The sequence below is a fragment of the Panicum virgatum genome, chromosome 9N (assembly GCF_016808335.1).
Source record: "Panicum virgatum strain AP13 chromosome 9N, P.virgatum_v5, whole genome shotgun sequence".
Lineage (NCBI taxonomy): Eukaryota > Viridiplantae > Streptophyta > Magnoliopsida > Poales > Poaceae > Panicum > Panicum virgatum.
Genome location: NC_053153.1, coordinates 55,905,434 through 56,044,170, shown reverse-complemented (window position 1 = coordinate 56,044,170; position 138,737 = coordinate 55,905,434). Strand labels below are relative to the sequence as shown.

At 46.5% G+C, this 138,737-nt stretch overlaps 13 protein-coding genes, 1 long non-coding RNA gene and 2 pseudogenes across 16 annotated transcripts; 8 read left to right on the top strand and 8 right to left on the bottom strand.

Moving 5' to 3' along the window:
• The first annotated feature begins 5,252 nt into the window (after window positions 1-5,252).
• Window positions 5,253-15,031, top strand: LOC120690989 (lysine-specific histone demethylase 1 homolog 3-like). Of its 2 annotated transcripts, none has more exons than XM_039973932.1 (9): window positions 5,253-5,514; window positions 5,705-7,290; window positions 7,410-7,551; window positions 8,635-10,956; window positions 11,052-11,145; window positions 11,703-12,187; window positions 13,021-13,689; window positions 13,983-14,057; window positions 14,282-15,031. In XM_039973932.1, the coding sequence occupies exons 2-9, from the start codon at window positions 5,795-5,797 to the stop codon at window positions 14,348-14,350; spliced, it is 5,352 nt and encodes a 1,783-aa protein (XP_039829866.1). In that variant the 5' UTR covers window positions 5,253-5,514; window positions 5,705-5,794; the 3' UTR covers window positions 14,351-15,031. The 2 variants fall into 2 exon arrangements, with proteins under 2 accessions (XP_039829866.1, XP_039829867.1); XM_039973933.1 differs by having other exon boundaries at window positions 5,253-5,584.
• A 4,289-nt stretch (window positions 15,032-19,320) lies between these two features.
• On the bottom strand, window positions 19,321-22,405 carry LOC120692944 (probable lysophospholipase BODYGUARD 1). Its single transcript, XM_039976331.1, has 4 exons — window positions 21,772-22,405; window positions 21,355-21,701; window positions 21,071-21,270; window positions 19,321-20,040 (listed from the first exon to the last, which is right to left on the bottom strand). Exons 1-4 carry the CDS (start codon window positions 22,292-22,294, stop codon window positions 19,719-19,721), a joined length of 1,392 nt encoding a protein of 463 aa, XP_039832265.1. The 5' UTR covers window positions 22,295-22,405; the 3' UTR covers window positions 19,321-19,718.
• A 6,653-nt stretch (window positions 22,406-29,058) lies between these two features.
• On the bottom strand, window positions 29,059-30,524 carry LOC120693389 (heavy metal-associated isoprenylated plant protein 39-like). Its single transcript, XM_039976814.1, has 3 exons — window positions 30,296-30,524; window positions 29,956-30,031; window positions 29,059-29,847 (listed from the first exon to the last, which is right to left on the bottom strand). Exons 1-3 carry the CDS (start codon window positions 30,302-30,304, stop codon window positions 29,435-29,437), a joined length of 498 nt encoding a protein of 165 aa, XP_039832748.1. The 5' UTR covers window positions 30,305-30,524; the 3' UTR covers window positions 29,059-29,434.
• Window positions 30,525-40,714: 10,190 nt separating this feature from the next.
• Window positions 40,715-41,870, top strand: LOC120688018 (transcription repressor OFP8-like). The gene has a single exon (XM_039970141.1). The coding sequence runs from the start codon at window positions 40,870-40,872 to the stop codon at window positions 41,662-41,664; it is 795 nt and encodes a 264-aa protein (XP_039826075.1). The 5' UTR covers window positions 40,715-40,869; the 3' UTR covers window positions 41,665-41,870.
• A 1,591-nt stretch (window positions 41,871-43,461) lies between these two features.
• Window positions 43,462-44,722, bottom strand: LOC120688020. Its single transcript, XM_039970143.1, has 2 exons — window positions 44,321-44,722; window positions 43,462-44,198 (listed from the first exon to the last, which is right to left on the bottom strand). Exons 1-2 carry the CDS (start codon window positions 44,537-44,539, stop codon window positions 43,974-43,976), a joined length of 444 nt encoding a protein of 147 aa, XP_039826077.1. The 5' UTR covers window positions 44,540-44,722; the 3' UTR covers window positions 43,462-43,973.
• A 723-nt stretch (window positions 44,723-45,445) lies between these two features.
• LOC120688016 (C-terminal binding protein AN-like) lies at window positions 45,446-50,542 on the top strand. Its single transcript, XM_039970139.1, has 7 exons — window positions 45,446-46,108; window positions 47,058-47,226; window positions 47,387-47,517; window positions 48,025-48,795; window positions 48,918-48,965; window positions 49,879-49,995; window positions 50,148-50,542. The coding sequence occupies exons 1-7, from the start codon at window positions 45,509-45,511 to the stop codon at window positions 50,229-50,231; spliced, it is 1,920 nt and encodes a 639-aa protein (XP_039826073.1). The 5' UTR covers window positions 45,446-45,508; the 3' UTR covers window positions 50,232-50,542.
• Window positions 50,506-51,603, bottom strand: LOC120688019 (uncharacterized protein PAM68-like). The gene has a single exon (XM_039970142.1). The coding sequence runs from the start codon at window positions 51,474-51,476 to the stop codon at window positions 50,799-50,801; it is 678 nt and encodes a 225-aa protein (XP_039826076.1). The 5' UTR covers window positions 51,477-51,603; the 3' UTR covers window positions 50,506-50,798.
• Window positions 51,604-51,907: 304 nt separating this feature from the next.
• LOC120688017 (probable serine/threonine-protein kinase At1g01540) lies at window positions 51,908-55,841 on the bottom strand. The gene is made up of 7 exons (XM_039970140.1): window positions 55,059-55,841; window positions 53,855-53,959; window positions 53,674-53,796; window positions 52,992-53,162; window positions 52,756-52,885; window positions 52,435-52,644; window positions 51,908-52,332 (listed from the first exon to the last, which is right to left on the bottom strand). Exons 1-7 carry the CDS (start codon window positions 55,442-55,444, stop codon window positions 52,264-52,266), a joined length of 1,194 nt encoding a protein of 397 aa, XP_039826074.1. The 5' UTR covers window positions 55,445-55,841; the 3' UTR covers window positions 51,908-52,263.
• Window positions 55,842-56,965: 1,124 nt separating this feature from the next.
• LOC120689141 lies at window positions 56,966-58,211 on the bottom strand (annotated as a pseudogene).
• Window positions 58,212-70,878: 12,667 nt separating this feature from the next.
• Window positions 70,879-72,944, top strand: LOC120692426. The gene is made up of 4 exons (XM_039975714.1): window positions 70,879-71,301; window positions 71,389-72,302; window positions 72,384-72,452; window positions 72,531-72,944. The coding sequence occupies exons 2-4, from the start codon at window positions 71,630-71,632 to the stop codon at window positions 72,740-72,742; spliced, it is 954 nt and encodes a 317-aa protein (XP_039831648.1). The 5' UTR covers window positions 70,879-71,301; window positions 71,389-71,629; the 3' UTR covers window positions 72,743-72,944.
• A 2,500-nt stretch (window positions 72,945-75,444) lies between these two features.
• Window positions 75,445-76,788, top strand: LOC120693377 (protein SAR DEFICIENT 4-like). Its single transcript, XM_039976796.1, has one exon. The coding sequence runs from the start codon at window positions 75,586-75,588 to the stop codon at window positions 76,591-76,593; it is 1,008 nt and encodes a 335-aa protein (XP_039832730.1). The 5' UTR covers window positions 75,445-75,585; the 3' UTR covers window positions 76,594-76,788.
• A 26,103-nt stretch (window positions 76,789-102,891) lies between these two features.
• LOC120693490 lies at window positions 102,892-103,897 on the top strand. Its single transcript, XR_005682997.1, has 2 exons — window positions 102,892-103,060; window positions 103,551-103,897. It is a non-coding gene; the product is annotated as an uncharacterized LOC120693490 (long non-coding RNA).
• Window positions 103,898-104,086: 189 nt separating this feature from the next.
• On the bottom strand, window positions 104,087-107,181 carry LOC120689140 (annotated as a pseudogene).
• Window positions 107,182-110,744: 3,563 nt separating this feature from the next.
• On the top strand, window positions 110,745-114,886 carry LOC120692088 (mitogen-activated protein kinase 6-like). Its single transcript, XM_039975302.1, has 7 exons — window positions 110,745-111,136; window positions 111,421-111,550; window positions 112,319-112,456; window positions 112,709-113,041; window positions 113,516-113,699; window positions 113,773-113,953; window positions 114,505-114,886. The coding sequence occupies exons 1-6, from the start codon at window positions 110,760-110,762 to the stop codon at window positions 113,943-113,945; spliced, it is 1,335 nt and encodes a 444-aa protein (XP_039831236.1). The 5' UTR covers window positions 110,745-110,759; the 3' UTR covers window positions 113,946-113,953; window positions 114,505-114,886.
• Window positions 114,887-116,782: 1,896 nt separating this feature from the next.
• LOC120692089 (deubiquitinase DESI2-like) lies at window positions 116,783-120,251 on the top strand. Its single transcript, XM_039975303.1, has 5 exons — window positions 116,783-117,101; window positions 117,231-117,492; window positions 118,124-118,191; window positions 118,885-119,091; window positions 120,027-120,251. The coding sequence occupies exons 1-5, from the start codon at window positions 116,967-116,969 to the stop codon at window positions 120,084-120,086; spliced, it is 732 nt and encodes a 243-aa protein (XP_039831237.1). The 5' UTR covers window positions 116,783-116,966; the 3' UTR covers window positions 120,087-120,251.
• A 265-nt stretch (window positions 120,252-120,516) lies between these two features.
• Window positions 120,517-124,686, bottom strand: LOC120692086 (uncharacterized GPI-anchored protein At1g61900-like). 2 transcript variants are annotated; one of them, XM_039975301.1, is made up of 8 exons: window positions 124,492-124,686; window positions 123,304-123,376; window positions 121,885-122,724; window positions 121,402-121,647; window positions 121,287-121,301; window positions 121,063-121,203; window positions 120,890-120,937; window positions 120,517-120,819 (listed from the first exon to the last, which is right to left on the bottom strand). In XM_039975301.1, exons 2-8 carry the CDS (start codon window positions 123,335-123,337, stop codon window positions 120,749-120,751), a joined length of 1,395 nt encoding a protein of 464 aa, XP_039831235.1. In that variant the 5' UTR covers window positions 123,338-123,376; window positions 124,492-124,686; the 3' UTR covers window positions 120,517-120,748. The 2 variants fall into 2 exon arrangements, with proteins under 2 accessions (XP_039831235.1, XP_039831234.1); XM_039975300.1 differs by having other exon boundaries at window positions 123,304-123,443; window positions 124,492-124,685.
• Between the last annotated feature and the right edge of the window lie 14,051 nt (window positions 124,687-138,737).

Below are 138,737 nucleotides of genomic sequence, written 5' to 3'. Positions count from 1 at the left end.
TAGAATTTAACATCCCACCACTTTCCAAAGTTTAGATATACAAACATATCCTAAATTCGTAGGGTGGGAGATAAAAATTGATTCTATACACCACCAAGTTATGTTTTTATTCCGTAATTTGCTGCACACACTTTGGCTCACTCGTCTATAGTAGAAATATAGCACATAATTATCTCCCTCATATGGTCACAGTAGTATACAAATATATTCCATATATAATCATATTAGCTTAATAGATTTGTATCTAAATTATGATTATTAGAATGAAATTCAATTCGAAGGTCCCAAACGGGGCCTAAAGGGCAAATACCGCACCTGACCAGCTGATCATCTACCTGTTGAGCCTTTTCAAGTCCTATTGGGAGGTGATTCGGGGGGAGATCATGGACATGTTTAAAGAATTTTATAAGCAAAAACTCAATACAAGTAGAATGAGCATCATCACTTTAATCCCAAAGTTGAAGGATGGTAGCAAAATCCAACAATATAGACTACCGAAAATCCAGCACAAACTTTACACAAGTAGAATAGGCATCATCACTTTAATCCCAATATTGTGTATAAAATTTTCTTCAAGGACTGAACTTGAGAGGCTGAATATTCAATAAATGCCTTAATATTTTCTTTTTTTTTTGCGAAACCAGGGGCACAATTAAAGTTTACAAACAAAAAATATATATGCAAAAAATATTTAGATTTCGATGCAATTTTAAATTAAGAAAATACTTTAAATTATTCTACATAATAAGAAAAATTCAAAAAGTCCAAAAGTTTGGTAGTTTTAAAATGCTATAAAAGTGGGATGATATCGTAGTAGTCTAGTATTCAGTGTAAACTGATTTTCTGGGTTGTTTGATTTTGATTTCTTAGAGGATAGATTTTTTGTGTGGTTGGACATGCTTCAGTTTGCTCGACATCATGGCATCTTTTAAATATGGCATGTATTGAAGGAATGTCCAAGGCTATCTGTGTGCTCCTTTCCCTAGGCCTAAATGTACTAGGTGGCAAGAGGTTGGAACTTTGGAGGCAGTAGCAACCTCATTATCCTGTATATTCTATATAGCTGGCCATGTTGCTGGCCTGTCAAATAACTTCGCAGAACTATAAACTGTCAAGCACAGTGAAGCTTGTAGTTGGGCTTCTTTTTGATGGAGAAAATTTCCTATTTAACACTGGTAAAGTTACTCCTTCCTTTATTTGGCCCTTGAAAGTTTAAACTTCCTTATTTAACATTGGATCTAAGTTTGATTCCCAAATTGGTACTTACATCCAATGTATTAGCCAATTCCAAACCAGATCATATTGATGGAATTGACTACCAATTGGATGGAAGTATCAAATTGGGAACAAAACTCAAGCCTATTGTAAAATACGGAAGTTTAAGTTTTCGAAGGCTAAGGAAAAAAGGATTAACTTTGCAAGTATCAATCCCACATCGCTAGTTGTTCTTATATGAAAAGGTGGAAGTTTATCCCAATTCTACATCACTAGATTTTTCTTCTTTCTGTTATTCAACTAGTTAATTTCTTACCTTTCTCGAGACTGAGAGCATGAGCACGACGAAGGCGTTGAGGTTGAGGACGACGCAACCCCGACAACACCCTACTTTCTCGACGATGGATGTCGGCCCCTAGCTCCGTTCTGCTCAATTAAAGCCCAATTACGAGACTCCGAGGTGTAGATGGGCCAGTCCAGCTAGACCAGAAAGCCTTTGTTTGTTGTATCCTCAAGGTCCATTGAAAAATAATGAGCCCTCCTATCTGTTAAAGATGCTAACCAAGGAAGTTCTAGGATTATATGTTGAGATGGTCAAGGAAATTTTGTAGTCGTAAGTGCTCTAGTAATTCCGAATATAGCTGAACCTAAAACTTTGGAAGCAATAGCGTGTGAAGAGGCACTAGCTCTTGCTGAAGACTGTGGGGGTAAAGAAAGTGACAGTGCTTCGGGTTGTCTAAATGTCATTAAGAATATTAAAGAAATAACTAGATGCTAATATATGATGGTTAAATCAAAGCATACATATGAGGTTAAGAAATATGGTATTTCAGTAGGAGGTTCATTGTCTTGCTAAAGATGCTTGTACTTTTGGATCCGGCCTTCATGTTTGATTTGGTTCTCCATATAGATTTTTGAATGTAAATATATTCTATCTCAAATAAAAAAATCCCTACTTTCCACTAAAAAATCTGAGTCCAAAATGGAAACAAGTTGTTCTCCTTTCATGTAATTTTCGCTCTCTCAAATGCAAATTAAAGTAATTTCACTCAACCACAATAGCTTTCTTTTAGAAAAAACAAATTTCTATACATAATTTTTATTGAGTTTGGGTCATCTCCGAGCAAGAAATGGAGAGCTTTGATATTTTTCTTGGACTTAAAGTTTCTCACGCTACCAACACTCTTTTATTAAAAAAAGGCTCAAGATAGAGCTATAGATATGGCAGAATGAGGGAACAAAAAAAAGAGAGAGATAAACTTTAAGCAGTGTTTTGCATTAAATGTAATGGCTACAGCTATAGGATATAGCATATTTGTATGTAGTTAATTTGCATTTCTTCTGGATATATATTACATAGAGACAAAGTATTAGGGCTATGAATTGTATTTCAAAACAACTGAAGGACCCACCCCCACATTAATGGTAATATATCTCGTCACCAGGATTTGATTTGGCTATTTTTGCTAATCAAGTAGCTCAACATTAATGAGTAGACCATGGTATAGGAACATTTTTTGGTACTGCCTAATATTGTGCCTCTCACATAGTTTCTGAGTAATTACTTATTGCTATAAATCTTTTGGCACTGGAATATATTGCGCCTTTCATAGAGTTACAAGATAATCCAGCCCTTAGTTTCAGGTCTTCACTCATAGATGACATTGTAAACAAAAATTGTATTCACATCAACATTCTCGGTTCAGTGGAATAATCTTCCACATAATTGACACCTTAAAAAATATAAACACTGTGTTTTCTAGTAGCTAGATTAATCATTAATTTTTCCCGTCCATCTACTCCAACATAACAATGTAATAGATTTTTAAAAATCATGGAAGACACAAACAACCCAACATAATACCCGCAAAGACAAAATGTATATCCAAAATATAGAAAAAATTACTACTAAACAATATCCAATATGTTTTGTACACTGATTCACTACATAATATTTCCTCTCTTACATAGGTGGCAAGATTGATGATGATGATGGAGAACAACACAAGGTAGATGCAGTTGTGATGGTTGTGGTCCACAAGAAATTTTTTGAGATTTGATTGTAATTTTCTTTTTAATAGAATATTATATGTACAAAATAGGCATAAGATGTCCTAGGTATCTTTGTAAAATGAAAAGCAATGTATTCTCTTCTATTGATCGCTATCCCTAACAAATAAATATATACATATGTATGGGATCCTTGGCCGTTTTTGGATATAACCAACAAAATATATTACAACAGAGGAAAAAAATTATGATTATTTGACCTAATGTCATGTGTTCATCGGCAACCTTCGTAATGGTATGCCATGCAATACTTTAACACTAAGATATAGCCTTAAAGTTAGTTAGATTAGCACATCTTTCTCTTGCAGTATTATCCAATTCTTGGTAAGTGTCGATATACCATTTTTTTGGCTTTTTACAACGCACCATTTATGGCTATTTTTTAGGATATTTGTATTTTGTAATTTAGTTTACGTTTACTGATAAATTTAACGAACTTTAGTTACTAATTTTTCTGCTTGCCACCTACATTGATGTCATCACTAGATTGTTCATTTACTTCTTTTTTGTCGTTTATGCATGCCTCTTTTATAAGCATTAAATTTTTCTGCCATATTATAAAACCCCAACTAACCTAGTTTATAGCTTAGTGCATGTCGGTTATTGGATTAACGTATTTAACCACTAGCGGATATAGTTACCACCTGGCCTTTCCCGCGCTTTACTACATACCCATGCAAAACTAGTTAAACATGCTCAAACAACATCTTCTATCACAAATATTATTCTAAACAATCTTAGATTCCACTCTTCACATGGAAAAAGATATCATTATAACATTTAAAACACGATGCTACTATTCTTTTAAATTTCAAAAGTTGAATTGCTATAAACATAGGAAGAGAATCTCTAGTACAAATAGACATGTCAGTAATAATTTCTTTTCAAGCAATGTCTAGAACTTCTATATAATTCCAATATACACAAAACCAGACACATGTTTCTTTTGAACATTGGTAGAATTAAAGAAAACAGCTATGTTTGCACACAGAAATGGTGGAAAACCAAAACAGCCAGCCCATCACAAAACCGTATTAATCCCCCTTCTCCTCCCGACCCACACTCTGCCTCCGTCCCCGTACCCTCTCTGAGCAAAAAACATCAGTTCTTCCCCGTAGCGCTCCGCTTGCGCCGCCGCCGCAGTTTCCTTGCCGGTGTTTGGACGAATCTTGCTACTGGTGGGGGTGGAATAGGACCTTACCGACCCGCCGAAACCCGTGTATGTGCCTCCCAGCCCTAGACGTCGCACAATGCTTTAGCTTCCTACGGCGCGTTGCCGAGCACAACGCCGTGGGCGCTTACTCTAACGTTTTCTCTTTCTCTCTGCGCAGGCTTTTCCGCCCACCTCTTCCTCCGCTACCGCTGCTGCAGGGCTGCTTCTCTCTCGTAGTGTGTTGGAGATCCATCAGGGCGAGGGACTGATTTCCTTATGGTTTTGGTTTCCTTCTACTATAGATATATAGATGAGTTCGATAGTTTTTAACTTATTATTACTTCTCAAATAATAACATAACACAACTTAGGCCCTGCTTGCATAAAAAATTTCACACTGACAATCGTGCCTCTCTTACCGGACACACTTCTCAGCGTGAAATTTTTTCACATTTTTCACATAACTTACACGAACTAAAAAGGCCCTTAATCATAGAGAAGATAAACATCAACACACTCAAGTAGTTTTTTTTAGTACATAATGGGTTAACAAACAATCAAACATCGCTAAGTTGATTCGTAGCACTGTCGGATTTAATACTGCCATCTATATCAAGAAGGGGATTGGAAAAATCAAACAAAAAGTTAAGAACATAAGAGAGACTGACAGTAGATCGAGAAATGTAAGTATCACTGCTCATTGATTTAAGCCGTATTGTTAAACCTCTCAATATATATTTGGATACGTACCAAATATGTATTCTTATCAGATACGAAAAACTTTTAAAGGTTTCTCTGCAGTAACCCACCGGCCCCAGGCCCGCAACATAGGTTTTTCTTCCTCCCCTTTGCTACCCCAGCCGCCGCTCTCGACGCTGTCGGCCCGTGCGGCGCCCTCCAGTCCTCCACGCTCCCCCTCGAGTCCAGCTGGTGCGGCAGCACCCTCCCTTCCCACGACTTCTCTGTTCTTTCTCTCGGCCTCGGTCTTCCTTTCCTAGCGGCGATAACAGGGCGAGTTGCGCTGCCCGTTGTTCATTGAGCGATGGGGGCTTCGCCGGCGACGAACATCTGACAAGGGTATGCCTGTCTATTCCCTTCCCTTCCCATCCCGCTGCACGAAATCAAACACCCAAATCCCTAACGTAAGGTATTTGTTTTCGGATCTGATCATGATTTTACCTACTAAATTCGATTTTTTTGCAACAGTGGTGTTTGTTTTCGGATCTGACCATGATTTTACATGCTAAATTCGATCTTTTTGCAACAGTTATTGGGTGTACATGTGTACACCCATGTCCTAATACTGGGTCCGCCCCTGGCTCGTGGTGGCTGAGGGGAGGGTGTGTGGCCAGGGGAGATGGATGATACCTTGGCTATCATAAGGAAGAAGTTGAAGAAGCAGAGGAAGGGCAAGGATGGTAATGATTTCGGTGCAGTGGCTGAATGTGGAGCTGAGGTGCAGATATTGGTTCAACAGGAAGATGTGCAGGGTGGTGTTCATACAGGTAATGACGTTGCTGGTGAGGAGAGCAACCTGAGTGTCGTAAAATTGGGGGATGTTGAAATTGCTGGGGATGGCACTCAGCATGTGGATGATTTGGGGTTGGAAGACTCCTTGTCCGTGCTGTTTACGAGATCTGGTCGGAAGTCTCGGCAGGTCTCAGAGAAGGAGGCAGAAGGTGTTGAAGTTGCTTGTCAACATGACGAGGAAGGTCTTGACAAGGGATCTGCTTTGGTTCCAGATACAGCTTCCAAGGGCACTAAAAGGAGAAGGCGACGCACAAAGGAAGAGATGAAGAATGCTGCTGTGCAGGATCGGAAAGCCTCATTGCCCCGAAAGGCAAAGGCAAAGGCAAATGGTAGCAAGTCTACTGGACACTATACAGTTGGTCCTCACCAAACGATGGGAGGATTATCTTCTGTTTCTCCTGACCTGGAAAATAAGTCTCTTATGAAAGAGAAGGCTGCAGATGATGGATTATGCCACCGATCATTAGGAGAAGTGCTTCTGCAAGATGCGGAAGCCAGCAAAGTACTGAAGGATGGATCTAGGAACCCTTCCAATGGGGCTACTCATCATGTTGAAATCTCAGCTTGGGCAAGCAATCAACCTTGTTCAGGAAAGCTTGCTGAAAAAACATCTTGCACTGCAGCAAACACAATCAATGTTGGTGTTTCTGATGCACACACATGTTCTCAAACACTAGGGAAGGACAGCAGTGATGATGTAGATTGTTCTCAAGGCAAGTCACCAACATCAATCTTAAGAAGGAAAACTGGTCGAAAACCAAAACCGGTGCCCCGGAAACCTGTTCGACGAAAAGAGGCATTATCATCTGTTGATGCTGATAGTAAACCAGCTGAAACAACAGAAAGAATTGAACCAAATGCAGCTGTGCTTACAGAGCGAAATTTCGGTGAGCTGGCTGTTTTGGGGGCCAACGATTCTTGTTCTTCGCATGACATGCCAGCACCTGCAAATGATGTGGATATGGCTGATGTGGAAGTGCCATTGGCTTATGAAGACACAGATAACACATCAAAGGTGAAACGTGTTACACGAAGTTCCAAAAAACGCAAACATGGTGACATGGCATATGAGGGTGATGTTGATTGGGAAACTCTAATGCAAGAGCAGGGGCTGTTCTCGAACCCCTCAGCCGGCTTTGCGGACCAATCAGTAAAATCAAAAGATAAAATTAAATCGTCAGAAGTTTATGAGGGTGGAGGTGATAATGGTGTTGCTGCAGTACGTGCTGGCCTGAAGGCCAAGGCTGTTACACCAATTGAGAAGATAAAGTTCAAGGAAGTCTTGAAGCACAAGGGCGGCATTCAAGAGTACCTAGAGTGCAGGTAGGTTATACTTTTGTGTTATTTGTACCCTGATTTTATTTTTGCCATCTTAATATCAAATTTTGGTGGAATTAACCCTGCATCATTGTTTTTCTGTCTGTTTCTTTTTTGCATTTCAGGAATATGATACTAAGTCGCTGGAGCAAGGATGTTAAACATTTATTGAATCTTGCAGAATGTGGTGTTTCAGTCATTCCTTTGAAAGATGAGTTGCCACGCCAAGCACTTATTCGTGATGTGTATTTGTTCTTAGACCAAAATGTAAGTCGAGTCACCCTTACTCTGGGTCAGGCTTCATAACACAGGTTTCATTACTTTCCAAAATTGCATTACCAGATTGAGCTTTCAACTTCCACCTATGTTAGCTGCACCTATCAGACCTCTTTGATGACTTGCTCAGTGACCTTCTGAACCATCGAACACTCCTTTTCCTTTTACTTTTTTCGAGAACGTACCTGAGCATGTGTTTCATTATGAAGGAAGCAAATAAGTTACAATAACACCACACTGAACGCTGCCGGGTAGCTCCAAACCAAAAACAACTATCACACTTGAGCATTCATTTTCTTTTACATGCAATCAATGTTCCACAAGGCGCTATTCCGCGCTCGCCTAGGCGCGCTTATGCGCTAGGCGGCGGGATACCGCCTCGCCTAGGGGGTAGGCGGAACCCTAGGCGGGCGGAGCACCTCCGCCGGACTCCCTCCGCACCGGGCTGCGGGTCTCCCCCGCGCGGGGCTGCTGCTCACACCGGGGCCGCTCCCCTCCGCTCCTTGCAGTCGCAGATCTGCGCTCCCCTGCTCCTCTCTCCTCTACTCACTACCTCCTCCCTCACTGGATTCTTTGGGTCGCCCTCCCTCCGCGCGGGGCTGCTGCTCCCGCCGGCCGCTCCCCTCCACGCGGTGCTGACGAGGGAGGAGAAAGCAGGGGACGGGCGGCGGCGGCGGCGGCGGAGGAGACAGGGGCAGACGCGGAGGAAGAGGATGAAGGGTGGAAGCAGAGGCGAGGGGGAGGCAGGGGCGGCGTTGGGAACGAGAGGAGAGGCAGGGGGGCGTCGGGAGGGGGAACGTGAGGAGAGGAGGGGAGGAGATAAGGTGGCTATTGGGCTGCTTTGATGGGCCTATTTTTCAACTTAGGGTTTAGTGGTTCTCTGTTTTTCTTTTCTTTTAGAGGTATATGATGTAAAAGACAAAGGTATACATATGTATATGGCACCGCCTAGCAAACCACCTTGAAACCGCCTAGCGCCTAGCCTAACCAATCAGCTTGTTCTTTTAGTCAGTATGTTTTTCTTAATTGCAAAAGAGTACCTGAATGATAACACACCTACTTCTTGAATTTCAGGGCTACATAAATGCTGGAATTGCATCGGATAAGGTGGCAAAGGAGCACAACATTTCTTCTGAAGTTGTAGAATTACCCAAGCTAAATGAATTACATAAAATTGAATCAGTAAGCATTCAAGATGACATTGTCTCTATACCACTCCAGAACGGGGATTTTGAGTATGGCACAGGCATTGAACGCTGCAGAACTGAATGTGTTAAAAATACTGAGGGTGATTTAGTAGAAGCATCAAATGACAAGGATTACCCCGCTGTTGACTGTGATGCTCTGGAGTTGCTACCTCACTTGAAGTCTGAAGAACAACCTACTGAAGAAAAGAATCTTGGTATATCAACTGAAGGTAGAGATGCATCATTGCCGTCCAGCAATTTGGATATACAAGGCAAGTCATATCTGGACACTTCTGTTGGAAAAGTTGAAGTCTCTCACCAACCTGAAGCACCAGAAATTGAAACTTGTGGAAACAACTATCAAAGTGATAGGGTTGAATCAGGTGCATATCGCAAAAGGATAATCATTGTGGGAGCTGGCCCTGCTGGTTTAACTGCGGCTCGCCATTTGCAACGCCAAGGTTTTTCAATCACTGTTCTTGAGGCACGAGATAGGATTGGTGGTCGTGTTTATACAGATCGCACGTCACTTTCAGTTCCTGTAGATTTGGGTGCTAGCATTATTACAGGAGTGGAGGCTGACATAGCTACTGAAAGACGAGCTGATCCATCCTCTTTGATCTGTTCTCAGCTTGGACTTGAACTTATTATGTTGAATAGTGCTTGCCCTCTGTATGATGTAGTAACTGGTAACAAGGTTCCTGATGCACTGGATAATGATTTAGAAGCCGAATATAATGGCCTTCTTGATGAGATGGCACTGCTGTTTGCGCAAAATGGTGACAGTGCAATTGGTTTATCCCTTGAGGACGGTCTGGAGTATGCTCTTAGGAAGCATCGTGCAGCTCAATATATGGATTCTGTTGGGCAGCATGATCACTTGAAAAGTTTGACAAATGCTGGAGCTATAGACATTTCCAAAAGTGCTTCAACAGAAAAGGAGGTAGCTCATTGTGGGAAGGATGATAAGATCGATGTTCTCAGTCCTCTTGAGAGAAGGGTTATGAACTGGCACTTTGCACATTTAGAGTATGCTTGTGCTGCAACGCTAAAATCTGTATCCCTTCCATACTGGAACCAGGATGATGTATATGGAGGATTCGGTGGTCCCCATTGCATGATTAAAGGTGGCTATGACAATGTTCTGTGCAGCCTTGCAAAAGGACTTGATATTAGGTTAAACCATGTTGTAACTGAAGTACTGTATGGATCTGATGAGTTGGGGGCTAGCTGTAAGGATGGGAAACACGTCAAGGTTTCCACCTCAAATGGCAACGAATTTATTGGAGATGCTGTGTTAATCACTGTTCCTCTTGGTTGCTTGAAAGCACAGACAATTAAATTTACACCCTCATTGCCAGATTGGAAACTATCTTCTATAAACAAGCTTGGGTTTGGTGTTCTAAACAAAATAGTATTGGAGTTCCCTGAGGTATTTTGGGATGATAATGTGGATTACTTTGGTGCAACTGCAGAAGAAACAGATTTAAGAGGACAGTGCTTTATGTTTTGGAACCTCAGAAAGACAGTTGGGGCACCAGTTCTGATATCTCTACTAGTTGGGCAGGCTGCTATAGATGGGCAAGGCATCAGTTCTGATGTTCATGTTAACAACGCAATGGTGGTTCTCCGAAAGCTCTTTAGGGATGCTTCTGTACCTGATCCAGTTGCATCTGTTGTGACAAATTGGGGCCTTGATCCCTTTAGTAGAGGTGCTTACTCTTATGTTGCAGTTGGAGCATCAGGGCGGGATTATGACATTCTCGGAAGGCCAGTTGCAAATTGTTTATTTTTTGCTGGTGAAGCAACATGCAAAGAGTATCCAGATACTGTTGGTGGTGCAATTTTGAGCGGTTTGCGTGAAGCTGTTCGCATCATTGACCTAGTAAACACCGGAAATGACTATATCGCTGAGGTAGAAGCTCTACAAACTTACCAAATGCAGTCAGACAGTGAAAGAAATGAAGTTAGAGACATGTCAAATAGACTTGAAGCATGTGAAATTTCTACTGCTCTAAGTAAAAACTCATCTGATGTGATGTATCCAATTGTTAGCAAGGAATGTTTACTGCAAGAAATGTTCTTCAGTGCAAAGACAACATCAGGGCGCCTACATTTGGCTAAGGAATTATTGAAGCTTCCTACAGATGTTCTTAAATCATTTGCTGGGTCTAAAGAAGGACTAAGCAAACTGAACTCTTGGATACTTGTAAGTTTGTGTACGAGTTATTTCTTTAGGCATTCATAGTACCAGTACTTTTCCTATATTGAAAAATCTTCATCTTTGCAATCTAAATTTCGCAGGATTCACTTGGGAAAAATGCTACTCAACTTCTGCGGCACTGTGTTCGCTTGCTTGTGCTTGTTTCCACTGATCTGGTAGCTGTGCGCTTGTCAGGTATATACAAAGTTCCAGATCCTTTTAAATGACATTTGGTAGGGAATGCCACTCGTTATGGCAGGTGTTTCATGTTCCTTCCAACCTTAAACTTTGGAAGGGTACAAAATGTTATTGGGTTATTACATCCTTATTCTTAGGAGTTTAATTTGCCTTTTCAGTTTAGCAAACCCCTTCCTGTTTTACTTTTATATAATGGTTGTTATTCGTTAGGTTGATGCAAAAGAAAACAAATAACCAAATACATATTACTATATATGTGCACTACTGAATTGAACTCTGTCTGCTGTAGTTGAGTTAATTACATTCCTATTTTTAGGAATCTAATTTACCTTGCCAGTGTAGCAAATCCTTTCCTGTTTTACTTTTATATAATGGTTGTTCATTCATTAGGTTGATGAAAAGGAAAACAAATAAGCAAATACCTATTGCTATATATATGCACTACTGAATTGATCTCTGTCTGTTGTAGTTAGTTCGCCCATAGATGCTTGTATAAATTATTTGCTATTGCAGCCTGGTGACAAGCCTGATTCTTCACTTTGAATTTCATGCAGGAATTGGGAGGACTGTTAAGGAAAAGGTTTGTGTGCACACAAGCCGAGATATTCGTGCTATAGCTCGTCAATTGGTCAGTGTTTGGATTGAAGTTTTGCGTAAAGAAAAGGCCAGCAATGGTGGACTCAAATTGCTGCGTCGAACACCGTCAATTGAATTGAGTAAGGATTTGCTATCAGGAAAGCCTGCCTTACGTGTACCAAATGAATCTTCGGACAATATTAAAGCAGCTTCCCAGCGCCAGCGTGCAAGATTCACAAGTAGCCACTCACCACCACCACCAAAAGCAAGCAAGAAGTTTGAGAACAAGGAAGCAAAATTGCAAACTGGGACTGTTAGAAGGTCCGATGACAACTCGTTTTCCCAAAAGCAGCAACATGGTATTGAATCTAAGGTGGAGCATGGCATTCCTATGTCTGAGGAAGAAGCTGCTGCATTTGCTGCTGCTGAGGCTGCTCGAGCTGCTGCCATAGCAGCTGCAAAGGTCTGTGACTAAAGTTTTCTTTTGGTCAAGTTTTTTTCCCAACTAGCTATGTTTTAATCTTCACCATTGAGCATCCTTAGCTGCTCTCATATGAACGTTATTCATAAAATGCTGAGAAAAGATTGTTATGTGCCTCTCTATATTGTCATAATTTCATTACCTGACGCTGCAGAGTTGGAATTTTTTGTTACTTTAAGCTCTTTTCATCTATTGCAAAATCTGCGCATAAATTTTCTACTTTAAGCTTTATTTCTTTTATTGCAAAATCTAGGGCATATATTTTTCTGCAAACTATAGTTGTGAATGCAAAAATATCGAGGCATTTTCAATTTTTTCCTTGTCTATATAACCTGTTGCTCTTCTTTCTTTTTATTTATCACCGAGTGAAGTTTTTTTTTTTTGCGGTACTTCCAAGAAAAGCTACTATGGTCCTTTCCATGTTTTTCTTGAAAAATTGATGACCTCCTTATTTTGTGCACGTGTTTGGGACATACCTTGTATTGTGCGATGATTAGAGCAAATGGTGATCACGTGTGATCGAACATCCAATGGAAACTTTAAAAATCCAAACGTGGAATCTCAGGCTTAGAATTTTGAAACTTATAAACAGTTTTGACACTGACATTAGATTAAACAAAAAATAGAATATTGGTAAAATTTAAAGCAGCCAGTTGCCAATTATGTTAATTAAGGCTCTAATTAGAATCAGAGTGGTATATGAAAATATTCTAGTTGGTGATGTTAGTCCAAGATAATTTTTTTTTGCAATGTTCTAAAAAAAAAGGAAAATTGTCCTACTCCTTACTCATGTATGTTTTTTGTGTGCTTCATAGGCATATGCATCTGTAGAGGCAGAGATAAATGTGCCTCGTGAGCTTCCAAAGATACCGTCATTCCATACTTTTGCGATGCGTGATCACCATTTGGATGAATCTGATGCAAGAAAAAAAGCATTGAAGGATAATTTTGGGAGACTTGAGTGCATATCAGAAAATGGTTCCAAGAATGGCAAAGCTAAGAACTCACCTGACGATGCTAACTGCGCTGATGTGGACAGCTTGAAAATGTTTGGTGATAATGGCACACAGAGGAGCCACTCAAACGAGAAATCTTGCCTAGCAAATAGTAGGCATCATTCTACAGACATTGGTATTTTAGATGGTCGGGCATGGGTGGATACTGATACAATCTGCATTGATGGTGTGAAGGATCCTCTAGCCATTGAGAGGTGGCAAGCACAGGCAATGGAAGCTGATAAAGAGTTCTACAGTCGGATACGCATACCTGATGAAGTAGATTCAACTAGTCAGAAGCAGGCATGCCGTAGCTCTGCCTCACAGGGTGCCGACAGCAAACCTGCATCTGAACGGCAATCAAGAGGCGTGGATCATATAAAACAGGGTCTCGTGAATTTCATAGCCTCGCTGCTGATGCCATTATACAGAGGAAAAAAGATTGACCGCGAGGGATACAAAACAATCATGCGGAAAGCTGTTAACAAGGTATTATATCCTGTATCTTTTTATTGGATTATCAGCTTGAAAACATAACTTGATAGACTCTGTTTTGCTGTTGTTTTATGGTAGTTAGTTCATACTTTAAATGTTTATTTTCCATGTAGAGCTGCATGTGTTGCTTGATTTTCTTATCATGTTATTTCCATCATCCTGTGATCTTGAACCCTGGCTAGGCACCCTCCCGGTAGTGACAGGGGCAGTACTGTTGTCTGGTGAATTAGGTCATTAATATGATAGTAGCGATACTCACAGTGTCTCTGTTTCTCTCTGCCCAACAGATAATTGAGACATGCTCGGAAGGAGAGAAATTGATGACCACTCACGAGTTTCTTGATGTTAAAAGGAAAAATAAGGTGCAGCAATGTTCACTTCTTACCCAAGTTTTATACTTTTTTCCACACCCTACCTTATAATACTGCATAGCTTTCCCACCAGTGATGTTATTATTCTTTTGATTTCCATCTGATGGCTTGGGATTCTGACGGCAGGAGCCATTCTACGCCTTAATAGTCTCTTTGGATACTTAATCGGAGTAATGTTATGTGTTTTAACTCATGGGTGTTTACCATCAATGCAGATTGAATCCTTTGTGGACAAGATGGTTGACAGGCATTTGCATGTGGTTAACAAACCTGCCAAACCATAAGGTTCACATTCGCAGTGGTGTTGTGTGCAAAGGAAGCTCTTTTAAAACACCAAGCTCTCACTCGGTGATCGTGCTCCAATCCAAATGAAATAAGACCTCAGCTCAGAAATTGGCATGGTTCATCAGTGATGCCAACAAGATCAGCAGGATACCTATTACTCAGACTATCGGGGTGGCCCAGAAAAGCATTGACCAGATCAGCACATTTACTTTTGTATTTAGTTAGGCATCTTCCCATTATCGTAGCTATAGGTTAGTGAAAAGGCCTAGACCTCTGTGCACTCGACAAGCATGTTGTGCATGCAGTAGCTTGGATGCCAAGTTGAGTTTCTGTGGCTTGATGAAGTGGCATATGGAGATCAAGGATTCAGCGTGGTCTCATATGCAATGAGGGCTTTTGTGCCTTACATGGCGGTAGTTCCACCCTAGCAGATTAATCCTGTTCGTTGTTCAGAGTTAACTTACACCAAAGTAGATCCTCTTCTCTATTTGTTGTATAGTTCTTTTGCAGTTTCTAACAGGGTTTAACTTATAGTCTCGGATTAGAAAGGCTGCATTGTCAGAGAAGGTTGAGCTTTGCAGCCTTTTGTATATCCTTCGTTGCTTATAATGTGCCTCATTGATGATTGTCGAATGCTAAATGATTGCAAAAGAAAAAAAATGATGTTTCACCCTCCCTAAGTTCTCTGGTTGATTTTTGCAGCCCTTTGTACGTTTCAGTATGCTTGTATGACTCAAGGGGGATACACTGCCAGGGTGTTCCAACATATTTCGTGGATTCCTTCATATAGTGAGGCATATGTTTCTAAGCTTCTGTATTCTTTGCCTGGAGCTCACGATAGAGCTTTACTTTCTCCTCTCTTGAATATTATACGTACAAGTAAGGCTCGGTACTTCAGATCTGCAAGTTCAGGATGTTTACAATACCATGCAACAGGTTTCAGTAACTACACGAGCTTTTTGTTTTAACTTTTAACTACATGTTTGTTTGTTTGTTTATCAATATAAGCTATGCCAGTGTGTTTCCATACCATTCTTTAAAGTTTTGTTTTTTTCCTTAAAGCTTTCTGTTCCCCTCGTGTATCTGATGTACTAATTCCTTGTCTCCACTTCCAGATCCGGTATCTGGGTTTTGTCCAGTGATTTTTCACTTGTAATTACTCTGCAGGTAGATGTTACATTTCACTTTTTGTATTATTCTTTGTTACTGTGGTAACTTTTGCCTTCTCCCGTGCATCCTGTGTGCTCCTCACTGATTAAATACCTGCTGGACCAGAGATATCCAGGAGATGCCTTCAACAGGGCTTCATTTCAGTCCACTCCTTGCATAGATCCATAAGGAATCCAGGTATACCTTCCAAGCACCAAGGTGCAATCCAAATGATTTTTCCTTCTGTAACTGATATCATTGCCGTCTGAACTATTGTGCAGGATGCAAAATCAACTCGTAACTGGTTTGGCATGTACTCCCTCCATACTCGAAAAGAATTTCGTTTTGGACAAGATTTGGGTCAAATATTGGGAATATAAATCATGAATAATTTATAAGTTGTTGAGTTTTAAAATACAAAAATCATATGAATAGATTTGTCTTGAAAAATACTTTCATAAAAATATAAATATATCACTTTGCGATAAATATTTTTATAAAAATAAGAAGTCAAAGTTAAGTTTTGGAGACCGTGTCGCTGTCCAAAACGACATTCTTTCCAAGTATGGAGGAAGTATACTGCTGCAAGTGGCATGGAAGGATCTCAATTTTGACCACCCCCAAGTCCCAACAAGCCGAGCGGAGCTGAGGCATGGCTACAGCATTGCTCAATTTCATGCTTGTTTCTTGTGGTGGCCTGCTTTGTCCAGGCAGTTCTTGAACAGCAGGAAGGAACCCTAGATCGCACACGCGGCCATCGTCCAGTGCCGTGGTCCGCTGCTTGCTTGGGGGGTGGTAGGCACGGGAGGATTGATGGAGCGCCTCAAATGGGGGGAGCACTTGTATTGAATGAGCAGGGCTTCATCTCACTGTAGCACATCATGAGATCTTGCATGGCTGCCAGATTTGACTACACTGATTACACTAAATTAAATTGGTGGAGACAGTGCCATTACTAAGTGTGATAGATCGGAGATTTCGCTACATTGTTTCAAACAAAATCTTGGGCTGGAGTGAATGGTTGCTGTTGGAATGAGCCGTTCTGTTGAGCAGGCAGGCAGAGGCAGCTGTAAACTGTAATAACTCTGCGCAAGTACAACAGGCTGAGGCCCTAGTTGGGAGACTCTGTACCTTTTATCTGTGGCAGCTCCTTACGATCTCCATCAGGGCTGTGTTTAGTTCCTCCAAAATTTTCAAAATTTTCCGTCACATCGAAATCACATCAAAATATTAAATATAGCAAATGACGTATGCATAGAACACTAAATGTGGGTAAATAAAATAATTTATTGTACAGTTTGGATGTACGTTGCGAGATGAATTTTTTGAGCCTAGTTAGCCCATGGTTGGACAATATTTATCATATACAAACGAAAAGTATTATAGTGTTTTTCAACCTCACTTTTCGCATCTAAACATAGGCCACGTAAAGATTGGGAAAGTCGGATGAACAGTTGATGGGGAGGAGTTTGACAAATGGACAGTGCGCATGTGTATTTTTTGGGGGGAGCATCTTGGGTCCATTCATAGTTTTATATATGTAGTTATGCACCATTTATGGGAACCATTGAGGCGACATTGCATTTCTAAAATCTCTGACGGTAATGTGTCCACAGGGTACAGCAAGGTATGGCGTTCTGACCTTTGCTCTGAATCTCTGCAGGTTGACGCGGAAAAACTCTGAGAATCCAGATTTGAGTTGGACCGACCTCTGGCAGCCACGACATGAAAATAAAGGGGTAATTTTGCTCCTGGACATCTTACAATGATGATTTTTGCTACAAAACACTACTCAATCTTCTATTTGGAGCTGGACACTCTTTAAGTTTGCATATTTACTCCTGGAAACTTTAGATAATATAATATTCATTTTTAGAAAAAAAGGGAGAAAAATTCCAAAATGCCCAAAGTATCCCTGCCTCCTAACCCTATCTGTTCAACACAGTATCGATTCCCTTTTAAAAAAAACATCCCAGCACTTCCCACCCGTCCGCCTCGCCAAACTCATCCCCCGATGGCGCGACCCCCAGGAGGCGCCGCCGCTGCCTCCCTGGGCACCCCAGTCGCCACCCCCACCACCCTCCTCGACACCCCAAGTGCCGGCTGCCGAAGCCCCTAAATCGGACTCCCGCCGGCCTCCGCGCGGATGGAGACGCCGAGCTACGAGACATGGCGGCAGCGGCCCTCCTCCCCGGCCTCCCTCGCCGACCGCGGCCCTCCTCCCCGGCCTTCCTCGCCGGCCGCGGCAGAGATGGCTCGTGCGTGGCGGCTACGGCAGGTGGCGCCCCTCCTCCTCCCTCCTCGTCCCATGCAACACGGCGGCCTTGAGCTCTGGCCATGGCGGCGGCCTTGAGCTCTGGCCATAGCCGCGCGGGGCCATGGCGGAGCAGAGGCCGCGGCGCCCATCATCCTCCCTTGCCGGCCTCCGCCCTGGCCGGCGCGCCCTTCCTGCGCCGGATTCGCGAGCGGTGGCGTCTTGATTCCCCTCCCTCCTCCAGGCTCGAGCACACTCGCGCAGGTGGCCGGGGCAGCGCCGAGACGGCGAGGTAAAGTGAGAACGCGGCCGCCATGCTGCTCAGCCTCGTCGTGGCCGGGGGCGAGCCGGCGGTGTTCAAGGTGCTCGTGGTCGGCGGCGCCGAGGAGGACGTGCAGCACTAGCGACAACGACGACGGCGGCGGGGAGCTCGACCTCAATCTCAGCCTCTAGCTATGGAGTTTTCAACCGGGGATGCTGGGGTCGCGGTAGGCAGTGATGATGGCGTCGGCGCAGGTGATGGCGCCCTCCACGCCGACGGGCGACGGCCTCCGTGCTGGCTTGCTCGCCTGCCCGTGCCGTCGCGGCTCGCCGCCGTCTGCCCGCCCGCCTGCGCCGCCGTGCCTCGCCGCTGCTCGCCCGTGCCGCGCACGGCTCGCCGCCGTCTGCTCGCCCTCGCCCCGGCCTTCGTGTCGCCGGAACGTCCGAGCCGCGTGCAGGCCTGCTCGCCCGCCCGTTTCGCCGCGGCTCGCCGTCGCCCGCGCCAGAGCTTCGCCGGGGGGCAGTTGCTGTCGTTGGGGCCTGGCCGCCGCCACCGCAACGCCGGATCCGGCCACAGTCTGTGGTCTCGACATAGGCGGCTCCACCACCCCCGCGGGTCCTTCCCGTCCCCGAGGACCCAGACCTCATTCCTCGCCGGCGCAGACGGTGAGGCCCAGCCTCCCGTGGAAGTCGAGGACGAGGAGTCGCAGCGGCGGCGGTCGGAGGCGACGCCGTGGCGGCGAGGAGGTCGAACGCGGCGCGGAGGCCCGTGCGGAACCGTCAGTCCGGGAACCCGGGGCCCGAAGGCACGCCGAGGGCGAGGATGGCGCGAAGGTCGGGCGGGAACGCAAACCCGAACTCGGCCTCTGCGCGCGCGAGCTCCGCGTCGTCGGAGAGGCCCGGGAGGACGGCCACCCTCTTGATGGGCATTTTTGTCCATTTCTCTCTCCCTCTTCTAAAAATTGATATTTTATTATTTCCAGTGTCCATTAGCAAATAGTCACAGTTGAAAAATGTCCATCAGCAAATATGAATTTGAGCGATGTCTTCTAGCTAAAATCAAAATTGAAAGATGTCCAGGAGCAAAATTACCCAAAATAAAGTGAGTGTTCAATCTCATCACCCTATGGTTCCTTGGATCCATGCAAGAAATCAGAAATTCGTCTTCATTCTATTTCAGCGATTCGTAGACGCCATGCTTGCATCTCCTATATGAATTGTATTTCCGTTGTGGATTACAATTCTAATGCTGTATCTCATGAAGCACAGGAACGCACGGCGAAGAAAACCGGGGGAGAGAAGGTGCAAGCTCAACAGAACAAATTGATCATGTCACATTCTGTTCATGGATTACAGCCGAAGCGAGTCGTCATTTATCATAATTATACACAGCACCAGGCAAGAATTTTCTCAGCCTTCAATATGAAAACTTGAGAACAAGAAGAAAATACAATAATGGGGGAGGAAAAGAAAGAGAGAGAAAAGGTAAATGTAATTAGGTAACCTTCACAATTCCTCGAGCTCTTCTGTGCCCTTACACTTCCTGTCGCCTCCGTCCGGAAACCTTGTTGCTAGTTTGCAGCCATGCCATGCTCTTCCCAGACCCCAGCCACCCTTTTTGTTAACCTGATTCTGAGGTGCGTTCTTAACACTCCCTGTGATTGGTTCCTTCCTATAAGCTTTGATTCACCGAGCAATAACCCTCACCGCCTCCTGTCCCAGATCTCCTCGAGCTCCCTGGCCAGGTCCTTCTGCCGGCCGACGACGATGGTTACGTGGTCCTTGCCGTCGATGACCCTGACCTGGGCGCGCGGGACCTTGGCCTTCACCGCGTGGCTGCACTGCACGGGGAGGAGCTCGTCGTCCCCGCCGTGGTAGACGGTGACGTCGCAGGTGAGCTGGTCCCGGACGACCTCCAGGCACTTGTCGATCTTGCCGGCGCTGCCGCAGATGATGTTGTGGAGCGTGTGCCACGACGCGATGTGGGTGTGGCAGAAGAAGCCGTCCATGAGGTAGGTCCGGACCCTGCCCGTCGCAGCATGAAGACCAACGGTTGGTTAGCCAAAAAAAAAAAATTAACCGTCCCTCCCAAAACAGACCCTGCCTAGCTTGGAGAAGTTAATGGCCATTTCCTTTTCTTCTGATGCTGCTAAATGGGTAAGCTTATCCTGCTAACAAGAAGAAATGGCTACACACATTAACTTTAGGCATTAATGCCATGGCGCACCCTTCTCATGAAAGGCATCTATTGTTCGTTTGCATTGAAACGAACAGCTTGCTCTGTTTTCTTTTTATCCTTTCAAATTTTTTGGGGAAATTCATGATCAGTGGGATCGGCCGAGTAGCTGGAAGTTGGTCAGTTGGGCAGGTGCAGGTGCAGGTGCAGCACTGCAGCTGAGTGCCTGGCCTGAGTGGACCGGCGAATGGGCGCCGGCCGCTGCACCGAGCACCCCAGCGGCGGACCGAGGGCAACTCAGCTTGCAAAAACTTTTGGAATTTTGGTACTGCAGTACTTTCGTTTGTATTTAATAATTATTATATGATTATAAGTTAATTAGATTTAAAAAATTTGTCTCGCAAATAACAGACGAACTGTGTAATTAGTTATTTTATTTAGTTATATTTAATACTTCATACATATTTTTAAATATTCGATGTGACGGAAAATCTTATAAAGTTTTGAAATTTTAGATGCAATAAAACATGGGCTCATTCCTATGCCCCCTATTAACTCCCCACATTGATCACATCGTCGCAGGGCGATGCAGGCCGGGCCCCCACCCGGCGCTCCTAAATGCTGGAGTACCACGAGAGTGGAGTGAAGTACTCTACGAGTACCCTGTGTCGCGATCCAATCCTATCGATGCGATTCCCCGTTGGTTTTTTATGCAAATCCAACCAACCAATGGAAGAGAAGAAGAAGGAAATGTTGTTGTTGTTGTTGAGCCGGTCGCTGACCTAATTTCACCAATTTCCGTGACCTTGGTTTCTCGTTTCAACCAAGAGAAGAGAAGAAGAAGATGGAAGTACAGTGGATTGGCAATTGGTAACCTACCTGTAGAGGGTGAAGACGCGGAAGGCGAGCTCCCAGAGGCGGTGGTGCTTGCAGAGCACGATGCTGACGGTGCGGCTGAGGTGCTCGTACCAGCACGCCACCGAGGCGCCGAACGCGATCGGCGGCCACACCCGCCGCGGCGCCACCGTCCGGAGCACGTACTGCGTCCCGACCTCGCCGCGCGGCACCGGGAAGTAGGGCTGCATGCGCGCGCGCGTCCCGATCATATCAGTGCCCGCCGGTATGTGCGCACACACACACACACGGCGAGGGAGCGGACGTACCGGCGCGACGAGGGTGAGCGACCTGACCGCGGCGGGGTACTTGACGGCGAGCGCGAGCGCGAGGATGGAGCCGAGCGAGTGCGCGACGATGTGGAAGGAGCGCACCCCGTGGCGCTCGATGACGGAGCGCTCGATCATCTCCACGTGCTCCCGCAGCGTGTAGAGCGAGTCCGCCGGCTTGGGGCTGCGCCCGAACCCGAGCAGGTCCACGGCGAACAGCCGCCGCCGGGACCGCGCCGAGGGGCTCACGTGCGGGAGCACCGTCTCCGTCCAGAACCCCGACGACGAGACGAACCCGTGGATGAACAGCACGTCCTCCTCCGTCGCCGCGCCGCCGCCGCCGCCGCCTGCATTTATTATTATTTGATCTGTTGAGAAACGGAACGACGGTAACAAGATCGGCGACGCCGTACGTACCCTCGACGTGGACGAAGAGGCGGCCCGTGTCCGCGGGGTTGCAGTTGGCGCAGTGGCAGTCGGACCACCGCGGCGACGGGTACGGCCGGTGCTTGCCGCCGCCGACGCCGATCTTGCCCCGCAGCATCTGCACGATGGTGGAGTGCACGGCGACCCCCGCCGGGCGCCGCGGGGAGGCGCCGGATGACCCGGACGCGGACGCCGCCGCGCAGGCGAGCACGGAGGGGCGCGCGTAGAGCGTGTCGGAGATGTCCTCGAGGTGCAGCTTGGTGGACGACAGCATGCTGACCACCTTGGAGCCGCCCCGCTCCGACACGACGATCTTGCCCGTGGCCCCCGCGGCCGCCGACGAGCGCGAGCAGTAGCAGGGCCGCCACGCGCCCTCCGCCACGTAGTCCGCCACCTTGTACACGACGCAGAGCAGCACCTCCAGCGCGTCCAGCAGCACGAACACCACGAGGCTGACGGCCTCGTTCGCCGCACGGCCGGCCGACGCCAATGCCGACCGCGCCGCGGCGCCCATCTCCCCCGCGACGCCGGGACGAGAGGAAGCCTCTGGCAGCGCTTGCAGGGGGGAGGCAGCGGCTCAGGAGTCTGGACGCGGGAAGGTGGTGGTGGTAAAGAAGGCGAGGCGAGTGAATTGATGGTGCTCTCTCTCGCATTAAAGCGCAGGGATCGGTGGTGGTTGAACTGACACGGCCAACTGGGGGCGCGCGGCTGCCGGGCTGGGACGCCGGGACAAGTAAGCTCAGCGCCTGCACCTGTCCGAGGCCATTCATAGGTAGACGACCAGACCGTCAACGGCGAGGCGAACCGTAAAGTTTTTTTTGAAATAAAATTTTTATATATTTAAAATATTAAATATAGATTAATTATAAAACTAATTACATAACTCGTTGTAAACTACGATATAAATTTATTAAATTTAATTAATTCATCATTAGGACATGTATACTGTAGTAAATACTGTAGTAAATACTGTAGTAAATACTGTAGCTTGCCATGGAGGTCACTCACTCGTTTGTTTCACCCATTGGAGGTCACTCACTCACTTGCCATTGCTAAAAGAAATAAAAATCTCTTTAGTACCACTAGCTTCCCCTTCCCCCCTGGAATTGGAGGGCAGGTCCTAGGAAACAAGGGGACAGCGAAAGCACAAGCTGCCACAGTTTTCTGAGCCATCGGTGGCGTCGCCATTGACGCCTTGTGCCCCCGTGAACGGCGGTCTCAAGGCGCAGGAACAACGGCATTTGTGCAGGTTCCCCGCGGGGCAGGACTCTTTCAAGGTAGTAGTAATCAGGCTATCTCCAACCATTTCCCCCATCCAACTCCCCCAAACATACTATTTACTATATTTTACTACCTCCCTCTAAAAGATTCCTCCCCCTATAGCTCCTTCTCTCCAACCATTCCCCCCATATCTATTCCCTCTATATACTCATTAACTAACTATTTATTTATTGTTTTTGAATTTTAAAAAAATCATACAATATTTGTACTGTCATAATACACATTATCATCATGTTACGGGATTCAAACGAGATTAATATCATAAAGAAACGATGTAATTAGAATATAGAGGGAGTTTCAACTCCCTCTATATTTGAGGGGAGGAGCCAGCTCCCCGGACACGGGGGGGCACGGATAGGGGGCGCCGTTGGAGAGAGTAGCGGGAGTACTGTGCACCGAATATAGGGTGAGGGGGACCTTTAGCGTGTATCCTTGGAGCAAGCCTCATAGGTCTTGTTTAGTTCCCAAAATATTTTAAGATTTCCTGTCACATCAAATTTTTGGACACATGCATGAAACATTAAACGTAGTTTTAAAAAATAACTAATTGCACGGTTTAGTTGGAAATGACGAGATGAATCTTTTGAACTTAATTAGTACATGATTGGACACTAATTACTAAATAAAAACGAAAGTGCTACAGTAGCCAAACCTAAAAATTTTCACTAACTAAACACGCCCATAAACAGATGTCACATGAAAAGAAAAATAAAACATGACGCTCCGCTTAGCTTTTCCAGTGGCCACCACCACAACACATGTTCTGAATTTCCGACAGTTCTATGCTGGAGTGCTGCAGTAAAGACAGGAGCTCCATGGATCCGCCGCTCGGTGGTGCCCCCAAGGCCAAGCGCCCCAACTGCACGCAGCTGCGGGTGTGTTTAGTTCCTTCGTTTTAGAATTTTAAAATTGAAAGAGAAATTTTTTACATTTGAAGTATTAATGTAAATTAATTATAAAATTAGTTACAGAATTCGTCTGTAAACTATGAGGCGAATCTCATTCATGAGTCTAATTAATCTGTCATTAGCATATGTGTAACTTTACCGTAGAAACATAATTCCTACAACACCGACGAGCTATAGCTCTCGGCAACAGAAACTATGCAGCACGCACAGAATTCCCTTTTTTTTTCCTCCTCGGATATACGGGCTCGAAACACGGTTCCCAAGTACTAATACGAGATTGGGTCCGAAGATCTCGGGCAAACAGTCCATAGCACGTTTTGGTACCGTGCATTCCGTGACCTGAGCACGATTTCGCCGGCGCGTACAACGCCGTGCATTTGCGGCGTCCAACGTACGCACATGGCTGCGTGCACGCGCACAGCCACACACGCCCCTTTCGGGCAGTGAATACTTGTTGCACTGTGCGTGTACCCGCCCGTCGCCTAGGCGTCCAGCACGTTCCTGCCTGCACTCGTCAAAATTCGATTCGTCCATGATATCCGGAAGACCCGTGCAGCCACTGTGCTGAGAGAGAGAGAGAGAGAGAGAGAGAGAGAGAGAGAGAGAGAGAGTAAAAGGACCTCCCGCGCAGGTGCAGACACGTGTACGTGAAAGCGTTTGCATTTCAGTAATCGAATGAATGAATGAACTCTCTCCACGATCTGAACATTCTTGATTTCTTGTGTACTGAAGATGGCAACCTGAACGAGCCCAGCTGACCAAGAAGGTAGTAACCTGAAGCTGCATATTTGAAGCTTCTCCTGCAGCAGCTCCACACGGCGATCTGATGATCCTGAGTTGAGCGTTGTCAGCGTTTTAATCCAGTCATTTAGTACAGACGGGGGTGTTTGGGAGAGCTCTACTCTAGAAACTCCACCAACGAGACATGCCAAACACGTTTAGCTCCAGCACCTCCAACTCCGGAAAAAACCTAGAGTTGGGGGTGAACTCCTGGTTTTTCTTGGAGCTCCTCAAGGAGTGCTCCAAAAACACCTGTTATAGACTTCTGCATGGAGTTGGAGTAAAATTATCCACTAATGCCACTCTTTACACAACGTACCTATTCATGGGAAAAGAAGTGACACCTCCTCTGCGCCTCCCCCCTCTCCCGACCTTTCCTGTAGCACCGCCCACAAAACCCTAGGCGCGCCCTCCAAGGTTAATCGCCGGCGGCCTCATCTATCATGGGGAATGGATCCCCAAGATGATGAGCTCTCTTCTAGTACTGGTAATGTAGCCTAATTCCTTTAATCCCCCTTCAATTTTGCTCCTTTCTCACTGCATCTCTATGACTCCATGGACAGTGACTGGTGCTCTTGGTTTGGGGGGCAGAGGGCGCCCTTCATATCGCCTGCGCCGGCCGGCCCTGGGTCCGCTGAGGGCACCCAGGTCACAGGGCGCGGCCAGGGGCAGCAGGCCCAGCGCGTGCCTGGCACTGGTGCCGGCCGCACCCGTGGCCCTGGCGCCGGCCGCGGGTCTCCATAGAAGGGTTCGAGATGGCATTGCGAGCGGCCTGTGGGAGGCCAAAGAAGCTGAAGATGCTCATCGTGCTGAAAGACCGTGCTGTCACCTGAGCTCCTCCAGATGCTCCACGAAGAGCAGCGTCTGATGGATCAACATCTGAACCCAACGCTCAAACAATGGATTCATTTCGTGATGAGCTGGCGACCGCAATTTCTTTTGTTTGGAAGCAGCCGACAAAGTTTATTATTCTCATTTTACATGTGAACTTGGAATGTGAATTTGCCGAGTGAACTTGAAACTTGCATGTCATCTTATTCGATCGTTATTACATTACGGAAGAGCAGCGTGGCACTGTAGCAAACTAGTGTGGCAAACACTGTAGCGAGGTACTGTAGCTCGTGGGAAAAAAAGGGCAAACAGAATCATTCCTCATAATTCCTCCTTTTTCCTGGAGCTGGAGTCATCGAATCAGCCACGCTAATAACTCTTTAATTTTCTGAAGTTGGTGGAATGAAGTTACAAAAACGTGAAGTTGTTACTCCGAAACTATATTTTTGGAGCAGGAGTGCTGCCAATCACGCCCTAAACGCAACCAGTGGACTACAATATAACCTGACGAAACAAGGAGGATCTAGCAAGGATCGCGACCACTTCCGCTGATGGAGCGAGATTGATGAGAGTACCAGCCTGTTGCCTGGTATGGACACGCCGTGAGCTTACGTGACTCTGCACTTGTTTAAGTAGGTGAGCGGAGGCGGGAGGAAAGCTGAGACGAGCGGCCCGTGTAGGTGAGCAGGAGCCGGAATTCAGAAGGCCCCCCATTGTTTATTCGGAATTCAGCAGCGCGGATTAACTGCGGCGCTCCAACCAGGGCGGAATCGTTTTTTAAGTGTAAATCGCGACACGAATTTAATGAGTCTAAGTAATCTATCATTAGAGTTGTTTAATGTAGCATCACTATAGCAATTTAGCGTCTAATTACAATCTAATTATGTTTATTAAATTCGTCTCGCGATTTACAGGCAAATTGTGCAATGTTTTTTTTATTTCGTTTAAATTTAAGTCTCCATGTAGGTGTCGGATTTTTTTTTGGAATTTTGAACTTTGCAACAAGGAGTAGATTTAGGTAGAATCCTCGAGAGTTTGGCACCAGAGTCACCGGCTGAAAGAGATGGCCGTGCCGTGCCGGGGCGCTGGTGAGCTGACTGCCGATGCGCGGCGGTTGCATGCTGCTAGGATGCTGCGTCTGGGAGTTTTGTAGGTAGAGTGATGGTTGTGGGGGTTAGAAACAAAAAAAAAATCTAGTGAGAGGGACGGTCTGATGCAGATGGAGAAAAGCACGTGACTAGTAGTGTACTCCTTACTCCTATGTGTTGCGTGGAAGGAAAGCAGAGGTGTGTAATTTGGCGGTTGATAAGTTGCAGTGCGTGAGCGACGTCGAGCCAACACTCGGGCCCCAACCTATCCATCAGGAATAACAACTAACTGTTCCCTTCTTTTAGCGAGTTTTGTTAGTGGGCTCATCAGGAATTTGGTCCTGTTACAAAAGGTGGCAGGAGCGGCGCGATTCCCCTTTTGGCCCAAAGGCCCACCTGAAATCCTTTTTTTTTTGGAAACAGGATGTAACTTGCATTAGATAAGTGAGAACACAGTACATCCTATTTTTACAAAAAGGACTCTGAGTAAAAAGAAAATTACAACAAGACCCCTACTGTGCTTCTTCCTCCTCCCATCGAGCTGCCAACTCTTCCATCCGCGTCTGCAAAGATCATCAGCTGTCGGCCCCTTCGATCTGGCAACACCAACCCAAACTTCCACTACTCTGCAGGGAGTGAACCTCCAAAGACCAGATACCACAAGACCCGCCTCCAAGGCCCACCTGAAATCAGAGATTACTATTCGTACATGGTCATTGAAACATTGCATTGTCAAACAAATCTGACTACTATCTGAAAGTAAAAATGGGGATTCTCCTGTCTCCTCAGTTCACTGTCCATAGTTAGACGAGGATTCGCCCCATCCTTGATTGTTTTTACTCTTTGACTTAAATGAGTTTTTTTAGTGCTAACTACCCTTCATTTTCTTTTCAGATATCTTCCAATGACCATCCATAAGAGATTAACTGCATGTCAAGGTTTAGCTTATGGATGGTCTCTTATTGAAACCTTGCTAACCATACAAGCCTCAAACGTCGTGGTCGGACTCACCGAAATGTTTCGGACGAGGACAAGTGGTTTTGGTTTAAACCATCCAAATTCCCGGGCGTCACTGGCCATGCCTGCACTCCATTTCGTGTGGATGCAATTAGCCACACCCGTTTGGGCATGCGCCCCCTATCGCTTTCACCTCTTTTGGTGTTTCCATGTTGAGTATCTCACACACACACACACACACACACACACACACACACACACACACACACACACACACACACACACACACACACACACACACACACACACACACACACACACACACACACTTCATTCCGTTCTTCAGATGCGCTGGACCTGACGTCTCAGGACCTGATGACCTCATCAATTCTTGTCGATTCCTCTGTGAAGATTGTAGCAGCAGGTGTGCCATTTGCAGTATCCTTATGGCGTATTGCTGGTTGCTGCAAAACCCCCTGATTTTTGTCGACTAAAGTATGGTTGCAGTCCAATGCATGATACGCAAGGTTTTCCGAGTAAAAGATGGACACATTTAAGAAAGGATATCGGTGTGCGACAGCTGTTTGAGACTTCTGACTGGAGCTTCCATGCTGAAAACTTCGGGCGAACCTTACCTGTGGAATGTGGACTTGGTTCTGAATGAGAATGCTAAAAAAGCGATTAAATATTGCTCACACTGATTGGTAGTATCATATACTGATGTGATGCCATCAAGGATGTGTGATCACCATGTGATGTAATGGCAGTTTTTTTAGCAGAAGATTAGTTCAGGTGTGGCTAGGTTTGCTTATCCTGCTATCCGTGAGAGTGAGAGGCGTGAGCTGTCGGCTTTGCTATCTCTTCCCAAGTGCGCATTTTTCTTCTCTCTTTCTTTCTTGATCACAAACTATCAACTCTTGTGCAACATGTCGTAGACAAAGAGGCTAGTGAGAAACATCTCTCTGTTGGCATCATGCGGCATTTCAAGATTCTGTTTCTCCAATAAGCCAATCTTGTTGGATGCCTGTGAATATCAAGACCTGACAGGAGTAGGCTATCCTAACACATTTCGAAGGGGAACTGATAAATTCACAAGCAGAGGAACTCAACAGCCAGTTTTTTGAACGAACAACTCAACAGCCAGTTTGAAGATGGGGGCAAGGGCAAAGTGTTCACATTGAAAATTTGTACCACTTCTGTTGGAAGAGTAACATGGACAGTTCATTTAGCAGCTTACTTGTCAGTCTCGATATGGGTATAATGTTTCCAAATTCTGTTACATCTTTAGGAAGGCTGAGCGCCCTCGATCAGAGCGCGTGAGGGAGTCCGAGCTAGGCTCTACCATTGGGCTAAGCCCAGCCCGAGATCAAATCCAACAAATTCATGCCTTCAGCCTCGATAGTTTAAGTGAACTACTTGCTAACACAAACATGTATCAATAATAACACTTTTATAAAAATTAAGTCCAAAACTGTAGCTATACATATCATTACAGTACAGCTCTTACACATCCCGTTACCATCATACTACGTGCTTTTCTATGTACAGAGAGACACCCTGCGTATCCACCATGAGACCATGACCACACGAGTAGGCGCTATTCTCTCTCTCTCTCTCTCTCTCTCTCTCTCTCTCTCTCTCTCTCTCTCTCTCTCTCTCTCTCTCTCTTGCCTTTTACACGACGCAAGCATGCATGGAGCATGCATGGTTCACAAGAACCTTGACCTACTCTGGTAATCCGGATATATACACATGAGCTAGACACGGTAAGTAATCGTAGCTGATTACCTCATGCGGCACGAGGTCTTTCTAGCAGATGGCGCAGGAGTTGGGGTTCTCCTCCAAGCTCTGGGCGTAGTAGTGGGTGTGCATGGGCGGGTAGTAGGCGCGGTACTGGTTCATCAGCTCGGCGAGGATCTGCTGCTCCGTCGGCGGCGCCGCCTTCTTGCCGTCGCCGCCGTCCTTCTTCTCCCCCTCGCCGTCCTTCTTCTCGCCCTCGCCGTCCTTCTTGGCCTCCCCGTCCTTCTTCTCGCCCTCGCCGTCCTTCTTGGCCTCCCCGTCCTTCTTCTCCTCCTTCTTCTCGGGCTCCTTGGCCGGGCCGACCGAGTCGATGGTCGCCGCCCACGAGGCCTTGCGCAGCCTGCTCACCACGTTCACGGGGTCCACCATGCCGATCACCGTCATCTTGTGCGACGCCATGTCCACGGAGATCTCGTCGATCCCTGCACGGCACGACGACGACAGGTCAATCTCTTCGTCTTCCCTCGACGCAACCGCATGGTGAGGAACAGCAAGGGGGCAAGAAATGAAACGAGCGGCTGCCGTGGTACCGGTGAGCGCCGAGACGGCCTTGATGGCCTTCTGCTTGTCCTTGTTGTCGTGCAGGTCCAGCTTCACCACGATTTTCTGCATCAGGAATGGGAGCAAAGCAAGTGAGAAAATCGAAACGGTTGGACTCCGTGGTCTGTGCTGAGCAGAGGCGGAACAGGGGGAGCAAGCACAGATGAGCAAAGAGTGAAAATGCAGAGCGTAAAAGAGAAGGGGAAACGGATCATGCTTGCTTGGATTCCAACGAGAAGATCCCCATGCCCCTGGAAAGGTGACCAGCTTTGTACGGCGGAAAGAAACCAGGCCACGATCAATGCGAGCACCGCGAGCACGTCGTCTTACCTTCGACATGTCGCCGGTGGAGTGCGAGCACGGCGGGGCGGCGCAGCAGAAGTGGCCGGTTGCCGGCAGGAAGGAAGGGCGAGGGGGGCGATGGGAATGGCCGAACGGAATAATGGTGCCGAGGAGGTTGGGGGTGTCAGGACTGGAGAAAAGCAATGGTGGAGAGCGGGGGCCGGGGAGGAGGAGAAGCTGTAAATAAAGCAGCAGCAGCAGCAGCCGGGCCGGGTGTGTGACGTATCAAAAAGGCACGCAGGGAAGGGAAAGGGAATGGCTACCGAAAGTTGGCCGAGAGCAAATCTCTGTTCTCTTCCTCCCAATTCGCTACTGGTGCATTATATTGTTGTCCCTCTTTTCTCGAAAGTTTTAGGGCCCATTTGCTCACTCCCTATTTGCTCCCCAGACAGAGCAGGGCTGTGGTCTTTTTATTCTTGCCCACTTCATTTTCTTACCAATTACCATAATCCAACCTCACTTCCGTAGTATCTCAGTTAGGCCTATCATGCTACTTCGATCTATTTCGTTTAGGGAAAAGCCTGGTTAACACCCTTGAACAATCGCAAAAGTCTGATTTTCAACCTTAAACTACAAAACCGGATAAGATAGGTCATTCAACTATCAAAATCGTGCAAATTTGGCCCTTATGGTGGTTTTGAAGGTGGTTTTGTATTTTTAAGAAAAAATAAAAAATTCTGATAAGATCTTTAAATTCAAAACTAATTCATTTTAAAATAGAAAAATATGAAGCTAGTATCAAATTTTTTTCTAAAAATGTAATCTATCTATTATTACTCTATTTGAATCTTACTTATTAAAAAATAACAGGCATAACTACAAGTAACAAAATACTATGAACATAAAAAAATGGATTCAAATAAATGACAAGTACAATGCCAATAGGTAGGTTACATTTTTAGAAAAAAAAAATTGATACCCATTTCGTATTTTTTTAATTAAAATAAGTTACTTATGAATTTCTTAGTTTAAATTTTAATATTTTTAATTTTTATAAATTAGAAAACCACCTTCAAAACCACCTGAAGGGCCAAATTTGTCCGATTTTGATAGTTGGATGGTGTATCTTATCCGGTTTTGTAATTTAAGGTTGAAAATCGAACTTTTGTGATAGTTCAAGGGTGTAAACTAGACTTTTCCCTTTGGTTTATGAGAATTGAACTATTTTTCTTTGAGCTTGGTGGGTTCCAGCACGAGCTAAACCTATAGGCATAAGAACTTCTCCATGAGCATGATGCGGGTGCTATTCGCTGCTCCTTTTCTAATCAAAACCTATTCCCCTGTCCCTCTTGCTACCCTTTCTTTTTTTAAGTTAACTTGCTACCCTTTCTTTTTTTAAGTTAACTTGCTTCCCTTTCTTACGTGGCATGATAGCGCTGAGGTGGATGGATTGGCTGCATCGGTATGTGCTGTTTGCATCCATTGACCTTCTACCATCAGCCGGGTGTTTCTTTGTTTTTGGAAAGATATCGGCCGGGTGTTTGCGTGTGGACTTGTTTCTACCGTGAGCCGTTTTATACTTGCCAATTGTGTAAGTTGTGCACTTGTACTGTAGCGGGAGTTTCAGATACTTGGCATTCATTCAGCCACTGGAATTGACATACGTAGCATGGCACAGACGCCTGAACCCGCCTACGTGTATGGATTCTTGTGGGATTGTACCCACTTGTGACTTCGTCGAGCTATCGAGAACTGAAATTTAAGAAGTCCGGGTGCAAGGAATTATGTAAAAGCTATTTGAAGTTTCTACCATGTTCCAAATCCGTTTTTACGCTTACAGCTTACTTTCAGCATTCTACGAGATCTTTTACAAATAGCTAGTGGTTATTCATTTTTTTTACATTTTTTAAAAAAAAATAGCCAAGGGTTTTTTTAAGGCACCTCCAAGAGCTCTTTATGAAGTGGCTAACGAGTTTTTTTTTAAAATAAAATGGTTGAGGATTCTCAATTGCTCATTTATTTCTCTTTTTTCCCTATCTAGAAATATCTAAACTATAGTACAAACCCCTCCGCCAATTGATAAGAAATTATCAAGAAAAATAGAGAACCCTTGGCCATTTGAAAATGAGACTCAGGAAATCTTTGATTTGAGATGAGATCTTAGCAGGGTTTTTCACTTTGGCTATCACATTTAGTAGTCGATCTGTTTCTTTTACGAAACACTCAAACATTTCCCACTTGGAACTTCGTATTTTTTAAAACAACAAATCAGTCAAACAAAACACCTTATATTTTGATTTCAGTAATATAATATTTTAGTGAAATTATAATAGAAAGGAGTTGTTCAGAAATGATTTGCATTCTAACATTATTGTGGTCCGTGATGAGAGTCTGCAGCATCGGGGAAACCTTTTGTGCCAAAAACAAAAATTATGGCCATTTTTTTTAGATAAGGGGAAACCGGCCTCAACAACCACAAGATGGTAGCTTACAGCCAAGAATTTGGAACAAAGCAGTACTGAGATTGCATCACGTCACACGCATTACAAAAGAGCAGGAAACAAAGAAATATAACACTATCTCTCAATTCTGTTCCTGTTCTTCCACCCAAAATTATTAAAAAAATCTAAAAATCTTCAAGACAGCGGTTTCCAAATGTTGGCATCCCTCCTTTAAGATGAGCTTCTCTTCCTCTTTAGATAGAATTGCTCAGATTCTGATCCAGTACGTCACTCTAAAGATGACCTGCAAAGGAGAGTTAGTGGTGCAATTCTTAAAAGGCAATGTATCTGGTGGAAACAACCACTTTCGCCAAAACTCGTGTAAACTATAGTAAAAAAATCATCTAAATTCATTCAAAAAATCACAGATGTAGATGATATGATGATGCATAATCTTGTAAAATATCTTGTCCAAACTCGACTTCGTTTGTGAGATATAAAATTAATAAATTTATAACAAATCATCTGGACAGCTTTCTGGCTTGAAAATTGTTATTTTTATATCTCACAAACAAAGTAGAGTTTGGACAAAATATTTTACAAGGTTGTGTATTATCATGTCATCTACATGTGTAATTTTTTTGGTGAATTTAGACGGCTTTTTTGCCGTAGTTTGCACGAGTTTTCACGAAAATTTGGTTTCCACCGGATACGTTGCCTTCTTAAAAATCACATCATTACGACTAATCCATAATGTCTATAAACCCTATTTTCAGCTTTGCTGGTATTTTGTCAATATGGATTTTACTTGACATGTTTCTGATATATGTATATCGGATGAATCATGTTTGCCACTGTTGCCTCTTCGCTTGAAACAAACGGCTGGCATCGGTCGGCTATGATTAGGTGTCCTAATAATTGAGTCCGAACGGAGGCATGATAAGACCGTATGTACGAGATAGTGGGATAGGCCCTCGCGTCGCCCTCCTCCCAGGGGCGACATGGGCGTTACCCAAGCCAACACCGCCCCCGCCCCTCCCCAACCTCGTCCACACCTCGCCGCTGCCTGAGCAGGGGTCCGGAAGTCCGCATCCCTCCTAGGACGGCGGCGGCGGGGTCCTTTCCTCGCGTATGGGCGTGGCTCGCGAGGATCTGGGAGGTCTCGCGAATGGCCCCCGATGGCTGCCGGCTTCAGGTGGGTCTGCCGGATCCGGTGGCCACGGAGTCGGAGGTCCCTTGTTCGGCACCCGCGGCGGGCAAGGCGGCGCCACCGCATCGATGGGCCGCCCGCGCGCGACCAAGGATGTCGGCAGCGGCGACCACGGGCTACAGCGGTCGGGCCCCTCGGGGTCTTCCCGCATGGGAGTCCCGCGGCCGGCGGCGAGCGTGCGACTCCAGCGGGTCTGCGGCGCGGCTGATTCGGATCTGACATCGCCGGCTCTACGGTCCCGTCTTCGTGGGATTCCGTCGGACCGGGTCTTCGTTACAGCCACGGCCGGCTGCCGTCGGTGCGGTGGCCCGGGCAACGCCGGGTTTGCATCCGGATCCAGCAGCCCCAGGGCAGGGGACGGTGCCCTCGGTGGGGGGCTTGCACGGAAGGCATTGAGGCGTGGTGGCGCTGGCTTCACGGAGTTGGAGGTGACCTCTTGGGTGATCTCAGCGGCGTTTTCGACGCAGCATGGAGGTCTCATTCATCCCAGCGCCCGGCTGCTTTGGCAATTCCGTGTGGTTCACAATGGGTGGCTTCGGGGCCCCCGGATGCAGATCTGACGTCGGCTTGGCCTCCAGTGATGACTCCTCTTCGGCAGTTGCGCCTTCGGCTTTGGTGTTGGAAGGGCTAGCTCCGGACTTTGCAACTACTTCTGGTGATGACATCTTCAATTTCGCATTTGTTTTTCATATAGACCAAGAGACATGAGTCACCTTGGCTTCATTCGTGGATTCTCTTACTCGAAGACGGATTTCATCTGTACTTTGTTCCGGTGGATTATGCACGGGTACCCAGTGGCTACTTTGCAGCATGGTATTTCAGGTTACGAGTTCAGATGGTCTGCCGGACTTGGAGTTCGTGGCCATTCGAAGTGGGTCAAGTCTGGTCTATAGGGAAGCATTGGCCTGGTAAAAAGGGGGAAGCAACACGGTGTGACTTTGTTGTGGTGATACTTGTTACTAATTCACTGGTTTCCGGAAAGAAATTCCTAGGTCTGACCTTAATTGGTTGGATCTGGCAGTGACCTTGTTGAAGTCATTGTTTGGATTAAAATGAATTACTCCCTCAGGTGAAAACTTTTGATCTGACCTTAATTGGTTGGGTCACAGCAATGTAGGCACATGCGCGTGCCGTTTTCTTGTTGGAGGCGTTGTCTCGGGAGCCTACTTCATAGTCCAAGAGCTGTTTTGGTTTGCGAAGCGGATGGAAGTGAAGTCGCTTGTGGTAATTTACTGCGGCATGATCTTTAGGTCATGGCCTTCTCTTTTTTTTGTTTCTTTTTCATAGGCTGTGTGCATCTTAGTTATGCAGAGGCCGGGATGGATCTTATATAATTGTATCGCTTTGATATAATTGTCTAAGATCAATAAAACTTTTCTTTTTTAAAAAAAAGCCGTAAAAGAGGGGAAAGAGAGAATTGTATCGCTAACCTCCAAAGTCCAAAGTCCAGACACGACAGGACTCTGGCCTTCCACGACATACTCGGTACTTCTACTCCGATGGCTAGTCGGGAGGCCGGCCGGCGGCGCCGACCGGCAGCCATACAGCGACCTCCTCCTCGCTCTCGCGGTCTCGCGCGTGGCGCCCGTCGTCGTCGTCGTCGCGTTTCCCCCCCCCCCCCCCCCCCCCCCCCCCCCCCCCCTCTGAAAATCCCATGTCCGATCCGCCTGAACCGCGAGAGGCGTACGCGCGTGGTGCGTGGATCACTGGATCCACCGATCCCGCTCCTGCACCGGCTTTGGATGGGTGGTGGTGGCTGCCGATTCGCCGCCTGGCGGCCCCGGGGCACTGCTTGCTTGGCTGCTTCCTGCTTGGATCCCGGTCCCGGCTTCTGTTTCGCGTCTGTTTGCAGGCGTATCCGTGCCAAGAAAATTTCGACATCGCAGAGACTCGATCGAAACCAGAAGCTTCTAGACCCGCGATAGTCCTGAAGATATCAGAGTGTCAAGCTTACATCTGTTGTGGTAGTGGCACTAAGAACCAAATTAGGAAGAAAATGACTTCTCCAAAACGAGACAATTTCGGCCGAACTTTTCTAGAACTGTCCTGAGATTCGCGCTTATCCAGCCCTCGTATCTGCGCCGTCTAGCTAGCCTTTCACTGACCGATCTTAGCAGTTCATAGACTAGGTTGACGTTTTCGCGTTCCTATTCACCCTTTCAGGTGAAAAAAAGCAAAGCTTCCATTTCCGGTGCTCATCATTGGCAACGGAAATCTGTACTCCCTACGTAGTTGTCTCTGCTCAACGTCACTGCTCAAAGATCGGCGAACGTCGGGGATCTGCACGGATGCAAGTGATCGCCGGATGCTGGAGGACGAACTGGCCAGTGGCTCGGCGCTAACGCGGGCGGTGACAGCGCAGGTTCTTCCACCTTCCACCTTTCAGTGCGTGTGTTAGGAGCAAAGTACCTCGAGGAAAAGGCGTAAAGTAAAGAAAGCTGAGGTAACCTGCAGAAAGGTGAAAACGGCGTCGAATAACTCGGCTCCATTTTTTACTAGAACCTTCATCGAGGGGAAAAGAAAAGGATTCAGTTGCGGGTCCATTATTCTCCAATAAGCTTCTAGTTTAGTTCGAAGCACGAGAAAAAAAAGTATATTGCCCCGTCTTTGTCTCCCATCTCTAATTAAGCTCGATCTTGATCTCGAATCGAGAGCAGTAGTAGATTGGTGAGGAGTAGCTAGATTGAGCATAGCTGGGCTGCTTCGACTACTTGTGATACTATGATTCGAATATTGGAGTCAGGATGTGTGTTTATGTTTTGCGGCTAATAATTATTCTTTTAGTAATAGGCTATGTACTCATGACGGGGAGGCGTATACGGTGGCTTCGCCAATACAAAGATTTCGATCCCTCTGATGTACTAATGTGAACGTTTGAGGGACCTGCCTGTATATAAGTTCCATTCCGCATTTGCGTTTTGCACTAGTTTTTTTTAGCATGACTACCGCATATTAACTAGTTTTTTGTTTTTTTTTTGAAGGGGGTTAACTAGTTTTTTGTACGAAACAATACCATACCATTGTCACGAAAGAGGCCCAAATATGATCGACGGGTGGCCCAAACACTACTGAGTGCATCCGACGAATTAGTTTGAACGGGATGGCAACCAGGCCAGTTTTGGGCGGCCCTTCGCAAAATTAAGCACATCGATTACGCACGCACGTAGAGTACCCTGCACGCAGCACAGTACTCCTGGCAGGTTGCTTGTTCCTCCAGTACATACGCCTGCCTACGTACTCTCTGTGCCGCACTGACAGTACGCCTGCTCCCACCCCGTAAAAAAAAAACAAAAACGCAAAATTTTACGAAGGAATTTTACTAATATAAAGTACTAAATGAAGTCTATTTACAAAACTTTTTGCATGGATGGGCTGTAAATCACGAGACGAATCTAATGAACCTACTTAATCCATGATTTGCAACAGTGATGCTACAGTAACCATCCGCTAATTATTATTTAATCATGGATTAATTAGCATCATTAGATTCGTCTCGCGATTTACAACCCATCTGTGCAAAAAGTTTTGTAAATAGACTTCATTTAGTACTTCAAATTGGCAAGATTTCTTCGAATTTTTTTTGTGTTTATATGTAAAGGAACTAAACATGGCCTAATCACAGCTGCGAGCGTTTTAGGGGACACTCCATTGAGGCGCCAGGGTCGTGTTTGGTTAAAATTCACGAAATTACTGTAGCATTTTTGACCACTAATTTAGAGTAGTAAACGAAGTCTAATTACAAAACCACCTCCACAACTCCTCGTGTAAATCGCGAGACGAATCTAATGAGGCATTTGACCGCGTGATTTGAGGATGGTTACTGTAGCATCACTGTAGCAAATCATCGATTAATTACCGTCATTGGATTCGTCTCGGAAAGTTACACTCATCTCTGAAAAAAGTTTTGCAAATAGACTTTATTTAGTACTCTATGCATGCGAGATTCTCTTCTCGAAAATCGTGCCGGTAAAAAACCAAACACGGCCCAGATTAACAAAGGTTCGCTGCTTTCTCGTGCCGGTAAAAAACCAAACACGGCCCAGATTTAGGCCCCGTTTGGTAGGGCTTCGGCTCTTCCAAAAACAGCTCCGGCTCTGGCTCCTCAGATGGAGTGCCTTTTCTGGTGGAGTTGGAGCCGTTTTAGAAAATATTTGGCAAAACAGCTTCACTTGTTAGATTGATGTGTAAGCCGCGTGAAGCCACGATTTCATGACTTCACCTTGCCTGTGTAAGCCGCCGACGGCTTCAGAACCGGCTTCACACGTGAAGCCGGTCCTGAAACAAACGTTTAGGAGGGCTTCACCTGAAGCCACTCGTGAAGCCGCCGGTGAAGGCCTCCCAAACGGGGCCTAACAAAGGTTCGCTGCTTTCCCGTTTGTTTATTGGGTCCCGGACGGGTTCACGCGCAATTGATTGGACACGGCCGGCCTGGTCGGTCTGGTTCTGGCTGGTCGACGTGCACGATTCCCGAGTCCCGACGACCCTGCTGCCTCTCCAAACTGCAACGGCACCAGCATACTCCTCTTTCCTGTCCGGACAGTCTTGAAATGTAAAATATTTTAGTTTGTTCTAAGTTAAATTATTTAAAATTTGACCAAATTTATAGAAAAAAAGTAATGATATTTTGAATGTCAAGTGAGAATAATTAAATCCATTATGAAATATACTTTCTTAATTTACTTATTTGATGTGTTAGATGTTAGTATTCTTTTCTATAAATTTGGTCAAATTTAGACTACTTTAACTTAGGGCAAAACAAAATGACTTACATTTTAGGACGGAGGGAGTACAATTTGTATGTGCACTTGCCCGCATGAAGAAAGCTTCCATAATTAGATGTTATAGTAGTCTTTTTCTAAAACAAAACTACATATGAATGGATTGTATAGTCCTCTATATCAAATTGTAGATCGTTTTGAGAAATCTAGATACATAATTTTTGCTTTGCATCTAGACATAATGTTTATCTACATGCATAGCAAAAATTATATATTTAAATTTACCAAAATGATCTATAACTTAGAACGGAGAAAGTATATATTTGTGATGGCTGGGGCAGCGAGCCTCCAGAGAGTCCAGACCCTTTGGTTGAATAAACAGAAAAGGTTAGATGATCCGTACGAAAGCTGATTATATTAGCACCAGTACTATGTATAGATAGATAGTATGCATGCGTAACAAATTGGGTGGTGTGCAAAAAATATTACACTGGCAGTTTGGCACTGAGTACTCCGGCCGTTTGCGTCCACCACCCCCAGCCAGTGCACCCGTACGTACTGGCACAGCCGCCAAAATATATAGCTCCATCATCTTGCATCGACCTCTCATAGTCTCATGCATTCGCCATGCCATTCACAGTACCTCGCTCTCCAAACCTATGCAACAACAGTTGCAAACCATGATGGTGACAATTACCAGGATATTGCTAGATGCATTAGCGGCCGCACTGTCCATGCAAATTAAATTAAACGTCGTTAACGCAAATGCGAACTGTATTTAAATGAATGATGAAGGGGGGAGTTTTTAATTTGGATAACACGCTCCTACCCTTTTTCAAAGCTGCCTGATGATCGACACCCTACCTAGTGTGATGGAAATGTGTCAACAGATGCAGATGGGACAAAATAAAGCCGCTCTAGCTAGCCAAATAAGCCCGGGTGCTGTTCCTTTTCCGATCCAAAAGGCATCCCGCATCAATGTTATTAGTCTCGTAGGTCCATCATGGATGCGATTAAACAAGATGCTCGTACCGCTTGGTAGGGTCTTCTGATTCCAAAAGGCTAGCTTAACCATACACTTTATTTTTCTTCATTCCAATGCAATTAGCATAAATGCGGGCTCGTTTAAGAAACGTCAACGCTAGCTGCGTGTGGGTACGTATATGTGTGCATGCATGGTCCGTCGCGGTAATAGTGTTTTGCTGAATATAGTGATGCAAAAAAGTTAAGTGGCAATGAAATTTATAAAGGGTTAAAAGGAAAAATATGTACTCCCTCCGTCCTGAAAAGTATAAGGCATTCTAGGTTAAAAGTGGACACGACCATCTTAATTGTGCATCGTTTTTGGGTCTTTCTCAATAGAAAGACGTACATATAACCATGTAGGGGAGATGCATGTGGGGGAGGTGCACGGGGAAATGGCATACTATCTTAATTAGCATATATTTAATGACCCAAATAAAGTTCCAATGCATAATAATTAGGGGTAGAAGAGTCTTTTCTACACAACCATAATCTGTCCTAAAAATTTCAGAATGCCCTACCTTTCAGGACGGAGGAAGTAAATGGGAGAAAAACGATTAAATGTATAAATGCGCATCTAAGTGCATTCCTCATTATTAAATTAATCTTCCACGGTTTTATCAATGCTAGGTAAACCAAACCAAGTCATCGCGCTTTGTTGCATAAAAAACTCGATGCCTTACCTATTTATTACTAGTCCGGTTTCTAATTCCTCCTTGCATATTTTTCTCGTATATATTGGGTTAGGTCGATGTTGCATCCTACCTAAACATGAGGAGTAGAAAGAGACCCATGCATGGAGAGCCTAGGTACTCCAGAATGATTACGCTCTTATTTGGAGTAATGAAAGCTGATGTGGTTTAAATCTATTCTGATCTTGACAAATCCACGTACGATGTGTGAAAAATTAAGGACTGAACGATTTTTGTTCTGGCCACTTCAGATGAGTTTGTGCTTGCTTAATTTTCATCTAACCGTTGCTCGATCACACCTGCTGATCGCGTCCACGCAGGAAACGAAAAACTAATATAGCCGTTTGACTTTGCATGGCTGCCGATCCGATCCTCCTCTCCAGATGGCGCTCCCTCTTTTTAAGGCCCCTCTCCATTTCTCGCCGCCTCCATCTCCTCCTCAGCCCTTCCCTTCCACCGCACACCCACACACACAGTACACGCGAGCACAGCCTCCTCCTTCCCCGTCAGATCAGAAATTCAGTAGGCGGCCCTCTCCATGAAGGTCCTGATGTCGCGTCGGCGCGGCGCGGCCGCCGGGCTGCGCACCAAGAAGAAGGCGCGCGGATTCATGTGCGGCTGCGGCGGCACCAAGGCCGTGTCCGTCTCCGACGGCTCGGACAAGTCGCCCATGGCCACGCCGCAGACCGCCGCGTCGACCACTCCTACTACGGCGACGATGTCCACCACCACCGCCGCGACGACGACGAAGGCGATGATGAGGAGAAGAGCCGGCGGGGGCAGGCCGCCCGCGACGACGTCGTCCCTGTACGCCGACACCACCGACGACGGCCCCAGCAGCATGGACAGCAGCACGCCCAGCCTGTCCGCGCTCCTGCGCCAGCTCGGCGAGCTGGAGCGCAGCGTGCGCTGCCTGCACGCCGGCGGCTGCGGCAACGGGGCGGAAGGCGGCGGCGGCGGCGGCGGCGGCAAGCAGGGGCGGCGGCACCGGCGGGCGGCGAGCGAGGGCGGCGGCGGCAGGTCCGGGCGCGTGGAGGAGAGCGTGGCGGTGGTGAAGGAGTCGGCGGACCCGCTGGCGGACTTCCGGCGGTCGATGCTGCAGATGATCGTGGAGAAGGAGATCGTGGGCGGCGCGGAGCTCCGGGAGCTGCTGCACCGGTTCCTGTCCCTGAACTCGCCGCACCACCACCACCTGATCCTCAGCGCCTTCGCCGAGATCTGGGAGGAGGTGTTCGCCGGGTACGAGCGCGCGCCGGACTTCCTCGCCGCGCACCGCAGGAAGAAGAAGAAGCAGCAGCACCTGGCGGCGGAGGCGAAGACGCGCGGCGCTTAATTCTCACCTGCTGTTGCTGGATCGACCCGTCCACCCCGGCCGTGGATCGCTCCTTTTCCATCTGTTTGGATGATTGGTTTCGTTTCAACAAGCGTGTGTGTGTGCAAACGATTGCAAACGGGCGAGAGCCGGTAGGGATGAACACCGGAGGCTCCAAATGAGTGCCTTGCAGACTTCCTAATTATGCTGCTGCTGCTGCTTCCAGACTTCCAGTGTGCAGGAGTATTTGTCTTTCCATCTGAAAAATCCAGAGTTCCAGAGCAGGAATCCAGCGCTTTCTCCTCCATCTAGAGTAGGACGTCGCTTTTGGCCGTTGGTGAGGAATTGACGCGCCGGCGCCGCGCCGCCGGTGGAGAATGGAGATGGCCAATCGGAGGAAACTAAAAGGCGCCGCCCGTGATCCCCGGTGGCGCGTGACTGCTTGTTGCTGCTGCTTGTTTCGTTGGGTCCTACGGGCTACGGCCACGGGGGCGGCGAAATGATGGCGCTGGCTCTTCTTTTGCGTGCGCGCGGCAACCGCTCGCACGGCCCGGCCGCACGGACGCGCGGCCCCTGGCGTGCCCGTGCGCGTGCGCGTCAAGGGTGCTCGTGCTTTGGTGCATGCTGCGCGTGGTGGAGGAGGGAAGACATGCACATGCGCCGCGTACTCGAGTTGCACTTGCACCGGTGTCCTGTGGCGCTCGGCGGGGGCGCTCTTTTGGAGCCAAGGTCACGCCCGAGAGCCGCACACGTTTGGATTAAGTAGATTTATTAAATTCGTCTCGTGATTTACAACCCACCGTCCAAAAAATTTATAAATAAACTTCATTTAGTACTCCAATGCATGTGTTCAAACATTCGATGTGATGTTTTTGGAGGAAAACTTTTGAGATCTAAACAGACCCCACCCCGGTTCTGTTTGGATCTAGATATTGAACTGCTGAAATTACATCGGATAACAATACAAATTAGTGAATGGTCCTTTTAAAATAGTTTTGCCTTTAATAACGAAGCAGGGATTTTTGTTGAGCCGAACCTGTTTTAAAAGACTTTTGGTAAAATAGTGTGATTTCGCCTCAAAACAACAACATAATCTAGTCTCTCTCTATCTTTTATACTATAAAAGTTGAAACAATTAAAACTATTTCTCACCAAAATTAGACCCATCGAGTTTCTCATGTAAATCCCACTTGTCATGCCAAAATATTTGACGAAAAAGGGTGGAGATTCATTTTTTGATAGAAGGAAAATATTTTACCAAAAAGATAATATTTTTTATATATACCCACTTTTTGTACCCGCATATTATTTTTCTTTGGCACATAATTTACTTTCCTTTGCACATGTCCATAATTCGCGTGATAATTTGTTTTGAAATGATAATAATTGATACGATTGTTTTATGGATGGAAAAAACGTATATTATTTTTGGAAGAAAAAATAAATGACATTGTTGTGTGATGTAAGAAAAATTAAATATGTGACTGTGATACGTACATCTGCACTAATAAATTAACAACACACTTCAATACTTGGGGAGAGAGCAGGAGCCGATGAAACTAATGTTGGCTTCTGCAATCCAGTTTAAGCCATTTTAAAGATTCATATTGACTTTTTAGAGAAAGCCACTTTTATTTTTACCCGTTTGGTAAGTATCACCGAAAGTGGTTGGCGTAGATTAACGCGGAAGGCGGGCCTAGCACCCGGGCCAACTGGGCTCAGATTAATTGACCGCCGGCATCAGTTAAGAACAATTTTAGCAATGTGACTAAATAAACTTCCATCTCCATATTTGCTCGGTGAGTACAAAAATTTCATCTCCAGCAGAGAGAGCAAATTAGTTACTATTTTAATAGGCTTTTCAAATTTCTCCACCAACCCGTAATTGGTTGCCAACTGCAGCCCCACCGTTATTTTTTTTTTTCATTTTGACCGGGCGGTGCTCGATTCTAGCGGCGAGCGGCCCCTGCCACGCCGCCCCCGCCCCGCCCCCGCCGATGCCACGCCGCCGGCCGCCCTAGCCGGCCTCTGCGTCGTTCCTCCCCACGGCGACCCTTCGCCTGGCGGCGCCGCCCAGCGCGACGGCGGCGGAGGCGAGCGAGGCGAGGCAGCCGGCGGCGCGGTGCGCCTTGAGCAGCAGCACCCACCTGATCTGCTTGGCGTTCTTGGAGCGGCCCCCCTGGCGGCGGCCAAGATGTCCTCGTCGTCATCCTCTGGCGAGGAGATCTCGGAGATGGACCAGTTGGGGTTCTCCATCTTGACCACCACCGGCGTGCCCCGGTAGGCGTCGCCGCCGGCCTTGCCGCCCCACAAGCCGCTCCACGGCGCCATCAATGGCCGGTCCTGCGCGCCGCCGTCGAGCGCCACCACGAAGAGGTGGTTCGCAAAGTGCGAGATCCGCACGCCCGTGCGGAAGCTCTCCAGGAACAGGTCCAACAGCGAGTCCTCCGCCGCCCACGCACCTCGTTCACCGACGTCATGATTACCGTCCGGTCTTCGTCCGCCACCGCGCGCAGCAGCTGCTCCAGCTCGTCCTGCTCCGGCGCCGGCGCTCCCTGGATGAGCCACCAAAAGAAGGAAAAATCAGCTGCCAAGAAGACAAATAGAATCAACAAAAGCTGCTGCTTTCGTGACCAGATAAAAGAAGTTCAGAACCGGGCTTATGTGATGAATTAACCTTTGCTTCGGCGTGAGCAGGAGCAGCAGGTTCTCCTGCCGGGCTTGCCTCCTGGGCGGGAGCGGCATCAAGCGCCGTGGTTCCATTGGCCCAGCTCGACATCCCCGTGAAACGAGCGCCGCTACTCGCCGACGTCAGGAAGAAGAGCAGGACGGCGGCGGCGGAAGCCCCGAGGATGAAGGACAACATCTGGTGAAGCGCGTTCTGCTGGCTCCCCATCGCAAGTTCGCAACCCGCGAACTGCCAACGCCGCCGAGAGAAGGCAAGAACAGAGAAGGGGTGCAGAGGAGTGCCGTAGAGGGGAACTGCCTGCTCAACTCTTTGGTTCGTTTTCCTTCCCCCCTTTAGAAAAGGCCATGCGGAGTCGAGGCGGCGGGTGGACGCCGAGCGGGCGGCGGTGGCGCGCGCGTCGGCGGCGCGGGGGCAGGGCACGCGCGCTGGGCTTGGACGGGCAGGGGAGGGAAAAAGAGAATGACAGATGGGTCCAGTTGTCAGGTTAAAAATGGAAGCCTATTTAGTATGTCCTGCTGCTGGTCATGTTTGGATGAGTAAAATAAATTTAGAAGCCCCAGTGAATTGCTTTAGGGCCCGTTTAGTTCCAAAAATTTTCACCCAAAAATTTTCACCTCCTCTTTAAACACATGTATGAAGCACTAAATGTAATTAAATAACAAAACTAATTACACAGTTTGGATGTACACGACGAGACGAATCTTTTGAGCCTAATTAGGGCATCATTAGACATAAGTGCTACAGTAACCCACATGTGCTAATGATGCGGTCAAAGGTCTCAAAAGATTCGTCTTGCGGTTTCCAAGTGAGTTCTGAAATTAGTTTTTTAATTAGTGTTCGAAAAGCCCTCTCGACATCTGGTCAAACGTTGATGTGACATCCAAAATTTTTTTTGTTTTGGGAACTAAACGCCCCTTAAGGTCGTGCGCAAGCAGGAGGAGGGGAACTCGGACCTTTTCACGCGAGCCCAGCTAAACCCTATCCAGCTCGGCCTCGGGCCGGAAGCCGAGCGCACCGAGTCCAAAGCACGGTCACGCAAAAGCGGTCGCTTTCATTACTGTATCGTGCCCGCACAAAAGAGAAACAGTAACCAGACGCGACGCGCAGTCAACTCTCTCGCTCGGCCTCTGAGTCTGCTGCTGCTCCTGCTGCAGCGCAGCCGAAGGGCCCAGAAAAATGCTGCACGGCCCGGCCCACCCCGCATCGCCGCCGGCCGCCGCCGCCGCCGGCGGGCAGCCGCTGGTGGTGACGCTCAACTGCCTCGAGGACCCGTCCCTGGAGCAGGACGCCCTGTCGGGCGCCGCGGCCGTGGAGCACGCGCCGCTCTCGGCGCTCTCCGCGGGCCGCGTCCAGGCCGCCGCCGCCGTCCTGCTCCCCTCGCTCGCCTTCCTCCCACGCGCCGCGCAGCTCAGGCTCCGGCCCTGGCAGCTCCTGCTCTGCCTCGGCTCCCCGGACCGCGCCGCGGACGCCGCCGCGGCCGCCGAGCTCGGCCTCCGCCTCGTCCACGTCGACGCCAACCGCGCCGAGGAGGTCGCCGACACCGTCATGGCGCTCTTCCTGGGGCTCCTCCGCCGCACGCACCTCCTCTCCCGCCACGCCTCCTCCTCGTCCCCGGCCGCCGGGTGGCTCGGCTCCGTCCAGCCGCTCTGCCGGGGCATGCGCCGATGCCGGGGGCTCGTGCTGGGCATCATCGGCGTCAACGCCGCCGCGCGCTGCCTCGCCACGCGCAGCCTCGCCTTCCGCATGAGCGTCCTCTACTTCGATCCGCTATATGAGGTACCGGATCCGCCGTTAATACACTTTCAGACAGTGATCTGCTCTGTAGTTTCCAGTTTTATTGTTCTACGATTGAAATGCTGTTGTGTGCCAGTGCATTGTTAGTTAAGGTGTCTTCAAAACTTCTGATGTGTGTTCTGCATGATTAGCAGATAATGCTCACCACTTTCCTGCGTTCCTTTCATGTAAAATAAAGGGGATCTGATTTTGGCTTCTAGCAATCTAGTGTATTATCGCCTGCCTACTTGTAGATTTAGTGGTCCTATTTTTGTGTGTTGCCTCGTGGGTTGCATTAGTTGAACTCCTGTTATGTTGTAGCTTTAGTACCTTATCATAAGATAAAGATCTGATTGTTCTGTTTGTTGCCTCATGGGTGGCGTTAGTTGAACTCTTATATCTAGCAACAATATGTTCGTACCTGAATAAATTTCTGCAACCCGTCTGTTGGAGCTTTAGTACCTTATCAAACACTTTTGATGGAGATCTGGTTGTGCTATATGCCTTGGGTTTGCCTGAGCTTGTCAAACACTTTTGAGAGCTTTGACTAATTTATCTACCTTTCCACAAGATTTTAAGTAGAGAAATTTACTGTGCAATGTGGATTTGCCTGAACTCTGTCAAACACTTTTGAGAGCTTTGACTCATTTTTCTACCTTTCCACAAAATTTTATCTAGAGAAATTTACATTCAAATGATTGGATAAAAGATAATTTTGCTAGGTTGAAGCCATAAGTAGCAGTATTCAGTTTGATTTGGTTTCAAAAATAAAATCATTTAGTTTTATATCTTCAGTTCCGGTACTTTTTACTGCAAATTTCATAGTATTGCTGCAGCTGTATCAACTTTCATGGTGTATCTAGTATTGGGCACATGTAATCTTTGTAATAAAGTTAGAGCATGGTAGAGATGGATATGTCTGACCAGTTGATTGTTATGGCGTTACATGAAGGCTACAGGGAAAATAAAACGTCCTTCTATTGTATTTCCTTCTGCGGCAAGAAGAATGGATACTCTCAATGATTTATTGGCAGCAAGTGATCTTGTTTCGCTTCATTGTGCGTTGACAAATGATACAACACATATTCTTAATGCTGAGCGCCTGCAGCACATAAAGCCTGGTTAGATCCAAGATGGTTCATTCCCTGCTTCCCTTTTTTTTTTTTCTGTTTTAGTCCGTCTATTGGGCAGGCCCATGCTCTGTGAACTATGAACTTTTTTATCTGGTTTCTTTCTTCATGCAATAACACACTGTGGACGGCTACCTTGTGAGCAATGCAGGAGCTTTCATTGTCAATACTGGTAGCTGTCAGCTCATAGATGATTGCGCCCTCAAACAACTCTTAATTGATGGCACTATAGCTGGATGTGCATTAGATGGTGCTGAAGGTCCACAGTGGATGGAAGCATGGGTATGGAACTTACTTTTGTCACAATTGCTTTTATTTGGATATTCATATATACAAATTATATCCATACAAAATTATCTGATGGACTGATTTGTTATCCCAATAGGTTTCCACTGAAATATATTTTCATCTTGTTTTTTGAAGCAGTGTATGCTACAACATGTAATTCATTCCATTTGTGACATGTGCTGCTTTTTAGCATACACTAGTAGTTCAGTGGGGATAGGGGTAGGAAAGAAATTGAAGTGGTACATCAATATGAATCTTGTTCCATACACACTGAGTTTTTCGAGTCATAGACTAAACAATCAGCTTCTAGCTCTTAGTTCCAAAAGAATGGAAGTACAAATGGTATCCTATCAGAGATAATGACAAACAACTGATATGCTTTGTAGTTTCCTTGCTTCGTGCACTTGCTATGGTCACCTTACTCGTTATATCCCAACAGGCAAGTCACCTTTCTAATAAATGATTTACAATATTAATTATGCCTTTATTGATCATCCACAGGTGCATGAGATGCCAAATGTGTTAATTCTTCCTCGAAGTGCAGACTACAGTGAGGAAGTGTGGATGGAGATCAGAGAGAAAGCGATCGCAATATTGCAGTCCTTTCTCTATGAAGGTGTTGTTCCAAACAATGTTATTTCAGATGAAGATGAAGAGATAAGTGAAGTGGGATGTGAAGATGATCAATTTGGCAAACAAGAAAAAGATCATGCTTTACAGGTTTGTGATGGTGAGCAGCAGGCAGCAGAAAGCCAATTAAGTACAGAATATGACAAGAGAAGAGCCATCTCGCAACCTGAAGAGCCTCAAGCTTCTGCACAATCTCATAATATTGGCTCCAGATCTGAAGGGAGGCGCAGCCGATCTGGAAAGAAAGGGAAAAAGAGACCTGCTCGCCGCAGATCACAACAGAAAATGGATGAATTGTCAACTCTAGAAGGAGGAAGCAACTATTCCTCACGCAGAGATGATGACAACCAAGTGTTAAGTTCTAGTTCACGATTTGCATCACCTGAGGACTCAAAAAATAAGCAGAAATCTTCTGCTGAATCTCCAATGGAGATAATTTCTGAAAATAAGTTGCCTGCAGGGCTTGGTAGAAAGCCTGATAAGCTAAAAGAAGGTTTTGTTATTGCTCTAAAGGCAAGAGATAATTCAGGATTTTATGTTTCAAGAGAGAGGGTCGCTGGTGATGGTTGGTATCTTGATGTGATACCAAATGCTACAAAGAGGGATCCTGCTGCTCAGTTCCTAGTCACTTTCAGAAACAAGGTGATGTTTTTAAGCCTTTCTTTGTCTCCAGTTCTATTTTTAGCTTTGCTGTTTCTTAAACTGCCAGGTAATTTGAATACCTGACATATACAGATACTGATAATATCTTTTATATTCATCAGGACACTATGGGATTGCGATCTTTTGTTGCTGGAGGAAAACTATTGCAGGTATCACCATTTTATTAGTACTCTTTACCTTAAAGTGAGATCTGAATATTCGTATTCCTACAAATGTTCGTGAAGGAGGATACAGGCAAGCACTATGCGCTGTGTGCGTTTGGTAATTGGTACTCCTAAATTTTATTGGGCATATGTGCTCACATCCATCTCGTATCTCGATTCTAGTCACATGTATCGATACAATTCCATGCTTGCCCCTTATTGAAAACGGGTACCCTTATTGAATGATTTACATGTGCTTTTCCCATGCCCAATCTGTAGCAGCAAGTTTGAACGGTCCATAAATGAAACTACCATGTTTGGTTTGTAACCCATGATCCCTATATCCCCCTCTACCCTTTTTATTCGATATGTTGGACCCCAAATTGAAAAGATCTGTAGATAGATACTCCATCTCAGAGTTCCGGTATCTCGTCTGCATTTACTGTATACCCTACATTTTACCAGTGTTACATGGACACGGGTGCGGGTGTCGGTGTCCGACTCGGGTGCGGGTGTCCGATTCGTTAGAATTTTTGGGGACACGGCAAATAACACTTGGAATCCGACACGGGTGCGGGGTATCCGACTCGGCAAAAAAATTAAGACACGGGTGTCCGGGTAACACAGCATTTTACAAGACACGATCTCTCTGTTCAATTGGTGGCCAAGGTTAAAATGGAGTACTTCAGGAAATGAACAGATGTAATGTTGCAGCATATGCAAATTAAGTAGGGCTATGTAAGCATCTTATGCTGTTACTTATTACCCCAAGTCTAAATTGTGTCAAATAAAAGAACAGAATTGTGTCGGTGGTTTTTTTTTTGGGGCGGGGGGGGGGGGGATGCTCATCATGAGAAGTGAAATGCTTGATCAATGTTGGTGTTTCTTTATGTTTGACTGGCTTTCATGACATTGTCAGGCTAATAATAAGATGGAGTTCGTCTTCGCAAGTCATTCTTTTGATGTTTGCGAGAGCTGGATGCTGGAAGGGTCCCTGTCAGAATGCTGCAAACTGATCAATCGCAAAAATTCTTCTGTATGTCCATTTCTTATCACCATTCTAAACACATACAACAAGATGAATTTAACAGACACAAGTGCCCCTATTAGTATATTGAACAAGAATGCATGCATTGATACTACTATGTGTTTGTTTATACCTTTGCTGATGGCTAAAATTTTCTGCAGGCTGTACTGGAGGTCTATTTTGAGATTCTCGGAGCCCCGAGTGAAGAAGATGGTGTGATTAGGTGGCTTGATTTATATATCTGATTTAGGGCTATGATGTTTTTTAGAAAAAAAATAGGGCTATGCTGCCAAAGCAATTGATCCGATGTTGCCCCCGGCTTAGGTCTGCTCCGTATTTTTCCATTGCCAGATATTCAGTTTTGGCTGTTGTTCTAGTAGACTTCTAGTGCCTGCACCCATCATATGCCACTGAAAGTTTTTAGTAGTCTGCTTGTTGTAAGGTCGCATCTGTATTTTATATTCGTCAGTATGACAAGCAAAGTTATTACGGAGTATCCCCGTGCAAAACGAAATAAGATTGCTTGCAGAGTGTGGATTACTCAACCACTACAATATATTGCCTTTGGTTTATACCACACTGAGTATTACATGATCGGGAACGTACATGGTGCAAACCACAATCTTTGTGCAAATCCGTGCAAATCACGTTAAAAAAGTCGTCTAAATTCATCAAAAAATCACACATATAGATGATATAATGATACACAATCTTGTAAAATATTTTGTTCAAACTCGACTTCGTCTGTGAGATATAAAAATATCAGTAGCAAGGGGCACGGTGTTTTCAGTGTTTCCAGGCGACCAGGCCAGTCATTTCTTCCTCTGCTTGGCCTTGGCCTTCTCCTTGTCGATCTCTTCCTCCCACAGCACGGGCCAGTTGGCCCTGGCCTCGTCGATGCCGAGCAGCGAGCCTTCCTTGTCGGGGTCCCAGCTCGCCGACAGCGTGCCGTAGGCGATGCCCAGCGCCGACGTGCCGAAGGCGACGAGGATGGTCAGCAGCGGCACCCACGCCGGCACGTCCACCCCCTGCCCGCGTTTGAGCGCGTCGTACGCGTTGAGCAGCGCCACGCCCGACGCCATGGGCACGCCCACCGCGAACATGATCCGGCGCAGGATGCGGTCGAACACCGGCTGCGGCAGCTCGTCGTCGTCCTCGTTGTCGCCGCTGCCGCCGTACTTGTCGGTACTGCGGCCGCTGCCGTCGGGCTTCGCGAGCGACGCTTCCTCCATCATCAGCAGCTGCTCCTGCCGGTGCTGCAGGTCCTGCTGCCGCCGCCGCTCCTGCTGCTTCTCCTTCCGGGTGGCCTTCCTCTCGGCCGGCGCCGCGCCGGCGCCGATGCTGCTGTCCGTGGCCGCTGAGCGGATGGTTGCGGCGGCGCGTCGTCGCCTGGAGAGCGGCGACAGGCTGAGGCTGGGCGTGGGGTTAAGCGCCCGTCGGTGGGGTGGTTTCGCGGCGGGCAGAACCGCTTGGTGGAGTAAGGCGGCCATGTCTACCGCCACCGTTGTAGACGACGACGAGCTCTCTCGTGGTGTTCGTGTTTCAGAGCGCGGTCTCGCCGAAGATGAATGGCCTTATGCCCTTATCGCCTTGAGCGAGCGGTGGCGCGTAGCTGGTGTTTGTGCTGGAGATAAGCTCTTTTGGTCTTTTGGATGACGCATCGGCTGGCCCCACAGAAAATATCCACGCAAAATATCCCATGTCAACAAGCGCAGGCCCCACCTGGTAGTGAAAAGGCCGCTGTCAAGTCAGCCTGGAGTTCGCAACTGCCGGCACCGTCACGAATTCTGCTCCCCTCCGCTGCGTAGGGAACAACAATTCAAAGCTTCTGCAACGACTACGCCGGCGGCTACGGCCGCGCACGCGCGGGCTTCTGCCGGAGCTCGATGTGTGTTCGTGTAAGCCAGAGCAGAGATTTGCATCAACCGGCCAAAGAAACCTCTAACCACCTCTCACCTAAAAAATAACCATTCCGTGGTGTTCATGCGTGCGCTCGGTCCCTTCGTCGTGAAGGATTGTCCAGAAACTACTGGGCCCAAAATGATGGCCATCGACGACCAGCTGGTGGTGCACGGTCGTTGGCTTTCAAGAACACCGTATACTGTCAAAAAAAAAAGAAAAAAAGAACAGCGTATACTTTGTGTTATTAACCGCCGCTGTCACGGAACAAATGCAGCCAGATCTCACTCAGCTTGTACCAAACACATTTCGCTATCACTCACTCAGCACCCAGGTGTCCCAGATTGTTGTTGCTCTGCGTCGCGTGGCCTGCTCCCATCACCCGCCGTGCTCGCGCTCGTAGCTATCCGACTCCCGAGGGGACAGGTCCCGGGCGAGCTTGAACTCCTGCGGCCGAACGCATTCTCAAAGCGGTCAGCAGTGTCAGATCGAGAACCAAAATACACTTGCGAGAAAGCTAAAACTGGTATCGCGATCGGCGGCGCGTACGTCTCGTTGCATCTGGTCGTCTTCGAGCATGTGGACCACGTGCGCCATCGCGGGCCTCTGGCCGCCCTCCGGGTCGACGCACCGGAGCGCGGCGAGGACCGCCCGCTTCAGGGCCTTGGGCGGCGGCGCCGGCGCCGGCAGCCGGGGGTCCAGCACCTCCTCCACCCTCCGCTCCGCGACCATGCGCTTCAGCGACTCCACCAGGTTCACCTGAGGGGACAGCGAGAGAGCCACAATTTCGCATCCCCGGCCCACAGGATCGACCCTACGGTTCAGGTGTTGTTACCCACGATTAAGAACGGCAGCAGGTAGGTAGCTCACCTCATCGGCTGGCCTTGTGTAGTCCACCGGAGTCCTGCCGGTTATGGCCTCCATGACCAGCACTCCGAAGCTGTAAACGTCGCTCCTCTCGTTCAGCATCCCGGTTTTCGCGTACTCCGGCGCCACGTACCTGCAGGAGAGCGAAAATTGTAGCCAGCGATGAACCAGAACAGCAGCACGCAGCGCCCTCCCCTCCCCTCCCTGCAAGAGAACGGAGGAAACCAACCAGCACTGACCCGAACGTCCCCAGGACACGAGTGGTGACGAAGGATCTCTCCGAGCGGAGAAGCTTGGCGAGCCCGAAGTCCGACACCTTGGCGTTCCACTGCCGGTCGAGAAGGATGTCGCTGGACTTGATGTCGCGGTGGACGATCTTGGGCTCCAGCCCTTCGTGAAGGTACGCCAACCTGAGATCGCCAGAGAGTGTCGGCGTAATTCAGTTATCGACGGACAGATGTGACAACATGGTGCAGGCAATGTTTGCTTTCAGATACGAGCTGCAACTTTCCTAATCATGGCCATCAAGAGCAGCACTGGCGTACCGTGCCAACGAAATTTCAATGCTTTCCGGTCATCTTAATGTCAGTCCGGACACTAGGTTCTTGTTTAGTTGCTTTCAAAATTCCAAAATTTTACAAGATTTTCCATCACATCAAATTTTTAACACATACATGAAGTATTAAATATAGCTAAACAAAATAACTAATTATATAGTCTGTCTGTAATTTGCGAGACGAATCTTTTGAGTCTAGTTAATCCATAATTGAATAATAATTACCAAATACAAACGAAAGTGATACAGTACTTTACATTCTAAAATTTAGGCAGCTAAACAAGACCTAGACAGGCAAACAAGTAGTACGGATAACGCAAGGTAGCGAAAAGAAGTACGGATAATAAAGGAAGTAAAAGCGTTACCCTTTAGCTGTTCCAAGGAGTATGCGCATCCTGATGTCCCAGGTCAGTGGACTGACCTCACTGTCATCGTGGTGCAGCCACTTGTCCAGATTACTGTTCTCCATGTACCGGTAAACAAGCATCCTGACAATGAGGTTCAGGCAGGCAAACTGAACGGTATTTACAGTTTTTTACACTGTACCTGCATGCTCCCTCGCTGCAGTAGCCGAGCAAACTGACCAGGTTTTTGTGCCGGACGCGCCCGATCGTCTGAACCTCCTTCCTGAAATCTTTCTCTGCCTGGCCCCTGATGAAAAATAGTGATCCTTTTTATTCTTTCATTTTTATCTCCAGTCTGACGAATTGGTAAATGGTAAAGCGGCATGACAGCATATGTCACCGAAGAGCAGAGTAGGACATGATTCGAAATTTTTTGGGGTCCCGGGAGGAGGAGGAGCAATTTACTACTGCTGATCCAGAATTCAAATATAACAACTACCTATTTTCATGCGCCCAACTAACTCAAATACTCATATGGTTAATGTTTTTTTTCAAAATTGGAGATAAGCGATTTTTTTTTCTGTATGAGATTGTGGGGGCGTTTAGTTCCATTTGGTGAAATTTTTTGGGTGTCACGTCAATGTTTGACTAAATGTCGGGAGGGCTTTTTGAACACTAATTAAAAAACTAATTTCAGAACTCACTTGGAAACCGCGAGACGAATCTTTTGAGGCCTTTGACCGCATCATTAGCACATGTGGGGTTACTGTAGCACTTATGTCTAATCATGCACTAATTAGGCTCAAAAGATTCGTCTCGTCGTGTACATCCAAACTGTGTAATTAGTTTTGTTATTTAATTACATTTAGTGCTTCATACATGCGTTCAAAGGGGAGGTGAAAATTTTTGGGTGAAAATTTTTGGGAACTAAACGGGGCATGTGTAAATAGAAAATCGGTGACAGAACATAGGGTGCGTTTAGTTCCCAAAAATTTTCACCCAAAAATTTTCACATTCCCTTTGAACACATATATGAAGTACTAAATGTAATTAAATAATAAAACTAATTACACAGTTAGGATGTACACGACGAGACGAATCTTTCGAGCATAATTAGTACATGATTAGCTATAAGTGCTACAGTAACCCACATGTGCTAATGATGCGGTCAAAGGCTTTAAAAGATTCGTCTCGCGGTTTCCAAGTGAGTTCTGAAATTAGTTTTTTAATTAGTGTCCGAAAAACCCTCCCGACATCTGGTCAAAGTGTCGATTTGACATCCAAATTTTTTTGTTTTTGAACTAAACGGTGCCATAGTACGATCAAAAGCCCAGCAACTGAACTAGAAAAGTTTTTGCGTGTGAATCCAAACGGACAAAATCCGGAAGTGGAGGAACGAAATTTACCGGTTGTTGTGGAGGTTTTTGATGGCGACGGCGGTGCCGTCCCGGAGCACGCCCTTGTATACGACGCCGTAGCCACCTTGGCCCATCACGTTCGCGGCGGCGAGCCCGGCCGTGGCCTCCTCCATTTCCCGGCGCGTGTACCGCCGGCCCCAGCCGCGCCGCGCCGCCTCTGGAACCTCCGCGTCGCTGCCGCCGTCGCTCCCGCCGCTGTCGGTGCTTCCACCGTCGCCGCCGCTGCTCGTCGCCGTCTCAACGCTCGTCCTCGCGAAATGCCCCGACAGGATCAGCGGCGCCTTCTGCTCCGCCTTGATGGCCTCGATCGGCGGCTCGAACGGCGGCGGGCGCCACGGGGCGGCGGCCTCCTCCACGTCCTTTGCCGGCGGCATCACCACCGTCTGGTGGTGCTGCGCGTGCACGCGGTGCCTGAGGGACTTGCTGGCGCCGGGGCGGTGCGCGGGCGGCGCGAGGCGAGGGGCGCGGTGTCGGCGGCAGCGGCGGCAGAGGCAGACGATGATGCAGAGCAGCGCGAGGGCGACCGCCGCGGCGCCGGCAGCGACGAGGACCCAGGCGCGGAGGCCGAGGACGGGGGTGCGCCGCGAGAGCCAGGCGTTCGGGACGCCGACACCCAGCACGGACGTCGTGGCGCCGCCCTGCTGCTTGTGCTGCGGGTGGAGGTGGTGGCGCGGCGACGGAGGGGGGGCGGGGGTGGCGGCGCGGGGCGCTGCTTGCCACGGGCCGCGCGGCGGGAGGGGGCAGCGTCCTCGGCGGAGTGGTCATGGCCGCGCGCCGATGCTCTGAGCCGTGGAGCTCATAAGTTCGGGTGGGTTGCCTATTTAATTAGGGCTTTTTTTTTTCTAGTTGCAGGGTCTAGATTTTCCGCGGTGTTGCTGTGCGGTAGACGATGTGCGTTTTCAGTTCGCGATGCTGGTTCTGCCGTCTACCGTGAGCAGCCTCCTCACGGTCCACCACCGCACGTGGGTGACCCCAATAATTCGCCAATTTTCCTCTTTTATTTCTCCCGTGCTCTTTTGCCTCCTTTCTCCTCTTATGTTTCTTCTTTTCGGTCCCTTTCCATTTCCTCTCTTCTGAGCGTAGCCGCTTCCCCGCCGCCACAGCCGCGCGTCGTCGCCTCCCCGCCGCCGCCTCTCTTCTAATTTTTTTCTCTCTCCAATTTTTCTTTGAAAATTTTGCTGCTGCTCCAAATTTTTTCTTTAATTTTTTTCTAAATTTTTTTCGTCAGAAAATGACAAAAAACTTACTATAAATGGCAAAAAATAATGTCTAAAAATCGACCGTACGGAGAGGCTCCGTACGATCGATCGTAAATTAGCGACCCCTTTTCGGTTATTAAACAAATTTAGCCGTTTAGATCCACCTAAAAAATCTTTCAAAATCATTTCGAAATTGATGAATGATGACACGAGGGCACCGGTCAGTTACTCTATGAAGGTCTTTTGCTACAGTGATACTTTTTTTTTTCCCTGAAGGAACGAGAGGGGATTGCTCCCCTACAGATTATATTAGTAAAAATAAAGCCAGACAAGAACGTTTCAGAGATTACAACCTAAAAGAAAAAAGAAGAAGAAAAGGAAGAAAAGAGGAGGGACAAAAAACAAACTAGGAAACAGGAAAAGAAAAGAAAAGGGCTACTCATTGGTGTAAAGCTAACCAAACTTTCATGGGCCCTCTAACTCATGAATTTCTATGAGCAAATTTCTATGACATTTTGTTGCTAAAACTCATGGCGTGGCCTTCCTCACATGACGACTTAGGCCAATCTCATTGGAGAGTTTCGCTGTGCTGCCCCATGAAACTGTCAGTCTCAGTGGACAGTTTCATTGCACTATTTCACATACACTCTATGTCATTAAACTCTTGGATGATGGTGTGATCTAATGTACTATGAACTATATAGCCTTAACGCAATTCAAATTATGCATAGTAAAAACATTCGCACAATATTAAATAATAAGTTCAATATTTATATAAGCCCCAACTTGTATATATACAAACATTCGCATAATATTATATAATAAGTTTAATATTAGTACGAGCCCGAACTTGATTACATATATATTATATATAGTAAGTCTAGACGCATTGCGACGACGTCCAAACTTGTTCCAAATATGCTCCACCAAGTCCTTCTTAAGTTGTATATGAGCTGCACGAGATTGAATGTCATCACCTTTCTCTAGCACTCTTTGAAATGGAACTTGGTCTTCAAAGGAGAATTCATGTTCTTGGACCACCACTGTACTAGGAGTTTCATTCATATCTAGATTCTGTTCAATATCTTCTTCTTTTTCATCCTCAACAATCATATTGTGAAGTATGATGCAAGCTAACACAACTTTCTCAATTTGGCCACGATCATAGAGGTGAGCTGGTCGTTTCAAAATTGTCCATCGATGACACAATACTCCAAAGGCGCGTTCAATATCTTGTCTCTTTCCTTCTTGCTCTTGTGCAAATAGCTTGTCCTTTTCAGTGATGCGCATAGAAATTGACTTGACAAATACAGCCCATTCCGGGTCTATCCCATCTGCAAGATAATAACTCATGTTGTATTGGTTCCCATTTACCATATATTGGACTCTAGGAGCTTTTCCCTTTAGTTGTTCGATAAATAGAGTAGATTGGTTTAGAATATTAATATCATTGTTAGAACCTGCAACTCCAAAGAACGCATGCCATATCCAAAGATCATGTGATGCCACAGCCTCAAGAATTAGCGTAGGGGCTTTCTAATCACCCCGAGTAAATTGTCCCTTCCATGCGGTTGGGCATCTTTCCCATTGCCAGTGCATACAGTCAATACTCCCAAACATACCAGGGAAACCTCGCCTCTCGCCGATCTTGAGAAGACGCTCATCATCTTCTACAGTGGGGCGCCTTAGATATTTTTCACCAAATACAGCTATAACACCTTCCACAAAAGTTTTCATGGCCTCCATTGAAGTGGTTTCAACAATCTTTAGAGACTCATCTAGTTGATCGGCCGCACTACCATTAGCCAACTGTCGAATAGCCGCAGTACACTTTTGTAGTGGTGAAAGTCCACATCGATTAAGAGCATCCACTTTTGTAGTGAAGTAATCTGACCATTGGCCTAAGGCATCGACTATGCATAAAAACAATGGCCTACACATACGAAATCACCGACAAAAAATGTTTGCTGGATACAGAGGATTTTCAGTGAAATAATCATCAACTAGACATTGATGGTACTCTTCGCGTGGCCTGTTGATGTAGTTCCTAGGATGCAGACGATGATCCGAGGCCTGCTCTACGAGATCTTCAACAGTAGCCTTCATGATCACTGCTGCTTGACTGATTACGTCATCTATCATGTCTTCTTCAGCAAAGAATTCATCCAACATGTTATGAATCCCTGGTATTTTAGCGCCCAGAACCCCTGTACTTTGATCCCCATCAGTCAGTTAGAAAGATGGCTTGGCTACTATCTATGATTCAGAAAGTTTAGATAATGCAGCTCCTTCATGTTACTAGTATTTTTCATCTATTCTTTGGTTACTATGCTGGTGGTGACCATGGATTCAGCATTCATCGACAAGGGAATAAAAAAAAATCAGAGATTCGTAGGAGCAATATACCATGGATTCGTAGATGTGGCCTGACCTCCATGAATCCCCGCATGGGAATTCTGAAACCATGCTGCATATGGTGGTGGCCGTGGTGGGGGCGCCATGGTAGTTGGGGGCGATGCAGCAGCAGGTGGTGGCGCAACAACAGGTGGTGGTGGTGGTGCCATGGTTGGATCTCTTGGAGAAGAAGCAGTCTTCTTCCGTCCGACGGCCTTCTTCTCCCTGCTCGCCATCAGAGCCAAACGCAGCATCACCCAAGATTACCAGGGGGAGGAGGCGAGATTGGAAAGGAATTTGAGGCAGGATTTGAAAGGGCAGGACGGAGATCGGAAAAGAACTCCATATTTCCGCGCTGGAGAAATTGGGGGCGAGGATGGCGCGCGGGAAAGATTTGCCGCGCGGGAGATCATCGCGCGCAGTGCGGGAGGAGCACCAGGAAGCCGGAGGCACAACAGGATCTTGGGGATGAAATGATCCGCTCTTAGTGGAGTGTCGTGGAGTTACCGAGATGTTAGTAACTGGAGCAACATAGTTTCGTCACCACGACACGCTGATCTTCTCTCCCTTCATTAAACTAGAGCCATGCAGCAAAAACGCCTATGTGGCAGCATATTAAATGCTGATGAAACCAACACTGAGACTATCCTTACCGTTTGGTTCAGATTATGGATGTTGATAAGCTAGAGTTTGCATGGATTATGAGAATCGATATTTAGGACAAAAACTAAAGGGTGCCGTTTGGAGACGTGGATTCCAATAGCTGATTTGGGTATGGGGATGGATCGAAATAGGATGGCAGACATTGGCAGTAGACCTATTTACCGTGCGCACGAGTAGGCTTGCAAGCATCGCATAAGGATGCAACTGCTCTTTCTCATTGAGCCGGTAGCAGCCAAAGTTTGGACCCTTTGGGGTGGAGGTTGCTGGGATCCGATGACCATCGACGACCTTAGAAGAGGTGGTAGGGTGGTAGGGAAGACCACCGGCGGCGGTTTGACAACAAGTGGTGAGCGCTCGAGTGGCCGTCGCGGGGAGGAGCGGTTGGAGGGTAGGCTTTTGGATAGGGAGGAGGCAAAAGCGGCGCGGCTGTGCTAGGACATGGAGTGACATTTTGGCGTAATTTCCTCTGAATGATTTTGGAGAAAAGGGTCATCTGAACCGCCAGTACCTGCCAAAAGCTAGCCTGCTCTAGTTTCTAGGATTTGGAGAATCCAAAAATTGGGCTTTCAAAGGCCACAGCAAAATCCGGCCCGTTTGGAAGCTGCCCAATTTCTAGCTTTTCGATTCTTAGAATCCGGACTGATCCAAACAGGCCCTTCGTAACCCATTAATACTACCGCATTCCCAGGTTACACAACCGAGAAGTAGATAGCTTCGAGAGTTTTCCCCTGGGCGACGCCTAGGGTTCTTCCTACTCCCACTTAATCAAGTGTGAGTTCTTCCTTTCCCCTTCCTTTTTGGATTTGTATTTTCTCTGGTCTCCAAATTGCGATTCGGGCTGGCTAAAGGGTAAACATTGTGTTTGTTTCTCGGCCTTGGTCGCAATTTCTGGGGTACTGTGAGCGGTCTGATTAGGTTGGGGAGATAAGCGATTCAAATCTGTTGCATTCTGGTAGGAGGAATGAGCCTGAGTTGGATGAGCTGATTAAACATTTGAAGATATGTGAGGATGAGGATCAGGGTATTGTCTTGGAAGAAAACCTAGAGGATCTGAAAGCTGAGGCACGTTGGACAGTATTGGCCAAGGTTTTGCTCCAAAAACCATTCAGTCATGCTGCATTCTTAGCAAATATGAAATATGCGTGGAGTTTGGCAAAAGATGTTAACTTTAAGGCAATAGATGAAAATCTGTTTGCTTTCCAATTCTCATGTCTAAGAGATTGACGCAAGGTTTTGGATGGTGGCCCATGGTTCTTTAGGGGGAATGCAGTGCTATTAGAAGAGTATGATGGTATCACAAAACCATCCATGGTGAAATTTAGAAACCTGAATCTTTGGGTACAAGTTTATGATGTTCCAACTGGATTCAGAACAAAGAATATTGGGCGCCAAATTGGAGAAAAAATTGGTCAATTTCTAATGGTGGATTTGGATGATGAAACTTGTGGGTGGCGAGATTATCTACGTATTAGAATAAAGCTAGATGTCGAGAAGCCACTCACAAGGATTGTTTATGTGATGATGGGAGAAAAAGGAAACCATTTACCTTTTTGTGTAAAATATGAAAAATTGCCAAAGTTCTGTGTTGTATGTGGGCTGATAGGTCATGTTGTTTCTGAGTGTGGCGATGGAGTGCATGATAAGGCAGCCTATCAGTATGGAGATTAAGGGAAGTAGACCATCAAACTCGGCAGACACGAGCGGGCTGGATTCCAAGGAATTAGGCATGATCTTGGTCACAAAAGGAAGCAATGAGACTAAAAGTGGAGATGGTAATCAAAATGGCTCTGCTTGTGATAATTCTGATTTAAAAGAGGATGCAAGAAGCTCTCTAGGAAAAGGATATGATCAGTTTACAAAGTCTGATGGAAATGGGGCTCGTAAGCGTATCTCGCTAGGGGATGAAAAGGATGATAACAATCTAGCTTTGGCTACTCGCCTGGGTGCTGAACAGGTGGAATGCATCTTGAATAATTCTGGAAATAATGATGGTTCTGTGCCAACAGGTTTCCATCAGATTGAATTGGAGAAGGATGGACAGTTGAAAGGGCGAGGCCCAAAAAGACAGAGGAAGGAAAATGAAGATAATGAGACTGATGACATAGAAATGATAGAGGCAGGCTCCCTTGAGGAGTACCGTCGGGAACAATGAAAACCTTAAGTTGGAACTATCATGGGATTGGCAACCCTGCGATAGTTAGGGAACTTCGCGATCTCGCGAAGGATTATGTCCCCTCGGTGTTATTCATCATGGAAACACAAATTGATAAATACCGAGTGGAGAATTTAAGATATACATTGGGTTTTGATTCTTGTTTTGAAGTTTAAAGCTCTGGGAGAAGTGGAGGTCTTGGATTGTTTTGGAAGAATGATGTGCATGTCTCTGTTCAGAAATACTCAAACTATCACATTGATACAATAGTAAGTGAGCATGGAAAGGAACCTTGGCATATGTCTTTTATCTATGGGGAACCAAAAAGATCCCTAAGACATCGTACATGGGATATCATGAAGCAAATGAGAAGCGACACAGATTACCTTGGATATGTATTGGTGATTTCAATGAAATTCTTAGAAGGGAAGAACAGTTTGGGCCTAACAATAGGGAAGAGTACCTCATGGAGGGCTTTTGAGAGGCCGTCGATGTTTGTCAGCTTTGTGACATAGACTACACTGGTCTGGATTGGACTTTTGAAAAGAAGGTGGCTGGTGGGTATTTTGTTCGAGTTCGTTTGGACAAGGCTTTGGCATCAACCAATTGGTGTGCTCGTTTTCCTTTTGTTGCGGTTCGACACCTCATGGCAGTGGAATCTGATCATTGTCCTATTCTCTTATCATTTGAGCCAGAGGAAAGAGGCAAGGTTATTCAAGGGACAGGGAAACCATTTAGATATGAGCTTATGTGGGAGACAAATAAAGGCATGTCTTCCTTAATCCAGCAGATTTGGAAAGATGGACGACATTGTAATTCAGTGAAAGACATAAAAGACAAGCTATGCCACCTTGGAGAAGAACTCAAGTCTTGGGGACAGACTACATTTGGTGCTGTGAGAAGAGAACTACGGGCACAAAAGAAAAAATTAGAACATCTGCGATCTAACCCAGCAAGAAATAACATTTCAGAGGAGGAAAAGAAAGTCGTGGAACGTATTATTTTATTGAATTATCAAGAAGAGATCATGTGGAAGCAACGTTCACCAATTACATGGCTCCAAGAAGGGGATAGAAACACTAGTTTTTTTTTTCACCAAAAAGCAAGCAGAAGACGGAACAGGAACAAAATTGTACATTAAATAGGGCTGATGGTTCTGAGTGCACTGAAGTGGATGAAATGCATGGAATGGTAGTTGACTACTATAACAACTTGTTTAAGTCAGAGGGAACATCAAATATGGGCATGGTACTTGACCATGTTCCTCACAAGGTCACAGATGAAATGAATAGATTTTTATGTGCTCCTTTTAATGAAAGTGAAGTAAAGAATGCTCTATTTGAAATGTTCCCAACCAAAGCACCAGGCCCTGATGGTTTTCCTGCACATTTTTTTCAATGTAACTGGGATATTTGCGGTGATGATTTAACAAGGATAGTGCTGAGAGTGCTCAACGGTGATGAGATGCCTACTGAAATTAATAGTGCTGAGAGTTCATTGTTCTAATACCAAAAGTCCAGAATCCAGTATTGTTTGAGCCAGTTTACGCCTATTAGCCTTTGTAATGTGGTATATAAAATAATTTCTAAGGCTCTGGCAAATACGTTGAAAAGGGTCCTCCCAGACATCATCTCTGAAGAGCAATCAGCGTTTGTCCCTGGTAGAATCATTACCGACAATGTTTTGATCGCTTATGAATGTTTGCACTTCATGTGAACTAATCGGTCAAAGAGCAATGCGTATTGTGCCATGAAATTAGACATGGAGAAGGCATATGATAGAGTGAAATGGAGCTACTTAGAAGCAATAATGATAAAACTGGGTTTAAGTCAATCTTGGGTGAAAAAAATTATGAAGTGTGTAACATCAGGTTCCTTCTCAGTCTTATTTAATGGAGAGAGGTTGCAAGAATTCAAGCCAACTCGAGGCATTAGACAAGGTGATCCAATATCCCCTTATTTATTCTTACTGTGTGCTGAAGGTTTGTCATGTATGTTAAAACAAGAACGATTAGATAATCATGTCCATGGTATTCAAATCTCAAGCACGGCACCGAAAATGAATCATTTATTGTTCGCTGATGATTGTCTTTTATTCTTTAAAGTAGATGCAAGAAATGCACAAGCAATACAAGAATTCCTCACCAAATATTGTGAAGCTTCAGGTCAAAAGGTAAATCTAGGAAAATCATCTCTCTTTTTCAGTAAACTGTGCAAGCAAAGAATTTGTGATAATATTAAGTCTATTACTCAAGTGGAGAATGAATCCCTGAATGAAAAATATCTGGGTTTACCTACAGAAGTTGTAAGGAAAACAGATGGAACTTTCAAGTACCTCAAAGATAAAGTGTGGAATAAAATTCAGGGATGGATAGAGCAAACACTATGATCAGGAGGAAAGGAAGTTTTAGTAAAATCAGTGGCAGAGGCAATCCCTATTTATACCATGGGCTGTTTTAGATTACCAAGAGGGCTATGTCAGCATCTAAATTCTTTAATACAGAAATTCTGGTGGGGGAGTCAAAGAGGCAAAAGGAAATCTTGTTGGGTGGCTTGGGAGAAAATAACCCAGACAAAATACATGGGGGATGGCAGGGGGGGTTGGGGTTTTAGAGATTTAGAAATATTTAATCTTCCATTGCTTGCAAAACAGGCATGGCGTATGTTGATCAGACCTGAATCTTTATGCTTTCAAGTATTAAAATCAGTTTAGTTCCAGTGTAGTGATATTCTCAATGCCTCTGTTGGGAGTAATCCATCGAAGACCTGGAGAGCTATATGTGATGGAATAGAGGTGATGAACCAGGGGCTGATCAAAAGGATTGGTGATGGTAAAACGACACAAATTTGGGGATGTAACTGGATCCCAAGAACTGGAATGTTCAGGACTCTTTTTTCAAAGAAACCAAATCCGCCAACACTTGTTTCTGATTTAATTGACCATACTTCTATGACATGGAAAACAGAAATAGTGAGAAACTTTTTCAATCATATGGACTGTGAAGCGATCCTCCAGATTCCACTAAGTTTGAGTATACAAAATGATTGTTGGGCTTGGCATTATGAAAGAAGTGGCTTGTTTACTGTGTGATCTGCTTCCCGGATGATGATTGAAGTGAAGAAAAGTAGAGAAGATTATTTTGAAGGCCAAACAAGTTGTTCTGATGTAGAAAAAAAGACAGAGAGAATGGAAACAATTATGGAAAATGGAATTGCCACCCAAAATCAATTTTTTTTTGTTGGCGACTCGCTTTAAATTCCATCCCTACTGGTAGTGTGCTAAAAAGCAGAAATATGGTTGATACAGCTAAGTGCAAATCATGTGGTGCAGATGAGGACACCAGGTACCATGCATTACTTTATGTACTATCTCAAGATGTGTTTGGGCCCAATTAGATGAGGAGGTAACATAAGTGATTGCTACTCTCACTGTGTTCGCTTGGTTGTGGCTGATGGCTGGTGCTGATTTGTGATGAGAGAACAATACTGATGACTGGCTGGTAGCTGGTGCCTAGTGCTGATTTAGTATGAGAGAACAGTACTACTGACTGGTTGGCTGACAAGCCAAGCGAACACGGCTATGTATTTCTGATCCAATGCATTGGGTTTCATTTATGTGTAGCAATATTTCACAAGCTGATGGTATACGTATTCTTGTTACATGTTGGGCAATTTGACAGGCAAGGAGAAAAGCAATCTTTGATGGAATATTTCAAAGCCCCTTATCTATAATGGCAACAATTAATAGGGTGATACTCCCTCCGTTCTTAAATATATGACACCATTGACTTTTTTTCTTTGTTTGACTATTCATCTTTTCTACAAATATTTATGCAAATAGACAAATCTTCAAGTTAGATTCAAGAGACTCTTGATAATAGACGTAAAGGTACTCATTTCACTTCATTTAACTAACTGATTAATTAAATAATATTGGTCAAAGTTGAAGAAAAAAATCAACGGTGTCATATAAAAAAGAACGGAGGGAGTAGATGAATTGAAGATTGTTGAGGGTTTTCAGAGGATAGAGAAGGGCCTGTCACAACCAAGAGCAAAATCTACATACTGGATACCACCTGGAAGTGGTCGATGTAAGATAAATGCAGATGCTGCAATTGCCAAGGCTGATTATAAAGGATGTGTTGGAGTTATGACAAAGGAGGTTTCATTGCTGCAAGTGCTTTGGTGATACCAAATATAATTGAACCTGAAACTTTGGAAGCAATGGCGTGTGAATAGGCATTAGCACTTGCTAAAGATTGTGGCATAAGAAAAATGACGGTGGCTTCAGATTATCAAAATGTCATTGGGAATATTAAAGAAATGACTACATGTTCTTACATGATTATTATTCAGAGCATAGATGTGATGTTGAAATCTTTTGATTATGTGTGTTTTACACATGAAGGCAGGGAATCAAATAGGGAGGCCCATTATCTTGCAAAATATGCTTGTACTTTTGGACCTGGACGTCATATTTGGCTTGGTTATCCTTCTGATTTCCTCGATGTAAATGTTTCTAGTTGCAATTAATAAATTCCTACCTTCCTCTAAAAAAAACGAGAAGTAGATGATCCACGCCCTCCAGCTCTTGCGAACAAAGCATGCAGATTAGGAAGACCATGTGGTCCATGTCACCGCAGTTGATCTGTGGTAGAACACGTTTTGTAAATGGCGAGCCAAAAGGGTATTGCATCAGGCTACAATTCCTCTCGACCCACCAAGACATTTTCCTTGGTAAACATGAGGTTTTGGGGTTTGTCACTGCAGAACATTTGTGGTGTTTGGTGGTTTTCTGTTTTTTTTGTTTGGTTGCCGTGTTGTTTCTTATGCTTTCCTTATCTATTAATACATAGCCCGACAGTTAACTTGTCAGATTCTGTTAAAAAGCGAGGCTTTTTCGGTGCAGGGTTAAGTGGTTTTTTTTGAAGGGTCAACAGAGGGGGAGAGGATCCCCCACCTGATTCGTTTCATTATTTCAGTGGCCCTTGAATGGCCGGATAGTCAGGTGTGTACAATTTTTTGTATCGGTTTTCATTGCCAAAGAAAGTAAAGAACACCAAAGGTCGCCGAGGTGCCGTTTAGCACGCGGGAGACGGCAGCTCCACAGCTTCGCATCGCTCTTGCAGGCCTGTAATGTTTGTCGGAGCGACATTGTTTCCTGTCTGAAAGTGATCCCGTTCCTCCTCTTCCACAAATGCCAGCAGCAAAGAAGGGTGAAGGTATCAAAGTGTGCAGCTGGGACTGTATCTGGGTGAGGTATCTTGTGCACCTCCCGGATGTCAAGGTCTGGCGGCAGCACAATCCCAAGGGACCTCCAGAAGGAGGCAGCAAACGGGCAGTGAAAGATCAAATGCAGCGCTGTTTCAGGCTCTTGGCTGCACAGATCGCATGTGTTGTCCTGCACAATCTTCCGTCGAAGGAGGGTGTCTTTGCACTGGATTCGGCCATTAACCAGCAACCAAGCAAAGAATTGGACACGGGGTGGCGCACAGCTATTCCAGAAGTAACTGACCACGCCTCCATCAGCGACGCCCATCGACTTGACCAGGGCATAGAGGTCTGCAGTGTGCAATTTTCCATCCGCATCCGCAAACGGCGAGCACCGTTTGTCTGCCCTCTCCACCAGCACCACCTGAGAGAGGAGGCCGGTTAGCGAGCTGAACTCAGATTGCGCTCCCGTAGTCATTCTAGTGGTGAGATGGCGGTGTAGGCCATTACTGACAACCTCTGAAACAGATTGGTTGGTTTGTTTGCAGTGGCTCCGGAGCAGCGGGAACCTGTCCGAGAGGCATTCGTCACCAATCCAGACATCGTTCCAGAACGATGTAGAGCACCCATTTCCAACATCCACCGTGGTGATTGCCTGATAAAGCGGCAGCAGGCTGCGCAGCATGTCACAGTGCGGGCCAGCAATTTCTCCTTCCAGCGTGGCCAAGCATACATTCTGCCGAACCCATCTTGCCCAAGACGACTGGACATCACCGTGCAGTTTATGCAGCAACTTGAGTAGCAAACAGGTGTTCTGTATAGCCAAGTCTCTGATGCCCAATCCACCTTTGTCGCACGGCTGGCGGACCTTGTCCCAAGCCATCAAGCAGTTAGCGCCACTTGATTCAGCATCTCCAGTCCAGAGGAAGCTCCTCTGGCGTTTGTCGACCCTGGTGATCACCCCTGCGGCAACGGCACTGCCATCATGATGTAGGACAACTGGCCATCCAATACAGCGTTTATCAGTACCGTTCTTCCCATCGGATTGAGGAAGGACGCCTGCCAACCAGCAAGGTAGCGATCGGTCTTGCAAATGTAGGGGTCAAAAGCAAACACGCGCAACTTCTCACAGGATAGCGGTAGACCCAGATAGCTTTGTGGGAACCCCTCGCGACGGCAGCCAAGCACATCAATGCAACGTGGAATGAGATCCTCGTTCATGTGCATGGGTACAGCAGTGCTCTTGTGGTAGTTGATGAGTAAGCCGGTAGCAGCTGAGAACTGATCCAAAATGACTTTCAGGTTCTGCACATCGTTCAGCTCACCTCGAAGCAAGATGAGTGTCATCGGCATATTGCAACACGGGGCATGCTTCCAAAGGATCCAGCGGGTTGCGCACCAAGTTCGACTGCTTGATCAGAGCTTGCAAAATGTCAGCCACAAGAAGGAACAAATACGGAGACATGGGGTCCCCTGCCGAAGCCCTCGCCTGCAGTTGATCCACGGTCCAGGGCAGCCATTAACCAGCACTGCCGTGAGAGAGGTCTGCAGTAACACTTTAACCCAGGAACACCACTTTGGCTGAAATCCTCTGGAATGCATGACTTGCATGAGGCAGTCCCAGTTCACGGTGTCGAACGCTTTGGCGAAGTCCAATTTGAGCACCAGAGTAGGCACCCTCCTCTTGTGACATACTTGTAGCAGCTCGGCAGCATAGACAATAAAGTTTTCAGCAATAGTTCGGCCCTTCAAGAATCCAGTTTGGTCGAGATCAATTAAACTGCTGACTTCACGCTGCAGCCTCGTGGTCAGTAGCTTCGCTGCAATCTTGACATTGCAGTTCTGCAAGCAAATGGGCCTGAAGGCGTCAACCGCCACAGCTCCCGGCTTCTTCGGGATCAAGACCATGAATGAGCGATTGACCCGCTCCAACTGAACGCTGCCATCATAGAACGCATGAAGGAAGGCCATGACCTCGTTCTTGACCGCGGAGCAGGCAGCAGCATAAAAACTAGGCCTAAATCCGTCCGGACCCGGAGCACTGCAACGGTTCATGGAGCGGACCGATTGCAGCGCCTCCTCTGCAGTGAACGGCTCAGTAAGCCGCGAGCTCGCCGTCGGGTGCCCAGCATAGAGCGCGTCGAGATCGAAGGAAAAGGAGCTTGACCCCGGCTCCCCCATGATCTTCTGGTAGTGTGCTGTAAGGGCAGCGATCTTCCCCTCGTGGGCAGTAACCTGCAAACCGTTCACTTCCACCACTTTGATTGTGTTCCGTCGCAAGCGCTGGGTTGCATGAGCGTGGAAGAACTGGGTGTTGGAGTCACCCTCCTTCAAAGCTTTCTGTTTGCCACGTTGCTTCCAATATGCTGCGCGAGGCAAGTATGGCAACGATCGCGCACTTCAATTTCCTGCGTAGACAGATCACGAGATTCTTCCAAATAATCACGAGATTCTTCATAATTCCAATCGCGTTTCAGCTCATGATTGCATTTCGATTGCCTGCGTTCGTACGGGGCACGGCCAAGCCATGCATTGAATCCTGGTGACCTCTACGAGCTGCACGCATCTGAGGTATGTATAGTGCGCCTCTGCTGTGCTACTGCTAGTGCTAGCTTGCTAGCCGAAGGTGGGACGTGGCAATGCTGACCTTTGATCGAACCGTCGGTGCTGCGAGGTCGCTCTGAGGAAGTGTAGGGTTGGATATCGGCCCAGCTGGCTCGTTACAACTTGCCTCGTTATAGCTCGGCTAGTTAACATATACTGGTTTGATTCGACTCGTTATACAAACGAGCCAGCAGATCAGCTCAGCTCGGCTCACTAAAAAGCTCGAGTTAGTTCGTTTGTCTCGCGAGCCAAATCATAAAACCACAATATAGAAATATTATAAAAGCAAGTGAGCAACAGACACAATGTACTTAGAATTTTAACAATGAAGAATATAATCCATCTATTGATTGATCCATAATTCTATGAAATTTTTGTCCAGCCAACCCACCACAACGATGACGATGAGTCCACGATAGTCACACTGATACAGTTTACACATCACCCATTCACAAAGCAAAATAAGTGGTGTCGACTGCCTGATCATGTGGTGTATAAGGTTAGGTTTCACGATTGGGCTGGATTGAGTTGCCGAGGGATGTATGGTTATATAGACCAAGCCAATTTCAATTGCTGACTTAATATATAATTAATTTAGCTAATTATGGCTCGTGCTCACGCGCGAGCTGGCTTGATATAAAACAAGCTAGTTTATTATAAAACGATCTAGCTCATTATAAATGAGTCGAGCTCAAACCCAACCATTAATAAGCAAGTCGAGCGGCGAGGTACGAGTTTTTCGTTGAGCCTTACGTCAGTGCTCAAGTGCCGAGGGTTGCTGTTGGTGATCTCCAGCACGACACTTGAACAGTCCTGATGTGCTTAGTTCAGCCTTACGTCAGTGTGCTTCAGGCGGCACGACACTGGAACAGTCCTGATGAAAAGCACAGGGCCACGGCCGTCGCTCGGTTTGGGTTTTTGTGCTCCCTGATATGTTGTTGCTGACCCCTCGTTGTCTCTCTAAAAGAAGAGAGAGAGTGAGAGATCAGATATTATCACTAGGCATTTCCTAAACAGTCAGGCTGTCAGAGTACAACGCATTCCCTACCGACAAAACGACTCAATTCGACTTGCAATTCAAAACCGCTTAAGTCTGTATGGATGGGTTGTAAATCACGAGACGAATCTAATGAGTCTACTTAATCCATGATTTACAATAGTGATGCTACAGTAACCATCTACTAATTATTGATTAATCATAGATTAATTAGCATCATAAGATTTGTCTCGCGATTTACAACTCATCTGTGCAAAAAATTTTATAAATAGATTTCATTTAGTACTTCAAATTAGTAAGATTCCATCACAAAATTTTTTGCTTTCGAACTAAACGGCCTAACTCGGCGAGAATGTGCGAGCTAAAAACATCTTCAACAGATTATTTATGAAAAAATTCTTTATTTGGCCTATTTAAAATTCGCTATTCCTTATTTGACCTTTTTTTTCAAGTCTTCCCCTCTTTTTTTCTAGTGTCTCCCTATTCTAGCCTTCCGTCAGTTCTGTTAGTGGCTTCCGTTAGAATTAGTAGGACCCGCTGTCAGATTGTATAGCTAGTGACCAAAATACCCTTGACATACCCTTCCGATCAAAAAAAAAAAAGAGCGATACCCTAGATCGGGGGCATGGCTCCCAGCGGGGGCTTGGCGGCGGCTGTGGCTTTGGCCCAGGCTTGGTGGCGCCCGGAGTTGGCGAGCGCGCGGCCACGGGCGCCCTCGATGGGGGAGCGGCGGCTGGCAGCTTCAGCGGTGGCGCGGCAAGGGACGCGGCGGCCGGCCTCGGCTGGCAAGCGCCTAGGGCTGCGGCGGCGTGCCCAGGGGCGTGGCGACGGCCGCCCCCGGCGTGCACGCGTCAAAGGGCACGGCGCCAGGCGGCCTCGGCAGGGGTGCTGATGCGACTGGCCGTGGCGGGGCGGGCACCAGTGGGGCAGGAACTAGCGGCACAGGACCGAGCGGCCCACCCCGTGCAGCTGCTTCCTCCCGTGCTGCAGAGCCCGAATGGCTAAGACCAGAGTAAGTTGTTCTTCATTTGTTCTGTAGCATGATTTTTTTGCTTACCACACGATTAGGAATGCATTACATTGTTGGTTTTATTTTCAGAATGGATCCAAATGCAAGTTACTTACTAGAAATAAAACTGATTGGAAATCGGAAAAAGGCAAGAAAGGATGTGCAATGTTTCAGTTTTGAGCAAATTATTGATTCAGACTTGACAAACTATAAGGATTTAGTTGAATCAATTGTGGATAAGTATCCGCCGGGTTATTTAGAAATTCCTCATGTTCAATACTATGATGCTAATCTAGACACCTATCCACAAGTGAATTCTGACTAGGAGTTGATGGATATGTTCGAGAAACACTGTATGTCCAAGGTTGTGCTGATGTTTGTTGTGTATTGTGATCCCTCTGAACCATATGAACCAATTAGTGAATGGCATGGAGTGCAAAAGCAAGGTAACAGCAATGTAGAAAAAGATAAAGATGACTACCTTTGCCACCTTGTTGCAGAGAATGAGCATGTTGGTGTGGATGAGGAGGTCCTGTACCTAGGTGATGCACCTATCAATGTGGTTGCTTGTTGCAATGCAGAGAATGATAAAGAGTACTGTTCTGATGATGACAGTGAGGACATACGTGAGATGGAGTCTGAATCTGAAGTAGAGGTTGATGAGGACATATTAGGCCATGAGGCAGATCATATCCCAAATGTAGAGTACGACAAGGAAGACCCACCAATGTCAGTAGGTACCTCATATCCTAGCATGAAAGAGTTGAAGTTGGCACTTTCTCAGCATGCTGTAAAACATGAATTTGAGTACAATACGGCGAAGAGTGCACCACACAGATTTAGGGCATATTGTTCAAGGAGGGATAAAGATAAGTGCCGTAGAGAGAAAATCTGCTCATGTTTCAACTCTAAACACCTTTCTTTCCTGATACTAGCCAAAACTTGGATACTGAAACAAACAAAAAGAAAAAACATGGCAACTCTACTTCTAGATCATCAAAAAGGTAATCTGGACTACTTCTGAATTTTAGATTACAACAAATGGTATTTTTCTTTTCTTCACTAAGTTGTCTTTTGTAACATAGCCAAAGCATGGAGGTTACCAGTAAGAACAAGAGAAAGCATGCCAACTCTAATTCTGCAGGAACAAATAGGTAACAAATGCTGGTTTTTAACTAGTTGCTTCTGCCTACAAATTGTTTTTTCTCTAAAATTGTTGTTGCCTCTAACAGGTCAGGAGCTGGTTCAAGTCAACCTGAGCCTCTTTCAATTGAGTTTGCTGACACTGAAGATCAATCAACTGTCAATGCAAAGGCCAAACCAAAGGCCAAACCAAAGGCACCACAAAATGCCAAAAAGAAAACAACTATTCCTATGCAGCCACTTGATAGTCCTACAATGGGCACCCGAAGCAAGAAAATGGCTCCAGCAAGCCCTGCAATGAGTACAAGAAGCAAAAGAAGACTTAGCTTGTGATGAATTTCTTGCATATGTTCTCTTTCTATAATGTATGTGTGAACAACCTTATTAGTACTCTGTTTATGCATCAATTTGGATGTTTGTGTGAACTGAAATGCATGTGTGAACCTTATCTATTTGGGATCCTAATTTATTGGTCATGATGTATCTATCAACTCCATGTGTTATATACTGCTGTTGGCCTTTGCCATGCGCATGAATTTAAAAATATTATTAGTTCAAAATGTTATCAACATGTACATGTACTTTATCTTTCAAATGTTCAGAAAAAGGCTAAGGAAGGAATAGCTAATTTTAAATGGGCTAAATAAGGAATATTCTTAACATGGGTAAAATGGCCTTTTTTTACCTTGCTGGTAACGGTGTTACCACTCAAACTAACGGAAAGGCCAGAAAAGGGAGACACTGAATTTAAGGGGCCAAATAGGAAAGACTTGAAAAAAAGAGGCCAAATAAGGAATAGCGAACTTTAAATGGGCCAAATAGGGAATTTTCTCTTTATTTATTTCTCATATTTTCTCTTTATTACATCACGAATACCAATCTTCATTTTCAAATATTTAACAACTTTGACCAAGATACAAATACCAAGAGAGTTCCCCTTTTAAGCATGAACGGACCAAAATACTCTTGTGAGCATACTTTTTAGTATTTCTAGAACATTCCTATAATATTTTTTCTTTTGATTCTCTGAGGGCAAAATACAAAATCATGTTTCAGGGAACGTGAAGTACCAAATATTTTGAAACAAATAAACGCTAAGTTTGTTTGGCTTGTCAGCCAACCAGCCAGCAGTATTGTTCTCTCATACTAAATCAGCACCAGCCACTAGCTACCAGCCAGTCAGCAGCACTGTTTTCTTATAACAAATCAGCACCAACCGCCAGCCACAGCCAAGCGAACACAACGCCAGTGGTCAAAAGGGACAAGTATTTGAAACGGAGGTTGGTAATACCTTTTATGTTTTTTGTAGCTAATGTTGTAGCAGGCTATTCAAAGGATAATGTTGAGGGAGAAATCCTCTACATTTGAGCAGGAGTGAGATGTATTTTGATGATCAGAAAAAATAATTTAGTATTGGTGATGTAATAATTAGTAATTTGCTGGAGCATATTCATTACTTAAAGGATAAATTTTTAGTATTAGGAAGAGGGTGAGTAATGTGCTAAGGATGCTGCCCGTTGCCAGCTCGCCGCTGCTGCCGTTACAACTTGTTCGGACGAATCTGCCAGCGTTTACCAGTACCAGCTCTACTAGAGCCACCTATTTGTTTCTTTAGGCAAGCAAGACTGCATGTATGTAGTCTTAAGTGCCAAACTCCAGTCCATGGGGTGCCGAGTTCGAGCCCCGGGTGAAACGGCTCGCTGTAAGTGAGCACGCCACCGGCCAGACGTATTGCAGAGACAACCTAGCCCCCTATTTTGGGTTTCTAAGAACCTGGAGGATAATCCAGCCTCTGTCCTCTAAAAAAAAACTGCATGTATGTATGCTCCAAGCTACTGAATACTTGACTGACAGGATCGCCATCTGAACGAAACGGACTTCCTGGCTATTGTTAGGTCTGATCTAAAAAAGACCTCCAGACCTCTAGTTAGCTTCAAACAGGCACGGTGAGGCAGCAATATAATGTCCTCGGTGGTTAGTGTAAATTAATAGTTGATTTGGCAATCGTACCAATGGGATGCAGTCCTGCAAATGTTGCGCACCAATCGATGATGAACAGTCACGCTGCGAAGAGAACAACTGTTGAGGTGGAGCTTTTTGCTGGTAGACTCGTTAAGGACCAAGGACTGGGCGCTTTGGTTTGCTCTGATGGCAGTGCATAAGAAGAGCTGAAAATCTGACGGAGGAGGCTGGGAAATTAGCCAGACACTCTTGGTCAAAGTTGGGAATGGAGGTCGCAATTTAATGGCCTTGTTTGGATACTTCTTAGAAGATCCTAGAATGAATTTTGACGGTCTATTAGAGGTGCCAAACAAAGACAATTTACAAAACTAACTTCAGAATCCCTGCGTTATGAATCATGAAGAATCTTTGACCGCGTGATTAGAGGATGGATACTGTAACATCGCTGTAGCCAATCATCGATTAATTATCATCATTATATTCGTCGCGAAAAGTTATATCCATCTCTAAAAAATTTTTGCAAATAAACTTCATTTAGTATTTCATTCGAGAAATTTTTTTTTCTCGAAAAATGTATTCTAGGATTTCTTGAATGAATCAAACACGGCCATTCTTCGTGCACTTGAGAACCTCGAAGGGGGGGAGTCTGAATTCCAGAGTCCAGGTCTCCAGCTTCGTCGCAATTTTTTTGTCATGACTAACTGGCAAGGTGGACTGGGAAGTTCATCAGCTCCGAGCCAAGCTACGGCAAGCGTAGTCTGTAGGAACTTGGGCTGCCAATTCAATTCTTGCCCTGCAGTTGACGAGAGCAAAATGTTTGCACACAATCATTTCACAGAATTACAGCAAATGATACACTTCACAAGAATTTTCCACACAATGAAAAACAATGTAATTCAGGGAAGATCGCATCAAATTTCCGTGCTCTGAACAGCCGTGTGTGGACTGGTATTCTGACTAGTAGCTACAGTACTACGGAGTAGTAGGTTGCAATCAGAATACAGTATAAAACCTAAGACCCCAAGTCAATCGGTCAACGTTATTCCCCCACAGGCCTCAGCCCCGGCCCCCTTTCCTCCCCCAGGTCATCGTCTTGCCATCCCCTTCTTCCCCCTCTCGCCCCCAAAACCCGCATCGCGAGCCGACGATTCCCCATCACCACACGAGAAGCGCGGAGCAAGCATGGCGGCGCCTCCGCCGCACCCGTTCGTGTACATCGACGCGGCCGCGCTGCACTCGCTGCTCCCGTTCCCGTCCCTGATCCCGCACCTCCGCGCGGGGCTCGCCCACCCGGAGCTCTCCGCCGGCATCCAGTGCCCGCAGCGCGTCTCGTTCCCGCTCCCCACCGCGCCGTCCGCCGCGCTCCTCCTCATGCCCTCCTGGTGCGCGCACCCCTCGCTCCCGTACCTCGCGCTCAAGGCCGTCACCTCCTTCCCCTCCAACGCCCCGCGCCTCCCCTCCGTGCACGCCGCCGTCTCCCTCTTCAGCTCCGCCACGGGCGCCCCGCTCGCATCCGTCGACGGCTCCGCGCTCACGCTCCTCCGCACCGCCGCCGTCTCCGCGCTCGCCGCCTCCCTCCTCGCCTCGCCGTCCCGCCCGCCCGCGGTCCTCGCGATCGCCGGCGCCGGCGCGCTCGCGCCCTACCTCGCGGAGGCCCACCTCGCGGCGCTCCCGTCCATCTCCCGCGTCCTCGTCTGGAACCGCACCAGGTCCAAGTCCGCGGCGCTCGTCGCCAGGCTCCGGGGCGCGCACCCGGGGCTCGCCGTCGAGGAGGTGGAGGCCATGGACGAGGCGGTGGCCGCGGCGGACATCGTGAGCTGCGCGACGGGGTCGCTGGAGCCGATCGTGCGCGGGGAGCTGCTGCGCCCCGGCGCGCACCTGGACCTGGTGGGCTCGTTCACGCCGGCGATGCGGGAGTGCGACGACGAGGCGCTGCGCCGCGGGAGGGTGTTCATCGACTTCGAGGCCGCCATGGAGGAGGCCGGGGAGCTGGTGGGCGCGGTCCAGCGTGGCGTGTTGCGGAGGGGCGACGTGGCCGGGACTCTCGCGGAGCTGGCCGCCGGGACCGTGGAGGGGAGGCGTAGCGACGACGAGATCACCGTGTTCAAGTCCGTCGGCACCGCCGTGGTCGATCTCTTGGCCGCGCAGCTGGCCTACGAGACTCACATTGCCGCAACCAAGAACGCCTGAGCTCCAGCTGCTTGCAGATGATGTTCTACTTGCATAGAGTGGGCTGATTGCCTGTTTGTATCGGAAGAGCCGTGGAGATAAGAGTGTACAAATAAAGTTATGTGATGAATGCTTGTGCATTTTGCTCAACTGATCATCGTGGCCCTTGGCGCATTCACTTAGTAATGAGTTTCAATAAAAACGCATTCTACTTCAGTGCCTGTTTTTATACTCAGTTGGAATTTGATTCTTGTTTAATTACAAAGAGAATCTTAACTGAAGCGTCCGTAGTTTACTGGAATTCAATCCATGAAAGATTTTGTTCTTTACACGCCAGTACTCTTCTTGATGTTTGAAGATTTGCTGCACATTTGAGAACTCCGGATTGCAGGCTGCGAGCGGTGGAGTGCAGATTAGATCAATTGTTGGCAAACCTTTATGTAGTTTAATGTCGGGCTGCAAGGGGACCGGGTCAAACCTTTTCCAACTCGCCCCGCTCCTCAAATCAGCCGATGGATCAAAGTGGACTAACCCTAAGAAAAAGAGGAGCGGCAGGGTCATTATCCTATTGACCCCCGGAGACTCTAGGGTCGAACCTCCACTCTTAAATGCTTCTTGCCGCAGCCTGGTTCCGTGAGCGATTCCTGCTCCTTGCAATTTCTCTGTTGTTTAATCATTGAGCAAGTATATGCATGCATCAAAGAGGTCGCTAGTGCTGAGAGTTAATCAGCCATTAGCCCTCCCGCGCTGTTAAGTTTTGTTTTTGCATGTGCACTATGACTTGCTAGACTAGCCAGCTAGCTAGGGAGGTTCAATCCGTGGTGCTCCACGGATCATCTCTGGCCAAATGGAAGGAGAGGCGGGTTGACACTTGACCCTGTCTTTGATGAAATGGGGCAGCGGATCAGCATCAGGAGCACCCCGCTCCGCCCCCTTTGCAGGCCGAGTTTAATGTACGTTGATGCCCAACGTCAACAATGTGGCTGTAGTTTAGTAGTGAGAATTCCACATTCACTGTGTTCGGCAGGCTGGAGCTGGAATGGTGTGAGAGAAAAATACTGTTGGTCTGGCTGGAGCTGGAGCTGGTGGCTGGAGTGGTGTGAGAGGATGTTATTGTAGCGCTGGAGGCTACCAGACTAGCCGAACGCAGTGAATGTGGAGACCTGGGCTCGAATCCCAGCAGCCACACATTTTTTTTTGAAAGAACATGCTAATTCCTTTTTTTTTTCTTCCGCCATCCTTTTCCATCCAACAGCTAAAGCTAGCACGCGTCCCTCACTCCGTTGTCGTCCCCGTTTCAGCATTCAGCAATCGCACGCTCTTCTGGATGATGCGTGTTCCTTCTCCAATTAGTACAATTGAATTGATCAGTCGAATGCCTGTGTATTACTAACTACATGATCAACTGACACTGCTTTTTTTTGGATAAAGGATAAAAATCCGGCTTCATCTACCGAAGTAGAATCAGACCAATTATTACATCGTTCAACTCAAACCACCACGAACAAGTTGTAAAGCACTACGGCTTACAAGTAGATTGACAAACGGCTTACAAGTAGATTGACAAACAAGAAAAATGTAAAACACGATCAAACTGGGCCAATCCATCTACTAGATAACCAGCCCCTAGAACCGAAGAACTCCAAAGCAGATACTTCAAGGTGTCGGCACGCCTGAAGCAACATGTACTTGTGCTCAACCTTACGCTGCAAGCTGGCCTACTGGCGTAGCCAATGTGTTCCCCTGAATAGTACCTGCAAAAAAGTTTTGGGTCTAACTTTTTCAAAAATAACCTTATTTCGTGTCAACCAAATAGCCCAAATTAGTGCCGCTGCTGCTACTAGCAATAAAGTGTTTGTTTTAGGTCCGTTTGGCCTTAACAACGGACTAAACAACTCATCTTTGTTAGCAGGAATATTTATGCCAAAAGATACTTGAACAGCTCGCCACAGGAATCTAGCATAGGAGCATTGAAAAAACAAGTGGTGTATAGTTTTAGGTGAGTGACAAAAGCAGCAATTCTTATCACCATGCCAATTGCGTTTAGCTAAATTGTCTTTAGTTAAAACTACACCTCTCTTTAAATACCATAGGAAAACCTTAATTCTAGCTGGAAGTTTAGACTTCCAAATTTCCTGTGACACCTGAACACCATTATTTACTAGAACAGCATATAGTGACCTAACCAAATACTGCCCAGATGAATGTAAGGACCAAACAAATTGATCTCGCCCGTCCTGTAAGTTGAACTCTAGTAAAGAAGCAATAATTTTATTCCAATTTCTCAAGTTGTTTCCCATCAAATTTCTTCTAAAAGAAATATTGAGGTAAGATGAATTGCAAACTTGAGCTACAGTATCATGTTTTCTTCTAACTATATTGAACAAAGCCGGAAATTTCTCTTTTAGTGTGATAGGTCCCAGCCACTTATTTTCCCAAAACCGTGTTTGGGTACCATCACCAACTTTAAATGTCCCATAGGACAACACAACGTCCTTAACATTTAAAAGGCCTTTCCAAAAGTGAGAATCAGTTGGTTTTTTCTTGCAACCGCTTAAGGTTCTATTTGTGAGATATTTATTGCGCAACAATTCTGGCCACATTCCATCTTTATTACACAACTTAACAACCCACTTACTTAGCAAGCATTTATTTTGTATCTCCAAATCCTGAACCCCTAAACCTCCTTGTGTTTTTGGTTGACAAATCAATTTCCATTTCACTAGCCTATACTTCTTCTTATGCTGGTCGTTTTGCCAAAAGAAACGCGATCTAAAGGACTCAATTTTCTCAAGCACCCTTTTTGGTATTTCAAAGAAAGACAACATGAACATAGGTAAGCTCCACAAAACTGAGTTGATCAACACCAGACGACCGCCAACCGTTAACATTTTGGCTTTCCAACCACTTAGTTTTTTCTCAATCCTTTGTTCTATGGTTTTCCAATCACTGTTACTCAATTTTCTGTAATGCATGGGTAGGCCTAGGTAGCGAAAGGGAAATTTACCAACATCACACCCAAACAATTGAGAAAATTATGCCTCGTGCTCTTTGGCCTTACCGAAGCAAAAAATTTCACTCTTATGGAAGTTAATCTTTAAACCTGATAATTGTTCAAACAAGCATAGCAACAATTTCAAATTTGTAGCCTTTGCCAGGTCATGAATCAAAAACAGGATTGTATCGTCCACGTATTGGAGAATAGACAGTCTGTTTTCTATCAGGTGTGGTATAACCCCTTCTACTTGGCCATCGTCTTTAGCCCTAGCAATTAGGATAGCCAGCATATCCACCACTATATTGAATAGAATGGGAGATAAGGGATCCCCTTGCTGAAGTCCTTTTCTAGTTTGGAAGTATCTACCTAGCTGATCGTTAACCTTTAAATTAACATTTCCCCCTTGTATAAAATGATCCACCCATCTGCACCATTTTTCAGAAAAACCTTTCATACGAAGCGTCTGCTGAACAAAACTCCACTTGACTTTGTCATAAGCTTTTTCAAAGTCTATTTTTAAAATTATCCCATCTAGTTTCTTAGTATGTAGCTCGTGAATCGTTTCATGCAAAATCACTGCACCTTCCATTATATTGCGCCCTGGTATAAACACAGTTTGTGTTTGCCTAATTATTTTCTGTGCTATTGACGATATTCTATTTGTGGCCACCTTTGTAGAAATCTTGAAAGATACATTTAATAAGCATATAGGCCTATATTGTTGTATTCTCATTGCATCATTTTGTTTGGGTAGCAGTATGATTGTCCCAAAATTGAGACAGTGCAAAGGTAGAGAACCGTTATGGAATTCCCTAAAAAGTGCCATGAGATCGTCCTTTATGGTTTCCCAAAAGACTTGGTAAAACTCAGGCGGAAATCCATCTGGACCCAGGGCCTTGTTGTGATTCATTTGGAACACTGTAGTTCTCACCTCTGTTTCAGAAAACTGGTCAACTAGAAACTCATTTTCCAATTGTGAAACTTGAGGGATATCGTTTGTAATGGACTCATCGAGAGTAACTTCATTACTCTCAGGTGGACCAAACAAACCTTTATAATAAGAGGAAATGTGCTTCTTAAGTGCTTCGTCGCCACTTATTATGACCTCCCCATCATGTAATTGGAAAATACAAGTTTTCCTATGTTTCCCATTTGCCACTAAATGGTAGAATTTCGTGTTTGCATCCCCTTCTAACAAGTTTTTTAGTTTAGCTCTTTGATACCATTTGAGTTCTTCCTCACGCAGCAAATCTGCAAGCCTCTCACTAAGCACATGCTTCAAATTTATTTCATGGTCCTCTAAGATGGTGCTCTCGGCCTTTTTATCTAATGCATCTATCTTATTGAGGATTTTTTTCTTTTCTTTTTTATAGACCCTGCTTGTGTGTTTAACCCAACCTCTAAGATATTGACGAAGCTTCCTAATTTTAGTTTGCCATCGTTCCATTGGTGAACCTTCAGCGTGGGTACTGGTCCATATATCGTGTACCATCTCACAAAACCCATCTCTTAACAGCCCAGTTCAAACTTAAACTGTGGTTGGTAAGTTAGAGATGAGTTATTTGTGTTAATGAACAACGGTGTATGATCCGAGATGTCTCTAGATAAAGTCTGAACAGTAGTACGTGGGAACTTTGACTCAAAATCAGTACAAGTCAAAATCCTATCAAGTTTCTCAAAAGTCTGGTTTTGTAGGTGATTGGCCCACATATACTTCCTGCCAGACATCTGAATCTCTCGTAAATTAAGCGTGTCGATAATGGCATTAAATAAAAAAGGCCATTTATCATTATAGTTGGAGTTATTTTTTTCATCGGGTCCACGAATGATATTAAAGTCAGCACTGTCGTGGTGTGGCAAACCACAGCCGGGTGGTGGAATGCACCCGCCTCAGCCTAGAGGGTGAGTACTCGGGGGTTAGCTAGGATTAGTTCGATCTCGCTCAAGAACACTATAAACACAGCAGGTTTCGAGTGGTTCGGGCCGCCGGAGCGTAATACCCTACGTCCACTGTGTGTTGTATTGCCTTGCCTCGAGAGAGTCTGTGAGAGCTTGTGCTGAGTCCAGCGTGCGTCTGTGTGTGCTCGAGAGAGTTGCCGTGTACAGCGAGCGCCCCCCTTTTATATCTCAAGGGAGGCGCGTACATGGCCGTTGGGTCCCCAACAGGTGGGCCCAAACGATGTAGTATAAAATAACGTACTGTTCATACATTATGGCGTTACAGGCGGAGAAGATCTCATTCCTAGATTTCTCTTGCCTGCTCCTGGAATCCCCCGTTCAGCATGCCCAGGCGCTGTCAGTCGAAACGGCACCAGGCGTAGCTTGCGGCGTCGCCTACAGTGTAGCTGAACGGCCGTGTAGCTTGCGGCGTAGACGGCATGATGGAAAAGTGCCGTGCCGTCGTATCCAATTAATGCGGTAGACGGGCTCTGCGCGGCCGCTGTGCAGGCGGCTGCACTGTGTACCTCGGTAACACGCGGTCTACAGTGAGGCCTGACAAAGGCTGTCCCGCGTGCCGCAGCGGCAGAGCACGCCTCAACCACCCGCATTGAATGTGGTTGGTGGGCGAGTCTTCCAGCGGAAGACTCGCGTTCGCGCCCGCGCCCGTGGAACACGTGGCGGCTCCGGACCCCCCCCCCCGGTGGTGCGTTGGATCTACCCGCGTGGGAGGTTCGGATGGGCGCGGGAGATCCCGGACCCCTACGGGGGGAGGGAGGGGTGGGTCCGAGCCTTCGGCTGTTGGTTCGAAGCTTCCCTTTCTCAGGGTCACGTGGCGTCACCGGACCCGTCCCAGAGCGGGGAGCGGTCCGGGGCCGTTGGCCCGGTGAGGTAAGTGCCTGTCCCGTGGGGCCCGGCTGCTCCGCCCCTTATGGTGTAGTTACGGATGATTACGCGCGTCCCCTCTTGCTGCAGTAAGAGTGGGTATCCCTACTACTGGGTACCGACAGTGGCCCCCGGGCTCACCCCGGGAGAGGTGACGAACCCGCAGGTGGGGCCACTACTGGGATTTGGCTTTGCATAACTTGAAGCTTCTTACTGCAGGGGTCTTGTCCGGCCTTGACTACCCATCGGGTTTTTTTTCGTTGCCTCATCACATCGCAACGGCTTACTAACACGTGGCCCCCACGCATAGTGGTTCACCTAGTCACGCGTGCGACGCTCGGCATTGTTGTGGCCGGAGTAAATGGGATATTTACCACCGGCGCAGTTCCCGAAAAGCTAGGTCATGCCAGCGCTTAATGCGCGCATGTCAGCTCAGCTTCCGTCTCGCTTCGCGCGTGGGCGACGGTTCAGATCCCGCCTTTTCACACCTTTGCTTGTTACCCGCCCTCCCTAACAGGCGGGCCTGGGCCCCTTTGTCATGGACTGGGCGGTTAACACCAGGCGTGAGCGTCGCTTGGGTTCCAGCGACGGTTCCGGGGTGCGCCGGTTGGGTTAAGCTTTATAAAGGGACGAACCGCATACCGTGGTTACTTTCCCGTATTCGTCTTCTTCCTTCCAACCTTTGCGCCCCTTTGCCTTCGAGCCTCCTCGCACCTTGCTTTCCTGCGTAGATTGCTCCCCACCTCCATAGCGAAATGACGTCCCTTGGTCGTCCCCGCCGTTTTCAGACTGAGGAGGAGCTGAGCACAGTGCGTCGCCTGCTTGGGTGGAGTGCACAGGAGACTGCTTGGGGGATTCGAGCAGGCTCGCTTCCCCTCGACAACCTGCGCGCCGGGGAGTTTGTGCTGTTCATCTCGCACATCTCCACCGGCCTGGAGCTGCCGATCTCCTCATTCTTCCTGCTGCTGCTGGAAAATTTCGGCCTCCAGCTTCAACACCTCACGCCGCACTCCATCCTCCTGACGGCCATCTTCGTGCACCTGTGCGAGATGTTCGTGGGAGTGCGGCCCTGCGTCCTCCTCTTCCGCCACTTCTTCATCTTGGTGAAGTCCGGGAAGGGCAAAGACGAAGTGGGGACGTACTACTTCCAGACGAGGAGTGACCTACGGATGCCGTACATCCCCGGACTTGTTGGCGGGAAGTGGGAGGAGTGGCGCAGGGAGTGGGTGATTGCCACCACTGATGCCAACGAGCGCCTGGCCATGCCGACCGGGGGCCCCGCCTCCGACCGTCTGTCTTGGAGGGCCAAGCCATCCCTACCGCCGGATTTTGACTCCGTGCTGGGCAAGATCAGGGCGCTGGCAGAGGGCGGCCTCACCTCGCTGCACGTGCTTGGGGACTTCTTGAAGCACCGGATCGCCCCCCTGAAGCAGTGGCCGCGCCCTGCTTGGAGCTTCACCGGCCTCAACGACTGCAGCTGGACCCACCGCGGAGAGGGGAGCGACATGACCCAGGAAGCCCTGGAGGTCCTGGTACGGGCGGTGACGGGGGAAGTCTTCATCCAGGAGCACCTGATCCTTCCCTAGGGTGTCGTCCCCCTCTGCGAGGACTCGCCCCTGAGGACCGCGGTGCTGGCCACCCTGCCGACTCTCGACGATGGTGGGCTGGCCGCACGCCAGACCGGAGGCGACCCGGACCGTGGGATCCGGATCCCTGGTGCGTTCGGGGAACAAGCCATGCCGAGCGTCGCGGGGTCCGGCCCCACTGCCAAGGGCAAGCAGGCCGTGGCTGGTAGCGCCGCCACGAGCGGTCCCGGCCAGGCCCGGAGCAGCTCCGGCGCGTCGTCGGGGGAAACAGGCCGGCGCAGGTTGCACCGGGGCGACGGGACCCCGGTTGTGGAGCCCGCCGTGAAACGTCAGAGGACCGCTGATGACGCGAGCCAGGGTAGTTCCCGGGCCCTCGGCTCCCGCGGGACCTCCGGAGTAGCCACACCACCACCACCACAGCCGAGAGATAATTCCCCCCGGTAGCAGCAACAGCAGCGGTAGCCACGGGAGCAGCAGCAGCAGGAGCAGCCTCGGGTTACGCCTCCGCCGCCGCCACGGGAGCAGCAGCAGCAAATGCAGTCGTCGAGCCTCCGTGGACGCTGGAGACCCGACGCTTCAGGGTTAATGTTATTCTGTCCACTTCCCTTATTCTCGGTGCTCCGCTTTTTTTGCTGAAGGCTTCTTCTTTTTGTTTGCCAGGGCTTCTCGTCCAAGCAGTTCTTCCACCGCCGCTGGCTCGTCAGCGGGGGTCCAGGCGACAGTGGCCTCGGCGACGACGGCGGGTGCGACGGTGGGCGCGGGGAGTCTGGATGCAGCGGTTTCTGCTAACCCGGTGGCACCCAACACGGCTGCGGTGGGTGCGCCATTACCAGGCGCTGCAACCCCCGACGCAACGGCGGGAGCTACGGCGGGTGCAGGGAACCAGGGTGCGGCGGCTTCCGCTAGCCCGGCGGCGTCCGACACGGTAGCGGCGGGTGCGCCAACGCCAGGCGCTGCTATGCCCGACACAACGGCGGCGGATGCGCCAGTGCCAGGCGCAGCCACACCTGATGTGGTGGCGGCAGATGCGCCAGTACCAGGCGCAGCCACACCCGACGTGGCGACGGCGGATGCGCCAGTGCCAGGCGCAGCCACACCAGACGCGGTGGCCCCCGAGGCCTCGGCTACGGCGACCGTCGCGCCGACACCAGACTTGGCGTCGGCGAGCGCAGCAGCGACGGGCGCGGCAACGGCGAGAACAGCGGCAGCAGGTGCGGCAACTGTGAGCTCCTCGGCTCCTGAGGTCCCGACGCTTGTACCAGACGTCCCCTCCCCCAGTGCTCAACCTGCGGCAGAGGAAGAGCTGGAGGAGGTCTCTGGCAGGCGGCTCCTGCAGGGTCCCCCGGAGGAGGAAGCGGCTCCCCTCCCCCGGGTGCTGGTCCGGGTCCGGCGGTCGATAGAGGAGGCAACCTCTTCCGCCGAGGCGGCCTTCCGGCGGGAGTGGGCTGCCCTGGAGAGCGAGCGCCAGCGCCTCTTCGACTAGCACACCCACCTGGAGGCGCACACAAAGGCCGAAGCCTCCCATGCTGCGGAAACTCGGTGCAAACTCAAGGCCGATCAAGAGGCCTACCGAGCCAACCTTCGGAAGGTGTTCGACCGAGAGTTCGCATTATCGAGCCAGGAAAAAGCTCTAGCGCAACGGGAGGAGACTTTTGCCAAGGAGGTGGCCAGCCTCACGGATCAGCGGTCTGAGCTTGGGGCCCGCAGCCAGGGTCTCGAGACCCGCAAGCAGGAGCTGGACAAGCTCTCTGGGACCCTGCAAGGATGGCGCAAGCGGCTGGAGGAGGCCGCCAGCAAGCAGGTTGCTGCCGAGTTGGAGCTTGAGGAGGATAGGAAGTCCCTCGCGAGGCGGGAATCCCTTACTGCCAACATGGAGCTCCAGCTCGAGCGCCAGCGCGAGGCCCTCAGGAAACTGAAGGAGTCGGCGGAGAAGAAGGCCGAGGTCGAGGAGAGGACCCGCGAGGTGGAGGCAGCCAAGGCAGCACTGGACACCCGGGTGTAGGAGGCGGTCCGGAACCTGCAGGAGGACCAGCGCAGGGGGGCCCAGCAGATCGTCGACTGGGCGAGCGAAGCGAGCTAGGCGCTGGTGCCACTTGGAATGAGCCCAATCCAAGTGGCGGAGCCACCAGCTTCGATTGCTGACGCCCTCCCAGTGCTGAACTCCGCTTCGGATAGGCTCCGGCGTCTGAAGCCGGTCCTTGCTGGTCAGCATGAAGCCGAGGGCCGCGAGCTGATCCGGATGGTGGCGGAGCACATCTTGACCTGCCTCCAGAGCCACGACCCAGCCATCTCGCTAGCCCCCGTGGTCGACGGTCCTGTGGTGGAGATGGAGGCCTCTGCTAAAGAAGGCGTGCGGGACGTCGTCGACTTCGTCGCCGCCTACTTCAAGCAGGAACCTGCAGACTCCTGAGCTGGACATCGTACTTTTGTTTTTGCGTTGTGTAACAAACATTGTATAGCCCATGTTGAAATTTTAAATAGAGGAAAAATTCAACTTAGCTGTTTGTCAATTGTTGGTTTGCGGTATGCAGCACCCCGGCGCCCTGGCCCCCTGGCAGATAGGTTCAGTTGTTTGGATCTGTCTGCCATCCGAGCCATAGAAGACACTCCGGACCCCCGTATGCGGTTGAACAAGCGTCCTTGGGGATAGGTGTAGCATAGATTGCAAGTCGAACGAGCGTCTTATTCCCTGTGTAGCAGTAAGAACTACAGAGAGGAGATTCAACTCGCTTATATGATAGTAATGATACTGCAACTTAGCTGTTTGACGCATGCAGAATCGATCCATGATGTTTGGCTCAAAGCGAATGCTCCAGGCCCCCTGGGAGACCGGCTCAGTTGTTTTGAGTCTGTCTACCACCGAGACGGGACCTCGATCTGCATGAAACCTTTAAAGCAGATGCCGGGACCCCCTGGTAGGTAGGCTCAGTGGTTTGAGGCTAGCTACCACCAGTCAAGGCTTAACCTGCATATCATTTCAAAGTCACAACTTAGTAACAGGCCCGCGGGACTTATTCTAGATCGGCCCCCAGGCTAGTACGAGGTCCGGAGCTCCGGATGTGCAGGTCAGGCAGTGCGATGCTTGTTACAGAGTGGTGGAGTGTGTAGGCTTAGGGTGCGGAACCAGGCTAAGGCACTACACAGGGCCCCAGACCACTCCAGGAAACAAACACGACCTTACCGGACCTGGCTCCGAGGTCCCAGACCCTTCCTAGCAGTGGGTGAGGTCATTCTGTCGTACTTGATCCTTTGAGATATGGAGCTGGACCTGCCGTGTAGGACATAGGAAGCCAACCCGTGAGCTTAGAACGAGATCCGGGCCCGTAATTACCCAGCTCCGGGTACTAGAGCACTCGTTACAGGGTGGTGGAGTGTGTAGGCTTTGGGTACGGAACCGGCTAAGCGGCTACACAGGGCTCGGGACCACCCCAGGAAACAAGCACCCCCTCTCCAGAGTAGGTCCCTAGGGGTCCGGACCTCTCTCCCAGTAGCAAAGGGGGTCCGGACCTGTACGGTAGTCTAGCAACTCAATTCAGATCTTAGTTATAACGACCAGAGTGGAAGTCCACGCGGGGGTTAGAAAAGTAAAACCTCGAGAATCGAAATGCAAAATAAAATTTGACACAAAGACAGAACTGGGGCAAATCTTTCCTTTGCAACTTGATATAGATGGCTTGCGCGATGGATGCCAGAGGCCGGGTTTACGAGGGCGGACCCCAACCGCTCTGGCCGCACGCTAATTCTATCTTATTACAAAGGAAAAAATTATTTCCCTGCTCTGCCTAAGTGTAAAACTTACGCAGATGCTCTAAGTTCCATGGGTTGGGCAGCGGCACTCCATCTTCTGTGGCAAGGCGAACGCATCCGGGCCGGCATACTTCTGTAACCTTGAAGGGCCCCTCCCAGTTGGGGGAGAGTTTGTGGAGCCCTGCTCGGTTCAGGATCCGCCTCAGGACGAGGTCGCCAGCCCGGAGCTCCCTACTGTGCACGAACAGTTGATGATAGTGCCTGAACACTTGGTTGTAGCGTGCATTTCGGATTGCTGCTCGCCACCTTCGTTCGTCAACGAAGTCCACATCGTCACGCCACAGCTGTTCCTGCATGGATTAATCAAAAGCCTGGACCCGTGGTGAGCCCAGGTGAATTTCCCGGGGAAGGCATGCTTCAGCCCCGTAGACTAGGAAGAATGGAGTCTCCCCGGTGGCTCGGCTAGGTATGGTCCGGTTGCCCCATAACACGCATGGAAGCTCGTCAACCCATTTGGCACCATGCTTCTTCAAATAGTTGTAGGTGCGGGTCTTGACTCCCCTAAGGATCTCTGCATTCGCTCTCTCGACCTGTCCATTGCTGTGGGGGTGTGCCACGGACGCAAAACATAGCTGGACGCCGATGTCCTTGCAGTACTCTTGGAAGAGTCTGCTTTTGAATTGGGTCTCGTTGTCCGCGATAATGCGTTTTGGGACGCCAAATCTGCACACAATGGACTTGAGGAATGCGACTGCTGATTTCTTAGTGATATTCACCACAAGGGTAACCTCCGGCCACTTCGTGAACTTGTCGATGGCGACGTAGAGGAACCGGTACCCTCCGACGGCCCGGGGGAACGGCCCCAGGATATCCACTCCCAATACGGCGAATGGCCATGAGGGCGGGATCATTTGCAGAGCTTGAGCCGGTGTGTGTATTTGCTTTGCATGGAACTGGCATGCTTTGCAGGACTTTACCAGCTCAGCTGCATCCTGGAGTGCTGTCGGCCAGTAGAAGCCATGCCGAAAGGCCTTACCAATAAGCGTGCGAGATGAGGAATGACTTCCACACTCGCCTCCATGGATCTCCGTGAGCAACTCGCGGCCCTCTCCCTGGGAGATGCACTGCATGAGGATACCATTGGCGCCACGGCGGTAGAGATCCCCTTCTATCACCGCGTAGTGTTTAGCCAATCGTACTATGCGCTCAGCGGACACATCGTCATCAGGGAGGATGTTGTCTTTCAGGTAGCCCCGGATCTCGGAGATCCATGCATCGGGACTTCCCTGAGCAGGTGGGAGTGGCTCTATGAGGTCTCCAGGATCCTCGACAGAGCTCACAACCCAGGGCGGGCACCACAGGTGGAATGCCGCCGGGACCGCTAGCTTCGAGGTGCTAGCTTGATCCCCTTCACCCAGTTTGGCAGGCTGGGTGGTAGGTCTCAGCAACCGTCTTTCGAAGACGCCCTCGGGCACGGATGCCCAAGTAGATGCTCTCGCGGAGAGATCATATGCTGCTGAGTTGAGTTTGCGGGGAACATGTTGCAGTTCCAAGGCGTCAAAGTCCTTCTCGAGCTTCCTCACATGGATGAGGTATGCCACGAGCTGGGGATTGTTGCAGCTGCAATCCCCTCAGACCTGCTTGATGATTAGCTGAGAGTCCCCCTTCACCAGAAGCTATCGGACCCCTAGAGACAGGGCTTGTGTCAGGCCAAAGATCAGAGCTTCATACTCCGCCATGTTGTTGGTGGCCTTGAATTCAAGGTGCACCATGTACTTCAGCTGATCTCCATTTTGATCGATGAGGACCACACCATCCCCAGCCCACTTCTTGCGGACGGACCCGTTGAAGAAGAGTGTCCAGTGGGGCTCGGTGAAGACTGGTGTCCTGATTTCCGGCTCCGGGGGTCCGGCGTTGAGGTCCGGACCCCCAGAATTACTTGGGGGAAGGAGTTCATTCCACTATGAAATCAGCTAGGATTTGGCTCTTGACTACATGGCGAGGCTGGAAGTCCAGCTGGAACTCAGCCAACTCTGCTGCCCACTTGGCGATGTTGCCCATGGCGTTGGAGTTGTGCAGGATCGCTCTTAGCGGGTAAGAGGTCACTACGACAACTCGATGTGCCTGAAAGTACTGGTGCAGTTTCCTGGACGCAATAAGTATGGCATAGATAAGCTTATGCGTCTCAAGATACCTGGCCTTTGCCTTATGGAGAACTTCACTGACGTAGTAGACTGGCTTTTGGATGGTCCGGACCCTGGTGACCGGGTCCGGCTCGCCCTTATCCACCACGTCAGGTCCTTGGGCCCCCAGCGGTTCTGGGTTCCCACTGGGACGAGGCTCCTCCGGACCCCCTTGTCCGGGGTCCGGACCTTCAGACAGAGGTGAGGCTGATGGGCCCCCATGTCGGGGGTCCGGCTCACCTTCCTTGGCCGGAGAGACCCCGGTGTCCCCCTGGCGAGCTTGCTCCGTCCTCTCGGCGACCAGCACCATGCTGACCGCCTCTGCAGACGCAGCAAGATACAGAAACAAGGTATCACCGGGCTCTGTAGCCACCAATACTGGTAGTGAGGTGAGATGCTGCTTCAGCTCCTAGAAGGCTTACTCAGCCTCTTCGGTCCAAGAGAATGGACCGGACCTCCTCAATAGCTTGAAGAAGGGGAGGGCCCCTCTCAGCCAGCCTCAATATGAAGCGGCTAAGAGCGGCGAGAGATCCAGTAAGCTTCTGGACGTCCTTGATGCGGCCAGGAGGCCTCATCACCTCGATCGCCTTGATCTTGGCTGGGTTTGCCTCGATGCCTCGATGTGAGACTAGGAAACCCAGCAGCTTCCCTGCCGAGACGCCGAAGATGCACTTCTCGGGATTCAGCTTCGTGCGCGTGGTGCGCAGTCGGTCGAAGATGAGGGACATGTCCTTGATGCGGCCAGGACCACAATGTCATCAACATACACCTCAACAATATCTCTAATTAGATTACAGAAGGTTTTGTTCATAGCTCGTACAAAAGTGGGTAAGGCATTCCTCAGACCATATGGCATGACAATATAGCAATAAAGCCCATCCACTATTACAAAAGAAGTATGCTTCCTATCCTCTCTAGACATCTGAATCTGATGGAAACCAGAGTATGCATCTAGGAAAGACAAAAGGTCGCACCCGGAGGTAGAGTCCACGATCTGATCGATACGTGGAAGAGGATAGGGGTCTCTAGGACATGCCTTGTTGAGGCTGGTGTAGTCGATGCACATCCGAAGCTTCCCGTTGGCCTTTGGGACGACGACCGGATTGGCCAACCACTCGGGGTGGTGGACCTCCTCGATGAAGCCAGTGTGTAGGAGCTTGCGGACTTCTTCACGGATGAAGTTCTGCCGCTCCACGGACTGCTTCCGAGGCTTCTGGCGTACCGGCGTGGCGTCGGGGTAGATCCTCAGATTGTGCTCGATCACTTCCCTGGGGATCCCTGGCATTTGTGACAGTTCCCAGGGGAACACGTCCACATTTGCCCAGAGGAAAGTGATGAGCGCGTCTTCCTATTTCTCCGCCAGGTTTCCCGCGATGCGGGTGGTCCTAGAGGAGTCCACTCCGATCTGCACCGTCTTCACGGGAACATTGTCCGGATCAGACGGCTGAACCTTAGGTGCCTTTGCAGGCGCCCTGGGTTGCGAGGTGGATGGGTCCTCCTCGGAACGCGCAGCCTCTGCGGCCAGAGCATGCAGTCTCTCAACTGCAGTGACGGCAGCGGTGCGGTCACCCCGCACGGTGAGGACACCGGCTAGGGAAGGCATCTTCAAGACCAAATACCCGTAATGGGCAATGGCCATGAAGCGGTAGAGAGCCGGCCGGCCAATGATGGCGTTGAACGAGAGGTTCACCTCCGCAACATCGAATTGAACGCTCTCTGTGCAGAAGTTCTCCTCGGTCCCGAACCTGACCGGCAATGTGATGCTCCCCAGAGGGAACACCGGGTGTGGTCCCACTCCGGAGAATGGGCGAGAGGGAGTCAGTTTGGACTCCAGGATCTGTAGCTGCATGAACTCTGCATAGCTGATGACGTTGAGGCCAGCCCCACCATCAATCAGCATGTGATAGAGTCTCACATTGGATATGATAGGGGCGGTGACTAGAGGTAGTACACCAGCCCCAGCCATGTTCTCCGGGCAGTCAGATGGCCCGAAGGAGATGGTGGTGTTCATCCACCTTTGGTGCGGCGCCGCTTTCGGGACCCCCGGCTTCACCGAAAGGACCTCTCGGCGAAGGGTCTTCACGTCCCGCCGGGAGACAAGCTCCCAGCTTCCGCCGTACATTACGTACAGCTTCTTGCAGCGGTCGTCGTTGTCGGAGTCGGAGTTGTCATCGTGGTACACGCCCTTCAGCTCCCGAGCGAGGGATTGGTACCCCAGCTCCTTCTCCCCGGCTGCGGTCCCGTTGTCGGAGGTCTTCTCTTTACCAGGCCGCTGGCAAGGAGGGGGTGAGCCGTCCTTGGAGGACTGCTCACGCCGCCCACTGACCGGCTTCGCGAGCTTCTGGATCTCGCGGCAGTCAGCGGCACTGTGGCGAGCGGTGGGATGCACTGGGCATGAACTGCCGCTTCCACCTTGTGGGCGCGGACGTTTGCCATGTGCATTCTGGCCCCCAGCCGCTGCTGCAGCAGCTGGTGCCGCTGCTGCAATGGCTGGACCGCCAGGTTGCGGCTCCCCGCGACTCCGGTTCTTGTTCTTCTTCTTCTTGCCACCGCCCTGGGAGGTAGCACCGGAGCCACCAGCTTTGGTGTCTCCATCTTGGGGGATTGAGTGCCATGCGCGGCCCTCAGGCCCTGGCACACTTGTCTGCTAGGCAGAAAAGAGTGGTAATGCTTTTCACCTCGTGCGTCGCCAGCTTCTCGAGCATCTTCTCATCACGCACCCCCTGACGGAAAGCAGTGATAATAGATGTATCAGAGATACGAGGAATGGTGCCCCGTACCTTGGTGAAGCGCAAGATGAATGCCCGGAGCATCTCTCCGGGTTTCTGCCTTATGGCGTGGAGGTGAGCCTCCACACCATGCTGCTGGTATGCACTGGCGAAGTTCGCTGTGAACCTCGCACATACCTCCTCCCAGGACTGAATTGTCCCCGGAGTGAGGTTCATGAGCCAAGTCCGGGCTGGCCCAGACAAGGCTACATGAAAGTAGCTTGCCATGACGTACACCTGCAGGAATTCCGACGGGTTAGTGGCACCGTCGTACTTCTCTGGCAGGTGCGGGCGGAACTTGGATGGCCATGCCACCACGCGGAGGTGCTCTGCCAGCGCAGCGCAGCCCACCCCAGCCACCGGGGTGCCCGCCTGTATCCGGGCATTCACTAGAGGCTTGGGTGCTGCCACGTCCACGTCGGCGTTGAGGTTACGGCCCTCGATGTTGAGGCGGCGCTCTCGCGCCCTCTCCACTGCGATGCGGGCATCCTCACCCGCACGCCTGCGGTTGAGCTCTGCCCGCAGGTCATCTGTTCGTTATGTGTGCATATGTATTTGAACCGGATGTATGGATATGTATTCCGACCTGTATGTGATAATTATATTTCGTTATGTATGGATATGTATTTGCACCAGATTGTAGCATGTAATATTACGAAGGTATTTGTGTAGTAAGATTTCTTGGTTGCAGTTCTAAATGTGTAGGTTGGTTCAATTAGATTGCTCACTGAATGTAGTGTACTGAAAATAGAAGGGTAGTTACGAATCATAAATTTTCGGTTTGTAATACAGTTTTGTAAACAATGCTACGATTACAATGCAGAGGCCTAAGGCGTTCGTACTACTAGGTACTTGAACAATGAAAAGCATGGCATGTGCAACACGATAACCTCGTGTTGTGAGTAAACCTAACATGTCTTAGGAAATGTAAAATACCGGGATTACATGGTGGTGCTTTACTGAGTGCACCGGAGATATTTTCCCTTCCTAATACCTTCAGACGCTGCTTCCTTATCACGGCGGGCCCTCTCTCGCTTCCTCTACCTTCTGATGTTCCACTTCTGCAATCCTCTTCTGAATCTCTTCCTGGTTTTTCTTGCGCTTCTCCTCCATCTGTTCTTCATGCAGCATTCGTTGCCACCTTTGTGCAGCCCACCTTGCTTGACGCTCCACGTGGTCCTTATCCTGCTGAGATTGCTCGGCGTCTAACCACTGCACGAAATCACATAGAGGTGGTGGAGTCTTTCCCCAAATCATGTTAGAAGTCATTACTAGATATGAAAGTGACAAACTCTGATAGTGTTTTGTAGTACCTTTGCTCGGTCCTTGCCGTAATGCTTGGGCGGGTCGTACTCGTAATTCTCGCACATGAAGAACCTCTTGCCAAAGTCGTCCCCCAAAACCCTTGATTTCATTAGTTTGCACAAGGATCCGCAAAAACACATAATCACCTGGACTCCTTGGGGGACTGTTTCCGTCACCTTACTCCATGGAATGTAGGTGGATCCTAAGGATACCATAGTGTTGAGCCCTGGCAATCACAAGTGAGCAATCAGATTGCTAATATACTATATCAACGCTAATCATTATCAGTAACTACACCTAAATGTACCACTAATCACTCCTAATAATAATTAAACTGATTGCTAAAATACTGTTTCAACAAAATACTTTCTACAATTTTCTAACATTTTCTAAAAAAATTTAATATTATCTTCCAATTTTTAAGACTTTCTAATACTTCTCTAACAATTTTCTAGTACTTTCTAATACTTAATCTAACACTAAATGTATTGTATCAACGGTAATCATTACAGGTAATTGCACCTAAATGCACCACTAATCACTCCTAACAATAATTAAATTGATTGCTAATCTACTATTTCAACAAAAATAATTACAAAATAATCTATTTGTAAAGCATAGAAGAATTTTGGTTACCTGCAGTCGCCGGCTCGAAAATCCGGCAGGGCTTCGCCTCTCTCCCTCCCTCCCTCTTTTTTCTTGGTTTCTGGAATTTTAGTGATGCAAATGAGGGGTGGGGGGACCAGCCAACCCTTATATAAGGGTGGGAGAGCCGGTCGCCCTGCAGCCGGGCGGTCAGGGCCGGCCGCCCCGCTGCCGGGCAGCCTGGGGGGCCGGCCGCCCCGCGGCCGGGCGACCAGCCCCCAGGGATCTGCGCACAATTTTCTTCGCGAATTTTTTATTCAAAAATGCCCCTGCCGCCCGGCAGCAGGGCGGCCGGGGTATATTCCTGTAAATTTCCAAATCGAAAATATATTTTTGTAAAAAATGAAAATAAAAAATAAAAAACCGCCACGCAGAGAGCACATGCGCTCGGACCACTAAGGCCTCGTTCGGTTGCTCCAATCCGGCCCGGAACGGCCTCCAATCTGGCGTTTTTTTATTTTTCAAAATCGTTTTTTACATAAATATATTTTCGATTTCACAATTTACATGAATGTACCCCTGCCGGGCGGTAGGGACTTATATGTAATTAAAATTTCTATTTTATCGCATGGAGGCCCCTACCGCCCGCAGGGGGGCGGCAGGCTCCCACCCCCAATATAAAAGCAGAGGTCCCCCCAGGTCCCCCCCCCACACCTGCATTTGCAACAAACAACATCCATAGAGGGAAAAAGGAGAGACGTGGGGTAAGGGAGGGAGTTGCAACAGCGAAGCCCTGCCAGATTTTGGATCCGAACCGCAGGTAACCAATATTTCTCAACTTTGTCATTCTAATTTTTTTGTATTTTTAATTCTATAATTAGTGTTTTTTTATAATTGTAACTGCTTAGAGTTCGGATTAGTAGTTATAATTGAAGCCGTACCATGGTTTTAGAAACTAGTTTAATTAAAATTAAGTCTTTAGATGGCCAGATATGTCGAGCAAGGTGGTGTTTCAAGTTCATTACGGTGATTTCTATAGAATTACTCGTGATTCCTATGGAGTAAATCTATCATCATTGGAACGAAGACAGTGCAGTCTAGATAAACCCCTAGAGAGGAGTTTTGGTTCCATACGCAAGTGGCTTCACGGGAAGTTCAATGTGAATCCAAAGACTCATTTGCTTACGGTTCATACCGTGACTTCCTGGGAAACAAATGGGGATTTCTAGGAGTTGACGCTTATAAATAGTACGGAAGAATGGAAATATTACATGCAGGCAGCTCTTCAAAGAGGGTGGCCTCTCGCAATGGTAATTCAGATTCACCAGAAGGTCGGTGATTTAGGTGAAGGATCAACACACACAACATATGAGGTGAATGAAGAGTTGGAAGAGGATAAAGAAGAAGAGAACGTACAAGCTACAGAACCAGAACCAGAACCACAAGGTTTAGCAGATGAAGGCGAGCGGATACCTAGAATTGTGGAGGACATGGAGAAAGAAGACCAGGATGCACAAATAATAGAGCAATGTGGGGACTCATCGGACGATGAGCGCTTCCCAGTGCTAGGTGAATGGCGTGAAGAGGGTTTTGGGAATCCAGTGGTACAAGATATTAGATGTCCGGAGTTTGAATACAGAGTGAATGAGGTCATATAAGGGGCAAAGTATCGTACCATTGAAGATGTGAAGGATGCTGTGAAGGTCTGGGCTATATCTCTGAGGAAGGAATTCAGAGTGTTGAAGTCTAGCAACAAAGAATACGAGGTGAGGTGTGCATATAGAGACTGTACATGGCGAGTGCATGTCTATAAGAGGAAGTTCAAAACACACTGCGAATGTTCAATTGTTACACCACATACTTGTAGATTGACAGGTGTTGTGGGACATCACCGTAATATCACATCTACTTTCGTGGCCAAAAAGATGTATGGGGTGATTCTTGACAAAATGGATTACGAGCCTGCATTGATAATTAGGGACATTGAACAGAATTTACAATATGTGATCAGCTATGTAAAGGCTTGGCGGGCTAAACAAAAAGTGTTTGAGATGCGGTTTGGCACTTATGAGGCTTCATATGACAACCTACCTCATATGCTTGAAGCAATTGTGCACAGAAATCCTGGAAGTGCTTATGATACATACAGTGTACCGAGCTTGTCAGGGGGCCAAGCATTTTGCTGCGAGCTTTCTTCTACAGATTTATTAGTTCGAGGTGCCAAACCATTTACACAGTGTATTGATGGTGCACCTAAAGAGAAGTGGTCACTTCTGTATGACACAGATGGGAGGCGTTACGGGATCGAGACGACCAACCATGCTGAGTGTTACAATATGGTAATGCATCGTGTTCGTGGATTTCCTCTTGTTGGCATTGTTGAGTTCATCATGTATGGATGTGTAAGGTATTTTAGGGAGCGGTACGCATCAGCCGCTTCCTTACTTCATGATCCAGGAGTGCGTTTTTGTGGAAGGGTCAATGAGTACATGGAAAAAAAAGATGAAAAAGGCTCGATTTCACTCAGTTATATCGATGGGCACAAAAGAGCAAAAGTTTGAGGTATCATGCAGGGACAGGACCGGACAGGGTGTCCGCAGACAAAGGGTAGTTCAAGAAGTTTTGATAACCATTGACGGGAGGGTGTTCTGCAGATGTCAGAAGCCAAAGGTGCATCACTTACCATGCTCCCATGTCATCGCGGCTTGTTCTGTATCTGGGTTAGATGCTGCGTCGTATGTTTCTCACTATTTCACAAAGCCGCTGCATAGACTTGGTGTCATGAGATATACGGCATCGGTATTCTAGGACCATTCACTGAAAAAATTCTCATCCAATGCTCATCCCAGATCCAGCAATGAAGAGGGGCATAGGCCGACGGCAGACGCGTCGTATCCAGAACGGAATGGACGGGTCCGAGGTTGGAAAGAAGAAAAAACGTTGCAACTTATGTGGAGCAGACGGTCACACTTACAAGAAGTGCCCACAGCTTTCAGTACCCACTGCTGCTGCCGAGGCTAGACCTTCCGAGAATCCGACGGATGGATCGGCTTCACCTACAAGAATTCGCCGCATCTAGTTGTGCACGTAACATCTTGCAATATATTTGTGTGTACGAAACTAAGTATATTATGTATATAATATGTGTTGATGTATTGTTTAATTAGTTGGCAGTGCGTATTTCTCTCGAATTTGGTTGTAACGAATGAAACCTTTAATGTAATATGTTATGCGGTATTTTGTTTAACGTTCTATTTATATTTCGTTCATTGTATTTTATGTGGTATTGTATCATAGAGCCACACGAGGTTCAAGATTCATAAATAAATATAATCATTGCAATCAAACATAGTAAACATATAAATATTGCAATTAAACATAGCAAATTTGTGTTTTATCGCATGGAAGCCCCTGCCGCCCCCCTGCCAGGCGGTAGGAGCCTCCGTGCGATAAAACAAAAAATTTAATTACATATAAACCCCTGCCGGGCGGGTGGCAGGGGGCCTGCCGCCCTGCCGGACGGTAGGAGTACAAACTTGTAAATTATAAAACCGAAAATATATTTATGTAAAAAATGATTTTAAAAATATAAAAATATAAAAAACGCTCCAATCCGGCCGGAACGAAGCGGCCCGGATTGCAACCAAGTCTGGGCCGGAATGGTCGTTCGTTTTGGGTGGTCCAAATCGAAAACGGGCCTGTTCGGCCTTCTTCCCCTCCATTCCGGCCCGGTTTCAATCCCCACCTCCCACCCTCCGGATCCATTCCGGATCGACGCGGACAGGGGAGGGCGACGGGACGCGGCTGGCGGCGCGCTCTCGGGCGACGGCGCGCGGTGAGAGGAGGACGCGGCTGGCGGCGCACGAAGGTTCGCGAGCGACTGAACAACGGCATGGCGGCGCACTGGCGGCGAGCTTCTCACCAGTCCGCCTCTCTTCTCCTTCCCTTCTCCGCGTTTCTTGGCTCCCAAATCCTCCCGTAATGACGAAGGGCGGCATCAGGAGGCGATGACGCGGTATCAGGCGAAGGTGTCGCGGCCGACCAGCGGAGGCCGCCTAGCGGATTCGGCTCCCCAGCGGCGGTTGTCCACTCTGATGTCCTAGGTTTCTTCGCTCATAGCTCTGGGTTCTTGATTTGGTAGGGTTCGATTCATGATCCTTTTGCTAGGGTTCGTGGATCCGGTTTTTTCTTTGGGTCATCTGCGGTAGCCGGCGTCTACAGCATGGATCCGGCCAGGAGTAAGGGAATAGCCGAATAGGGTTCTGGATTTGTCCGTAGAGAGTAAACTTGTTGTGTAACTTCCTCTTTACATTCCCATTCTGTCTGCAAACTATCTGTTCTTGGCTTCCTGTAGTTGCTCTTACGATCACAATTTAAAATATCACATCACATTGGACATTTTTTAATATGTTTTAGCTATCTATCTACAGGTTATTGATGCAAAAATTTTCAGGGTTCAGATTGGCCTTCTTTGTATAAAGTTTTGCTAGAACTTCGAAGTATATCTCGACTTGGAACTAAATTAGTTGTGTGATCATTATCCAGTCATCTTGCCTGTGTCAATTCAGTTTTTTATATATCAGCTGGGAATTGCCGGGTCCAATGGCCGTGATTAGTATTGCATTGTGTGATGTAAAAATAACATGTTCTGATTCCTAATGTTCATAGTCAGCGTCATGCATGCACTAGCAGGAACTGTCCGGAATGGATTAGGACCATCCGAACATCATTTTTTATTTGCTGGAATGGATTCTGGCCAGGAACCGTTTAGAGCAGGAATGAGTGAACCACCCTGTTTCACTGGATCCTGGCCTGGAACCGTTCAGGGGCAGGAATGGAAGCTGAACAAACGAACGAGCCCTAAGGCCTTGTTCGTTTTGGGCCGGAATGACCCGGAATGGTCTTCAATCCGGCCGGAATAAAGTGACCCGGTTTAAAATCGGATCCGGCCCGGAATCGTCGTTTCCGGAATGAAAACGGGTCATTCCAGCCCGTTCCACGCCAGAATCGATCCGGACCTCAAGGGTCCATGAACGAATCCAGCTGAGCGGCGTCCTGGCGTGCGAGGTGACAGCGGGGGAAGGCAAGGGGCGAGGGCTCGGCGGCGCACCGGCGGCGAGCTTCTCCTCGTCTGCCTTTTCACTGGTAAGCCGCCGCCTCTCTCCTCCTTCCCCTCTCCGCGTTTCTTGGAGTTGAACTCCGGTGGATCCGGCACATGAAGTGTGACACCTCTGGTGTCAGTTTAACCAAAGCCAGGCAATTAACATAACTTCACACACAAATGAGCTAAGAAAACTTAAATAAGAACCCTATGTTTAGTTTTTGCAAACTTGTGTGTAAATGTATGTGTGCATGTGTTTGAGTACAATGTGCTTGAAAAACAATTTTTGGTACACTTTTAAACTTGACTTGACATAAGTGGTAATAAGGCACTAACATACACCTTTCATAATGAGCTATAAACTTTCTATGCAAATCAAATTTAAACTGAAAAAACCATCAAAAGAAATGATTAATGGAACCATTCTTTGATTTGTGAAGAGCTACTAATTTAAACATTCAAATAAACATGAGTTCAATTTCTAGTAATAAGGAAGTTAAAAATAACTTTCAAACCAATGCACTTATGCATAGGAAAATGAATATACATATTCACCATGTCATGTTAAACAAAAGCCTTGTTGAAGCCTAGGAGTAAAAGTGCCAAAATTCACATGGAATGATAAATACTTCAAATGACAGTTTTTGAAATAATTAAATAACTCTCAAACCATTGCTCGAATGAAAAAGTGCATAACACAAAAGTTGTAGATCTCGAAAAACTGAGCAAAAGTGGTATTCAACACTTTTTCATTTGAGGCCAAGAAGAGGGAGAAATTTTGAAATTACAAAACTGATTTTGGAACTTCGATTTATTTACGAGACTGCCCCTGACGGCTTCTCCTACCTCTGCTCCTTCCTGCACCACGCCCACGGCGGCGCCGTACGCCGGCGCAGACGCCACCTGGCCGCCCCACGCGTCGCACCCCCGGCCAATCCAGCCGCACGCCCACTGGGTCACCAAAACCACTCCTCCCTGCTTGTGTGCGCACGTGACACGCGCCCCCGGCATCTCTCCGTGCGCCACGCCGCCAACGGCGTCGCGCAGCCCCGCCACCTCGCCGTCGCCCTCCCTGGCCAGGCCTCCCCCAGGCCACTGCGTCCCAGCTCGCCCTCCCCCTCCCTTTCCTATTTAAGGCATTGCAGCCCTCCACGCGCACGCCTAGAGCGCCCCGGCCACCATTGCCATGGCTGCCGAGCTCGGCTCGCCGCGGAGCCCCCTTCTCCGGCCACTCTCTTCCCAAACCAACCCCCTGAACGGATCACCCAAGACCCAGTGAACCTTCCTAGCCCGGCCGCCCCTTCCTTCCGTCGCCGGAGCACCACCGCGCCGGAACAGACCCACCGCCGTCCGCCCCTCTCCGTGGAGCCGCCGCTGCAGACCACGTCCGCTCGACCCAAGACCACCGGAAGGTAGCACGCGAGCCCCTCTACATTTTCCCCACTTTCCCCTCGCAGCCGGCCAACCCCATCGCCGGGAACCACCGCACAAACCCTGCTCTGTTCTGAGTTTTCCGCCAGGGACCCCAAGTTAAAAGAACCAAAACTTCCAGGGGTCAAACTGCAAAATGTGCTTAAACTCAAAACAGCAAACTTCAAAAATGTCTAGAAAATCGTATAAAAATCAGAAAAAAAAAATGCAAACTAAAATGTTCTGGAATCCTTGAAATAAGATCTACAAGTTTTGTTACATGAACATGTTCAGAATCTGTCTACATTTTAATCTACGAAAAAGATTAGATTAAATGGACTATGTTTGTTCTAGGAGTTGTGCTCAGTAACTATAGCTGGTTTTTGGCTAGGTGATGTCTTGCAATGTTTCTAGTACCTGGTAAAAATTTGAATGCCTTGTGACCACTAACTAGGTCAAAGTTCCAAGATTCCTAAATCTACTAGTATTGCTCATGAATTTATGCTGGTAGAAATAATGAGGCTCTGTGTATGAAACTTTTTCCTTGAATGAATGTTACTAAAAACTTACTGTTTCGAAAGTTTGAGAAATTTTCGATCAGTCTAACTATATATTTGAGTTAATGCTTGATAAGTAGGCTTTATTTGGTATATATAGTTCCTGTGCTTAGAAAAATATAGGTTTATTTCTGAAACTTTGTTTTAGTCATATAAACATGGCTGCAAAGTTTGAGCACCATTTACTGAATATTCTTACAGTTATAATCCATGCATGATATATCATGTTTAGTTTTGCTATTTTTGTTCTGGAAGCAATCTGTCATATCTGGTATTCATCTTTGGATATGTTACTAGTTAGATTGAGACGTCGGGCTCTATAGTCGGGGAGGGTGTGCCGGATCCACAGACTGGAAAGAAAGAGGAAAAGTTGTGTGGGTGACTTGGTTCCCATACGTGTGGTCTAGGTTCCCCTGGCCAGGTTGAAATTCGATTCAGAATCGTCCGCCTCTCACGGCATGAGATTGCTTAATATTTTCGGTCACACAGAGTAACAAGTGGAACATGATGATGATAATACTGCTGGTTGAGTAAATGAATGCTCTACCATGTTTGTGTAGAGTTAGATGCAAACTTAGAATGGTTAATCCAACTGGAAGATGGCTAAATAAAATCTGAAAATAAGGATCAACATTAGTGGCGTTTTTGACAAAACAAACCCCACCAACCAAAAAGCCTTGCATGTCTAGTTATCGGACTATATTATATCCGGTGACGGGTCAGTCTTGCTGAGTATTAGTATACTCAGTCTTACTTGTGGCACTGTTTTTCAGGTACTAACTTCGAAGATCTGGTTGCGAGTCTTTCTTGGCCGTGTACCTTGCCTCCGGGCTGGTCTGTTGAGTGGGATGGCCCTTCAGCTGGTGCTGACCACCCTCCCACTGAGTGACGCTTTTCGTATGGGCTTTATCGATACGTCACTTCCTTTCGTTAGATGTTTTATTGCTTCCGCTGAGACTATGACACTTGAATAATTTGTGTAGTTCGGACTTCTGTATTACTTTGCTACTCTGAACTTGGTTTGTAATAAATTTCCTTTCCGCTGCAATCACTCTGAGATGTATGAAGTGTTCTGTGTTGTAATCTCTGGGCTCACCTTCGTGTGAGTGTTGTCTGCTGATCCTGGAATAGCGTGGCTTTTATCGAGGCTTCACTCGAGGAACTACCGGTGAGTGCCAATTTGGGTCAGAGTTGCTTAGCAACAAAGATCAGTGCACCCGGGCCCAGTTAGTTTGGGTGGTTCCGCCACATGAAGGTCGAGCGGATCTGGCGGATGGCGACCCTGCTGGCGTGCTCGGGCGAGGTGGAGAACTTGTCGCCGCTGTCGTTGTGGCGCTCCTCGCCGTCGTGGCCGTTTGCGCCGACGGCGCCTCCACGTTCTACTCCTCGGTCCCCAACCTCGGATCCGCCCGCGTCGTCTTCGAGGTAACCGTAACCTTCCACCCCTCCTGGGTCTGCTGATAGAGCTCGTTTATCGCTTCGAGATTCACCGGCGATATCTGGCCCGGAATTCGAGCAAAAGTGACGATTTTTACTGGTTTAGGAATCGGGCTGGAGAGTCTTGTATTGTCCGTGCTCGTTGAGGGGCCGGGAAATCGAGGGTCGGGGAGGATCTGGGCGAGAATAGCCGTATACGTATCATTCCGATACCGATACGCGTATACGTATCTGTGCTGCATAGGTGAATTTTCAACCTCAGACAGCAGACTTTGAATAAGAAGCTGGTAGATTTCATTTTATTAGACTCAAACCTAAGAAAGTATAAGTTTGAGTTGCCTGTTCTATAAGTGATATTATTTCTTTCTTAGGTGCTATCACATCTGAAAATATTATTTTCTTAGGTACTTCACTCATTGCTTTACTTGATTTCCCTGCATATTAATATATACTGCATGGTTTTGGTTTGTTCGTGCAGGTTGAGACATAAGTTTGAGATGGTGGACGGCATGCAAGCTTCAAGACCTAAGTTTGAGATGTTTGAGAGTTTGTTCATGCGCTATATACATTTCTCTTGCTCCTCTTCCTCCTTTAGATCTCTCTGTCTAGCTTCTTGATTGAGTGATTGTTGGTTTGGAGCTGTTATCTACCACCGTTGTGCAAGTTTTAGATAAGCTCTGTTACTTATGAATTCTTTGAGTACAAGTAATTACTGGATTTTTCTTGTTTACTATTGTATTTACTGATGGATGAAAGCCTGTATGATAGATGGATGGATGGAAGCCTGTATGTGTTATATACTCAATGCCATAGCCACCTGTATTAGTTCCTGCCCAACCGAATGATTAAAAACAAGCAAGGAATGGTTCCTGTCCAGGGAAGGATTGAGTGAACTGGCCGGATGCACGCATTCCTGTCCAGGAACCGTTCCTTCCAGGAACGGTTGCTCATGCAACCGAACGAGCCCTAAAGGAGTACGTGCTGGTTTGTAGCCCTACCACAAACACTTGAGCATTCAGATGTCAATATTACCATCCTCCATTTGTAAGTAAACAATGATAACATGTATAAGAAACCGACAAGATGTGGAGTTATTCACAATTATCAGTAAAATCAAGGCAATGCCGTGGGAATCAGACCAATAGCTTGAGCGATAGCTATCTTCTTTCTGATGTAATGCTCATACAGTTTTGGTCTAGCAATCTGGAAAAAAAAGAAGATAAACTTCACTTCGGTTCGCATATTTAACACAAGCATGCAGATGAAATTATATAAGGGCATAGGGCAAAGTACCACTTTTTTAACTGCTTCTGCAATCAGCTCACGAGCTTTATCCTCTGTAACCTAAGGTAGGCAGACGTGTGAGTAAATAAAAGGACATATTTCAATGGATTGAACTTGCACGTTAGATACATAAGACAACTTACTTCACTGGTAACACTTGCCGTGCAAGTAAGAAACTGAAAATGAAAACAAAAGACGACAAGAGATTATCATATAAACACAAATAATGAAATAAAAATCTGAATATACACGCTATGAATTTACAAAATTATCTGCAATGAACAATTTACCTCCATTTCCATTTCGGAAGTCATAATCAAGCGCATATTTCATTCTGTATTGTCTTGATGGAAACATTTCCAATTTGTAAATTTCCTCCAATGCATCTCTGAAACTCTTCTGAGCATAGTTGGGAAAATAACTAATATGGACTGTCCTTCATTAAAAAAAAAAAGGCTGTGTGATAGTGCTGAGTACTAACCATTTGCATAGTCACCCGCAGCCAGATTTCAAAATAAACACCATCTAGGTCATTGAGCCAAGAAGCATCAAAACGCAAGTTATCCACACATTCCTAAGTCAAATGGTAATGTCAGATACAAGCAACCTAAATTAAATTAGGATCTGTGAGAAGTATCATACATAATAGCCAGTGTAAGCCAACTCCCCAGTGATCTTGGAAAAACCGGTTGCGATCTTAATTGCCTGATAGACTCCTCGTGTGCTTATCTTTCCCCACTAAACAACCGAGTAAATATAGTGGTAAAAGGTAAAAACTACATATACTATTCTCGTATAGTCATGCTTACCTTAAGAGATCTCGCCTTAATCAGGACATAACCTTCCATTCACTGTCCTCAGATAAAAAGGATGTTAGCCTAGAAAAAAGAGTCAAAAGCATTGTACAAAATTAGCTTTGCTTGAATTAAGCATACTTTCAGTTTGTTTGATAACTCTTCAAAGTAATTGATATATTCTTGTTCAGTCTCATAACTGTAAAAAAACTTGCGGTACTCATCCCAACCAGTGTACTCAGAGTCAGAACCAACCTACATCAAAAGGAAGAGAAGACCTAGAATTATTAAGCTTCGGAGAATGAAAAAATAGAAAACTTAAACAACAGAACTGAGCAAAGACTCTGAATATAATAAAAACATTTTTTTTTAAAAAACACGGTGACATTTTGTTTTGTTTTAGACATGGTTTTTTAAGGGAGCAGCAAAAGTGCACTGGAACTCATAAAAAATGTATGCGTATTTATTATACAAAATTACAAAAAGCAATCTGTTTGGAGGTAACCAAATAGTACCATTCTATTCTGGAATGCCTAATACTGTTTCATAAACGAACAAGAAGGTAGCAAGCAACTAGAGGAGCGAGAAATAGAAAGAGCGTGTCTGGGTTGCCAATATTTTGTTATTAGTCAAACCAACCAGTTTCACACGGAGAGTCAATTTTCTAGCATATAGTATAACGCTTCTTCTATGAGAAAGCTAACTAAATTTCAGTACACATGTCATGAACTCATCCTTACACATTTGTAAACTGGTCTAAAATCTGGATTCTTAAATAAATAAACATACTTCTACTTTTTGTAAAATTAGACCACATGGATATCCCAGAAATAAATTTTCATCATTTATGACAAGAAAAAAAAACTAAAACGGTCACAGAACCAGATTAGGAGACAACATCTGATTGTACTAACAGTCATCGCATAATTGAACACAGAAACAATGTATACACGTACACGATTTCGAAGTACTAGACGCTGATAGTCATCCAAGGCTTCAATCCTGCAGAGATCAGGGTGGAAGAACCAATCTAAGGTGCGATCTTCCTCAGAGTGCTTAAAATATCTCATCTTAGCAAGAAGCTCTCTAGATAAGTCCTCCTCAGGAAGGTCCATAGCATTGTGTTGCTTCAATTCAGCATTCAACTTATCCATGGAGTCTGTTTGTGATAACTGTACAAAAATAGATCACATATAACATTATATACTACACTGGCAACACAAATGTAAATAATGCATGATGTTTGGTGATTGATAAATAGATAAATACAGAAGCAGGAAGAAACCTTCAAATATCTGATGCGATAACGTGCATGGCGCTCGTAGACTGCCCTGAACTGCTCATTGTCCAGTTTAGTGTAAATATCAACAGCAGGTTTAGTGGGAAGCTGCTCTAAGTATTTAATGAACTCGTCAGAGCTGATATCCTCTCCCAAGCCCAAATCATTCAGCCTTTGAATCTCATCATCTGCCTCTTGTAAGTCTTGGCCCTTCATAACATGTACAATGGTATTCTTGTCTGTAGTAGATTCTTTATTGAGAGTAGGCGCTTTACCCTCTGTGTTCTTCTCTCCATCAGGTTGTGTCTGATTGATGCTGCGGCTTAGTGGCCGAGAAGGGGTCCTCCTGTCTACTACCCCTCGACCGCGCGAAATCGTGCCGGCCTTCTTGCCCCCATGGCGGAGCTTCTGCGGCGTCATCACATCATCAACCAACGCCTTCTTACCCGCTGCTGTCTCCTTCGCCCGCTGCTGCTTCTGCGACACCCCGCTGCTGATGGAACCGGTAAGCCCTTTCGCGCGGTGGTGATGCTTCGATGATGGTATCCCACCACTCGAGCTCGCATCAGCCCCGCCGCTGTCTCCTCCACCGCTGTGCTTCTTCTGCAGCGGCATCCTTCCAAACCCTAACCAAATCGAGATGAGATCGTTTACCCCGAACTCCACGGATCAAATCCCCTCATGAATCATGATTGAGGACCCGGAACGATTTTGCTGCCACCGCTGCGGGAATGTGTGAAGTGGCGGAAACGGAGGACGAAACCCTGAGGAATGTGGGACTCAAATATTAGGCATTTTTACCATTACTAACATTGATTTTGTAAAAATAGAACTCAAAATATGTACAACTTAATGTTCATACCATTAGGTATATTCCCTCTCTTTTCTTTTCTTTTTTCATGTATCTAATTTTATAGGTGAATTCACCGTAGTGCCCCTCTGTTTTTTCCAATGCACAGCTTTAGGCAACGTGGCATGATGACATCACCTAAAACATTCCAAAGATCTATCCAACAAGCTTCTTTCGTATAAGAAAAAACGCAGTTGGTGTTAGTATCTTTCTCTTTGTAAATATAACCTACCACCAGTATCTCCTAATTTAACTCTAACGTCGATATCACAATCTCCGTAACACGTTACATGAAAATTCAGTCCTGTTCCATAGTCCGTACGACGAACATCCATTGGAAGCTTCACTCATGTTGACCTGGGCTACTGACGCAAGGCGCAAGCCTCGTGCTTTCAGATTTGCTTTAGATTTCCGCCACTTGAGCTTTCACACAAACCCTCTGCATACACATCATCATCCAGAAGTCTTTGATGGTGTTGATGGTGACCGTGGAAGAAACGTGTGGCTCTTAGTAAGGTCAAGGGTGGCTGAAAGGCATTAGGGAGATACCCCGAGAGAGAAGAAATCCTTCCTGCCAAGTATTTGGAAGTTGGAATTAAAGTTTCATTTTCATCCAAGTGCTAATAATTGACAGTGTAAAGTCTAGCACTAGCTCGTTCAAACAGAAGTTTTTTTTATATAAAGGAAATGAGCTCAGGCCTATTGGCTAACGGGGGAATGAACAAAGAGAAAATGATCTAACCAATCCTAAAGTTATTCTTTCACCGTGATTGGCTATCTCCAAGGTGACGGTCTCCAATGCAAGACTCGCCCTTTTGAACATCACTTTTATCATATTTTTTTGTTGCAGTTGCACCAATAAGCGCAACCAATAGATCTCCCTAAAAATAGCCTGCATAAATGATGAATACTTGATTTTGTTAAAAATAATATCATTACGACATCTCCAAATAGCCCAACACAATACGGCTAAAGTAAAAGAAAATCTTTATCTTGAGAGAAATTTTTAGTTTCCAAATCAATTTGTGGTAAAAGGGAGCATTTTGGTTTATCTTGTGGAGATACATAGATTTAACAGTAAAGCTCCCTATTTATATAAATATCATCTAAAGTGATTACTCCCTTCAACTAAATTGATGTTGGTTATCTTAGCTACCAGATCAAGCCATTTTTGGAGTTTTTCATCTACCAATGCCATTCTAAACGAAATGTTTAGGGGTTCTGAACTTAACATACTCGCTACTGATGCATGTGGTTGGCGAGTTATGTTGTAAATTGATGGATATTATTTTTTAAATGGCCTTTGGCCCACCTAAGTGCCCTCCCAAAATCTCTACTGTTTCCCATCTTTAATTTCAAATGATCCACAGACTAAAATTTCAAATTTAATCTTCATTAACCCTCTTAAAAAAATAGGAGTCCTTTAGTTTAGCTTGAACTTGTGGCAGAGATTTTGAGCTTAAATATTTATTTTTGAGTAAAGATTTTTGTTCGCGAACGTGCCTGAGCACGTGTTTCATTAAGAGGGAAGCAAAACAACCATTACAAACCTTAATAGGCAGAGGCTATTAAGGCGAAAACGAAGCACCACCACTCAAGTGGCACTCGACCCATACACAAATAAGAACAGCAAAATACAGGGGGAATATGGGCAAACCCACAAACCTAGGAACGACCACCACCGAACCTGCAAAAGGATACTACAAGCCATAGGACGCAAAGGTCGACAACACGACAAGAGATGGCAAAGCATTCACCTGACCCACCAGGCGGCAAAGTATCCGCCCGAACAGTAGCACAAAGACGGCGGCAAAGCATCCGCCACGGCACGAATAGAAGGGCGGCAAAGCATCCGCCAGACGACGACCTTTGCAACCCGAACAATGCAGATGAAACGAGCGAAGGCAGGTAGACAACCACCACCACCACCATCGGCAGAGCTTCCAAAACGATGCCTCCAGCGAGGGAACGACGCCACGCGCCGTCATCGTCTGACCAAAAAGTCAAGGTTTTCACCCGGAAAACACATCGGAGCGGAGGGAAGAGGGGTGAAAAATGACGCCTTCAACAAGGTCAACGGCGCCCGAAGGCGTCGCTGTCATTGGTCTACAAGCAGACCTAGGCTTTCGCCTCCACCCGATCCCTCCCCGAAGCCAAAGGCCGAGGAGCGGCATAGCGCCGAAGAGCCTGCCGGAGGGCCGGCCGCAAACCCCAAGACGCGGACGTCCAAGACGGCAGCCCGCCCCGGGACGAGCGGCAGAGGCGCAGAGCCGCCACAGGCGCAACAAACCACAGCCCTAGGGCAAGCGACGGCGACGACACAGCCACCGGAGGCGCAACCCACGCCCTGGGCCGAGCGGCGGCGGTGGCCACCAGGCCATAGGCCGCCCCAGACCACCGAGCCCCGGGTCTGGAGGCGACGCCAGAGGGCGGCGGCGGCGGCGGCGGCGCCCCGCGCCCCACCGGAGTCGAGGCCCCAGCGGCGAGGGTGGCCCGGACCAGCAGCCGGCCACGCGAGGGCCGGCCGGAGGTGGGTGGCCGCCCCACAGGCACACGACGGCGGTGCTGTTTAGCAAGCTTACTATCCAAACAAAACCTAAAGCTGTAACAAAAATCGTAGAGCTCACGGATTGCCCATTCAATCAGGCGGTGATATTGATCCCATATCATGCTGATGCTGACGAGAATGCAAGGCCCAATCGAGGACAGAGCTAGCACATGACAGTGAAGCCTCCGGGTAGTATTGGCCAATCTGTACATTCAGGAATTAATGCATTACGTACATTGAAGGATTTCTTCTATTTCTTTTGTTAGATCGAGTATTGGCATCAGCAATAAAATCAGAGAATATCTATTCTCTCTCAATATAAAATCAGTATATATTTTTTTGTTTCACTCGCTCAACATGACGCTACGCAATATGGTCTATGTCACTGAGCCACATGCCTCTATTCTGTTGATTCATATTAGATAATTATATACATGCGTTGCTATAGATAAAATTATGTAAGTATTAGTTACATAGTATATGTTCATTAAGTTGCAGGGATGATCCACGTAATTGAGTCATGAGTGGGGAGCTGACAGGAACGTAGCTAGAATTTGGATTAAAGATGGCCAAATAGTTATTGATTGGTTTGAGGGGGACAATATAGAGTACCATTTCATTAGAGGGTACTAGTGGTGCTAAGAGAGGATAGGGTGGGGTGGGCCCCTCTTTGGCTCGGTTCTTGGGAGCTGATTCGAATTGTATATGAAATGGACTAAGACCTATCTATCAATGATACAAAACAGACCAAATAAAAATTTAGGTGCTTTAGAAATAGATATAGATATAAAAGATATAAATAAGTACAGATGTTTAGTTCATTGCCACGTAGGAAGTACAAATATGTTGAATAAAATCTGACAAAAGAAAAGGGAGATTGTGGGTCGACTTGCCCGCTGAAAAAAAAAATGTGTAAACACCGTCCCCACCCCATGCGCGTCGCAGGGTGTCTATCTCCTTCCTCGTCCCGCTCCCCATCCATCGCCATTCCCCCAGTCGCCGCCCAAGTCAAAAAGAGGGAAGCTTCTTCCACCAGTCTCCCCAGCCCATCAAACGCTGGTCAAGCAGCACCAACCCTAGCCCCCTCCCCCTCCTCCTCTCCCTTCGCGAGCGGCGGCGAGGAAGGCGACGAGGAAGCCATGGATTCCTCCGGCGGCGGCGGCGGCGGCGGTGGCGCGCAGATCAGGGGGATGGCGACGCACGGCGGGCGGTACGTGCTGTACAACGTGTACGGAAACCTCTTCGAGGTCTCCTCCAAGTACGCGCCGCCCATCCGCCCCATCGGCCGCGGCGCCTACGGCATTGTCTGGTGCGTTCCCTCCACCCCGGCCCCTTCCCTCTCGCTCCCGAGCCGCCGCGCGGGTGGTTGGGCGCGTCTTGTAGATTCGATTCGCCTTGGAAGCTTTAGGCAAGAATTTATGCTGAAATGAAGCGCGGGGGCGAAATATTTTGCCGTAGATGTGCTTATGTGTCTGACCCCCCTCCCTGACGCTTTTGGCATGGATTTATGTTGATATGAAGTGGGGGCGGCAAAATATTTTGCCGTGGATGTGCTTATGTATTTTCCCCGTTCCCCCTCCCCCGTGTTTGTAGTGCGGCTATGAACTCGGAGACAAGCGAGGAGGTTGCGATCAAGAAGGTTGGCAATGCCTTCGACAACCACATCGACGCCAAGCGGACACTGAGGGAAATCAAGCTGCTCCGCCACATGGACCACGAGAACGTACGTATGCGTGATGCGTTTTACCAGTATCCGCCTTTGGAGCTTGGACATTTCTGGTGTTGAGATACTGGGCTTAAGAGCTTACACTTGTTTGTTTTTTATTCCAAAATCTTATAGGCATTATGTTGTGCGTGTGCTGTAGGCTGCTATAGCAAGCTTACAGTTGTGCTAGTCTTTTCAATTATAAAGATATGTGTTGCCAATTTGCTAAAAGTGGCTGCAACATGCCATGCTTTTTGTTACTACTTATAAAAAGAGCACAGTTTATTGCTCTTATTAGGGTTATTCACTGTATTAAATCCCGTCTGATGTAAACTGCTCCATGAGACTAACTTCACTGCTTATGTAGACTTTCTATAAATAGGAAGGAGGACAATACTGCATTTTCAGCTTTTCATTGTTGACATGTAATGGGAAGTGGGAATGTGTGGTTGAATTAGGAAGGGTATGTTCTTTTGTTTCAAATTTAATTTATTTTGGAGGGAAAACTTTAGCCTTTTGTACTTTGCTAAATAAGGAGTGTCCAAAGACCCTGGGGTCAACTAACCCCACCCCACATCGTTGGTTGCGCATCAACCGATGATCAATTTTGCAGATTTCTACCATTGATTGTATCTGCTTTTGTTTACATGGCTTTACATAGCAGTGAAAGTTTGATTTGTTCACAAATTTTATATGCATATGTCGTAACCATGTCTTACACTTCTAATCAGCAATTAATTTCCAATTATCTATTTTTTCTGATTATGATTTAACATTTGGTCACAGATCCTTGCCTTAAAGGATGTAATACGCCCACCAAGTAGAGAGAACTTTAATGATGTCTACATTGTTACTGAGTTAATGGATACCGATCTCCATCAGATTATACGCTCAAATCAGCCATTGACTGATGATCATTGCCAGGTCTGTTCCTCAAGCTTGTGCCAAAGTTATCCAAATAAACATTGCTTGTGTCCAGTTCAGAAATGTTGGTTGTCTTAGTTTTGTCCTAAGACAAACATCTCTCACCTTGGCAAATGACAAAACTATGAGGACCTACATTTTGAAACGGATGGAGTATCTTGCTATCTTGTTGCGATGATTTGCCACATGTTTGTTTCCTACATTTCAGCTTAGCAGCAATTATCATTATATGTCTTCTGTTTTCCCTTGCAGTACTTCTTGTATCAGTTGCTACGAGGGCTAAAATATGTGCACTCAGCAAATATATTGCACCGTGATCTAAAGCCAAGCAATTTGTTCCTAAATGCAAATTGTGACCTCAAGATCGCAGACTTTGGGCTTGCAAGGACCACTTCGGAAACAGATCTCATGACAGAGTATGTGGTCACTCGTTGGTACCGGGCACCAGAGTTGCTGTTGAACTGTTCACAGTATACTGCTGCGATTGATGTCTGGTCAGTTGGATGCATACTAGGTGAAATTGTTACTCGCCAACCCCTGTTTCCTGGACGGGACTACATCCAGCAATTAAAACTGATCACTGAGGTAAATTTATGCGATGGAATTGTTTCTGTTAGCATTTCCATAATATAATCCAGTGATTGAGTTGACTGATTGGCTCATTCGGAAAACTAGGATATTAATTTATCTCGTTTTCTTCTATATGGTGCCAATTTTGTATATGTTTGAGTAAGAGTCACATTTTATTGTAACTTGAAATCTAAATTTGTTTTGAGTAATTACAATTTACAATGTTTACCAGATTTGACCTACTAATCGTTTTCTCTTAACTTCTTATTTCTGTGAACTTTCCTCTCTTCCAATGATCTCTGAAGTTATTCTAATCTCGTACACACAAAAATTCGCTTTCACAGGCATCCTGATTGATTATTGTAGGGCTGCTAGCTTTTTATTATTCTATACACCATGGAGTACCTTTTTCCTTTGTTAAAACGTGTGTTAAAATGTGCCCCTGTAATTTTAATACCAATATTATTGAGTTCTTTTTCCTTCCAAAAGCTCATAGGCTCACCAGATGATGCAAGCTTGGGATTTCTTCGAAGTGATAACGCAAAAAGATACATGAAACAACTACCACAGTTTCCAAGGCAGGACTTCCGCTTGCGTTTCCGCAACATGTCTGCTGGTGCAGTTGATTTGTTGGAGAGAATGCTCGTGTTTGATCCAAGCAGACGGATCACAGGTACCTGGGTTTACAGAAACCACTTTGTTAGTGGCAGCTTTAATATATAGTCAAATACCTTTTTCTCATGCAGTTGATGAGGCTCTGCATCACCCATACTTGGCTTCTCTTCATGATATCAATGAAGAACCTACCTGCCCTGCACCTTTCAGCTTTGATTTTGAGCAACCATCGTTTACAGAAGCACATATAAAAGAACTCATCTGGAGGGAATCTTTGGCTTTCAACCCGGATCCTCCCTACTAAGAACAAAGGTATGTATTGTTTTTTGTTGAGGCATGAGAATGGCTTGTCCAAAAGAATGAATCACCTGAATGAATATAGTTTTTCTTAACAATCTAGTTCCAAGGTGAATGTAGTTTGTGACACCAGTATAGATCCAGCATAGGTTTTTACAGACTTCTTATGGAGGATTTTTTTTTTTTGGGAATCTTATGGAGGATTTTCTGTGATGTGCCAAGTTTGACTAATTTAGATTCTGGAAATTGATTGTTTTAGACCCAAAATGTCAGGGCCACTAGGACCACATAGCATTGTGAAAAACCTCAAAGAATTGCTCCTATCCCAAGTTTATGGGATAGGACCACGTAGCAAGCCTATGTGAACTAGTAGAAGCTGTTGAATACCTTGCTTTAGGCAAGTTTCTATTAGCTAATTCTCTAGTTCCACTTCACCATTTGGAGTGTTCATTTTTGTTTGATCAAGGCTGTTATATCGTACAGTTGATTTGCCAAATAAGTTCATTTCTATTCCTGATGTTGAATCCTCTAACCTGCCCTTTTCGTTGGCTTTGTGCCAAGTGCAGGATAAGTTATCTGCTCAAGGCATCTGAAGATCTCTAGCTCCAGCGGATGCTAAAACTTATGTCTGTGTGCATAGATTATTTTCACGCTGCTTGCTGGAAGAACGGGCATGGGTTGCTGCTGCAATAGCAATTCCCTTAAAGGCTTGTGAGAACAAACACTGTTTGTTTGTTCCCTTTCAGATGCCTGAACCCAGGCTTGTATTATACCGGTTGATTTCACAAACTATTCTTATGTATCTAAGATTGTAATTTTGTAGACGATTACTTGAACGACCCCTGTATATCTAATATCTGAGTTGACATCGCTTCCCAATTGTATTGTATTATCTCAAACACCGATGTTATGTTTCCAATTTGTAAGTTGTTCCAACTTCTTTGGAGAGTTAAAATATTTAAAGTTTGATTAAGTTTATAAAATAAAGTACTACATTTATGATACTAAATAAGTATTATTAGATTCTTTATTAAATATATTTTCATAGTATATCTATTTGGTGCTATAAATCTTTATAATCTTTTCTATAATTTTGGCCAAATATAAAAATAATTTGACTCTCCAAGAAAGTTGGATGGGTTAAGGAGGAAGTAGATTGACTTTGCTAATATGGTTTCTCCGAATTATCTGAAGCCGGGGTTTCCCCCCAAAAGATTACACGGTACTAGGAGACACCCTCGTTGTCTTATGAACAAAAAAGGCCCGAGCATCCTAACAATAGGAATCCACCCGTGACAAGCTTTGGGTGGTCAAGTTGATTGGCAGGTTTGTTCATCTGTCACTGGAGCGAGCTTGCTGATACTGTCGCGCACGACGACCATGTCAGGGATGCCAGCGACCCCAAGTCGACGTGATTCGATCGTCGTCTGCAAAGACGATCATGGCCGCCGCCTGCACGTCCACCTCGCCCTCGCCGTCCAGGCACTGGCAGACCTGCCTCATGCTTGGCCGCGCCTCCGGCCGCGTCCGCGTGTGGCTGCACATGAGACCCAGCCACAGCACCAGCTTTGATTCGTCAACATCGCAGTCGTAGCACCCCCTTGGCCCCTTCAAGCCTTTCATCCACGGCGTGCGCGAGGTCGCCCTTGACGCCGAGTTCGCACGGATCCAGCGCACCAGGTTGACGCCGGTGACGGGGGTCGATGGGTCGGCACTCGGCACCCGCACGCCACGTCTCGAGGAGCAGCACGCCGAAGCCGAACACGCCTCTACACACCTTGCCGAAGCCACCGGCGCCGAGAAGCTCGCTGTTCTTGAACCCTTTTGTGTTTTGTCGCCCTATAGAGCGAGCAGGGAGAGCACTAGCACGGCGAGGCGGATACGGAGCGCCATGGACGACGACATGTGTCAGGTCAATAGCTCGCCAGTCCATTGTAGATGAAAACATTTTCCCCCTTCATTTGATCGGAAGGGGAAATGAAGGGGAAAGTGACAGGAGTGTCGTCAGGGGTCGCCTACTCTGACGTGTCATTCAGAGTCGGAGGCACCAGCGTACTCCCGAGTCCCATCTATACTGTACTGACCAAGGCTAAATTGTACTGCTAGTACGTACCACAAAGCTTGGAGACAAAATAGAGGCTAGCTTCTCCCGGAGGACGTCACAAAATTGACCTGACCTCCTGTATGGCTATGGATGTGTTTGACAGGGTTTCTAGAGCTAATTCTCTGCTGAACACATCAGAAGCTCTGCCAAACAATTTTTTAGAAAGAAGCAATGCTAATTTTGTGAAGTGATTTTGTGAAATGAACTAAGAGGTTGAAAGCTGAAAAAAGTAGTTTCTCCTAATTTTGTGAAGTGTGATTCTCCATTCTAATTTTAAAAGATTATGCTAGACAACTAAAGAGAATCGCTTCCTGCAACGTAATCACTTCTCTCACAGAATTAGCTTCCATAGAGAATCAAAATTAGATGAAACTCTGCCAAACATACTCTATGATAGATAGAGAGCACACACAGCTCCGGTGAATTGATGATCGACACGACACGATCGATCGTGATTCGTGAACAATATTCCAAAATTTACGGTTGAAGCATCGCCTGTGAATTTTGCATCGTGCTCCTGTGAAATTTGCTGGCGGACACCGGACAGGCTATCTGCTCTCTAGCTTGGACCGAACCCCATCCGACTACCCGAGTAATTGTCACGCCCGCGCCGCCAGATGAGCGCCGGTGAGGAAAGGAAACCTGTTGTCCCGGGCCCAGCCGTCAGTGACCCATCCCTGAACGACCCGATAAGAGCAAACCAACCCGAGCAGCGTTCCCACCACCGGGTCCTCACCTCTCCCTGCCCTGCAAGGCTGCAACTTGGCCTAGCTGCAACTGCAAGCGACCACCCACCCAGTCGCTTCGATCCCCTCCCTCGCTTTCCCGTCTCCCCAAACCCCATCGCGCCGCGGCGGCACCAGCCAGCCGCCCCCACCTTCCGCCCGCCGCCGGAGTGCCGGGCCGTGGGGGGGCGCGGCTGAGATGAAGGAGGTGGTGCTCCACGTCTACGACGTGACCAACAGCGACTCCGAGAAGACCAACAACACCATCCTCCAGATCAACCGCATCTTCAAGGACCGCATCGGCCTCGGCGGCATCTTCCACAGCGCCGTCCAGGTGCCGGCTCCCCTTCTTCTCCCCGCCTTCCCTCGCCGCCCGCCCCGGACACCCCCGCCGCTCCCGCTCCCCCCGCCCCAGATCCCCAAATCTCACGCGATTTTTCTGCGAACACCCCCCGCGACGCAGGTCTATGGCGAGGAGGAGTGGTCGTTCGGGTTCTGCGAGACCGGCAGCGGCGTCTTCAACTGCCCCGTCGGGAAGAACCCCATGTACACCTACCGGGAGCGCATCGTGCTCGGGGAGACGGAGTGCGGCATCGCCGCCGTGAACCGGATCCTGCGGGAGCTCAGCCGCGAGTGGCCGGGCCACTCCTACGACCTCCTCTCCAGGAACTGCAACCACTTCTGCGACGTGCTCTGCGAGAGGCTCGGCGTCCCCAAGCTCCCAGGTGAGGGCTGATGAAGATTGCCCATTACAAGTTAGGTGGCGATTTACATGCTTGTGGATAGGAAAAGAATGAATAACATGAAGGGACGTGAGAAATCATGTGAGCTGAATATTGCAAATAATGCTGGCTGTCAGGTGACATGGATTCATGAATTCTGAACCGAGGATCTTGCTACCGCCTAGTATTGAGCAGTTAAACTGGTGCTCAGCTATCTAAAACGCTTTGGGATAACATGTCCATTTTGCTGATCATACAACCACAATTCATTATTGCATACTCGTTATAAAAGAAAAGGAAATGTGAAATGTGATGCCTGTATTACCTACATATCCTTTGATTTGACTAGACAGCTACCAACACTTGGCAAAAACCTCCAACCGAAATATCCAAAACTGCTAGGATGATATGGTTGGTGTATGAAACTTCAGAACTTAATGCGGTAACATATGTGAAAATTTAAGCAAGGCTGAATATCCCCTTAGGTCCAGTAGGTGTAATCATTTAGATACTAGTGTTGGATCAGTGGAAATTTTGCTAATGTTGCTGGCAGCCTAGCATGGTAGTGTTCCTTAGGTTGTCAGGTTTGAGATGGCATAGTTAACTAACTCATTTATTCTGTCTAACATTGCAGGTTGGGTTAATCGCTTTGCAAATGCCGGTGATACTGCCGTTGTTGTTGCTGAGAACACAGCAGTTAAGGTACACATAGTATCTTGTTTTTGGTTGTACAATTTCTTTATTTCCAATAGCAAGGGCGCCCTATCGCATGGCTGTTTTTTTATAGGCTAACAGCTGCTGTGTTACATGTATACTTCGAGATGTTGATGCAGTGCATCATCAAATATTTCTTGCGAGCACCATATTGTTATCTGAACTCAGTAAGACAGTTATGGTGTATTGAGTTGCACGGGAAAGTACAAGATGCATTTTTCCCATTAATTTGGAGAATAAGTAAATAACATTGAAAACATGTGTTGCTGTGAATCTGTGATACAATATGTCGGCTACAATTTACTTCATCCTAGCTAGGGATGAAAACAGTCCGAAACAGTCGGAATCGGTATTACAATATGGGAAATTCTGTTGTAGCTTTTTGCATAATCATGATTGCTACTTGCTTTTATTACTTCTCTAGTCTGCTACTTACGTTTTTTATCTCCATTTTTTTCACTCCAATGCAAATATCATTTATATTCGTGTTTTGTAGTATTGATTATGTAAAATGCTGATACAGTCTCATGCACAGTGCATTCCAATTAGATGAAGTAGGTTCTTCACGAGACTGTTTTTTTTCTATACCTCCCTGTGTAGGCTTCTTTTCTTCTCATATTTGAAGATATGTGACATTCCTTAATATGATATTTTTTCTGGTTGTGAATTTGTGTTTTGCAGTTCAGGCAGGCTAAAACAGAAATTGTGAACGCCAGTAGAGTAGCCTACAGATTTATGGCAGGCCTGGCTTCAAAAAATCAAGCCTCGCCAGAGTCTCCGGGTAACAACCAAAACAGAGGCAGCCCTACTTTCCAGGGAGCTTGGTTCAAGAACATCATCTCAGCAGGCGCTAAGCCATCTTCGAGTGGATCAACTCCCTCACAGGACACTAACGATTCAATCTGATAATGGTTTGGATCAAAACCGGTGTCTGTGGTTCAGTTTCTTTACTTGGGCCTATCTGCTTTGGCGGTAACTGGGCTGAAAAGGTTGCTGGGCTGGTTCGGTTTGGATTGAGGATTAAAATGGGTTGGTCTAGTCTGGCTTGGTTCGCTTCTGGTTTGATCCCATCGTCTCCCTCGTCGCTCTTATCGGCTCAGCGGCGGCGGCAAGGTCGGCGCCATCGTCTCTTTCTCGTCGCCCTTATCGGCTTGGCGACGGCAGCAAGGTCGGCGCCGTCGTCTCCTCTCACTCACTTATCATCTGGGGAGACTTCACTTGCTCTTCTTAAGTGGATGAGCTTAGATTGCTAGCGGCCACCGGTGAGGTTGAGCGTTGCCGCATCGCCATGGCCGGGGACAGCAGGTCCGACGATCAGATCCTCAATCGGCTCGATGAGTTCAGCCACACGCTCTACCAACTGCACACACCAAGCGCCGCACCGCCTCCCTCGCGCTCCCCTGCGTGGCCGGCGACGGCAATGCCGGCGGTGCCCTGTGTTACATCTCCGACCTGGGCAAGGGCTCGGCCCCGTTGCGCTGACCCGGGACGGCAGCTACCTGGCCGCCATGAACCTGTTCGACATCCCGGTGGAGCGGAATGAGCTCTGCAAGCTCGCCATCCTGGTGGAGCGGAATGAGCTCCCGGTCAAGCACCTGAGCCCAGCAATAAAGCACGTAATCAAACAGGCCGGTAGGATTCTAAAGCGAGATATGAATTAACCTATTTGAAACTTTGGTTTGGTGTGGTTTGACCTTATTTCTGATTATGGATTAATTTGGTTTAGAGTGGGAAAACGATGGGTGGTCTGGTTTGGGCTTAGGAAGCTACAGTAATTTGGGTTGGTGCGGGTTCGGTCTGGGTTTAAAACTATTAGCAGGTTGACTAACGATGGATCCCCTCCGCGGCGGCAAAATTCAACACAACAATCAACACGGGTGTAGTCACTTTCATAGCAGACCAACCAACTGTTGAATTAAATCTGTAGTGTAACATTAGCTAATATTTGTTCAAAACTGTTGTTAAATTGAATTCTTAGTGTAACAGTTGATATTTGTTCAAAAACTGTTATTTTCCCGTGAATCTATATTCTTCCCGGCATTGTTGAACGCCTTGATGGCTGTCAGGATGTGTAGCTGCTGATCTTAGTTTTATTGTGTTACTGGGCGTTTCTACAGGTTGGGACTGTTGTGTTTTGACCTCTCTCTCTCTCTCTCTCTCTCTCTCTCTCTCTCTCTCTCTCTCTCTCTCAACAGGGTAGCTGTTAATTCGATTGCGCATTTCATAGTTTTATATGGACGTGGCTCATGGAACCTCGGTTACGAGCTCTACATTGAGTTGGCCCAACTGTTTACTCGCCATTCAATCGACATCTCCAGGGAAGCTCACATCCAGAACTAGCGTAGTTTGTACCAGAGTTCAGACCCAAAATGGTACAACAGTCCTCTCTAAGACATAACGGTTCTATCCACTGGACCAAAAAGGGACAAAAAGGGTAAGGCTCATTTACAAGAACGTAATGCAATTCAATTTACACGAGGGCCTGCACAGAGGGGAAAAATACGACATGGGTAAGAAGCTCCTGGCTCACTAGATGAGGCGGTCCTCAGATGGAGATGGACGTGGTGAGGAATACAAGTGGCAGCAAAACACCTATCCCAGTTCTTGAAGTACCAACTGTCATGAAGGAATGTATTCTCAGTTTTGCTGACAAAGGACGGAAAAAGTTCGCAAATGTATTAAGTACCTGAACTTCCAGATTTTGGTGAGACAGGCAATGCAGGCAATGACATTTCTGAAAACATAAGTGAAATGCCAATGTGACTAAGAGAAACATTAATGTTCAGAGAAAGGGGTGAAAAATCATAAGGTGCAGTACAATACTTCTGTGACCCAAATATGAGTTTTGCCGCTGCTTACCTGGAGCACAAAGTGACAAGGATTGGACAGAAGATGAGGATGGCCATGGTGCTGCAATATTGTCACTCAAATCACATGTAAAGCTAATTCCAGTAGTGTTGTCAAACTCGATATCCGTAGGTAAGCTCCGAAGTAGACAGCCTACAATAACGATCACTGGAGTTAGCATAAAGTACAGAGGTCCGTGGATCAAACCAGACAAAGTTGATTGATTTAACACTGACCTTGCTGTCCAAAAGCTGCTCCAATCAAGTGGTGCCAAGGAAAATAAACAGAGTTACAATGAAATCCAAAATGAATCTAACATTTAAGATAAGTTCTTATGAATTCAGTGCATACCTTGCAGGCTGAAATCTTTCAAGTCAATATCACAAAGCCCATAAATATCATCCGCTACACCAGCTTTCTGTAGCATTGATCCAAACATTGTCGCACAGTTAATTGCTTGCAGATTTGTGACAAATATTTGCTTCTGCCTAGTTCCAATGTAAGAGTGCAATGCTGCACAGCATGAGGGCGTTGAAGAAGATGCCTTGCGACATGCCTTAACGACTGAAGAAGGTTCATCAAACTCCAGTGGACAAACTACAGCATTTAAATCCAAGAGTCAGCAAATTCACTTAGGTATGCATGATAATGATGGAACTGACAGCATTGAACACCTAGTAGTCATGACACACAGGAAAAAATTGACAAAATTAGCAGACACTTATAATTTGATTAATGGCAAACAAGGTGACATTCTGGTCCAAGCAACCCAAGGTCCCAGAAACCCATGAGGTGTTCAATCGAAGTTAAACAGAATAGTGTAATATGGCATACCTTTGTTCACCTTGCAACCAGATAATACTCTAAAAGCACTGTTCGCCTCTTCTGATGAAAGCTTCATAGACAACCATGAGTGAACTACCCCTTTACAGTCACTAACAATATCAATCCCAGCAACACTCCCAGGTAAACTAGAACCTCCAAACACGTTTGCCCCACCTGAGGATATATGAATAGCTGCTTCCGCTATAGCAGGTTGGCAGACAGGCCTACAACACTCTTTCAGTGGGTCAACACTGCTACAAGCGTCTATGAGTTTACTGATGTTCACTATTTTCTCAAATGAGCTAATATCCTTCACAGGACAAGAAGCATCAGTCAGATTTGATGGCCTCAGAGTACATAACTCAGGGATATTGGTATTTGCCCCCTTGCTTGCAAGTATGCTCATGATATCGGAGAAACAAGCATTTGCTGAAGACTGATTAATAACTAGAGTACCATTTCCACTACCGTATGCAGCTTGGAAAATGTTCATCAAGCTATTGACTTGGGGGCAACATATAACATCGGCAACTAATGGTGCTAAAGGAATGGAGCAATCAGATGCTGTCTTGTCGATAATATAGGACAATGCTGAGAAATTTACATGACATTTCCCAGTCAAGACTGGATCATAAGATGTGTAATTGGGATACATAGGTGACAGTGGCTCAACTGGGTTAGAGTTGTGTGGAAGAACAGATGGTGAAATCTCTATTGGATCAAAGAGACCGATAGGTGGATCGGACAGAAGGAATTTGTCTTTTGGTTCAAGGGTAGTCTTCTGAGACAGAACATGCTGGCTGCCACAAAGCCAAACCGCCAACAGCACAACCCAATGATACAATGTACCTGCAGTGCAATGTTCTTTTCAGAATAATATATCAAAGACAGTAATCATAGCAATCACCAAGAAATTCAATTGCACGATGGATTTGCTAGAAAGAGCACGTAATACCTAGCACACCTAGTATTTCCATTAATCCAGAAAAAACTGTATCTCATTTCCTCCCATGAACAGAGTTATTTACCATGGTTTATTCATTCAGTTACTAGGAATATCACCATCTATAGCATCAAGTTACTATACCAGCTTCAGTTCCTCCTACCTTGCAGCATGTTGAACTGTTTGTCACAGAAGCACAAAACCACAAACTTCATCTAAATGTATCATTGTGAAAATCAACTCAAATTATGAACAGAATATAAGTGCATTTCAAATTAATGTCGCTATGGAACAAGAAACAGCTAAGCACAAGGCTACAATGAAACCACATGTTTAGTATCGAGATAGCATCAATAGATTCAAGCAGAAATTCAAATTGTACTGTTAACACAATTAAACTTATCTCTGCGAACCTCACAAATTTAATGTCTACATTCATATTTGTGCAACCAGCACCTCCAAACAATATGGGGGGAAATACTCACCCTGGACACAAGAACCAGAGCTGGAACTCTCCATTATTTTAGCCCGAAGAAGTGCATGCGTGCATCAGGTAATCTGTATTGTCCACAGTTCAATCAAAAGTTTAAGAACCCAACTGGAGGGATCACCAGAGAGAGTGACACTGCAAAAGAAAAGGCAACAGAATCAACCTAGAGATATAAGTAAAATGAATGCTAATCCACAAGTGGGAAGATGAATCTCAAGCAAGTATGGGTGAGAAATACCATTTTAGAGAATCTAATCAGGTGTCCAATCATATATTTTGAGATAAGCGAAACAACATAGCAATGGGTTTTCTACAGACAACTTTTATGCGAACTACAAGCTATTGTACTATCCATATCATTCAAATATTATATACAGATACTTTATGTATCTACAATGCCCTTATAATATCATCCTTAAACATCACCGGTCTTTAAAAAATGTTGGCTTTTGTTATCAACTGAATGCTAGCTAGATAGTTAGACTTTGAACACATGCCAAATGTATAATATGTTCAAGATTTACAATTAGGATTACAATGGAGGACCCACAGGTAGCGGGGCAGGGTTAGGGAAGGCCAGAGGCAGGGGTGACATGTAGTGGAAAGTGGAAAGTGGTGGTGACAGTGCCGGACACGGGAAGCCGGGAAGGTAATAAGACGGTGGTGGGTTCAGTGTGTGGAACGACATCAGCAGTGATGACTGATGAGTAAGGAAGTGCTGCTAGCGACAGTGGCTGGAAAAGGCCGCGGGAAGCAAGGCAGGCAGCTGTGACTCTGAGGCTAATGGCATTAGAGTAGGCACCAATGGCCACATGTGCAGGAGGGTCTTCACTCTTCAGCAAAGGAAAGGGACAGCTATGTGTGTAGGAGGAAGTGGCATTCACTAATTTTGGTTTTGAGGAACAATGCTGTCTCTTGTTAACGCACTAGAAGACCACCAATCTGTAGGTTGTACTAGGAATCTCTCACAAAACATTGAATCATCTGCAAAATGGTCATCTCCAGGGGCGGACCACGCATTGGACATGGGTGTACACATGTACACCCCATAGTTCTTGCAAACGAAATCGAAGTTAGTAGGTGATATATTGTAACTGGATTCAGATCCGAATACAAGTAGTTTAGTTAGGGTTTGGGGTGCTCCGTCTCGCACAGCAGAAGGAAAGAGAAGGGGCCGGCGTACCTGGAGGATGCGCTCGTCGCCGGCAAAGGACCGGGGGAAGACAGGACAAATGACGCCGCCGCTCGCTCAGTCGTCGCCGCCACTCCGCCAGGAAGAGCAAGGGAGGGGAGCGAGCCCGAGAGAAGGGAAAGGAAGAGCAAGGGAGGAGATGAACGTGGGCCCTGAGCGGCTGAGCCCTGAGCGGGACGGCTGTTAATGAGCCAATCTCGAGCGAGGCTGCCACTAAAGCTGGAGCATCCCGGGCCGAGGTCGATCTGAACCCGAGAAATTTAACTTTTAAATATTTCACGCAGCAGTATTAATGATAGATAAGAGGATACACGTGTAAGATCAGTCTCAATGAAAATTTTATAAGAAAGTTCATAGTAAATATTATACCAAATCTGCAAATTTATTACGAGAAGAAAGAGGTAGGAGTTTTATGTAATGTGAGAGGAGTTTATGTCCAAGACCCTAATCTAATTTAGTTATCAAGTTCACGACCCTGAAAATCGTGCAAAGAAACGATTCACTGAGATTGGCCTAAAAGACGAATTTAATTCACTTAATAAATGAAAAGAGAAGTATACATGGATATGTAGCTTTATTCCCTCTATTTTCTTTTGATTGTCCTATTTCCAAAATTACATATTCTCTTTTGATAGTCTCATCTTAGTTGACATGTTGGAAATAATATGGATGTCCGTTCAATTCCTGTGCAGAGTTTTTTTTTTGAAAAATATTAGTGCACATATATAATAAAACGAAAATGAGAAGTTGTGATTAATGAGATGATAAACAAATTTCTTCTCACAATCATTGTACTAAGATGAAATAGAACTATCAAAAGAAAGAGAATAGAGTAAGGATTATTCTGCACCTATTTTAGTTTGTGCAATACAGTAGTTCGCTTGCAAATGAAAGGCTCCAGCCTCCAGCTATATTATTTTAACTTTCGATGGTTGGAAATTTAATTAATAGAGGTAACAGGGTGCATGCATATGCCATGCAAAACCAAAATACTCGAGCTTCATCGAATACCTCAATGTTGGACCATTGGAGCTTGCGAGCTCTAGGTTAGGTCCAAGCTCGACTTGATTCCAAGTATAGCTTAACTTGAATTGAGTTTTTAGCAAGTCATCATGAGTCTTCAAATGACTAAGTAGGTCTTAGTGACTTCAAATGAAAAAACTCAAAACTACAAAGTTGTAGATCTCATTGAGGAATACAATTATCGTATAAAACTCATCATCATCCAAGTTCTAGAAAAAATATATGAATTTTCTAAGGTTAGATCATCTCACCCTAACATCCAGTATGAGTGGCGTGACAAGCTTGACACATGGAATATGCAATGACAGACCCCTTCCAAGTGTTCCAGAGCGTGCCAACGTGGTACACCTTGTCACGCCAACGCATGTGGTGCGACAGCATATTTTTGTCAGGCTACGCGGACTAGCGTGACCAAAAGGGTTATATTTGCAAATATTTGTTTGGGTGGGTTATTTTTAAAATAAAATTCAAAAATAGGTTAAAAATAAAAAAATCGCAGGTCAGGTGGTATAAATCAGCTAGTCGTTGTGACACCTTTTAATTTACCTTTCTTTTTCTTTTATTTTATACACCTATCTTTTCTTTTTAATATAATAGAAGAAATAATACTGAGTCATATTTAAATAATATTCTATTTAGCTACATAAAACATGTTATACCAATTTAATTGTGCTCTATCTAATTATTATCATATTGGACCAATCTTTTCAGTATTGGCTATTGATCCAAATTTTACGTAGGTACACACGAAATAAAAGTTTAGCTAATAAAGTGAGAAGATAGCATTTCATATAAATACTAATCAGTAAAATGCTAAAGGGAAAATGCCCACATATCACAAAATATATATCTAACAAACAAGTTAGGGTATCTTTTCCAACTCAACTTTAAATGATGGCATAAGAAATTAGACTAAGAAAAATAATAATACAAACCATCTGATTTAGTGATTATAATATATGGAGACTGTATCAAAATATTGGAAAGATTCTTGTCTCTGATCCACCATCTAGAACATCTTGTTGGAAGCATAGCACTTTGCAATAAAATGAATGTGTTTTTAAAATAAAGTATATAAGGTTATAATATAAGTTTATCATACAATTTTATTAAGTGCTAGCTCCTAACATTTCAAAAATATCTCTACTTATTTCTAAATAGCGGACTATTTTCACGGTTTGTTATTGATTTTAGTCATTAAAATTCTTATCAGATATATAATTCAAAGTGGACAGAGTTCACGTCTAGATTGTAGTCTCCTCCGACTTGGAACCAGACTGTCTTATCTTATTTATAGACAGATGATTAGTAAGAAAGAAATGGAAAACGGTATGATCATGATGAAGTAGAGAGTGCAACCAACATGGAGGCGGCCTTCGTAAGGTAGACACACAAGAAATCTAGTGACAACATTCGTGAGCAAAATAAAGGTTGGCGAGCTCATTAGACCACAGTGTCGGGAGGGGCACGCATGCTAATATGGCGGGCATCTTCATCATTATTAAAGTCAAGATTGTGATAGCCATCATCATGAAGGATGATAGGGGGATTTTTCGAAGAAGCGGGTGGGTATCATGTTTGGAAGTGTTAAGAAGTGCTAGAGATCAAAACTTTAATTGAGAGGATTCTGAACAAAATGTTGTCATGTGAAATTTAATTATGTCATGATGATATTTAAAATAAGGTTAACAAATGTTTTACGTTATCACCCGTGTCAATCCATGGGCATATTTGCTAGTGTTATAACAAATTGTTCAGCTAAAAAAAATCTTATTCTACCTCAGTGCTAGAAAACATGCCCTACAACACTTCAAATCATATAGTGGAGTAAAATATCACATTGATAGATATTTTATGTGCTAGCTACGTAACAATTAACATAAGCTATAAATAAAGTAGTTGATGACCATACACAAGACCATGTGAAGTCTTTATTATCTAATATTGAGAAGCTAGTAGAAATTAGTTGTGTTGCAACATATATTATTTTACAAGCTAAAAGTCGTTACTTAAAATACATTTTATCCCTCTTTAGCCATAATTGTGTTGAAATATATATTATTTTAAAGCTAAAAGTCATAAATTAAACATACATTTCATCTCTCTTTAGGCAATAGGTTCTCAAGATTAGATAATAAGGACTTCATATGTCATGTTTATGGTCATCTAGTACTTTATTTATAGCATATGTTAGTTGTTACATAGCTAGCACACAAAATATTTATCAATATGATATTTTACCCCACTATATGGTTTGAAGTGTTGTAGGGCATGTTTTTTTAACACAGAAGCAGAATAAGATTTTTTTAGCTGGAATAATTTATATAATACTAACAAATATGTCTGTCGTTGCTACGAGTGATACTGTAAAGTATTTATTAACCTTATCTTATCATCGTAGCATAATTAAATTTCACATGACAACATCTCGTTTGAAATTCTTCCAAATAAAATTTTTAACCTCTAGCACTTCTAACACTTTCATATATAACACTAAACCTCCTTCCTCAAAGTTCCGTTGGGCAGCAAATCATTCATAGTGATTGTGTCTTTATGTTAGAGAGGATGAAGAGAGCTTTGTGTAGTGAACTCAAACTAGAAGGTGGGTAAATTTTATTGACAACACATTATATTGACCTTGATTTTGTTTCAAAAGAAATAATTACTTTTACGAATGGGAAGTATCCACATATCGGTGTAGCAATTGAGGAAGCACTTACGAAATATATAACGGATTATGATATAAAAAAAATATTCACCATAACACTCGACAATACATCTAATAACAAAGAAGCATGTGATCTCTTGTAAGAAAGTGGAAAGTCTGATATGCTATTGGTGTTGAGCATTTACATATTAGATGTTGTGCTCATATACTAAATATTCTCTTCAAGATGAAATGAACGTTGTCATTCATGCCTTAGAATTGATAAGAGATGTGGTTAGACATGTTAACTCATCAGCATCGCGAGTCCAAGCTTTTAATGAAATTGCTGAAAGTGAATGATTTCCTACAAAGGTTGGTTTAGTGCTTGATGATCCGAATCATTCAAACTCTACACATGTTATGATTCTTGTAACACCCGGTTTATAAAAGGACATAAACCGAGCAATCATATACGTGCCAGGATCAAGTCACACGTATATACAACAGAATGAACAGTATATCACAGCACATATCACGTAAAAAGATATAATAAAGCGAGTACGAATGTTATTTATTACAATAATGACAAAATGTCTGGAACAGAGTATGCGGAAGCGTAAAAACATCAACGAAGCCTCTCGGAAGCTGGGCACCACAGGGACGTCGACGGGGAGACGAACGCCTAGAAGTCCTCGTACTCCTGGTAGCTCCGGGTGAACTCCCTCGTGTCGCAGGAACTGAGCAGCAGTAGAGTGTCCCCAAGAGGAAAAAGAGTAGAGTAGGCAAGAGTGAGTACACAACTTGTACTCAACAAGTATAACACAAACTATGAGGCTCTAAGGTTGGCTGACTGACTGCATTAGCTTTTAAGTCTTGGCAAAATTTTATTAAAGCTATTTACTACAAGTTGATGAATTATCATAAACCCAGTTACATAATAATTAATCAAAATTAATCATGTTACTACTGAGAACCATACCAAACCAAGCCACCCGGGGAAACCTGCCTCGTCAAAGGAAGATAACCCCACTAATCAAAAGGAGGATCTGGGCCGCTCATGACCGTGAGCACGGCTAGTATACCAGTTTTACACTATGCAGAGGTTGCACATCTTTACCCACAAGTCGTGAGCTACGCTAGTTGTTCATCACACTTCCTTAGGTGAGATGACTAGCAAACTCACTACGAGGCCTTTACAAAAAATCTCGTTGGTAAGGAGTAACTGCGAGGGTGGATCGGCGACTATGGAGCAGGTCTAGTGGGCGTCAAGACACGAAGCACAGACGAGGCCACTCAGCACGAGGGCCATAGAAGCTTACCGCCCCTGCCCCGCAGGTAAGTTACTCCAAACCAAAAAGACCTAATTATTACGCCAAGACCGTCACATTCCAGTCTTGTGGTAGCGCTGTTGTCCCAGGTTGTCACTCTATGAACCAGTCCTTATGGAGAGTGGCCAACCAAGCACTAAGCACCATGCTGGCCCCCTAAACCATGTTTCTAACAAAACATATTTTAACGAGACGTGAGCCACCCAAGCACGGAGCACAGAGGGCCACTCCCAGAATTAAGTTGCATAAACCATTAATCAAATTAATTAAAAAGGACCAAGTGTGTTATAGCGCGGCACCTAGCACAACTAACCAAAATGCAACCCAAGGGATATATATAAAGGATATAAAGTGGCTAGAAAAGTCCTTATAGGCATACAGTATTAGAATGCAGTATGAAAATGTATTTAAAAGTGATAGGTGTTGTTCATGTTATACTTGCCTTCCTCGTACTGCTCCTGCTGCTGCTCAAACTGGTCGGAAGACGGCTGCTCCGGGTACTGGTACTGGGGCTCCTCAGATGGATCATCGTCTACTCACGAACACATGGCCAAAAGCAAGGCACACAATAAGCATACAAGCAAACACTAACAAAAGCTAAGAAACAGTATATCAATACATAAAAACAGCACATTAAACTAGTCTAAAACTATTCTCCGCGTTACAACGATCACGTGGACATAAAGAACGCCTAAAACGGAGATAGAACGTGAAATCTAGAGCTAAAACAAGGTCCAGGGGCTAAACTGTGGGAAAACTGAAAGTTCTAGGGGTTCTGTGCAAAAACCGAGGACCTAAACGTAATTAAACAACAACTCTGGGTTCTAACTTGCAAAAACAGCAGCCAAGGACGGCGGGTTCAAATTCTAAAGAGTTCAGGGGGCTGGGCGCTAATTTCTGGACTAAACTGCAATTTCTTTTGAATAGAGGTGGACTGCGGGTTGATATCGGGAAAGTCAGGGGTCTCTTTAGAAAAACTTCCAGTCGAAGGGGTATCTTTGAATCTGGGCGCTTGGATCTAGATCGGATGGCTCGGATTTGATGGGCTTTGGATCTAATCGTCAGCGTTGAACTCGGATCGGGCGGCTCAGGTTGTTTGGGCGCGCGGGACGGCGACGCTGGTCGCCGGAGTCGAGCTCCGCGGCGGCGAGCTCGCCGGTGAAGGACAAAACGGCGCTACTGGGCTCAAAAACGAATGGATCTTGGTCAGGGAGGATCTAAGCGCCACGCGTAATTCACCTGTGCACCTAGAACAGGGCTCCCAGGCTTGGACAGGGCTTGCCATGGCGAGGGGCGGACTGCGCGGTGGCGCATCGCCGGCGTGCGGCGTGCAGGGACCACGAGGTGGCCTACAACTCCAAGATGTAGCGCTAAAGGTAGAGCGGAACTGAGGCGTGGCTCACCGAGGTGCAGCGTGGGCTGGACGGCCGGGCGATGTCGATGGCGACGTTGACCGGCGACGGAGCGGGGCAGTGCTCACGGAAGGAGATGATGCAGCGGTGCTCCAAGCTTCTGGTCCCCTCGGGTCGGCTCTTGATGTTGCTGCGAGGGTGCATGCGGGGTTAGGGCGGCCGGAGCGTTGACGGCAGCGTGGAATTGCCATGGCGGTCCGAGCTCACCTGAGCTGCCCGCCTTGCGATTCCCAGCAATTCGGAGGGTCGGTGTCGAGGTTGGAACCTCGGTGGTGCTCCTGGGGTAGTGGCGAGGCTGCTGCGCGGCCTGGCCGGGACGCCGATGCGGCGGAGCAGCGTGGTCGCGGCGGCGCAGGGGCTCTGCGCGGCGGGGCTGTACTGGTGTGGCGGCTAGGGTTTGTGGCGGCCTTTGGCATGGGGGTTAGGGTGCAGGGGGGTCCGCTGGGGCCAATTATAGGACGGGCGGTGATCTTGGGAGGGCGCGCTCGAGCGTGATTTCGGCGAAGATCGCGGGGGGACGGCGTGGCCGGTGCACGCGAGGAAAGTGGATCTCATCGTGATTCTGCGGGATTCCGAATCGGGGTGGAGCTTCTAGAAGGAGGAGGGGCTCTGGGAGGCCGGCCAGTGGACCTTGTAGGGTTAGGGTGGTCCACAGGCAGTGGGTCGCGGCGCTGCGGGGAGGAGCAGAGCCGCGGGCGTCACGGCGGGGAAGATGGAGCTGCCAGGTGGGGCCGCGACGTCAGTGACGGGAAGGCGGGGGCGCGGGGCGAGCGCGTCGCGCGGAGGAGTGGGCTGAAGCGGTGAGCTGGGCCGGGCGCGCGTGCGGGAGTGAGCGACGCGTGAGCTGGGCCGCGGGAAGCGCGCGGTGAAACGGGCTGAGCGGGACTCGGGAGGATGGCGCGGGCCGGCGCGTGGGAAGGAGAGGAGTTGGGTTGGGTTCCTTCTCTAACTTTGTTTATTTCTAAACCCAAACAACTCGAACCTATATGAATTCAAATCAAACTTTGAATCCACACTAGCACTCAAACAAAAGAACCATGCACCAGCATGAATGCAACAACAAAAATTAAACCTATGATAAATTTTTAATTACTTATGAAGCTAAACTAGATTAAATGCAAGTCTAAGCACAGTAAACCTTAGAACTTTAAATAAAGCCAATTAAATATATTATTAAAAGCTAAAATTTAAATTAGGGTGTTACAATTATAGAAGCAGCTGAGTATAAGATTATGATGAAGAGATACGCCACATCATGGCAGCAACCCTTTCCAATTAGTGTTGAGTGGAGCAAAGCCGAGTCTATTGGTAAGTTTATTGAAGTTTTTGAACAAACTACAAGAGCATTTTCGGCTAATAGATTTCTAACCTCACATTTGTTTCTTAACAATGTGGTTTACATCCACCATGCTTTAAAAAGTCATGCATGACAAGATGATTGGGTCATAAAAGAACTATCAAGAGCAATGGATAAGAGGTTTGATAAGTATTGGGATGGCAATTACAACATGGTTCTTGTTATTGCTACCATACTTGATCCAAGAAATAAATTTGATTTTCTAGACTTCTTCTATGAAAAAAGTATGTGAGAATTTCGTTGACATTGAACTGAGCATAAATTTGGCTAATGATTAGCTGAGCAAATACTTCAGAAAGTATGAAGATGTTATAAGTAAAAATGTTACAAATGCAGTACCTCAAGTTGATGTGTCTAACAGCATGGTGAACCTTTCACCAGTGCTAATGCAAGGCAAGAGAAAAATCCATAGGGAATTTGCTCAGTTTAGGTCCTAGAGAAGAGGGAGCTGGATAGAAAAATTGAAATTGATGTCTATTTGAAAAAAAAACAGTACAAGATGAAAAGTTTGAAACCTTGACCTGGTGGAAGACATAGTCCAACAAATACCCCGTGATGTTCTAGCTATTCCCCTCAGCACCATTTTTTCTGAATCTTCTTTCAGTTTGTGTGGTTGAGTTCTTAGTGACAATCGAAGCTCGATGACACCACAAACTCTTGAAGCCCTGGTTTGCTGCAAGATTTGTTGTAAAAATATCCAACCAATGAGAGTAATTTTGATTCACCCACATGCACAAACTCATGAAGTGTTATTTCTGATGTATCTTTGTGTGTCTGCAGTCCACTAAGTCACAAGAAGTTCAGATGGCTCCTAAGATATCATTCCTAGGATAGAGAATGGTAACTTTTCATGTTGCTTATGTCTTGTATGTTGCCAATTCTCATATTCCTCCGAATCAATCGATTCTTTACACAATTGGTTTCTTTAAATCTTGTCATATTATTAGTGGTTTTCTTCTATCATCTTTGCACTCAACTAGATGTTGAAATATAGCTTTTGCTTACTGTTGTATTCTATCAGATTCGTTGGATGCTCTTAGAGGGATTTCTTAGTAATCTCAGTTAAACATAGCTTAGCTAATAAACACCTCTACTCATATAACTTGAAGAAATTATATGACTACATATGTCTTTTCTTTAGATGTTATCATGATGGGAACTTGATACCTGAGTCACCATCATTTATGGCCGGGGAACTAACCTTTTCTTGTTCATGGAAATCGTGTGTGCAGGTGTAATTGGTGTTGAATTTCAGAAAGCATTAAAGGGCGACATGGAGAACCCAACCTCAATGCTACTGTGAAGTTTAGGATGATGAGTGCCATAGTGTATACTAGTTGTGTGTGTTTTAATTGGTGTGTTGCAATTTGAACCTATTGCTTGCATTTGGGTGCCATCCCTCAATGGCGAGACTGAGAACATGTCGGGCTGCAGTGCTTGCTGAGCTGAGTTCTGCCTATGCTCTTCTCTCTCTGTCTCTCTTGTAATTTTTTCTACTACTATTTTTTCATTTCCTTTTCTACTGTGGGGTGTAGCCATCTGGATCTGTAGCTAGCAAAAGAGAAGTGCTTTGTTTTGGTAATAGTAACGCCTCGAAAGGATAAATGGAGATATATTAATCAATGATGTTATAACCTGTTATGGATTGGAGGGAGCTTTGTTATAACATGATGGCTGGTGCACCAAATGGGCGCGGGATAAGTTATTTAATTATAATTTTGGGTCGGGATAATTCACAAAATAGCACTTGTTTCAAGTGGTGTTCGAAAAATAGCACCGGTTACTCTGTATTCATGAGACAGCACAACAAGCACCTATATTATTCACAAAACAACACCGATCCTTATTTTTCCCTTGTTTTAATTTTTTCCCATGACTTTAGCAAGTACAAAGGACCAACATATCCCTTGTGTTTACCAACTGATTCTCCAGTATAGTAACTCCTTTACCTCCCAAGCTAGAGCCTAACTAACTAAAATTTGTGTGTATGTTGAATTAGCCAAAATTTATTTATTCAGTTTTTACATGTTGTTAACCGGTTTAGTCGATTTAACCAAAATATGTGTGCTGGTGTGGTATGAGACATTAAAATTATACATGATGTATATGTATGAGGCTCTAATTATCAGAGGAGTTAACGATTGCTTTCATTTATTTATTTTATGGTTTTTGCATTTCTAGAGATATAATATGTATTCAGTTTAGCCGATTAACCAAACTAATTTAACATAAGATTTTGGTCTGTTTTTAATTTTCTAGCAATTTGACGGCTATTTTTCTAAAACCGAAATCTTCATAAGTAATTTATCCAAATGTAGCTCTACAAAGATAAGAAAGGGATGTCGTTGTGCCAGCAGAGGTAGTTTGGTATATTTACATATGAAGGAATGATAAAAGAGAAGTAAAAGTATGGAAGAAGTATGTGAAGTGTCATTTTATGAATTTGTTTTGTAAAACCAGTGTTGTTTGGTGAATTCATGGAATTGGAGTGCTATTTGTTGGACACCACCGGAAACTAGTCCTGTTTATGAATGTACTAGGTTAATGCACAACTGGTTGCGCTACATGAGTAGCGCGAGACTCTATGCTCAACGCTCATATATGGCTCTTGGTCTTTTTTACTGCTAGCAACAATCAACCGAAGGAGTATGCATGCAGTGAGAGTATATTTCTTTCAGACTGATATAAGCAATGGAAAAGGATATATTTTTTAAATGGCCATTACTCTCTCATCGAGTGTCCATTTAAATCCGTTTGCACCATTATGTTTCTTGGAATAAAATATATGAAACAAGATTCATATTTATATGTTTTGAAGTTGTTTTATGCGCCAGTCAAGTTATATTGATTGCAAGTGGTAACTTATGTACAACTATGCAGCAACTTATGCATAAAACTTATGTGCAAATTGATAAATGATTTTTTATACAACTTAACAATAAATATAGATGCAACATAATTATACTATATAGCAACTTATGTTGTATATCTATTTTTTCTATTTACAACTTTAGACAAATGTATCAACTTGTAAAAATTGGATAATAAATTATTTATAGACAATATCACATAGTATATATGTTAGCAACTTATATAGGACAATATGGTAACTTATGTAGATACTTCATAGAGGTAACAACTTATATAGAGATAATACGGTAACTTATGTAGATACTTCATAGAAGTAAACAACATGAAGGTAAAATAATTTTTTTATAGCAATTTATCTACATAATTTATTGTTTGGTTCATACATAAGTTGCTACACACTTAATACATAAATAACTACTGCACATTCAATATAAGTTACCACTTTATAAAAAATATTTCAAAATGTATGCATCATAGGTCTACTTAGTAGATCTGATCGATAAGAATACAATGGGACAATCGGATTTGAAATCGGACTAAGAAGGAGAAAACTATCACATGTTTTTGAGCTTAAACAATGTATAAAATTAGATGGTCCCGACAGCCCAATTTCTTCCCATGAGGGGACCGCAGCGGACCATGAGGTCCCGCGCTCCACATGAGCTGGCTGCTCCCCGGCTCGGTTGGGCCGCGAAGTCGGAGCGGGGCGAAGCAATCCGACCTGTTCTTCCTCCCCCGCGCGGCCCGGACTGCTCTCCCGTGAAAGCGACACCGAACGCGTCGCCATCCATGCGCGCGCGCGGTGCCACGGTCCCGGACCCGGGGCCAAAGCCATCGACGCCGCCGTCGCTCTCCGCTGCTTTGGCCGCTGGCGACGACACGGCCAGGACGCTGCTGCGCCCACGCCCGGAAAACAGCCAAAGAGCGCGAGCCCCGCGGGCCGCGGCCGACCTCGAACCTTCATCAGATGATAAGGTACGCGTGCCGGTTCCCGCGGCGCTGTCCGGGTCCCCGACGACGCGCAGCGAAGCAGAACGCTGGCTGGCCAGGCCGCGCGCGGTCCTGCTCTCTCCACCTCGATCGAGAACGGCTGCCGCCGGTCGGGAGCCGCGGGCGACACGACAATCCGGCACCCATCCGCCAGGCGACCCGTCACGTCGACGCATCTCTCCCTCCCTCCCGGCTGGTCCCCGCGCCGCCGGACGCCTACATTGGCTGTGTTTAGATGAGATGAAAAGAGGGAGAAAAAGTCGCATCAGTCACTGTAGCACACTGTAGCATTTTTCGTTTGTTTGTGGTAAATATTGTCCTATCATGACCTAACTAGGCTCAAAAGATTCGTCTCGCAACGTACATCAAAACTATGCAATTAGTTTTTTTATTTAACTACATTTAGTACTCTATGCATGGGTTATTTGCTATATTTAATGTTTCGATGTTATAGGAGATGTGATGGATGTGATGGAAAATTTGGAAATTTGGTGGGAACTAAACACACCCATTAACGCGGTTTCACTGCACACGCACATTGCATCATCGCCTGGCAGCAGGACGGACTAGCAGAGAGCTACCGCGTCCAGCGTGGCTCGATGCTTCTCGTCGCGGCGGCGGCGCGGAGCGACACGCGAGCGGCGGGTGGGTGCGTCGCGTGCCCGTGCTCCTACTGGCACAATGATTTGAACCTCGTCCGCGGCACTGGCGCGCTGCGTTTGCGTAGCCGCGCGAGCGTACGGGTGACAGGTGACCGGCCGTCAGCTGCCTGCCGAGCCAGGCCAGCCGGCGCTGTCGCCGGAGGCACTCACTCACCAATCAGTGCCGGGCGCAGCGTACGGATCAGCATCGGCGCACTGTTCACTCGCTTGGGATCACGGCGGCTCCACCAATCCACCGATGTTATCGTCAGGGCACCGTCGCAACGTCCCGTCCTACGTTACCCTACCAGTACAATCTAACTCTTATCCTGATGGAGCAGGTTGGTCGTCGATTGCCGGGCGGGCGGGGATGGGTTTTCTCGAGCTGATCCGCGTTGGGTAAGAAGATCTGGAGCTCTAGCTCTAGCACCTAGGGGTTCGGTGGCATCATCGTGAGGGTTGCCGAGAGTGAAGCGGTGCTGCCGATTGGGTCTCTGAACCCTCAAGTGTTTGATTGACTGGATGCATTCGTCTTTGTCAGCAAGCTTTCCGGACAGAGAAACCGGAGGTGCAGATCGTGCTAGACACGCAAGCAAAAACATTAATGTGGCCTGCAAAAACATTCGTGCCTGCAAAAACGACTGCGCATCAATGTGGCCTCCCGTGTAAAATAATAATAAAAGAATCTTTGCACATTTAAAATATTAAACATAGACTAATCATAAAATTAATTACAGAATTCGTATATAAACTAGCAAACGAATCTAATGACACTAATTAATCCATCATTAGAGAATGTAGACCAAAAGAACAAGGTGGACTAGGAATTATAGATTTAAATGTCCAAAACAAATGCCTTTTAAGTAAATAGTTGTTCAAACTTATTAATGAAGATGGCATTTGGCAACAGATACTCAGGAATAAATACCTTAAATCCAAAACCCTGACTCAGGTTGAGAAAAAACCTGGTGATTCACAGTTTTGGTCAGGACTTATGTCAGTAAAACAAGATTTTCTTAAATGGATGACATTTAAGGTACATAATGGGAAACAAACCAGATTTTGGGAAGACAAGTGGCTGGGAAACTCGGCCCTTAAAGATCAATATCCCAATTTGTTCAATCTAGTTCATTGCAAACATGTTACTGTTCATACAGTGCTTAATGGAGACCCTTTGAATGTCTCGTTTAGGAGACACCTTACGGGAGTTAATCTGAGAGACTGGATGGATTTGGGACATCGCGTTGCTAACATCTAGCTGGGAGATAATAAGGATATCGGAATCTGGCAGCTTCACAAAAGTGGCAAATTTTCAGTTTGTTCTATGTACTCAGCTCTATTAGATGTTCGAGTTTTACCCATAAACAAGCCCGTATGGAAACTGAAAATTCCTTTGAAAGTAAAAGTTTTTGTTTGACTACTCCACCGTGGGGTTATCCTGACAAAGGATAATTTAGCCAAGCGTAATTGGAAGGGGAGCAAAAAATATTGTTTTTGCATGAATAACGAAACTATTGTATATCTCTTCTTCTGGTGTCATATGGCTAGGTTACTTTGGAGGATAATTTTTATCACCTTCGGTCTTACAAAACCTAATAATATTGTGCATTTATTCGGGTCGTGGCTGCAGGGTTTTATGTGGGAAAAGAAAAAAAAGTTATGTTTACGGGCTTATATGCGCTTCTCTGGTCAATCTGGTTATCCAGAAATGATGTAGTTTTTCATAATACTAAAAAACAAACTGTTCTTCAGACCCTTTTCAGGGCCACTTATCTTATCAGGACATGGGCGATTTTACAAAAGGAGGAGGACAGAGTCTTGATTGCAGATGCATGTCGCGCTTTGGAAGTGACGGCGATGGACATCTTTGCACGGAACGGGTGGCAGATTAGTAATAGGCTTTGTGGCTTGTAATTTGCTTCCTGTTTATCACTCTAAGTTTGTAATAAGGGCCGGATATAACTCTTT

Bases quoted from the DNA above. Each gene is read 5' to 3' on its own strand.
- LOC120690989 (XM_039973932.1), top strand. From the start codon at position 5,795: ATGGATGATACCTTGGCTATCATAAGGAAGAAGTTGAAGAAGCAGAGG. The intron at 10,957-11,051 runs GTAAGTTTGTGT...TAAATTTCGCAG, and splicing joins AACTGAACTCTTGGATACTT to GATTCACTTGGGAAAAATGC. The intron at 12,188-13,020 runs GTCTGTGACTAA...TGTGCTTCATAG, and splicing joins CTGCCATAGCAGCTGCAAAG to GCATATGCATCTGTAGAGGC.
- LOC120692944 (XM_039976331.1), bottom strand. From the start codon at position 22,294: ATGGGCGCCGCGGCGCGGTCGGCATTGGCGTCGGCCGGCCGTGCGGCG. The intron at 21,271-21,354 runs GTACGTCCGCTC...GCGCGCATGCAG, and splicing joins CGCTCACCCTCGTCGCGCCG to CCCTACTTCCCGGTGCCGCG. The intron at 20,041-21,070 runs GTAGGTTACCAA...TGCGACGGGCAG, and splicing joins CGCGTCTTCACCCTCTACAG to GGTCCGGACCTACCTCATGG.
- LOC120693389 (XM_039976814.1), bottom strand. The intron at 29,848-29,955 runs GTACCACGGCAG...CGTGCCGTGCAG, and splicing joins GGCCGTCTCGGCGCTCACCG to GGATCGACGAGATCTCCGTG.
- LOC120688018 (XM_039970141.1), top strand. From the start codon at position 40,870: ATGAAGGTCCTGATGTCGCGTCGGCGCGGCGCGGCCGCCGGGCTGCGC.
- LOC120688020 (XM_039970143.1), bottom strand. From the start codon at position 44,539: ATGGGGAGCCAGCAGAACGCGCTTCACCAGATGTTGTCCTTCATCCTC. The intron at 44,199-44,320 runs GTTAATTCATCA...TGGCTCATCCAG, and splicing joins CTGCTCACGCCGAAGCAAAG to GGAGCGCCGGCGCCGGAGCA.
- LOC120688016 (XM_039970139.1), top strand. From the start codon at position 45,509: ATGCTGCACGGCCCGGCCCACCCCGCATCGCCGCCGGCCGCCGCCGCC. The intron at 48,796-48,917 runs GTGATGTTTTTA...TATATTCATCAG, and splicing joins TAGTCACTTTCAGAAACAAG to GACACTATGGGATTGCGATC. The intron at 48,966-49,878 runs GTATCACCATTT...TGACATTGTCAG, and splicing joins CTGGAGGAAAACTATTGCAG to GCTAATAATAAGATGGAGTT.
- LOC120688019 (XM_039970142.1), bottom strand. From the start codon at position 51,476: ATGGCCGCCTTACTCCACCAAGCGGTTCTGCCCGCCGCGAAACCACCC.
- LOC120688017 (XM_039970140.1), bottom strand. From the start codon at position 55,444: ATGCCGCCGGCAAAGGACGTGGAGGAGGCCGCCGCCCCGTGGCGCCCG. The intron at 53,163-53,673 runs GTAACGCTTTTA...TGGCGATCTCAG, and splicing joins CTCCTTGGAACAGCTAAAGG to GTTGGCGTACCTTCACGAAG. The intron at 52,333-52,434 runs GTACGCGCCGCC...GTTCGGCCGCAG, and splicing joins ACGACCAGATGCAACGAGAC to GAGTTCAAGCTCGCCCGGGA.
- LOC120692426 (XM_039975714.1), top strand. From the start codon at position 71,630: ATGGATATGTTCGAGAAACACTGTATGTCCAAGGTTGTGCTGATGTTT. The intron at 72,303-72,383 runs GTAATCTGGACT...TTTGTAACATAG, and splicing joins ACTTCTAGATCATCAAAAAG to CCAAAGCATGGAGGTTACCA. The intron at 72,453-72,530 runs GTAACAAATGCT...TGCCTCTAACAG, and splicing joins AATTCTGCAGGAACAAATAG to GTCAGGAGCTGGTTCAAGTC.
- LOC120693377 (XM_039976796.1), top strand. From the start codon at position 75,586: ATGGCGGCGCCTCCGCCGCACCCGTTCGTGTACATCGACGCGGCCGCG.
- LOC120692088 (XM_039975302.1), top strand. From the start codon at position 110,760: ATGCGCGTCGCAGGGTGTCTATCTCCTTCCTCGTCCCGCTCCCCATCC. The intron at 111,551-112,318 runs GTACGTATGCGT...ATTTGGTCACAG, and splicing joins GCCACATGGACCACGAGAAC to ATCCTTGCCTTAAAGGATGT. The intron at 113,042-113,515 runs GTAAATTTATGC...TCCTTCCAAAAG, and splicing joins AATTAAAACTGATCACTGAG to CTCATAGGCTCACCAGATGA.
- LOC120692089 (XM_039975303.1), top strand. From the start codon at position 116,967: ATGAAGGAGGTGGTGCTCCACGTCTACGACGTGACCAACAGCGACTCC. The intron at 118,192-118,884 runs GTACACATAGTA...TGTGTTTTGCAG, and splicing joins CTGAGAACACAGCAGTTAAG to TTCAGGCAGGCTAAAACAGA. The intron at 119,092-120,026 runs ACTAACGATTCA...ATTAGCAGGTTG, and splicing joins GATCAACTCCCTCACAGGAC to ACTAACGATGGATCCCCTCC.
- LOC120692086 (XM_039975301.1), bottom strand. From the start codon at position 123,337: ATGGAGAGTTCCAGCTCTGGTTCTTGTGTCCAGG. The intron at 122,725-123,303 runs GTGAGTATTTCC...ATTGCACTGCAG, and splicing joins CTCTGGTTCTTGTGTCCAGG to GTACATTGTATCATTGGGTT. The intron at 120,938-121,062 runs GTAAGCAGCGGC...TTATGTTTTCAG, and splicing joins CTTGTCACTTTGTGCTCCAG to AAATGTCATTGCCTGCATTG.